The sequence below is a fragment of the Melopsittacus undulatus genome, chromosome Z (assembly GCF_012275295.1).
Source record: "Melopsittacus undulatus isolate bMelUnd1 chromosome Z, bMelUnd1.mat.Z, whole genome shotgun sequence".
Taxonomy (NCBI): Eukaryota; Metazoa; Chordata; class Aves; order Psittaciformes; family Psittaculidae; genus Melopsittacus; species Melopsittacus undulatus.
This window is the reverse complement of record NC_047557.1, coordinates 92,174,397-92,298,326: the sequence shown is the minus strand read 5'-3', so window position 1 is coordinate 92,298,326 and position 123,930 is coordinate 92,174,397. Positions and strand designations below refer to the sequence as shown.

Here is a 123,930-nt window from a genome sequence, read left to right as displayed (position 1 = left end):
TGAAGTTTAGAGAGGACTAGAAAGAATTTTAAAAGACCCTATTAGTCAACATTGTATGAACAGAGTAATGGCATGCAAAACTCAGTTTTGGTAACTACAAAGTATTGTACTATGGAAGCAGAGAAAAAGGGTTATTTATATCATTCACAGCATTCTAAAAAAGTATATCAGTTTAGAAAACGGGCTGAGATCATGGTTACCTGTGGCCAAAACAAGTAAATGAAATGTTGGGATGCATAAGAAAAGTGATAATGAGTAAGGTGAAGAATGTTACAGCAAACTGGTACTGATATCTTCATCTGGAAGGAAGTGTAATGATACAGTCTGCAAAGATCTTGGTAAAGGATACTGCACAGCTAGATGAAATTAAAAGAAGGATGAGAAGAATGAGCTGTACCAGTGAAAAGGCAAACTGAAAGAAGCTTAGTTTTTTACGCTTAAAATGAATCAGGCCTAAAAGGCCTGTGATTAAAAAACCCATAAAAATTACAGAATATTACAGAAAAGACAGATTTTGAACTTCAGTCCTTGCTGAGGAAATCTGTTGTGAAATGCAAAAATAACAATAAAATATTCATTTAAATATATTACAAAACCTCTTGTTAAGCGAAATCACAGAGACCAACAATTTAATGAGATTCAGTGGTTAAATTGTTATGAATAATAATTCAAAAGTAGATTTCTTTGAATAAAAAATGTGGGAAGTATATAAAAATTCCATGCTTCAGGTTTTTAACATTCAAAACAGATTTAATAGTAAGTTGAGATCTCGTATGTATATCAGATTAATATTACGGGTCTTCTACAACTTTCTCCAGATCATCTGCTAATGGCTTCTGTTGGAAACCATACATTTGGCTAAATGTGTATTAGCTGAACAATTCCTGTACCTACACAGTACAAAATTTCTGCAGTGATCATATTTTTTAATTTTACTGAAATCACAAATAGATTTCAAGCCTGTGCAGAGATGTGTTTCAATAGACCTAACAGTGGCTTCCCAATTTGCACATTATTTACCCTAGCAGGCTATTTTCTGGGAAAAGGAAAGGGAAGGGAAGGGGAAAGGAAAAGGGAAAAGGGAAGGAAAGGGAAAGTATATATGTATATCTAAGTGATGCAAACCTTTTTACTTTCCTGCAGAACAGCCAGCAATGTCTGTGTTCTTTCCATGAATATGCAACTGCTTCAAATCCTTAACAATACTACCTGGCTTCTTAGCTATCATATTTGGATTCCTCAGCATCCAACACAAAGCTTCAGGCTGTATTAACATGCTGCTTTGGGTATGAATGAAGTTGTTCACACTGTGTCCCAAAATTGTTCTTGCTCCTTTTGGGCTAACTTGATGGAAGACCCATGGAAATGAACACTACATAAGCAGTTAACATCTCTGTAAATACCTGCTAGGGAATACACACGGAAAAGAACCCCTGTCTCATCCTTTCTGAAGAGCCTAGTATTTCCATGCTTCAGTTACCAGCCTATAAAATGACTGTAATGCTAATGCTTTACATGAATGGTAACTAGTTAATTAACATTTCTTGAAGTCCTGAAACCTCAGATTAATAGTACTCTGGAGTATAAAGACATAATATTATTTCATTGAGCATTTGTCATTTAAAAAGCTCTATGCCTAAAGCTTTAATCAAATTCTACAATGGCAGCAATTTCCTTTTTGTCACATTTGGGTCTTTTGTCTCTGCTAAGATGCATGTGTAGTTAAACTATGCATTTCTTTTGAGAGGAGCACTTGGTACTACTGTTCATATGATCACAGAAGCCAAACCTAACAGTAGAATCCTACACTTGAGAGAGGTGCATAGAAGTTTTAAGAGTTATTTTTAGAATGTATGTTTTCTGAATGAACAAATTGTGACACTATGTAACTTCTATTAGTACAGAAAAACATCTCCTCTTCAGATAACTATTGTTTTGTAAAAGCCACCAAGTCACAGTCAGTTCTAACAAAAACTGCTATTTTTTGTTACATGAAAAAATTACTGGCTACCAGATTTAAATATGTTTTGGTAGCACAGGAATAAATTAATCTTGGGTACGATTCCTCTGTACACAATTAATTTTAACAAGGCAGGAAATAAATTTATAATACTACAAAAATCAAGGGTATTCTTAGAATAGTGAGTGAGCTATGAATTTTCAGTAATGTCCATGGCTACAGAAAAGCTATCAGAGGCTTTAGCAGTGGCCAAGAACACTTGAATAGTAAAAAAAAACACTTCAGATATATGTCTGTGTAGCTTGAGGCTGAAATTTCATGGTCATTTGGCAATTGTGCTATAAACATTAATAAAGGAACACAGCTTACTTCAGTAGCTACAAAATGGGGCCCCATGCAATAGTTTTTTCGAGCTGTAGGTGACACTGTAGAGCATCTGACTCCTTACTTGGATTCCAGTGTCTATGCAAAAATCTTTTTCCAAAAGACCTCTGGGAAAAACAAAACAAACCAACCAACCAACCAAAGAAAAAAAAAAAAGACAACAAACAGCAGAAGATTGTTACTCAAGCCTCATCATGTGGCCTAGCACATAGCATCAAGAACATTCCTGCATGTACAGCACAAGTAGCAGCACAGGCTGAGGGCACAGCTGCTTTTAAAAGGAGTGGGACTGCTCCTTTTAAAAGCAGCTGAAATTTCTGCTCCATCAGAAAGACTGCACGATGATGGCCTACAATTGCTCAGGTTCTACACACAGCTGGTTGTGCTAACACAAGCAGATCTGAGCACACATATTCTTTTTGTATATTCTGTGAAGCCAAGTGTATGCAGAAAGGTTTTTCTGTCTTTCTTGTGTAATCAATACTGACAGGTAAATTCCTTCTGACATTACATATAAACTTCACCCAATCTCTCACCGTTCAGAGTTTTTTTCCCTTTACAAGCAAAGAAGCTGAAATAGGCTTATCACTCTGAACAGCAATGGTGCCTCCTCTGATTTTTATATTATGTTCTGTTTACAATTTCAGTAAAGATCTATTTACTAGTTGTCAGCCTGCTCCATTTAATATTAAAAGTTACTATTTCTGACTTCAATATGAAAATTAATAAAAATTCAGGAAGTACAATTAATAATTCTGCTAATGAAGCGACGCTCAGGAAGTTTTCTCTTTCATAACTGTGTTACTGGTGACATTAGCTGCCAGACATACTGGCAGGAAAAAATACTCATCTAAAAAGAAAGCAAGCATATATTTTATTTTTTATTCCTCATGGAAGGGTGGCAAAGTTGTTAAATTATGTATCCCTTTTGATTGTATTCACAGGGAAAGTATTTGCCAAGTTCTCAGAGGAAATCATTGCACCAGCCTGGTTCTCAGGTCTGTGATCAGCCATCCTTGTCTCTTGTTTTTGTAAGGTGAGCCCATCAGTTAGGTAAAATATGGTTCCACTCGAAACAATGGGAAATTAATGTTGACGTTACCAGAATTATGTCAGTTCCCATAACTATTACTTTTTCAGATAATTGTTGTATTTATTATACTCTGTATTAGCATTAAATATTATTTTTATAATTATGTGTGATTACATAAATTACATAACATTGTACTTATTTTGCACATATACCATACAATAGAAAGGTCTTAAAACATACTATTTAGAAAAAATGGTATGTATTTCCATATTAAAAATACTTTTAACAATGGAAATGGTTTAATATAGACATTTAAGTTACTTTGGTTTCTAGAAAAATACATTTTTTGCAGTCATAGGGTCTGATCTACTTAAGTTTAATACAAGATTGCTGCTCATACTAAAAGCTGCAGAACCAAGCTCTTAGAATATATTCTTCTAAAACATGGTTACTACTTTAAATGTTCATCATTGCTGCAGTGAATTGCATATATATCTGATGACTAGGAATTTGCAATCAAGTAAGAAGTGACTTTAACTGTTTTGATCACGTGTGTATTAATTCAAAGTTCTAGTAAATTCTCTGTATATGATTTTTTAATTGTAAATCAAGTCCTGAAGGGGAAGCAAAGACAGCTTTAAAGTACCATTCACATGGAATTTTTGGCAGCTGACCCACTGAAGTGGAGATTTGAGACTTGCGCTTTGCACTGCTATCATTTACTGCCACTAGTTTCCTTCCTCCCCTCTTAGTGAGGCTCCTGCTGGGAATGTAACACACATCACTGGAGTAGTCAGTGATGTGCCAGTCTGCATCTGCTACAAAGCAGCCTAAAAATAAATCCCAATTGGACAATGCCATTTGGTGTAGAGCAGCACATAGTCTAATAATGTAAACCAAGCTGTCAGCAAAGATAAATGATTGTTCAGCTACGTGCAAAACAAATCTCGGGGTCTTAAAAAAAAGTCAGAAACAATCTTTTGATATTAATTTATAAATGTAATCTCTCAAGATTTATTATTATTGCAATTTAATGAATTTGCATCAGTGAAAGCATAATGAGAATGTCTCCTCAAAATTTACTACTAATATTTTAAGAAATCAGCCCATTTTGCAGCTTGTTTCAGTTTAAGGAAGTTCTCTGGGAATGCAGATTTTGTTTTAGAAGAGATCTGCCCTTCAGGCTGACATTTTCTCATGTGCAAACCAGATAAGCCTGATTCTTTTGCTGGTATCTCTTCTAAAATCCCAGTTCCATAGATAGAATCTTTTCAAAAGGATCTATATGTTAATGTTATTCTTTTTACAGATTGTTTGAAATACCTGTGTTTTTTTTTTGCTTGTGTGAATTATCAGAATCCTTGAGTTTAAAAGAGTATGATCATGCAGAAAGCGCAAATTCCTACAATCCAAATTATTGCAGACACAACTTTGTACCTCATCCTTCTTGCTACCATGCAATTCTGCCAGGAGGGAACCTCTCCAGATCTTTCAATTTTTGAGGCTTTCAGATTCCTATTGTACTGGATTTTGAGGCTGTTTACAATTATTATTAATTCATAAATTGCCAACCTTGAAACAAATGCCCACATTTATTTTATGTAAAATGGGACTGCAGTTAGACACAGACTGGAATAATACTAACTGCACATCCTGGGCCTTCACTTGGTAAATGAATCTCACTGCAGGATCACCACTGTGATTTTTAAAGTTAAGGGAAAATATGACCAAAGCTAACAGGCCTTAAATATGTTCTGTTATTGCTACTATAGTTACAGGTGGAAATACCCAAATTACATGTATGCCACTGTACAGCTGGAGGAATGATCTTTACAAAGATTTCTGTTTATATATTTTCAGAAAAATTATTACAAGCTCTTAAAAACATAGGGTATAAAACCACTACAGTTTGAAATTCATTCTTGTTATGTACTGTGCTGGTTTGCCAATCCCACATGCAGAAAAACCACAACAGTGTCCCAAAGTATTTTGAGCTTGATTTTCTCAGGAAACAACCATTCCTAGAACTGAGATGAAGCAAAACATGAACTTGCACTCAGAAGGCCAAAATTAGCAACTCTGAGAGTTATTTAATCCATATGAGGAGAAAAACACAACTCCTGATAGGGACAAATAGGCCTAATCCTCAAATCCTGCTTTTCTGTAACCATGATTGGAGTCACCCCACATACATAGCCAAGAGTTTGTTGGTTGGCACAGGGGTCATGCTCACATGTTTGTGGGTAATTACCCAGGAAATAGCAAATCATGTTATCTCAACAATTCTACAGATTGTTTTCTAGAAACAATATTGAGTAGATTGGGCAATAGAAATACATATTGTACATTTTAATTTAAGAGCACAATAATAGAAGGTTATCAATACTTTCACGATGATTATTGTCTGATACAGTTCCTATGACAGGACAGAATTGTCTGCAAATTTGTACAGAAGAGAAAATATTTGGATCTGCATTGTGTCCCCAGCTCAGAATGCTATTTATAAGCCCCAATACTACTGCAGTTCATTTACCATCTTCTTCTATTTGTAGCCTTTGTTATGGTGAAAACCAAAGACAAATATGACAAATTAATTCTGTGTATTTTTATCATATCAATCTTTGTAAAACCAGGTAATTTATTTATTTGTCATAATATCTGTAGTAACAATTAAAGATCAGACAAATACATGTGTGTACCTGTGCATATACATGAACATTTCTTTGCATGATTTAAGGTTGTCTTTGAGTTGGATAAAACCCAATTACAGCTAGCATTAGTGAAATACCAAAAATGATGGGCTTATCATTCTATATTACCTTTTTTTCAGATTAAGGTAGCATGTATTTAGCTTTCTTAGAGGAGGCTATGCATAAGCTACTTTATTGTGATAAATTCACAATAGGTTCCCATACTAATTAGTTCCTTTACTAATTAGGGGTTTTTTTATTTCCTATATGACTATGCATTTCAATCTCTTCTCCTTTTTTTTATGCTAAACTACATCGCCATGTCTGAAATATTCTCCCATTAAAAAGGAAGAAGAGTATACGCTGTATTAATTAGTTATTGACTTCTCATTTTCTAACTCGTGCAATGACAAAGACCCTTGAGAAGTATACACAGTGTATGACACCCAATACCACTATCAAAGCTTAACTTTGAAATATCTGTATAATATCACATCATTTCAATTTAGCTCTTGGAATTCAAAAGAAAACTATTGTATACAAAATCCAAGAACAGAAAACAACTACTATATAGACTTTTTATGGCATACAGATTTCTTTATTACTTCCTTATTTTCTAATAGCTGTTGTCTTGATGTTGTATGCCTAGAAGGATCTAAAGGATATATATTTGTGTCACAGTATCTTCATCCACCAGTGTGAGATAAAATTAAAAAAAAAAAAAGCAGCACCTGTAGGTACTGTCTATCTGCTTTGAATTATTTAGCAGTGCACACACAATGCTGAAAACGTTCTTCCCCTTAAACTTCAGTTGTTGTTACCACAGGACTGTTGTCTCAGTCCATCATGCTGACATACATACGACAACTCACACAAGAGTTGCATACTGCATATGCGCACTTCTTGTGGGACTGATGTTTTGTTTCCTGCCTCTCACAGCAGGGAGAACTGTGATCTGATAGTTTGATACAGACCTGGTAGCTTTTTATACCTCCTTTTACAATACTGCAATTAATTAGATGTCATACAAAAGATCTGGGAACTACAGCTATCAATTTCAACAAGCCTATACCAAATTTATATTAAGGACAGATGAACTGGGACCTTTGGAGCCAAGTGACAGTAAAAAGGTTTGCATGTGCCTCTTAAAACACGGAAGACATAGTAACTGAGAGGGTGGATGCTAAGAGCATCTTTAACTTGCCTATTCAGACATAAAGGGCATCTATCTGCCTTAGATGCCCTGGCACATTTGAAAGATGGTGAAGGACATAAAATTATTGTGAAATGCCTGAGAAAGAACTTCTGGGAGCCCTTAAACTTAAGGCAGACAGATACCCAACAGACTAATTTCTGGGCTGTGAAAAAGACAACAGTAGAGTGAACTATAAATGTTCTCAAACCTGCTCCTGCATCCCTTGCATGTGTCCAGCAGTGTGGGATGTTTGCACCTAATAACTCAACCACTTGTGTATCATGTTGACTAAGGAAGCTTAAAAAGCAAGCAAACAAACAAACCATCACTGCACACTGTACCATCAGCTTTAGTTTAGTGATGAGGAGAGTGAGCTGCTTAAACCTGATGTCCGGTTTCTTAAGGAAAACCAGGCCCAGGAGGTGGACCACAATGCAAGCAAACTAAATACCCTCTTGGCAGCAGTTACAGAGGAAGTATGAAAGCACCAGAAGCTGACTAAACAAATCAAGAACCTGAAACCAGACACTGAGGTCAGGTACTCTGGCTTTCCTGTTGGAGTCAGAGGAAAATGGTACTCAGCCAATCAAGCATTGCTAGCTGCACTGGTCCTCGGGAAACAAATGAGACTGAGTTGCCAAGTTTTAGTAGATAAGTCCACTTTTCTCTGTCAACATCCTGAATATCTTCTGAAGCACAGGACAGACAGGTGGCCAAAGCTCCATCGTGGCCAGAGACTAGCTCATAGACATCTCGTATTTCATGATGTCACCAGCAGACCTGGACTGGTTTGGACAGGACACTCAAAAGAGGCTCTGTATTGAGGGATTTAGGAGGAGTAATTTATGAAGAAAGCTTTGTCAGTCTCTTGTTGTTCCTGAGAAATGCCTTCCTCTAAATGCTTAAATCCCAATCCCAGCTGGGTTGTTTCAGTATTTCTGTAATTACTTCAGAAACTCTAGAGAAAACACTAGTTAATTTGCATGCCATGCCTGCCTCAGATCACAGCTTTATCTACTACACTTTTCTGTATGTTATGAAGTAATTTAGTTTAGATACTGCCTCACATGTTTCTGTTATCCTTCTGTTCAACCTACTTTCCTAATTCCACATTCTCCATTACACCATTACTCCTTATCAGGCAGTTTTCCATGGTACAAAATACTCCGCATAGGCAAAAGGTAATAACAGTACCACCAAGGCAGTGAAATTCAGTTGCCTTTGTTACAGTGCCCTAACAGAAATTGAGGCAATGCAATAGCATTTGGTCTCCTGATCAATCCCCCTGTGACAGTCCAGTGCTGCAAGACCTACCACATGGAAATTCTTTAAAACTACCATTTAGGCTTCTTTCTAGACCACTTGAAATATTTATATATATCTTTAGAAATATTTTTATGTGTATTTATATGAACATAGAATCATAGAATAGTTAGGGTTGGAAAGGACCTTAAGATCATCTAGTTCCAACCCCCCTGCCCTGGGCAGGAACACCTCACACTAAACCATGTCACTCAAGGCTTCATCCAACCTGGCCTTGAACACTGCCAGGGATGGAGCATTCTCAGCTTCCCTGGGCAACCCATTCCAGTGCCTCACCACCCTCACAGTAAAGAATTTCTTCCTTACATCCAATCTAAACTTCCTCTGTTTAAGTTTTAACCCACTACCCCTTGTCCTATCACTACAGTCCCTAATGAAGAGTTCCTCCCCAGCAGCATTATAGGCCCCCTTCAGATACTGGGAGGCTGCTATGACTTAAAATAAATAATTCAGAAGTCACCATTCAGATACTAATATATTTAGTATAGACCATTAAAATAAGAATTGTATGTCCAATATAAGACACTAAAAAAGTCAAATCCTGTTATCCAGAATACACGTAACACCTTATTGCAATCAGTCATACCAAGTCAAACAAACAAAACATAATCTAGCAGGTGGCCTCTAATGTCAAACATTTAATATGAGGGATACTATTTTTCTATATCTGTTTCTGTTCTAGAATTAATTATAAATTTTATTTCACTTCTTTAATAGTGTTTAGACTCTATGATATTAGAAGCCCCAAATACCCTATTCAGTAAGTTGGGTCAAGTATGTAGAATTATGTTTTACTCTTAGTCACAACCTTACAATGAAATACAGTTAAATGCCATATTTATTTCTAAGCAGGAAAAAAGCCCCAACAAAACCCAAAAATAACAAATCAAAACCAACGGAAACCAGTCTGGTTCTCATTCACACATTTACAGCATATCTGTTTTATAACAATCATCTCAGATCTAGTATTACAAAATGTCAACAACAGTTCTTTGTGTGTCACAAATATTGTTTCAATACCTCCATGTGTGCTGCATACTTTGAACACTTATAAGCCAGCTGCTAATGGCTAACTAATAATAAATTCATAATCACTTTCTACTCATCAGAATAACTTTTTCTTTATAAAAACCTCTCCAGTATTTAGATGGCCATGCAAACTATTTTACCACAGCTGGCTGAGAGTACATTTTTGTGGTTTTGCAAGCCGATTCCTTTTTTTGAAAGTTTTCAAGAAAACAAGCAAAATAAGATCCCAGACATCTGAATCACCAGACATTCAAAAAACATTATACGTGTGTTTGAGTAGTTGACTTCCTAAAGCAAAAATATGAAATGCCAATGACCATTTTGTGCATGGAGTTGGGAGAAATCCATTCCTGTGCTCATCTAGCCAGTTAAAACAGAATTTATTTCAGAGACTACTCCTCCTCTTCAGCACAACTGGAAGTGAGTTTTTTAGGCAGAATAGCAATTTAAAAATAAACACATCTTCTCCTTCATCTCTGGACTAGGAACACTGACCTTAGAAATATGCAAAATTCTTCCACTGCCTGTAAACAAAAATGGACTGCAGGCAATCATGATCATGTGTCACTCTGACAAAACATTCTTACTCATTAGCTACTTTTTGGAAAGGTTATTTGCTGTCAATCAAGTGATAAGTTCTGCTTATAATAATGGTGATGACATCAGACCTGTAGAAAAGAAGATTAGTATGGGGAGTCTAAATATATAAAGCAGAAGGTCATGGGATACATCCAACGTCAACTGAAGTTAATGGCCTCCATTCACTTTGATCAAAACTGGACTGATCCATGTAGGATTAAGAGATTTTTATATATATATATGTATGTATTTATTTTCCTTATAGCTAGTATCATTGCTTTGCAGCCTTGGATTTTTTAAGGTGACCTATATCTTTGATTTGTCTGACAAGAAGAGGTGATTGTCCCTGTTCTCATTTTTAGGTGGCTGTATATAGTCAGTCATGTTCACTCTTTCCAAAGTTGGAGTTACTCCATGGAGGCAGTGGGCAAGAATTTTTCCAATCAGCAGGTTTAGGGCTCTAACCTTGCATTTCTTTTGCCATTTGGCCATATTTACAAAGAAGCTGGGAGAGAGGCCAGTACTCATTTTAAGCCTCAGGTTTGACACAATGGCCAGTCAGTGTACTGAGGGGTATAAAGCATAGGTCAGCAGCTTTCCTGTCAGGCAGCAAATAACTAAATTTCACTTGTCTGAGATAGAATTTTAGTTGTCCAGGACTGCAGGACAGAAGAACTGTTCTCACCCTGACAGCTGGAATGGATGATCTGTGAAATGTATTTTTAGAAGTCTTATTTGCCTATGTGTATGCTTGCATTGTCAAACATGCAGACAGCAAGAGGGAGTTAGGCTACCAGCCATGAGAACTGTGACATACTGTACAAACTGTATAATATAGCTAGATCTGAAGCTACATTTTTGTTACTTCTCACCCTCCAATGGCAAATATACAGTCCAAATATTAATGCGACACTACTGCTGTTCTTCCTGTACTTCAACATCTCATTAGCTACAGCATTCACACTAGTTAGTAACCACAAAGGGGAAATCATTGCTGGTACAATAGGACATTAGTGATCAAACCTGTTTTCGAAAATCATCCCAGTTATTCCCACATTTCCTTTCCCTAAACATCTCTCTATCTTATTAACAGAAACAACAACCTCTTGTAGATTAGCTTTTTCCTTTAACAAGACAACGCACTCTTGAGGGATTTTATTACTAACATTCATCCTCCTAATCTTTATCCCACACCTTGCTGATGCGTATTTCCTTATTAACATTTGCACATGGCTATTGTGCCAGTGCTGCTTTTTTTCCAAGCTAATGATTTCTTCCTCCAACAGCCCATGACATCAAGTTGCAGTCATAATACATTTCAAAGCTGGTTTCCTCCCTCTCTAAACAACATTGTTACATTTTTTGTTTAAACAGTGTTGGTTTCCTTCCCCTCCTATTCAACAGAAGTCATGGAAAGCACTTTTCACGTACACGTAACATCACTATGAAAATCATAACTGAATACCATTAGTCTATGCTGATTTACATATGGTTTTACTAAATAGTTAATCATACCACCACCTTTCAAAATTATTTAGAATTCACAAAACTAAAAACCAGACTGTTAAGTATAAACAGAATTGTAAGCATTCAGAAAAACAATTTTAATGCCATGATAGCTATCCTACATACTTTCTTGTCCTTAAGAGTTTCCTCTTTATTTTGCATTGATCATGTGCTTCTACTGTACTGAATGTTTTCATACCCTATTTATATTAAAAAGTGTGAACTTCCTACTTATTTCTCAGTCTGCCTTAAATACTAGCTTTAAGGCTAGGATTTTTACCAGTATTCTGCACCTTTATGTTCGTAATCTATAAACTTCATCTGTAATAAAATTCAAATGAAATGTCTTTATCTTTAGAGGCAGAATGTGTTAAAAGATGTTACACAGCACTGTAAAAAAAACATAGTATGTAAATAAACCAGGCAAGTAAAATAAAAAAAATATGCTTATTGTGTGTAACTCCACTGAAAGTGCCAACAGAACCAAATTCTGCACAGATCCATTGAAAACAATTAAATCACTAGGATAACAAAACAGGGAACAGATTTAGAGACCTCCTGATAGCGTGAAAGGACATGTTTGTGTATTGTATTGTATTGAACTGTGAGACTAGGTCTGTAGAACAAATTTCTGCCTGTGAATACAGTATGGTTTAGTCAGCATGGCTTGTGTAGTTTTGGGATTTATTGGTAAAACTCCACGTTGGTAAAACACCTAGCTTTGTTAGAAAAAGTTCTGGTGGCTGGCCATCAGCTACTGCAATGTAATATGTCATCAATTCATCAGCAGGAGATTGTTATGATCCCGTGAGCACCGTACCATGCCCCACGTATGACCAAGAACCACAAGGTACGCAGCTTGGAGAGCAGAAGGATTTCTGCAGGTGAGAAATGTCAGTGGCTCACCAGAGATTCTGGATTTTTTTGGACAGGTCTGGACTGGACATGCAACAAGACTCACGTGTGAGTGGGTAATGTTTGCCTTAGTTACTCCTAATGGTTTGCTATGACTGTTCCAGACACTGCTCTACGCTGCTATGGGATGCAGCCTCAGCACAAGAGCAAGACCTCAGTTCCTGGATATCTCCTTGCAGATAAGAAGCTCCAGACTGGCCACCCTGCTTCCCAAAGACAGGAAATGTAAGTTCCCCTAAGAATACATGTCTGTCTAGATGTGTTAATCTCTCTCCATTCCTTAAAAAAACCAAACAAAAAAATGAAAAGATATCTTGTGAGCTTTTTTGGTCATCTTTTAAGGTGTAGCCTGAGTATCTGGCCTGGGAGGAAGGACAGTCTATCCCAGTATTTTAATTTCTGTTTCCCTTCCAGTTCCCTCTAGACTCAATTTTTTCACTTCATACCTGTACTTCCTTCCTTCCTATTAAAAACCGTTGAAACCTTGCTGGAGTCTTTTTAATCTTTTTTTAAGTCATCTTTCATCTACCATTTAATTAAAAACATAAAAGAAAGAAAAAAAAACCCAAAAAGAAGAAAAAAGGCACCTTCTCCAGCCCTTTGTTGCACTCTGCCAGTACAAAAAAATACTCAGATATCCCTCTCTCTTGAAGGAGTCAACAATACGGCAGCCTTCTGTTCAGTCTTCTCTTTCCAAGCATTTCCTAGGTATCTCTTAATTAGAGGACTAAATTTACTAGGATGAGACATGCTTAGCACACATGCGAGAATCAGAAAAGTTTGGAGGGAACACACTGATAAGAAGCCCAGTCTGCCAGCCACCATCTGTTATGACAAGGAAACAAAGCCACAGATTGCTCCTAGGCAGCTCCCCGCAGACACTACTTGAGAACTATTTGTAGTTTGTGGCTAGAAGGTGTCCAAAAAATTGACAATTTCACTTCTTCCCACGGAGTTTTCTGATTAGCAACACTGAAACTGGTGGAAATTACTATTATTTTCACTTTATTAGTACCAGATCCAAGTGTGTAGGTTTGGGTTTTTTTTGTGGGCGAATTAGAGCCAGATGAATGGATCTTAGCCCTGCTGACAAAATTTCTGATTACATACATTGCAAAAATTTTTAACTACTCTCCTACTATTACACATTACCTCATTTTATAAATTCTACCAGAAATTTCTGAACATTTATTAAATTCTTATTCCATTTAAAACGTAAGATTATAAATAAGCCTTGTCAATAAAAAATGTTCACTTTCTCCTAAGAAAGGCAGGATTAACATAAGACTATTCCAATAGAAATTTAATTTGAAAATGCATCAGTTTGTGCAGCAAACTTTTCTGCATAAAATAAGCCTGAGAAATAATAACAAACCAGTGTAAAAACAAGCAAAGCCATCATAGACTAGGCCTGTTTCTGAGCAATTCCCCAAACCGGCAGCACCATGAAAATTATGTCCAACGGATCAATCTGAGATAGTTGTTGTGCATTTTACCTAATTCCCACATAAGTCCATTTAACAGCAGTGTTGAATTCCACAGTTTCTCCAGCCAGTGATTTTGAAGGGAAGAGGAATACTGCACTTTGCAGGTGCCACTGCGGATCTCCATCAGAAATTAGACTACTGAGTAAGAACGCTGCATCTGATCACAGAACAACAGAAAGAGAAACCTCGTTATTTTAAGCAGATATTAAATATCCACTGATTATTTTTCTTCCTTCTCCACTTCTACCCTGCCCTGCCGTGCCGCATCCTCACTCCCTTGCGCCCTCACAGCCGCAGCCCGTCCCGGGCGGTCCCCGTCACCCTCTCAACGGGATAACCCCGCCGCCCGCCTCGCTTCCTTTCGTCCCCTTACACCATCCGTGTCCCCGGGGGCCCCACCGCCCCATGGGTCCCGGTGCCGGCTCTGTCCGCTTCCTCCCCCACCGCCCCCTGCCCTTCCCTCACCCCTCCGCCGACAGCAGCCCGCCCTCTCCCTCCTTCCCCTTCCCGCTGTCACTCGCGGCTCCGCCCGCCCCCTCGCCCGGCCCCTCCCCGGCGCCCGGCGGAGGAGCCACCGTTTCCGGAGTACACAGAGCGGGGCTGGCCGCGCGGTGGGGGCTGTCGCGGGCAGGTGAGTGAGCGCCGCTGCCGAGCCCGTGCTCCCGCGGCGGGGGCGGCCTCCCCCTGACCCCGCGGACAGGGCTTGTCCCCGGCCGCAGCCCCGCAGCCCGGCCGGCAGGGCCATGGCGGTGCGAGGCACCGGGCTGGCATGGACGGCGCTACCGCCGCTCCTCCCTCCCCGGGGGCCGAGAGGCACGGGGAGCGGAGGAGAGCGGCCAGCGCCCTGCGGCCGCCCGGGGAAGCGCCCCCAGGGCCGCGGCTGGGGGCACCGGCAGGGGCTGGGAGGAGCCGCCGGCGGTGTCTGGGGGGAGCCCCGGCCGAGGGGAGGGCGGCGGCGGTGCCCCGGGGTGCGGCCCGGTGCTTGTCGCTGCGCTCCCTCAGAGCAGCTGGGCTGGCCCTGTGGCGGCAGGGGCAACCGCGGAGCGGGCGCGCAGCCCGGGGAGGTGGCGAGGCTGCAGCCGCCCCCACCCCCGTACCTCTCGTCTTCCCGCCGCCGTGACCCGAGTGCGGGCAGCCCGTGGAGCGCGGCTGGGACTGCGCCTGCGGGAATTCCTGCGCACCTTCCTGCGAAATAGTGACCCGCGGCCTCCCGGGGCGCTCGGCCCGCTCAGAGAGACCCTGCCGCGGGGGCCTCGCCTCAGGGCGGCGCGGCGCTGTCCGGCCCGCGCGGTGAGGCGGCCCCGCTGTCCGCTCGGGCCTCCCGGGCGGTGCCGGCGGGACCTGCCCGTCGGGAGGGCTGTAGCGTCGGGCTCCCGAAAGCACAGCTCGCCACGGTGCCCGCGGTGGGCTTTCTTCGCGCCTCCCGGCCCGAAGGCCTGTGGGCAGGGGGTTCTCCTTCTTGGCCACTGCAGTGGGTTGCGCTTGCACGGTGTTTCACCTGATGTTGACTGGGAGTGCTGTTTGTTGTTATCTACCCTCATGTTTCATGTGTTGTATCCGCATGGTAACTGCAAGCACAAGAGGGTAGCTCATTTTGGGCTGTAGCTGAAAACTTCACTACTATACCTTCTCTCTTCCCTGCTTCAGGAGTCTTATTGTTTGAGTGGGGCAGGTATATATTTATCAGGTGGATATTGGCTTAGAAATTTGAAAGGAGTTAAAAGATCTCATTCGTTTTATGTGAGATTATAAACCTTGTTACAGGTATAAATCAGCCACTGTTATTATTGGGTTTAGAGTCGGGGTGTCTCGAAGAGCAGCGTATATCAGGTGTGTGTAGTCGCAGTTCACTGCTTGGCTTTGAAGAGTCCCTCAGCCTGTGGCTCCCAGGGGCATATGCAACTGGCAGAAGGTTGGTGCTTGGTTCCCAAAATGGCACCACATCTTGTAACTGCTCTTGTGGCTGTTGAATAATCTCAGATCAAGATGTTGGGGAAAATGTTGCTGTCAGTTTTCCACTCAGTGCTGTCTTGCAAAGGGGCAGTGGTGCTCTTGAGGAACTGTTGTTTTCTATGGGCAAAGGGTGGCTGAGGCTCCTGAGGAATGCTTCCCTTCCCTCACCTCTCTGAGGTATGTGTCATGTAGCTCCTGGCCCCATGAAGGTTTTGGTATGCAGCTCATGGGATCAGGAGTGTTGGCCTGTCTTGGTATGTTCACAGGTGCTATTTGTGTATCATGGGAATCAACTCAGTTTTGTGCTTGGCTGGAGTCTTGTACTGGGAAACATTTCTACAGGAGATAAGCTGGACACTTCTTTTGTGAAGAGTTGCTGGTTTTCCAGTTCAAGACTTGTACAAGGTTTTGTTTTCTTCATTTATTTTCTGTTCTTTACTTTCCCTACTAGAAGGAAGGACTTCACCTAATCTGTGGTTGTGAACATGTGTTTCAGGTCAACATGTATGTTTCTGCAGCTTTGTGAAACCTTTGGGGAGTCAGGAACTGTGTAGGAAGCAGCACAGAGCCACTGCTTTCCATGTATCTGGTGGTACTGCTTCCTAAGTCAATGTAAGGCATAAATCCTGTTGGTTTCTCATTCTGAAACAGGAGTTACTATGAGGTGTTAGGAAACTAGTAATTATGTATATAAGGAATATTTTTCTAGTCAAAAGTCTCCTCTGAGACTCTGAAATAAGTAGTCCTTCATAGAAAGTAATGTGAAAATACTTGCTACACATGTTTAAAAGACACGTCTAGGTTTCTTCCACTTCTTGGGAATCAGCTTCTCCACTTCTCGCTATTTATTACTTTTCAGCACCTTTTCCCAAGTGTACAAATGACAACTGATTTTATTTTACAGCAAAAGAACTGTATTTTTGCTGTGCTATAAGATGTAAGTGATCTTCCCTTTACACCTTGAATTGACTGTAGTTTTAAGTGCTGCCACTTGTCTTCTGTTACTCAAAACAAGATCATCAAGAGAAATTGTGCTACTGCTTTTGTTTATATAGTAGTACTGTAATGGGAAAAGACTTTGTTCTTGGAACAATGAATACTGGTACACCAGAAATCCTGCTAATGATAGTGATTAATGGGTGCTGCTCAAAATAGCTATCACTGCTGATATGACTAATTGTGCTGTATGAAAAGAGCTCCTTTATTCTCAGTAATCTCAAGGTGTTTCTACAGTTTTGGAGAAATGCCTGATCTGTGCAGACAGATAAATGCACAGTGAAATGCAGAACTTGCAGTGAAGTATGGCAATTCTTTAAGGGCTTGCTGCTGTGCTGCAAAACCACTTGGGGCTGAAAATGAAGAATATCTTCTTGTGGTTACTGTAGGTAGATAGAATATTATTACTGGAATTGGATGTTAGCCAGACCAACACCCTACGTGTTGCAAACAATGCCAGGGTATTGTTAGTAGCTACAGAAGGGGTTTTATGTCATACATGAAAGATGACATTTCCAGCAGCATGGGTAACCTCATCACAAAACATTTTGCTGGGGCTGGCTCAGAGGGCAAGTGACTCTGCTAGGACTGATAAAATCTACAGTACAACAACGGTCCTCCTAGAGCTTGGTGGTATGTCTGCTTTAGTGTTTCTTAACCTTCACTGGCCTTTGAGTAGCAGCAATGTATTAGTAACATGCCATAGGTAGTCATGTGCTCTGCAGGAACTGCAGATCTAAACCATAGAAGGTACTGTTTCTCGATATCTACAAAAATCTGAAGTTCTGCCTGGTAGGATGAAAAAAATATTTTGAAAGTTAAGCCAAATTTGTTAAAGGTGGGTTCCAAATTCACTAAGAAGGAGTTAGTAGCTGTGTTTTGTTGTGCCTCTGGCTTTGCCATGAGTTTCTTCTCTTCTGCTGTTTGTGTACCTCAGGATAATTTTATGGCAGGAGGGGTGTAGATGTTCATCCCTTCTGCCCCCAGATAAATTATTAAGGAATGTGTATGGGGAGTAGAGGCATTATTTAACAAATCCTGTTTTGCAGGTTAGTTGCTGATTTGGTCTGATACAATCCCAGTCTCCTAGTGTTCTGTGAATAAACCGTTTTGGTTCAGTCCTTGAATTTTGCAAAAACAGTAATTAAAAAAAATGATTTTTTTTCTATGAAACTTCAAAATTATGATGTTGGTGTTAATGAGGTGTGTATCCACTTTGAAGTGCTTCTGGCATTATATGACAATTTGTTCTGAGAACTGTGGTTTTGAAATAACCAATCTTGTCTTACTTTGCTGTAATTAATGAAGATTAGTGTTTTGATAAGTTAAATTTGGGGGATTGAGCTGTCTGGTTCTATTAAGTTCTTAAACTTTGCATCAGGTCCAGTGATCTGGGTTGGAGTAGCCTTGGAGTACAAGAGAAAGTGGGGGGAGGGGGGGGTGAATGAACAGCAGAATAGAGGGTCTAGAAATGCTGGTTAACTTTGAATAAGTTCCCCAGATAAAAAGGGGAATGTGAAGTACTCCAGGTGTGACAGGGAGATCGTGAGATGTCTGTGTGTCAGTATGGGTGTATCTGGGAGGCTTTAAGCATGCTCAAGAGCCTTTATAGCAAGTCAGACATTTTTTCAGCTGTTGTATTGCATACCATCGGTAATACATTGGCTTCAGTCTAATGATAACATACAACAGCTTATCAGGGCAAGAACCTACTACAAGTTTTTATTAAAACAAATCAAGTTTGATGTGGGATGTTCTAGGGCTTTGTTTTGAAGAACTGTTTTCATAAAGGAAATAAATGCTCTCCCTTCTAAGGACAGACTTTCTACGGAAAGTCTTCATAGGAAAACATGGTAGCACTAGTAAATAGAATTTTTGCTGTATTTGCTAAAAACCAAAACAACATCTTTAAAAAGTTTTTGCTGCAAAGCGGCTATTTGGTCTTTAAAATAAATTTTTACCTTGTGTGTTTTTACTCTAGGGTCACATCAGAAAATGGTTCTTCAGGAAAAATCTTTACAATACAATTATGACCAATTCCTGCTTATGTTAATGATAAAATTTTATCTTTAAAATGACTATTGCATGTTCTCTCTTTAAGGCTACCTAGATTTTCACTGTCTTGCAACAGAGCTGTACTCCCTCTTTGTTGTCATTTGCTTCTAGCTTTCCTAGTAGTTTTCTGCTTTTTCAAGTGGTTAGGGTTTTTCTGTCAATGGGACTCTCCTTGGTTTGTTTATCTAGTCATGTTTCAGTGAGGTACTTGTCAGATGCTAAAGTCTTCTGGTAAGCATTTCTGACAATAGCACTGCAAAAAATAGATTATTTGGAAAACCTCTACAGGGAGATCTATGTACCACTTTGTCAGCCGCCTCTTCTCAAGTTTAGATATTCTGGTTTTGTTTTTTCCTGACATGACTTGTGTGTTGGTTAATAACAGTATTTTAGGTGTGATTCTTGTTTAGTTGTACACTCAAAGTTGACTTTGAATGGCACCATCCAGTTACAGAAAACATAGGCTTTGTGCAGCATAATCTGCAATCCAGGAATTGAACAGTACTTCTCAGTTTAAACAGGAAGAAAGGACTGTAATGGACCTTTCCTCCTCTTCTCCACAGGCATCCATGTGAGAGTTGTCTATTAATGAAATCTGTCTTCAATCCTAACAGTAACAGTGTTTTCAGTTTTCCAAGTAGGTTACCTCACTGTGATAATTTGCTATGCTTGTGAGTTTCTGGATAGTATTGTGAATTCCTCTGGATTTACTGGAGTAAAAGTAAGCGCATTCACATAGTCCATCTGATACCAGGATCTTCAGAGAAATATTTCTAGGTATTTATTTTGTTGTTGTTTATGAAAATTGGTCTTCCTGCTTTTTTTGTACAGATTAGAGAATCCGTAATCAAGTGATTACAGATTTTCTGTAATACAGAACTATGCATACTCCCAGGATCACTATACATGCTTTTTTTTTTTTCAGGACTTTGTTCTAACAATTGGCATTTCCTTCCAGCACTCTGTACAGTTTTTATCAGCATGTAAGTATGATGCCTGACTGTGCCTTAGAAGAGCAGTTCGAGTCCAAGCACAAGAGCTTCCCTGGAGAAAGATAAAGCACCTGATTATCTACAGGTCACATTCCAGAAAAATCTGGGGATCTTTTAAGTGTGGTTCCTTAGGGTCTAAGTACAAAGTAGTATTTTCAAATGTTCCTTAAAAATACTTAAAGCTGACAGTTTCATCCTGAAGAAGGTTGGCATTCTTTTTCTGTGGCCCAGCATATAACAGAAATGCTGAAACCCAGTGAAAGCTGTAATGACTGGAAAGGACATACCCAGGAATACCCTTCTTGTTGTTAAAAGACTTTTCTTGTGTCTACATCCTCACAGCTTGAGTAAAAGACCAAGTATCACAGGGCAAAGATCACTTTGGGTACATGTAACTCTATGCCAGCCTCCAAAAGATTTCAGGAATGTAACTTCTTTTTATTGAGTATTTCAAAATTTTTCTCAGAATCCTATTTGCAAGTCTTGGCCCAGATGGTATTATGTAGAAGGGGAAAGAGTGCATGGAGGAAAAGGCTACCTAAAAAATTTATTCTTTCAGATCCACACGTTCTGCATGCATCTTGTAGGGTATCTTCAATGTAGAGTGAATTTGTCATCTCCACATGCTCATAAAAAAATCATGTTTGTCAGATGAAGATAAAAAAGAATGCAATTTTTCAGCATTTGTTAAAGGCACCTGTGTTTAGTCCAAGATGGAAGGATTCTGAAGATAAGAGATTTTTTTGGTGGGAAGGAAGAATAGCAATATGGCCGGCTGTTGAGTGGACTGCACTTTATTGTCCAAGCAGCAGTTGAAGGCCAGGTGTTGTAGAATAGTGTTAACTAAAACTGTGCAAATATGTTATTACAGAATCCAGTTTCATCAGCACATGTTTCACAGCTCCAGAATAAACTTTATTTAGCCTCTTACCAAAGACGTAGTTAGATATTGAGATTTTTTTGGCTAAGCAACACAGGTTGCAAATATTTAAATAATCAGGTAATAAGGTATACCCTTTTTCTTACATGAGATGGACATTTACAAGCAGATGGTATTGATAATTATAATATGGTGCTGAAAAATAGGTCTACTGCTTAATATGCATGTATCATTTAGAAAAGCTAAAATCTTTATTAAATAAAAAGGAAAAAATGAAAAAAAAACCCAAACCAAACAGTAAGATTTGTTAGTGATTGGAATTTTGGTTTACTGAGTTTGGGGTAGTGCCGATGAAGTCATCAAGACTGCCAGGTGCTGCTGTTGCCAGTAGGAAAGTGGAGATTTAAGTGAGTACTTGTACATTCTTCACCTGCAGAGAACAAACTGTAGGTGTACTTAGCTAACTCAGAGTGGAGGTCAGCTGAACTGTTTATCTGCCAATGTAGGTACACAAGTTACGATATAAGCAAGAGTAAGGTTTTGGTAGTATGGTAACTTGCAGTTCTGTTTTAGCTCTTTTTTTGAAGAGAAGTTGCTGAAGTTTATGTATGCAAGGGCAGGGTAGGTTAAGTAAAAATTGTATTTCTTAAATTAAGGCAAGTGGCTTATTTTTCTTAAGAGACTTACCTGCTGCTGAAAGCTGTATGGGGTGCTCCAAGGAAATGCCAATTGTTAGAACAAAGCTGTGGGGGAAAAAAAGCATGTATGGTGATCCTGGGAATCTGCATGGTCCTGTCTTAAAATAATGTTTATTTAAACAGCAGAGGTTTAGACTGGATATAAGGAAGAAATTCTTTACTGTTAGGGTGGTGAGGTACTGGAATGGGTTGCCCAGGGAGGCAGTGAATGCTCCATCCCTAGCAGTGTTCAAGGCCAGGTTGGATGAAGCCTTGGGTGAGATGGTTTAGTGTGAGGTGTCCCTGCCCATGGCAGGGGGGTTGGAACTAGATGATCTTGAGGTCCTTTCCAATCCTAACTATTCTATGATTCTATAATGTTGCAAGAATGCTTACTCAAAGAGCTTCCAGAATTTCTGTCCAACTTGTGCTTCTGTTAGGAAAAGAATGGAAACATTTTCTCTCTAGCAATCCTATTAGATCTCATAATGAACTTCTTTGTCTAAACATTGCAATAATTTGCAGGGCAATGGATTGTGATGTTGAATTCAGCACTTTGACCTTGTTTCAGCTCCAAAAAACCAGTGAGTTTTAGGGAAGTTATCTTGTTACAGCTTTGGTAATTGGTGAAATTTGTATAAAATCTGGCCCTGAGTTTAACTTGGGTTTGTTCACAAGTTGTTCTTAGTAAAGGTGTTTTACAATTTCAAGTTATAAACCCTAATTTAAATGTCCGTACAATATTTGTTCTTAGAACTTAAATAGTAACTTAGGTTATAGGACAGCAGGTGGTCTAGTTGGACAGTCTTTGGTCAAGTGCACTTACTACTTTATCCATGTGAAAAGGTGGTACATCTGACTTTTGCTGTTTTGAAAATAATCTGTTTCACGGTTTTGTGGCCAGAAATCTATTGCTCTGTAGATGCTGCTGGACATGAAATCTGTTGAAAACCGCTAATGATACATTTTTTGTTTTTATATAAGAATGTTACATTTTTCTGGTGATGGATTGGTATGAAAGAGTAAATCTGTAGTTGACACACAAGATTTAGGGAAATGTTTTTTGGGAAAAAGTGCATTTTCTTCCTTTGAAGACACAGCAGGAAAAGAGATTGCTTGTGGTTTTGGTGTTTTCTTCTTTTTTTTTGTTGTTTTTTTTTTGTTTTATTTCAGTTTCTGGAACAGTTGGGTTTTAGGAGCTCTGATTAGGATTGTCTGATACAGTCAGACAAATTAATAACAGACCGTGATTTGCCTTTTAATTATGTTTTCCCTGAACATGTGTTAAAAGATTCTAGCTCTTCTCTCGCTCTGCCTTCTGTATCACAGTGACCATGAGGGCTGCAGAGGTCCTTTTCAAATCGTAGATGCTGTCAGAATGGGTTTTTGTCACTGAATCTATTTACGTTCTTGCTGGTCAGATGTCAGGGAGTTACTGCTCCAAAACCTTTAACGGCGTCTTTGATTCTGGCTGCTTTTCTAAAGAGTATGCTTTAATCAGACACATCGTTGGACCAAATGCTGGGAGTATTGAATTGCTGTGGCTTACAGATAACATTGTTCATGGATGAATAGCTCTTCTGGCTTTAAAGAAACAATCTATTAAGCTTAACTTGTCTTAAACAGCTGCACAGAGTTTGTTGCTTGTGCAGTACATTGACATGTGGGGGTTTTGTCATAATTTAGTGTGTCTTGAAACTAAACTTCTCAAGTCAGTTTCTGAGGAAATACCTGTAGATGAGCATGTTGCTATTGGTCTCTCCAGAATCGCCTGTTCTTACCCTCTTATTGTTTGTGGTTTATTATGTACTGCTCTGTCCTTTATACTTGGAGGATTATTGATGGCAAATGTCTGTCTAGCCTCTGCAGTTTCTTGTATTTCAACATTATTCTGCTGTGTGTTTGTTCCCCTTGAATGGCCCTCATGGCCCTCAACTTTGTGCATTGTGGGAGATGGAGAAGACTACTGCAAATACGACTGTTAAAATTTGACTTGATGTTAAGTTGTGGTTTGTTTGTTCTTTTTCCTGAGACATTGACATTTTTATGGGCTTTTTTTAGCTTCACAGTGCAGCCAGTGGATGCTTTTCTCTGTCTGATGCAGTATATTGTTACTGATACTTTAGTTGCATCCTGAAACAGGAGAAAATTATGTAGTTGTGACTTTCTGCTGAAGAGTTGCATCTGTATTTCATTCTGAAATTGGTTTAGCAGTTTCTTTTAAAAAATTCTTGTGGTTTTAGAGAAATAATATATTGTTGTCTTTGCATAATGCTGTTTGATTATACATATTCTGGAACATGAGTTCCTCATCTCTACTGTGTTGTTTGTTTTTCACTGCACATTAAATCATACATCAAGAAAAACAAGGGTAAGTATAGTTTATGGAAATTTTCTACACTACGTAATTACGCTGTTTTTCCTTTAACTTTAGGTTTTGTAGGTGATACAGTCCTCAGTTACAAGACTAGATGGGAAGGTATGCTGTATTTTGTTACAAAATGCTGTATTTTGACTCAGTTCAGTGTGTTGAGGAATAAATTATAATATGAATGCAGGGCATCTTGCACACTATGTCCATATGAAATATTTTTCTCTGAAGTGAATTCTAATGTAAGCAAAGTTAAACTGGTGTAATTTGGAATAGTAGACTCGGGGCAAATATTACACAACAAGTTATGTGTGAATATTGATTATAATGCTTGGTAACATGCAAAAAACCTGATAGTGCCTCAAAGCACTGTTGAGTTAGTGGATTTCTTACTTCTTATTTAGCTGCCTCTAAAGGTTTGTATTGTGAGGGTGTTTTTCTTCTTTTCTTTATGTCATATCATTGACTTACAACCTGTAGTTCATTGGCTTTCACTTGTTATCTGCCTGTAACAGTGTAAAGTATTTTGGCCAAAAGACACTGTTGTGAGGGACAGCACTCTATCTGAAATAGTCCAAGTCTGGTGATTTCAGAAGACCCACTTAATATTGTGGAAAAAAAGCAGGGGATAACAATTGCAGCTGTAGAATATACTTCAGAGGGGAGGCATTTGACATGTTGACTTACATATATCAGTATGTCACCTCAAATGCAAGGTACCATTGTCTTAACTGTTGTGTATTCCAGCACTCATAGGGTGTTCTGTATCTTTTAGGTAAGAAGTAATACCTTGAAATTGATGCTTTGTAGTTGATGTGAGAGGAAGAATTGTTTTTTATTTTCACTAGTGACTTCTTTTGTTCTAAAACTGATTTCTTCCATATAGAAGATACTGCTTCACCTTGGGCTGGTGGTAAGCAGTAGGTTGTGTGGCAGGTACTTGTAGCTTCCTTGCGCTGACACTGGGATGCCTTTCCTTCTGCTTTCTTCTTTTCTTGTTTGTTGTCTTTTCTCTGTTCAGAGGCTTTGGTTTCTTCTTAAATACCTTTATAATGAAGATTAAGGTAAGAAACATAGCAAAGCAGCTGCTCATAGTCATGAATGCAATGAGTAATCATTAATAGTGCTCAATGTAATATTTTAAAATTAAAAAATAATTAGGTAAAAAAAAACTTTTCGTTTACCATGTGTGCCAGATTTGAGATTGTTATTCATGAAATAGCCAGATTTTTACAGCATTGATGTGTGGTAAAAATCTAGATGCCACAAGATTCTTAACTGATGTTTTTTCTAAAGTAGTTATGATCTAGGAGCCTAATAGTATATATTTTTTTGAGTAGTTGTCTTCTAAGAGCTTACTAGTATAGATTGCTTAATATAACATTGAAATTTTTTTATTATTAGTGAATGAGTACAACTTCTGACCAATGACAATCCATTGTCCAAATTATGAACAAAAAAATGTCTCCATAAATGGAGTTTATGTGTTTCAACTTCAGAGGCAAAGCATACCAGCATAATCGCCTGAAAAGTATGAAAATCAGTCCATGGAATAATGTTCTATTCAGGACAGAGGATAATATATTAGTTATAAGAGGGGATGAGACTCCATTTTACAAGTGGCTGTACTGTTTAGAGCAATTTGCTGATATGCATAAAGTAACTCAAAAAGCTGTAGGGTGCCTTACTAATATTGTATGAGAGCCCTAAAATACAGTTTAATCTAATTTTTGAATATAATTATATTGATTTACTGTAAAGAAAACCATCACTTTAATTTCCAAGCCCACAATTAACTTTATTATGCTGGTGAATTCAGTATTCTCCTCTTCTCCCTGTAATTATTTTAATTCTTTTACTGCTTTTGTTATGTTTTACACTTAGTTCACTTTTAAAACTCTCCTATTTGCATGTAGTACACTATAAGGATTGGAATGTTACCTGAAAGATGGGGAGAGGAATCTGCCAAGCTGAAAATGTGAAAGATTTCCTATTGTTACAAATTCATTTTGGTGTGAGTGTCAGTGTCCATGCTGCTGACACGGCACAGTGTCACAGTGCTGACATGCTGACACAGTGTTGTGCACTGTTTGAACTCTTCTGCTGCCCATGAATACATGAGTGGTAGTTGAGGATAAAAATCCCTTGATGTATCAAATAATACTCATGATTGTGGTTAGTCTCAGTTCTGACTTTAGAACACACTGTTCCTAATAAAATAATAAAAGCAGAAAGTCGTGTGGTCTGCTCCAGCTGCACGGTGTTACTGGACACTTTGAAGGAAGGTAATTATTTTATTTATTTCTAAAATGCAAATTTTGAGAAAATGACTCATTGAAATTCAACTTAATTGAATTTAAGGAGAACATAAAGCCTGTAATATACATGTAACAGGTATTGCTAGGTGTATGCAGGAAATACGTGTTTTGAATTACTTGTGGAATAAAAGAAATATATATATATACCTCAGTAAGCAGTAAGGATGCATGTCTAATACTGTGGTTTTTAAGTTTGCTGGAGTGAGAAAAAGAAATTGAAAATAGGATCAATGTTAATGAATTGAAGGCAAGAAAGTAAGATATGTTTTCAGTGTTCAAAAGTTGCAGGTAAATACAAACTTGATGTTATAACAGTTTTTTTGAAAAGAAAATGCGGAAAATGAACATCGTATGCCTGTGTTTATTCATTGTAGTGTTCCCTGAGAGATTCCTGCAGATACGTATTGTAGGTTTATGCAGAATATAGAAATTGCAGTTGCCGAATGGAGTAACTCTGGAAGTAATGCAAGATCCTTACAAGCCTTGGAAGGAATATTAGTAGTAGTAGGAACAGAGTTTTCTATTTTTTTTCTGTGTATTACTTTGAAGAACAGGAATGATACAGTTGTTCCTGCAAAAGCGTGTTAGCTGTTGTGTTTGATTGTGCAGTAGTGATTGGTTCTTTCTGCTGCCATCAGTAATTCAGGAGCACAGTACATGATTTAAGGTTTTTGTCAGAGCTTGCTTAATGGGAAAAAAATGTGGAAGAAGATGTATTATCAGTAGATGGAGAACATGCCATAGGATTACAGTGGAAGCTTGAGCCTGAGATCTTAAGATCTAACAGCAGGGTTCTTTCCACAGTTAATTGTTCTGTGGGGGTCTATTACTGTGGTGTATCTCTTAAAGCAGATGCAATTTTTTGCCTTTGTAAAAATTTCACACACCTTTTCCAGATGTGTATGAGGAAGTTACCGTAATACTGATTATGGAGTAAGATCGGGCATTGAGTTTTGCCCAAAAGCCGCCACAGCTGCTATGTGATGCTTCCACTGGGGTGGAAAGAATCTGAAAGTAGTGAGGATGTAGGAACATCTTAGGTGAGATCTGTGTTCAAATAGAATATTTCTGTCTGTGGTTCTTGAGGTGTTGATTTGCAGTGCTTGGTTTCTTGCAGGAAGGTGTGTTTCACAGTAGGCTGCAGGCTCCCCTGGCACAGAAGCTGCATGAGGGTTCAGTCAGATGTGTGGAGGCAGTTTATGGCAGGTAGCAGAGGGTCAGAAGGTACATGTTGTCTGTTTGTCCACTAATTTTATCTTAAATGTAAAGTTTACAAGATCTTGTTAATATTCTTGTATATCATGTTGATATAGTTAATATTTAAAATGGAATTGTTAAATTATTTTTGTTTAAATTAAGAACTATATTGTTAAATACCAAAGAAAACAATAGCCCAGTCTGATGGTCAGCATTCATTTCTTTACGTTTCAGTACTGAGAGCAGTAGTAGCAGCATTGCTGTTAGCACTAGGATGACTTCACCTGATGATACTGGAGGGCTGTAAGTGGAAGGCATTATTTTACAGAAATCCTTCTCAGAATTTCTTTTCAGAAATTTTTAAAGAATCGCTATATTTTTGTAAGCTTAGATGTTTTTTTCAGATGCTCATTGAGTAATTTGAATGTTTCATGTAAACTATCATGTTAAAAGGGTTGTTTAAACTTAGAATGTTTACTGCATGCTTTATTCAAAATTAAGGCACAAATTAGTATGCATCTGCAGCCTTCAGCTGTACTCCAGAAGCCCTTGCTCTATGAAGTAAGGATTTCAAAATGGTGTCAACTGTGGATTTACTTTGGTACGTACTTGATTTACAACATGATTTAGTTGAAGATGTCCCTGCCCATGGCAGGGTGTTGGACTAGATGACCTTTGAAGGTGCCTTCCAACCCAAACTGTTCTATGATTCATTCATTATGACTAATGAAGAATATTCTTACATAACTAAACCCACCTATACTGTGTTCCTGCAAATTTATGAAAGTTCGGAGTGGAAACGGTTTTGAAAAGTAAAGACCTTAATGCTGTCCTCAGTAAGAACTTTAAAATGGCTTCTGTAACTTTCATACTGAAGGCAGAGACTGTGGAAAAACTTTTTTAAGATTATATTTACATCAACAATTACATTAGTTCTTTAATTATGTATTTTATGGACACCATAGTAATAAAATTCTAAACGAATATAATATTTTGAAAGAGTTGGGTTGTTGGACAGTGGTAGTGTGATACTGTTTTTCCATTTCAATAACAGTATCCATTTGAAAACATACTGGCAAATATTTTCCTAGTGCTATAATGAATTTTTGTGGTTGTCACTCATTGACATGAGAATCTTAGTGAGGTTTTCTTGAGGTGTTTCTAGTCCTCACTTTGGGCTGGTGTGGAGGAGCTTTCAAACATTGATTCTTAAGACTCAGTGAAGTTACCTTTCAAAATACGGAGCATGTCTTTTTGCTGATGGAAAGGCAGTCCTGACATTTCTGTTTACAATGTAAATTTTTTTTTTCTAAAGTAAAGAAAGAAAGCATTGTTACTCCCCCAGTAGCCACCCAGGAATGAATCTGATGTTGGGCTGCTGCTGATTGCATGGCTCATGTTAAGCTAACTTTTACTTCGTAATATAAATTGATTTGGTAAGTATATTGATGAGATGACTCTTCAGGGTTTCTGTATTTATTGTTTCCTAGTCACTTCAAAATCTGTCTCTGCTACCTTAAAAATTCTTGTATTTGTTTTTCTCTAGCCTGATTTATGTTCACTTACCTACTTTAAGGCTGTCCTCCCACTTGCACTATTCAGTTTCTGTGGACCTACCAATAAATTCAATTGATGCCCTGCTGAGAACAGGATGGAAGCTGAAGGAGTGGGAGAGAGAAACTAAAACAAGCTAATGGTATTTGCTAGAACTGACTGTGCAGACCAGTGTGAAACAAGCTGTATTTATTGTAAACTACGTTTATAAGATGTATATAAATTCAAGAAAACATATTGTAACACTTAATGTCTATCTTCAAGTATTGTTCCTCCTTTCCTAATTTTGCTGATGGGGTCCAGTTGGCCCATGACTGATTATATCTTAAAATATAGTTAGAAAGTAGTTCTGTGGAGTATCAGCAGATGTTTCTTTGCTATTAGCATCCTAGTCTGACTAATTTTCTTACTGATCAACAGAAAGTCCTGTCAGTATAGTTGGTCTTGTTTTGCAAGGTTCAACTACTAGCTTGGTGTAAGCATTTTAAGTATTTTGGTATGTGGGTACAGTGTAATTCCCTTTTTTATTCTTTTGTTTTTTTTAAACTTTGCATGTAAGTGAAGGCATTCACTAACACACAGTGGCCGAATCAGTTCCTCTCTGCAGGGTAAGCATGCAGCCGGCGAACAGTGACAGATGTTCCTCCACCCTCTGTGTTTTCTGGGACTGAAATAGCTTGGTTTGGGGTAGGCAGATGAGTGTGGCTCATGACACCGCAGACGTGTACTTGTAACTGCACAGCTCTGAGAGGGCATGGCTGTGTCAGGCTGCAGCCTCCAGACTTGGGACGCACTGTGGAAACTTCTTGTTTTTCAGTATTTCAGAGACAGAAAAATATTCTTTCATTCTTCAGGAGCTGTTCTGTATCAAAGTGCTTTTGTGGGACAGTTTGTGCACAGAGGAATGTTTTGCTGTAGCAACTGTATAAATTGTGTACAGTTGATAAAAATATGAAAGAGACTTATGGATAGTGCTAATTAATGAAAAGTACGAATTTTACCATTGTGACCTAGATAGACATCTGGTTGAGTCAGACACTTCTATTTTGGTTTGTTTAGTGTAAGAAATGTTACAGAATTGATGGCAAAGAAACAACATATCTTGTTGTTGTGAAAAAACAAACAAGTTTAAGCAAATTCTGTCTCATAAATAGATGGTGTCAGATGAGAAGGCTTCTTTTGTAGTAAACCCCTGTAATCTGTAAGACTTGTCCACAGATGTCCACAGATACTCTCCAAGTATCAATAATCGCTGGAAATTAATGCTTTGCTTTGCAAACTGCCCTGATATACAGATCTGTTGTGTTTTAAGGTCTTTAAACCTTCTAAAGAACAGAGCTTTTTCATTGCAGTGGAGTACTGACAGTAGTGTTGAAAACCTCTCTCTCAAAGAAAGCTTTTAAAACCTATGTTGCGTAAATACAGTACGTATGCTCTTAAAAGTGTTGTAAAATTGTCCTCAACAAGAAACATATGGTTAGAAATTCTGACATACTGTGTGCTATCCTGACTATAGGAAGCAGAGTCTGCAACATGGAGGATATTTAATTTAAAAAATTGGGATAAGGGTCGTGAATTGTGTGCTAGAAATAGAAGATAAGATTAGAGGTTATGTTTCAGGCATGGAGCTGTCTCAGGGGGAGGGCGGGGGGGTGGGGGGACAGAACAAGGTTACTTCAAGGTTTGGAGCCTGGTTGGGGGATGGGGAGAAGGGAGGTGAATCCAACAGTGGCTAAAAATGGTGCCTGTGTGTGTTTGTAGTAATATGTAAAGTAGAAATTGCCTTGATCCTTAGTGTTTTATATTGTAGCCTTACCCTCACCATCACTTCTTGGTGCCAGATTAGTCGTGGCCAGTGCTTGGACCAGTGGGGTGGTCCTGGCAGTCAGCATGCCCTCTGCACAAACAGACCCAGTGGCTAAAAGGTCACTTTTTCTGAATCCAATACTTAAGATATGTATTTGAAAGGGGTCTGGCCAGATCTGTAATAGATGCATCAGCTGGTATTTAAACCTTGCTTAAAAGTATTTGGCATCTTTGCAGGGTCTTCTGACTTAAAGAACTTCACTGTGTCACAATTTCTGCAGCTGAAAGCTTTCTCAACATAAGTTACTGGGAAGGAGTGTCAGCATGGCTTAAATCACCTAAGCATCATTTAATGTAAACCTAGTCTTTCATGTTAATAATAATTTCTAAGAATAATTAACACATCAGAAGATAGCACTTAAAATTTTAAGTGTTTCTTTCTAGTCTTCATTTGTGAACAAAATTCAGCTCTGTTAATGAATACTGAGAAGTATTTCATGGGATTAATTAGGTATGAGCTGGAATCTTCCACAGATACATACATGTGAATGTAGACAGTTAGCACTAGTGCTTTGGGAAGGACACTCATTTTCAGAAAGATCTAACAAATAATAAAAGTCTAAGCTTAAGTCTCCAGTTTGCTTCTAGATGTTTGATTTTTACTGAATAGATTAATTCATATAATTCATAGAATAGTTAGGGTTGGAAAGGACCTTAAGATCATCTAGTTCCAACCCCCCTGCCACGGGCAGGGACACCTCACACTAAACCACATCACCCAAGGCTTCATCCAACCTGGCCTTGAACACTGCTAGGGATGGAGCATTCACAGCCTCCCTGGGCAACCCATTCCAGTACCTCACCACCCTCACAGTAAAGTATTTCTTCCTTATATCCAGTCTAAACCTCTGCTGTTTAAATTTCAACCCGTTACCCCTTGTCCTATCACTACAGTCCCTAATGAATAGTCCCTCTCCAGCATCCCTGGAGCCCTGCTTCAGATACTGGAAGGCTGCTATGAGGTCTCCATGCAGCCTTCTCTTCTCCAGGCTGAACAGCCCCAACTTTCTCAGCCTGTCTTCATACGGGAGGTGCTCCACTCCCCTGATCATCCTCGTGGCCCTCCTCTGAACTTGTTCTAACAGTTCCATGTCCTTTTTATGTTGAGGACACCAGAACTGCACACAATACTCCAAGTGAGGTCTCACGTGAGCAGAGTAGAGAGGCAGGATCACCTCCTTCGACCTGCTGGTCACGCTCCTTTTCACAGAATCACAGAATCCCAAGGGTTGGAAGGGACATCGAAAGATCAGCTAGTCCAATCCCCCTGCAAGAGCAGGGAAACCTAGAGTACATCACACAGGAACTTGTCCAGGCGAGCCTTGAATATCTCCAACATAGGAGACTCCACAACCCCCCTGGGCAACCTGTTCCAGTGCTCTGTCACTGTTGATGCAGCCCAGGATACAGTTGGCTTTCTGGACTGTGAGCTCACCCTGAAGCCAGCTCATGTTCATTTTCTCAGCAACCGACACCCCCAAGTCCTTCTTTTCAGGGCTGCTCTGAATCTCTTCTCTGCCCAACCTGTAGCTGTGCCTGGGATTGCTCCCACCCAGGTGTAGGACCTTGCACTTGTCATGGTTAAACTGCATGAGGTTGGCACCAGCCCACCTCACAAGTGTGTCAAGGTCCCTCTGGATGGCATTCCTTCCCTCCAGCGTATCAACTGAAGCACACAGCTTGGGGTCATTGGCAAACTTGCTGAGGGCGCACTCAATCCCACTGTCAATTACATCATTGTAATTTTTATGGATTAAAACAGTACATCTGTTTATCTTTCAAGTTGTTATTATATTATTATACCAGCATAAATATCCTATTGTATCCTTTGCAAATTTCTTGCACAACTCAGTGACCTGAGTGACCTGGTGACAAATCATGCTCATGATTGAGGGCGTACTTGTTTACATAAAAAAATCAGTACTTCTACATTCAGGATGTGGTAAGGTGGTCTGAGTGTGCATTGTATTTTTCAAATTAGAATTCATTATTATTTAACAATAATTTTGTTGGGAAATATTTTGGGAGTTTTTAGTTAATAATTTTAACCAAAGAACAGTTCACTTTTTTTAAAGGAAAAATTATATTACACCAGTCAGATCACATCAGTATTTATCTGAACATTGGTTTGACTGTTGTGTGCCTTTCCATGCCATATACTTAATGTAGCAGCTTAAAGCCGGAAGCTAGAAAGGCTGTGTGTGCTGTTGAGGCGTGCCGGCAGAATTCCATCTATGCATTTGTTAGCAAGTAGCTCTTGTGTGAAGTTATTTATATTCTTTGGTAGCATCTACACTAGATATAAAAAATACTTTCCAAATATGTAAACCTATTTGTATTGAAAGAACTAAAGCACTGATAAGAACATTAATTCTGGTCTTTAAAGAAGCAGGAAAACAGTAGTCTGTTTAAAATATGAAAATCCTTGCTTTTCTCTGGAAAAGGAAAATAATCAAGCTAGCCTTCCAAGAAAGAACGTGTAAAATGCAAAACCCAAGTAACTAATTACTTTTAAGCCCAGAAATTTCTCAGACCTGTGTCAGTGTTAAGGAGTGGATGGAGAAGACCTAAAATTGCTGTAGTGTTCCTTCAGTCTGCAGCTTTTTAAGTTGACCTGTGGCCTATTTTGACATTTACATTGTGTGGATAAAAGGCAACAAATTATTCCGTGGACTGAAATAGAAAGCAGGATTACTGAAGCATCTAATGGAAGGTACTAGATGTTGGAGTCTCAAAAGGGCTAAGTCGTTGCCATTGTGGTGAAGGTGGGGTGGCACACAGAGGCTTGCTGAAGTAGGGCAAGAGGAAAATCCTTTTGTCTCTGGTGCTTAACTTGTGTTAGCATCAGTTGTTAATAGCATTTGCAGAAGATTGAGCAACTTGGGGAAGGATTTTTTTAGCTGTCTGCTGTGTAAAGCAAACAGAACAACTAAGTGAGTGCTAAGCTTGAAGGGGGAAATGTTAACAGTTGTTGAGATTGGGCTATATTTGAGGGTTGGACCAAGGTGATCTTTAAGGTTCCCTCTGACCCAAACCATTATAGCTTTCGCCCCCCCTTTGCCTTATATTAAAGGTTTTTAAACTGAAAGGGTGCTACATACATTGGATCTTACAACTAATTATGTCATGACCTCACCTATACAGGATGAGTTAGTCCTATTTGAAAAATCTCATCTTTATTTAATTAAGACTTACAAATTCTGGTCTTAATGAGGAGTGGAATACTGTGCCCAAGACGCACAAACAGCTGCTTTTTATTTGAAGAAAATCAGGAAAGGTAATATAGTATGCATGCTACTGCTTCTACTTTTTTAATCTTTATGATCTAAAAGTACTTGTCACCACTGTTCCTTCATCAGCTACAGAAATTAGTTCTACGTAATCTTACTAGAAAACAAAGATTTGTTAGAAATGAAGCATTTTGACAGTTCCAAGAGTGTCCTGTTGCAAAAATCTAGTTCAAGAATGGTTTTTAGAATTAGTTAAAACTATTCAGCTACTACTATTTATGAAATTGCTATTTACAATAGTATTATATAATGCTTTTGGAGTATTATGTTTGCACTGATGTTTGGTTTTGTTACAGGAGGGAGACTGTTATTCACACTGGATTGCTCTGCTTTATTCATATCCTGTGACAGTGAATCAGATATTTCTGTCTATATACAGACTGAATTGCCAGCCAACTTTGAGCCCAAATATGGTAAACATAATTAAGTTCATTTGCTGCAAAAATACATTCTCCTTAGTTTAACATTTTCATGATTACAGTTTTCTGATAATTCCATAATTTTCAACATGAGAGGGATATGAAAGGCCTAATCATCGTGTCCTTCTTCTTATAGAATGTAGTTTGTTTTCCTGGGCAAAACTCCAGCTGTTCAGTGATGAATACACTGCTACTCAAATACAGTAAGCCCATAAACTGTTTGGAAAGCCTATTCTCAGAGTGCAGGAATTGTGGTACGAGGACATCTCTGTATTACCTAGATGACAAAAAAGCTCATGGCTGCACTGTTGTGAGAGAGTAAGTGCATGTGCTGATGTCTGTTTTCCTGGTAGGTACTTCTCTTTCCTATTTTTGGAAATGAAATCTGTGTGATTTCAGAATACTTAATGCTTTTCAAGTAGGAGCTTTTCAATTAATGAGTTGTGGGAAAAGGCAGACATTAAGATAGCCAAAGCTTCTACCACATACTGAAGAGAATAAATTTTTGTAAATACTGGATTAGGTTTTAACTTCAGTCCCAAAGAAATAGTATGGTAATAAACTTTTAAATATAAAAAGGTGAATCATTTACATGTGGAAATACATGATAATAATAGCCACTGCAGATATGAGTGGGCTAGGACTAGCATATTTAATGCAACTAAGAAAACACATTTGCAGGGCTTTTCCTTTCTTCTTTTTTTTTGGTGTAGTTTTTTTTGTTGTAGTCTAGTGTCAAGAGAATGTTGTAGATGTATTCTGTGACAAGTGTTGAGAATTCAGAAGCAGCATAGTAATTTTGGAAGAGAAAGATTGGTGGTATTGAGTTACTGCAAATGTTTTGAAAGCTTTCATCATCTTTGCTCCAAACAGGCTAAAAAAAACCCAAAAGATGAAGAATCAGTGAAAGGCTTTGCAGGATTTTCTGTAGATCATCTGTTTTATGTTTCTAGTACTCAAAACTTACATACTATGAAGAGTTTTAAATGTGTAGATGATTATAATTTTCACCTCCTTGAAATACTACTTTTGTCTGACACTACTGTGTCTACTAAGTGTACTCTGAGTTTGGGTTTTCTTTTTAAAGTTGCCTAGCGTCACAAACTCAGTTAAAACAGTCTAGAAATTTGGTTTAGGGATATTTATTCCAGTAGGAAAATTCAAATGTATATATGATAATAAGTGTGAGTACTGTGGCATTTATGGAATGTAGTATCTATGTTTGCAAGAGCAGTAAAATGGCTGGAAGCCTTCTCTAAAAGTTAACAGCTGATTTATCAATGAGTAAATGCTCCTGTTTCCAGAGCAGTTGTAAACAGTATGCTACTGTGATATACTGCTTTCGATGATCACAAGTCGTCATAAATAAGGAGTGAAAGTGGCCATGCTGATTCAAACTTCAAAATTGATCCAACTCAACCTTCTTTATCCAGTGGAGGTTATAAACAGATACTAGGGATAGGCAAGCAGGATTAATCTGTGGGCTATACTCAAAACTGTCTTCAGCATTTTGCTGCATATAGGATTTCCTGAGCCTGTGGTTAGGCTATTTAGTAAGCCAAATGAGCCTCTCTGTAAGAGTGATAAGGAGACCAGAACTGCATGCTAAATTAGAAGTGTAGGTAAACCATGGATTTGTGCAGTGGCATAATTATGTCTGGTTTTCCGTGCTGCTGTGCCCTTCCAAATTCCTTTGCTAATAATTTTTAACATTAGATTTAGTCTTCTGACTACCATTCAGCATCAGGCTGACATTTTAGCAAAACCAGTCAGTTGTAACACCGAGATCATCTTCCCGAGTGGAGATGATCAGGCCAGAGCCCATCATTTTGTATGTGAGGCTAGGATTGTTTTTCAGTGTATGAGTTGATAAATTTAACCGTAACGAATCAAGTCTCTTATTTTAGTCCCTCGTCCTGTAAAGTTATGCCACTCTGCATGTGTGTGTGTATATATATATATACACATATATATTAGTTCATGTGGTATGTCGTGACTGAATGCTGTAGTATTTGACTTGGGCTCTTACTTCCACTTGTCTTTGCAAGTCTTGTTTAAAGTCTTGTTTGTCCAGGGCAATGACAAGTTCCGCAGAAGACCCTCGCTTTTGAAAGAAGATGTACTGATGATGACATTTATAGAATGTCCTTTAGTTACCTCTCTAAGTACTTTGCCAAAGGCTGGGAATTATTCAGGTGCAGAATCTTTGTCCATGGACAAATCATTTTAAGCCAATGGAAATAAAGCTCTACATAGAGCCCTCTGCTTGATTTCTTCAACTACACTGACTCAGCAGTAATGAAGCTCTTCAAAACAATTTCTTAAACCTCTTCATCAAAATTAAGTAGAAATTTTTAGCACATATATTAAAATGTGTGTTAAAAACCTCTCTTCCCAGTGAACGATACTGAGAAATACATTTGCATTCCGGCATTTGCTTATGCTGGAAAGCTGCAATTCATGATTTAACAAGGAGATTTAATTCTCACCTGAGTATGTGAGAGATACGACTGACTTTACTGGAATTAATCATATGCTTAAGTCCATTCCTGAAGTGAGCACAGAGGTTTAAGATGTTTACTGTAAGATTACAGGATTGTATGATTGGGGCGTGGGGGTGGATTTGTTTGGTTGTTTTTGTTGTTGTTTGTTATATCATGTTCCTCCCTACATGAAAGCTCATCTTGTGCAGAAACATGGAAACTCTATTTTTGCAGCTATTACAGCTTTTGGTTGTTTTGTTGGTTTTTTTTTATAGTTAAGTTTTAACAAAGAAATACCTTCCTAGACGATTTGTTCTTACTGTATTTAAAAGTGAAACGCTAATCAGGAGTGACAGGTCTAGCATAGGTAACTTCTACTGTAGCTAGCTTAGAAGGACTTCATGTGTATGTATGATGTGCTGGGTGTGTTTGCAAGAAAAGACTTGGGAGGGAGTTTGTGCAGAGGAATTATCTCAAGTGTCCATAACTGGACCATGATGCACAAGCCTGACCAAGTGATATTCCTATTCACATATGGTTTAATTGAATGTATCTCTAGTTCAGCCTTTTCTTCTTGCCTTCCCTTTAGCAGGAAATGACATGTGGCTGAGAAAGGCCATTTATAGGAATAGATGCTAACTGATTCTCAAGAGCTCTCCATCCCTTCTATGAAACCATGCCTTCAGTTCTTCACTTGGTTTTGAAGAACAGTGTATTTCTTGCAGTGGCTGGCTTCCAGCATGAGCAGGCAGCTCTTCCCAAGCAGTCTGCAGGTAGTGGCCACAGTCAAAGAATTCTGTAGGTTATCTATTCTGAGAGGCAGAGCTGTGCCTTTTCTGCAGAAAGCTTGTGCTGTTCATGCTCACTCTCATTCTGGTCCCATGAGCCTTTTCTTCACCTTATAATGTTTTTCATCTTGGTTGAGAACAAGAGAGAGTGTGTGAGTGGCTGATGTTAAGTGCACCTTTTGGGGAGTTGAGAGATGGAGTCTTGAGTCTTCTGGCTGGCAGTCCCATTGCATGGGAATTTCTCAGGCTGTGCGCAAATGCTTTCTTAGGCTACAGTATCAAAAGAAAGGACATGTATTTTCATTTCCTTCAGCTCACTTTCAAAAGGGGACTGGTCCTGCTTTCAAAATAGATAACGTAAGCATCTATTGCCAGGGGAGGATTGAAACAGTGATCCTGATCTGACACAGGCATCTATTTTTGACATTCAGGGAGGCACTCAAGTCTGAAAGAAGGTCTGGTTTAACATATTCCTTTCACCAGCTTTTCCTTTTGCTGTCATGTCTTACTGCTTAGACTTGAGTTAGTACTGTCTGGTATGTTGCATGTTTTACTTCAAGTAAGATGTAGAAGTCTTCTGTTGCATTGTAGGTTCTGCCATGAAAAAATCCAGCTCAGTACCCTGACAACCATTAACCTGATTCAGAGATACTTGCCTTCTGTGTGTGCTTCAGAGGGAGTGTAGTTACACAGTTCAGGGCTGTGGACTCTTTCTGGGAGTATTAAAGACTGGAATTCAGGTAGTGTAGTGCTGAGTTGTGAAGACCCTAAGTCCTTACATACCTCCAGAAATTTGGTGTTCTTCATCCTTTACCAGTTCTTTCTGTTTCAAAGTGGCTTTCGCAACAGAGTCTTTAGTGACTCATTTTTTTGAGGCAGGGCATGCTTGCCATTTAGGACATCTAGAGTAGATGTTTCTCTAGAGTATTTTTCAGTGTAAGTTTAAAAGACAGAAATTGGCACAAATAAATTAATAGTTTTATTTTAAGGCGGGTCATTTTGAAGGGAAGAAGAGTTGAGACTAAGACATAAATTAGTTAAGAAACTGTCTTGGGTAAGTATTTTGTGAGCGAAATTGGTCTTTGAGTTAATAAAACCAAGTTGCTGGAGCTTTCCACTTCGGTTTAATGAATCTTTATGCTTCTGTTTGTCATTGCTTCAGTGGTGAATGAGATCAGTTTCTGCATTAATAAGTTGTTCTGCTTAGATGTATTTATATTTAAATGGGATGCTCAACTTGATGATTCTAGTTAAACTACATGAACTGCATAGTCCCTGTAGAGTATGTGACGTGAGCTGTGGTGGAAAGACACTGAATAAGGTTTAATACTGTGGCTGCTGACATGCACCTAACCCTGAAATAGCCATGAGAGCAGGCCAGAGCATGTGGTGAGCTGGTATTAGGAAGGAGAGACCCTGGCAAGAGGATGTTTCCAGCAGGAGGTTCATGGCTTCATCAAGGTTTGGCTTGCCTACTTTTTTGTTTTATTTTGTACCTTTCCTGCAACTGTTCTGTGCAAGCAGCTGAAAAGGAATGCCAGTAAGCAATTCGTGAGCTAACCAGAACTAAAATGGTGTTGGTGAAACAGGCTGTTTCTGTCTCTCTTGCCTTTTCTCCCACTGTCCTGCTCTAATAGGAGATTTTTACAACTTTGATCACTGAAAACCGAACGCCCCTCCCTAAAACCTCCCAAACTATACAGGAGATACGCAACTCTTCTGGTAGCTACAGCCCATCCTGTTAGGAGGGCCTTGAAAAGTGAGACTGGTTTTCTTTTCTGGCTCTGTAGCCTGAGTTCAGGCATCTGACCAGAAGCCACTGGGTTTGGGGTGGTGTCTGCCAGTCGGTTTTGCTCCCAGGACTGTGTCCTTTCCCCCTGGTTCTTCCAGGCTGCCAGATTCTTGGTGTGTGCCTGCATCCTGACAGCTGTGTGCAGTGAGTTCTGGGAAATGGTAAGCCTTGTTTGCCCTGATGGTGAAGGTAATGATACTTGTCAGCTATTATAAAAGCACTTGCATGCTTTAAGTATTTCTGATGTGTTGGTAAGAAATTACAGGTGTAAAATTACTTAGCTGATGTCAGAGATTAATGCATATTTTCTGCCAGTCAGCGTTACTTGGAGCTGGCTGTTCTTGTCTACTGAAAAGTTGAATTTTTCAGAACATAGTTTCAGCTCTTGTATTATTCTGAAGACATCTGTGTCCAAGATAAACATGAAAACAAACTTGAAACGCCCTCACACTTAATTTTATGTGTTTTCTCTTTATGGATGGATTGCATTTATTGTACAGTTGTAATTCTTACAACAATATTAATAGTATGTGGTGTATTAATTGAGAGTGTTGGAGATGCAGTGGAAGTCAGAATTTAATTTTGCAGGTTGAGTTTTGTTACTGAAATTCTAATAGTCTTTATATTGATCTCTGGCATGGAGATTGCAATTCCAATTTCTAGTATTTTTGAATGGATGTGTTTGTAAATGCTAAACATTCTCTAGAGCTGTAGGTATAATCCATCTTAAGTCTGGGATAGTGTAAAATGAATCAACTCCCAGTTAAAATCAATAGAATACTCTATTGATATCTGTCTGAAAATTCCCCTCTCTAAGTAATTGGGACTGTTTGGGTGGTTTTAACCTGTTTATTTATGAAGATCCTGAGAAGCTTATTTGGAGGAGTTTCCCCCATCTGTCTTAGTTCACTTGTATTCTTACAGTTAGTAGCCTAGAGGATAAGAAAGAAACAACCTCTTACATCACACACCGCCTGTGGCTCTTCCCTCCAGATGAAGATTTTTTTGTTTTAATGGCTCACTGGTGCCTGGAGCTCACTGGAACAGTCTGCAAGGTCCCTGTCTGGGACTAACTTTCTGTTTCTCCTGTTTACTGTCTCTGTGCTTCCGTGTCAGTTGTTGGTTTGAAACCTTTTTATGCTTAGGCCTCTTGATGCTGCCTTCTCCACAGTCCCTTGGTATTGTCTCTTCTGTCCCTGCTGCCATCATCTTGCCAGTGTGGGGCTTAAGGTCAGCACAACAGAAGAGGCTGTTGTGTGATACGCTGCCGGATGTTGTTCCCAGCGAGGGGTCCCTGCTTTAGCCTGCTGTGTTTCCTTGGCCAGGATGTTGGTACTGCATTGTGAGGTGTATAGAAATTGACTTTGCTTGGCCCTTGGGTGGTAACTTTTTTTAGTTCTGAGTCAGCTTGAGTTGGGAACAATGGGAGACCCGTGTTCAGGAACCTGTGTATGAGCTTCCCCATCCGTTCTGCTCCCAGTTTGCTGTTTGTATGTCAAAGACTGTTTGGGATGTTTTTATTTTGTTAGGGTATCCACGTTTGTACTCTGGCTGGCCTAGCTAGGTTATGGATGTGTGATGTAAACATTAGTGACAGCAGAGCTTGAAGGTAACTTTTGGATTTGTACAGGATTTGTGTAACTGAATGTGGGAGGGAATTGGTGTGTTCTTGACAGGAGGCCCTTGGCTCTAGCAGCCTGCTGGCCTTTTGGCCTCACAGTAGGCTTTGTTTGTTCAGGCTTTTTCCTGGTAAGCAATCTGGCTGTTCTGGGTTGTTTCTTTTGGAGTTACTTTTTTTGGACATTAATTGAGTTTAGTTGCTCTCATGTTTGATTGTTTTACATGAATTGTGGTTGCAGTGCTAAGTTCATCCTGGAATCTGTATCTCACGAAATTAAAGCCGGCATACAGTATTTGGAAATGTTACTTTAAACAAGATTTATCTAGAGTATTTTGGATCATCTTGCTCATTTATGTTATATTGCAAGTTCGCTGAAAACACAACAGGATTCACAAAGAATACCTTTGCAAGCAGTTTTTAAAATTGGGATCAGAACCCTTTTTAAAGCATGAAAAATTGTTGTTTTTTTTTATCAAATCAATTTTGGCTGATGTGACCTGCAAAGCATTCTTGTAGATGGTAAATGAAGTTGGCTGAAAGGAATTTGACAGTATGGGTAATTGTGTTACTAAACTAGTGGTAGACTTGTACTCACTACTTGCTCTGCTCAATTTCCTGTGTTGATTCAGGAAAAAAGTTGCATCCTCTGCTAGCTGAGTAATCCCAAAAGTCCTGGGTGGGGATTAGACCCATTTTTGCTGGTACAAAACAGAAACTGGGAGGTGCCAAATTCTGTCTGTCTGAAAGTCTTCCGTGTTAATGTATGTCTCTTGCAGTCAGTGAAGTTGGAGAAAATGCTTTTGATTTTTCTAGGAAGTTTCTAAGCAAAAATTTTTGGATGTTACATTTAAGAACCAGTAATGAATTTAATTCGTTTACGCATTTATTTTTGTGCAGTTTCTGTTTCCTGTATGCAAGTGTTGCCATTTTTTAGAGCAACTCACGGAAGTGTCTTCTCTATTCTCCGTGGAAGTTCAGATAGCTCAAACTAGTAGCAGTTAACTGCCACTAACTCCTTATAAAATGAGAACATAAACAATGTGCTGAGCTTTTTCAGTAGCACTCTACAGCTTTCAACAGGATAGTGTTCAGTGTGGAGCTTGTTTTTACACTATATATTCTATTTATAATGTTTAATAGTACATGAGCAATACTGCTTTGGCCTTGATTACATACAGGAAGGAATAAAATCTATTAGTGGCATGCTGACTTTTTTGGGGACTTTCTGTACTTGTTTTCTGGAATATTTCTGTTTTCTGCAAGTAAATACAAGCTGAAGGTTTATATTTTGGACTGATAACATGCTCTTGTATCACTAGAATGAAACATTATTATTTGTTTTTTCTAATATGATGAATTACATCAGCATAAAGTTCATGTAGTTACAATATGGAGCCCCCACTTTTAATCCATGCAGCAAGAGCAGTGGGGGAACTGTAGCATTGGGGAAGGGAGGGGAAAGAGTGGGAACATTCTCTGTGTCACTTTGTCAGGAAAAGATGCAAAAGGAAGAATATTTGTTCTGTACATAGCATGAGATTTCATTATAGAAAGTTTAAGACGTGTAACATTACCCACAGGCCTAGCATTGGGAATTGCAGCTTTCCTCTCTTTAGACAAGTATCTCTTTAGATGCTGAAGGTATAAGCTGTCTTCTTGAGCTTTTGTGTTCACTTTATTACAAGGGAATATTGAAGAATTCGATAAGTACCTGCAGGTCTGACTATGAAATTATCTAGAAGCAAAACACAATGATTTATCACTTTTTTTTATAGCTGTAGGAAATACAAAACCACCATTTTTTCTATTAATTGCATTCGTGTTCTTTAAGGATGTAGCAGTTTTATGCATTGCCTAAATACCAGACCATTTCAGATGATTTTTTCAGTGCCTTAGTTTGATCCTGAAAGACTTCGTGTGTAATTAGAAGCACCAAATTGTAGTGTCTAATATGCTTGTCTAATTCAGTGCTATATAACTTGAAAGCCCCTTCTTCTTAGCTTTTTCTACTTTCGACACTAATTAACATTTAGGTGTTTCATGATCATTTCTTAAGTTCTTTTGCAATATGAAGTTCATGTCTACTTAGAGAAAATAATCACCAATTTACTTACACAATGCATATAAATTAACCAACTTATGTTCTGTCTACATTTATATGCAGTTAAGAAACCAATTCATTTATGCTTTTCCCTGTAAGGTATTACAGTTTGTAAGCAAAGAGAAGAATATTTTCAGCTGTGCATATGATATCAAGACCTCCAAAAATGCTACTTTTGATGGGATTTTTACATTTTGACACATTCAGAGTGAATACTGAGAGAAGTATCAACTAGTTGGGACAGAAAGTAATCAAGAATATTTTAATAAGGGATGCTGACATGTGTATAGGAATATCTGCCAGGATTTGTATGTTTATTGAGTTTTAAAAAGTAGGAATACAAAAGAGTATTTGCTTTAGATCTCAGAAGCAGAACCATCTGCAGCAGTGACTTCCTGAAAAAACTTGTGTCTGTTGTTTTAGTGGGTGGGAGACCATCAGCTCTATATGTTATTCTGTACTTCTGTGTCTTGCCTACTTCTTATCTGTGGGATTTTTGTGTCATATGTACGTGTCAAAACACATTATGAGAATGAACTAATGTCTTATTTGTTCAGAGAGGTGGAAATAATAAATTTTGGCTGAAAATCTTTATTCCCCTAATATTTTGACAATATTAACAGGTTTTGTGTCTCAGATATTAACAGCTAAAGGAACACTTTGTTGTTGAATTAAAGAGCTCCTTCCTGTGGGGAAAAAAAAAATAGGAATTACTGTTTGATATTAGCCTTGTGTGTTGCAATTACTGCAGTAAGGAGAAGATGTCCTTACTTGATAAATCAAGCTATGTGTATGTGTAGGAGGAGAGAGTGGCCTGTAGTGTGATTAATAGCTAGGACTAGATACACTGATTTAACAAATTGTATTTCTTTACATTATACTTTCCTTTTAATAATGTCCTGACATTGTTAATCAGTGTCTTTTGCAGTCTGAAGAAATAGAATGCTCCTCTCTCAAAGAAAGCAATGCTGTAGGAAGCTAAGGCTACCTGTTCAGGACACTAGCATGGGGTTTGCCATCCAAACCTAGCTGGTGGGATAAGAGGTAATGAGGTCAATGCAGTTCCGACTCTGTCACAGAAGAAAGGCAGATGATGGTGATGGGATTAAGTAACAAGGTATAAACTTATAGTACATTTAAAAAAAAATCTTGTCAGATTTTTGTATAAATATATTGTATGTTTATATAAAATGTTTATATAAAGACAAATAGATGAGCTTCTAGGGTAACTCCAAACAGTGTATGGGTTTATGACTCCAACCTCTGAGCATGATCATGAGATGCCAAGCCCTGTCCAGTTAAGACCTGTGTTTGGCTAAGGGGAAGGGCTTAAAAATCTTCATGCCCTTTTCCAGAAGCTCCAGTTCCTCCCGCCTGCCCTTGAATGTCTCCTCCTGCAAACTAACCCTTTCTCACTGATCAGGCTCTGTTCACCTTCCTACAAATACCTTCAAGAAAACACTGTTGGCTCTTTAGCTGCACCATCAGTTTGCTAGTAGGAGCAGGGCAGCATTTCCTTCCTACTTTATATCTGAGTGAGAGTGTTATTTAGGCCAATCTGTTAGGCAGGTCTGCCTCATGTAATATATTGGTAGGATAGATGTTGTACTGGGAAAAAAAATAAGGACCTGTATCTGTTGATTTACTGAATTATTAAAGTGGATTCAAGCATTGGATTTATGCAATAAACTATGGTGCATGAAAAAAGTTTAATTGACTTCAGTCTTTAATTATTTAAAAAGGATGAGGTTAGAAAATGTGATCAGCTCCCCCTGCGCTCTGCATTAATAGCCTTCCATTGTTCTTAACTGTATAAGGGTTGCACTGGGGATTAGCTTTATAGCTAATAATCTCAAGTTTGACAGTCTAGAATGGGGGGGTTATGAGAAAATATTAAGCAGGTTGAGTTTAGCAGGATGACACCAATGTGTAACTGCCTTTTAGACTGTCAGCACAACTCTCCGTCCCTTTTGGTCTTACGTGTAGTTGACATCGTATGCATAGAGAGGCATACCAGGACACCGCAGGAGTTGATCTTAAACCTTCTTGTTGCTCCATAACATTTTAAACCTTTTTTTTTTTTTTTCCCTTTACAGGAAATGACCTAGAGGCCTTACAAATACATTTGTGCATTTTTGTTCTGAGTCTCCAGTTGAGGGCAAATGCAGTCTGGAAGCACCACTTCTTAATGTTACAACGGAAACAACTACCTCAACAAGCAAAGAAAGGGAAGGAAGGCTTGCAATAATAAACACTCTAATTTTTAATAGCTTACACTTGCAAAGTCTTCTGTAAACAATCCAGATTATTATTTTTTTTCCCCTCCAGTATTAATAAGAGACACTACAAGTAAGTCAATTTGGCAGACTGGATCTGTCAAGACATTTGAAGATATTTGATCTGCTGACATAAGGATTTGTTTTTTCAAGGAGGGAGCCTCTGCACTGCTTTCAGAATCGCTGTTGATCGGTGGTTTGCTCCACTTTCCCTGATATTACTAACAGGAAAATCGTATTAAGCTATTGCTTCTAAAACTGTTATTTGCATTGACAAAAATAACGTCTGTAGACTTAACAGCAAGTGATGATGATATGCTTGTGAAGTAATTGTAGGCTGTAGTTTGTCTGCTCCAGCATTGCTTTTCTGTGTGCAGAGTGGAAAACCGAACAGGAGACAGAGCATTATTAAGATATATCGGCTTGCTTTTTGACTACAGTTTTAACGGCAGCAGGGCTGCACTGAACACTGAAAATACGAAGTCAGCAAATCTGCTGCCTTTCTCACTGCTGATACAGATTATGCGGACACTTGCCTTTTTGAAATGCCTTTTGTGAAACCTACATACACAGTCCTCCACTTTTACTGTACGTAACTATTTGGGGAAGGAATTTGACAAGTGATTGTTAATTCAAGGAATCTTTGGACAAGCACTCACTTATGTATTGCTGTAGTGCACAAGAAAGCAAAATGGACTATAAGCGGCGCTTTTTGCTTGGCGGGTCCAAGCAAAAAGTGCAGCAACACCAGCAGTATCAAATGCCTGAGCTAGGCAGGACCCTGAGCGCACCGCTGGCATCTGCATCCCCAGCATCCCCCTTGGTCTCCTCAGCTGCTGCAGGCAGCTGCAGCCACCCTGTGTCCCATACGACTCCGATTGCAGACATCCAGCAGGGAATCTCCAAATACCTGGATGCACTCAATGTGTTTTGCCGTACAAGCACTTTCCTTACAGACCTTTTCAGCAGTGTATTTAGGAACTCGCATTATTCTAAGGCAGCTATGCAACTGAAAGACGTGCAGGAACATGTCATGGAAGCAGCGAGTCGACTCACAGCAGCAATAAAACCAGAAATAGCAAAAATGTTGATGGAACTAAGTGCGGGAGCTGCAAACTTTAAAGATCAAAAAGAGTTCAGCCTACAAGACATTGAGGTAAGTTACTTCAGGGGATACTGTTTTGCGTGTGAGTTTGTATCATTCCTTCTTATTTGGACATCTCTGCAAAATCACTTCTACACCAAAAGTTCTCTCTACTTTGCTTTGTATTTGTGGACTGTGCTGGTAAAAAGAGGAACTCTTTATTTCCTGTGTTTTCTTGAAAGTAGTAAGTCATTTGCAGTGCCTAACTTGCAGCTATGTTGAATTAGGTATTTAATAGGTATTTCTATATAAGAACTTGAACTCTATTTAAAAGATTTCATGAAATAAGAAACACGAGGTACAATTATATTGTATCACCTATAAATTTCTAAATGGTAATCTTCTATATGATTTAATCTTAAAACCAGCAATCCAACAACCTCTTTATTCTTGGGGGAGACTATGCTGAGTTTAAAAATAATAATGCAAAACAAGAACAAAAAACCCCAACCAACCAAACCAGCATCCTGCCCCTCCAAACCAGCTAGATAGAAGTTTTAAACAATTTTATGTTAGCTGATATTTCTAACAGTATTAAGCCATCATTCTAAATCAACCTATACTTCCCTTAGTATTATCTGTTCTCAGAGGAAACCTGAACACTGGGAGCAGCGTATTGTCAGTGTTGGTGTAAAACTGCTGTTTTATCACTCTTCGAAGCATTTTTGTATTTTTGAGCTGTTGCGCTTAGAAGAAAAATACCATGCTAGACTGAGACATTTTACATTTTGTGTTGTAAAAAATTTGTCCTGACTTTGCTAAAATTTCCATATGTTGGCAGCAAATGCCCAACAGCCGAAATTTGGAGTCTGAAGTTAAGAGAGGATCCCCAACTCTCATCGTGCCCGGCTGGGTATTTCTCCCGTAGTAAATGTCTTAACTACTTAACAAGCAGTGTTAAGTGACAGTCACAGATGAATCCCTGGTGTTCTAAGTAGTTCCTTGTGTTTTGACATATTTCTTTACTGCAGTTGTTCCAAAGTTATTCCCACAGAACTTCATCCTGAGTGGAAAACTGGTTTTTGAGTTCTCCTATTTTTTATGTAGATTTCAGGTAACTTTGTAAAGATAAATGTTATATACAGCATATATCTGCTTTCTGTAACTGCACAACTTAATGGATGAAGTAGTTAAGTAGAGTATTATTTGTAACACGTAACTGTAGTGTGAATTATGGCTGTTTTCAATGTTATATACTTAGTATAGAGTGAACTGAGATTTGCTATATATTTGTTATAGTTGTCTTCTGTGGACTGGTATTTTTGAAGGCAATCTAATAACATCACTATTTTTAGCTATAGTATCTGTATACTGCTTTTATAACCCAGTCAAGCAATTCTAGGTACTAATTCAGACCCTGCCCCACATGCTGCATTGAGAGTGCTTCTTCAGCAGGGAGTTCACCAGCAAAGCAAACCATTGTTTGCTTAAGTTGGCTGTGTGTCCTAGCAGCTTAAAGCAAAGATAGAGAAACTTGCTTTTAGTCGCTGCTTTACCTGTATAGACCTAACCCATATTCCTGAGCAACATGTGCACCTGCCGTGCTCTTCTCAACACGCAGCTCTGTGGTAGGAACAAAAGTAAAGAGAATGTAGGGAAAGCCAGCTGGATTGCTTGGTTCTGGTTTTGGGCATATCTTGTAGAAATTGATAATTTGTCATTGTACTTTTACCATAGAATCCCAGACTGATTTTGGTTGGAAGGGCCCTTAAAGCTCATCCAGTTCCAGCCCCCTGTCACGGGCAGGGACATCTTCCACTAGAGCAGGTTGCTCTAAGCCACATCCAGCCTGGCCTTGAACACTGCCAGGGATGGGACAGCCATGGCTTCTCTGGGCACCCTGTGCCAGCACCTCAGTACCCTCACAGGGAATAATTTCTGCCTAATGTCTAATCTAAATCTCCCCTCTATCAGCTTAAAGCTGTGCCCTCTTGTCCTGTCAGTACAGGACCTTGTAACAAGTCCCACTCCAGCGTTCTTGTAAGCCCCCTTTAGGTATTGGAAGGCTTCGCATCTTGCCGATAGCTTTTTTAAAAAAAAAAAACAACTTAAGATTCACAGGATTTTTTGTGTAGTGAGGCAAGTATTATGTTTGCTTTTGCTTTAGGACCAGCAAAATTTAAGGTTTTGACACTTCTTCAAATGGTGGTTTTCTAAATCAGCCAGGCAGCATGGTTTAGATGACTTAAGTATATGGGCAAGCTAGTTGGGTGATTGTTCCCAGGAAGCAGTTATCAGTGCTTACTGTCAAAATGGACCTTGGCAGGTCAGCATAGAGAATATATTTAAGTTTGTAGATGACTTGGAAAGCATATGATACAAGTATGCTGGAAGACCTGCTGAATTCAAAATAACCTTGAATTGAACAAATGAGTTTTCATTTTAGGTTAGAATTCAGAGAGGAAAATGTAATGTTACAATGTTTAAAAAGACATTTTCAGCCTCAGAAGTGAAGCCCTCTGGGAAGCCGTTCTGAAGAGCTGTTCTATGGCTTATGGTAGTCATATGGTGAGTAGGAGTCAATATTGTGTGGTTGCAAATAATAAATCAGTGTTGTCGATACTGTGCAAAGAGGCAGTTGTCATGCATTTAGCATAGCTGTAACCTGCAAGAACCATAAAAGAAGCATTCAACTCTCTTCATTGGTTACTATGGCCTTAAACACAGCAGTGCCCCCATGCACCACTGTTGTGGTAGTCAGAGAAGTAGTGAGCAACTGGAGAGACACCAGAAAATAACGAGCAATCAGACATCCAGGAAATAGGACTTCAGAGGACAAATGGAAAGGACTGACCCTACAGAAAGAGAAGACATAACAAGAAAAATCAGAATTGTTCAGGTATGTAAGAAGCTGCAAGAGGATGTGATACTGTTTTGTTGTTCATGTCCACTTAAGGTGGAGCAAGAAATAATGAATTTAAATATCTGAAGGCAAGATTCCTATTAGATGCTGTGGAAATACTTTGTAGTGTTAGTGAAGCAGTGACGTGCACTGGTGCAAAGGGTAAGGAGCCTACATCATGCAAAACTTACAGAACAGGTTAAACCTGCATCTAGCAAAACTAACCCACGTGAATTTGTGCCTTGCTTGGGACAGTAGGGTGACCTTTGAGATCCGCTCCTACTCTCTGAGATTTGAAGACTGAGCTATTTATGCTGAAATTTTAATTTAAGGAAGTGTGGCTTAGGACCTTTTCCCCGTATCTGTTGAAAATTTAACATTTTTTGAACCTATCACCAGGATTAAAAAGTTGACGATGGAAATAAAAAAACATGAAGGGCTTTCCTGATTTCATCAGAATTCACTGACCAGGGAAACTGAGGGCAAAAAGAGTGTGACAGCCAGTGTAATTGTTTCCTCAGGAAACACAAGGGGAAATGAAGTCGTATCTGAAGTTGCTTTTGTAGCTTCTGTAGTGCAAGAACTTACAACTCTTGAGAGAGAGCTGAGTGATTGAGTGGCAGTTGAATGTCTGAGTGGCAGCTCAGCAACATCCTGTGAAGAGGTACTCCAGACCCTCTTATTTGAGGGATTGAGTCTGGTATTACAGAAACAGTGGGAGGTGAGTTGTACTTTCTGGTTGGGTGAGAGGACAGAACCCCAAATTCCTGAGGAGGACATGAGAACAAGACTTTTTCTATGAGTGAGCCTATCTAAGGGAGACACACTTTTCCTAAGCCTGCCTCATCAGAGCCAGTATGTCTTGAGGAAGAATGAGAAAAAAATAAACAGAGCAGATTTGCCTTTATAAATTTAGCAAAGAGGTATAGCTTGCTTATGGTGACACACATTTTTATCTAGTATAGTGGGCTTTAGCCCCCAGGGCAGGCAGTATCGAGAAAACTTCAGGTTTTGATGAACACACTTGGATTGGGACTACAAAAAAGGTGGTGCAGCCTGGACTGTAGTAGCAGTGGATGAGGGCTTTAATTCATTTACTGTTTTTTAGCAGAACAAAGCTTGTTAGTTCAGAGCTGTCTGCCAGGATGTGCAAGAAGATGACTTCTCTTGATCAAAGTATTCGTAACAGATGGAGTTTTCCAAGGTTTCTTAATTTCACAAATGCAAATGCTGAGTTTTGTTTTCTGCCTTTCATTTCCTCTTTCAAAAAACTTTGAATTCTCAGGTGTTCTGTGCTTATATGGGTGAGAAACAGGTTGGAAATCAAGGGGGGAAAGAGTGCATTTTACGTTAAGTTTTCCAACTCTGTTGTAAGCTGGAAGACTGCAAGTAAAACTTTACTCCTCTTAATAAAAGTGCTAAAGGAAATCCGGGGGGGCAGGGGGAGGGGGAAATTAAAACTGAAAAAAAGTTTGTGTATTTCCTCATCTTCTGTGAAGTTTTGCAGCAGCCTCAGTACTGCAAAATGTGAAGAATGAATCTTGGTTTAGCTACACGGAGCTTGTGTGTTGTCTTAGAAGTGGTGGTAATGACAGAGATGTACATGCTGCCTTCCTAAACAAAAGGGAAACATGCATGGGCACAGGATGTTTACTTGGATACTTGTCTTTGTACTAAACAGAGTTATATTTTTTAGGCTTTTACCTGTATCATAAATTAAGATTTTTGATCAAGAGGCTTGTGGGACAAAAATGTCTAAGTAAATACAAAACATAGGCTGTCCTTAGCAAACATTGTAAAGCACAATTTTAAATACATTTTAAAAAATTATTATTATCTTTACTGTTATTTGCAGGGACTGGCTTCAGACTTTCCCAAGTTGAGAAACTGTCAGTAGCAAAAAGCTGCCTCAAATCAGTAGAAAATGCTATGGCTTGCTGCAGTGCCATTGTCTTCTTGTCTTGCTCTGCAGTCTCATGGTCTGCTCTCAGATCCCTTAGCATTGTCTTTAGAAATGCTTTGTACTACATTTTAATGGCTTTTTATTTTTAAAGTGCTTAACATTGAAATGCTTTTTTGCTAAATTATAGTTAGCATTTTCATAGCTGTCAATATCAGATTATCACTACTGGTTGACTGTTAGCAGAAATGAATGTGTCGGGTTGCCCATGTGTGCTAATACCATAGCTGTAATTCTGCTGGAATCTAGTTTGTCTTGTAGGTACCACTTCTTTAATGAGCAGGACTGTGTCTTCCCTTGGAGGTGTTTTGGTCATGAGATCACTCTTGCAAACTGCAGGGCACTGCTGCATAGTAAAAATGAATAATATTCTGCCCACTTTCAGTAATATGTGGGAAAGGGTGCAATTTCATCATCTGGCACACCAGTTTGAGTCATACCTCCTTGTTAGCTTCATTATGTTTCTATTTTAAGCTGACTCTTTCGTGGGTAGATGGGCTGTGCACAGGCTTATCATTACCCAAGCCATTAAGAACTCTGTTAAAGGAAAAGGAGGTAGTAGGAAACTACTGAAAAGTGTGTTGTGGTGTTCTGTTTTTTTTGAGAGTTTTGTTTGTTTAGTGAAATAGCCCTCCCCCAGATAAATAATTCTGCTATGTAAGATGGCACTTGGAACTGCAGGTCAGTGTTTGTGTGAAGTATGGGAGGCTGACACTGATCATTTCTTAACTTTATTAGTGGCAGTGTTCTTTTTTTGAAGAACCTGTGTGTAAGATTTGTTTGCCATGGAATTTGCATAACATCACTGTTTAGAAATGAATTATGGCAATTTTATGTGCGCACTTTGTCCAGCAAAATACTCCAAAGTTGATTGTGTGCCCCTGTTACAAGAATGGTATAGGACAGATTAACCTAACACTGCATCTCTACCCGATGTTCCTGTTTGTAAGTAACCAGTTTGATTAAACTCATCACCTGTTTCAGAGACAAGGAATTCTGAAGTGAGACCTCCCAAAAAAGTCCCATTGCTTCCAACTGCCTAAACAGGAAGGCAGATTTCCTTTAGGTAAGGCTGTTCCCTGCTGAGATAGATAGCTGTCCTGCCTGGTAACATTAAGGAAGTCAAGATGCTAGAGCTGTATTTCTTGGGACAAAAAGCTTGCAAGCTGAAGACCTCATTGTATGTGCAATATAAATTATTCTAAGATATGGTCTAAGAAAACACATCACTACCAAAAAGTTATTTGTAGACACCTGTGATAATTTCACTTTGTCTTTGATTACTGTGTAGTTTCTTAGCCTCTAGATTTTTAGTTTGTTCTTACTGTGGCCTGAAGTAGGAGAGTTAAACAGTTCTGCATGGGAAAGTAGGAAAAAATAACCTTGCAAAAAGAGATGGTGGTGTCTCTATCTGTGGAAAAAAACACATCCATATCCTAATACTGTTCTGCAGGCTTTGCAACAGAGATTTAGTATATTGTTTTACACACTTTGGTAACTGCTGGCCGACCCTGGCTGTATTTGTTAAACTGTGGTGGTCATACTTCTTTCTCCAGTTAAGACAGTTTCAGCTCTTCAGAAGAAAACCCTTGAGAAGTGAACTTTAAAGCAAAGTGAGTTTGGTATCTGCAGTGAGCATTTAATGGTGCAAAAAATCCTCCACCACTTGGATTTTATTTAAGCAGTTAAAACCATCCTTTCCCATTTCTGAGGAAGACTGAAATAGATTATTTTTTTAACAAAATAAAAGTTCAGTTTAGCAGATGTTACTATTTATCTTTACTGTTTAACTTTGTAAATTATACTAGGAATGTTGTGTGCTGCCACTTAAAAAAACTAAATAATTTGTTTATTTTGAACATTATTCCCAGGCAGGGGAAACTTTAACCTCTGTACCTTAAATATTCTTTGAAACTTAATCGGCTTGAAATTCGTAATGAGTCCTGGTTTCTTATTCTCCTGAGAACTGCATGCTTCATACACAGAAATATTCAGATCACCAGTTTTCTTATAAATATTTCTAACCTTGTAGCCAGGAAAGTTGGAGGGTTGGGTCTTTTTTTATTTTATCATTTGCTGACTGCTTTTTTTAATAAGGCAGACTCCTTTTAGAGGTCAGTCAAAATACTAAAAATGTTTAATTTCATGCCTTGTACAAAGAAGGGAAGTGATTGAACCAGAATGGAATGTCAAAAGGAGTCCGGATGCAATGGAAAATAGCATTGCCACCACTGGTTCTTCTGAAGTAGATAGTTAATGCATATAACTGTTCGTGTGACTACAGAGTCTTGCCGGAAAGATCATTGTGTCTGAATATTTTTATTCCAGAAGAATGTAGCTGAAAATAAGCCCGATGATTTATTTGCTCCAAGGCATAATGGCTTTGTACATTATCTATGTATTTTATGATTTATTCCTAAAATGGAATTCAAGTCTTCTTTTAATCAGTCAAATATACATTTTAAACCACTTTGTGTGACAAACTCCAGAAAAGAAAAAACCCACTCTGAATAGCTTTTAAATACTTTCTACAGTAATTTGGAAAATACTTGCTTCTTTGCTGCGTTGTAGCTGTGCTTTGTAGTAAGCTTTGGTGTGCCTAGAAGAGCATGACCCTGAAGGTAGATGGAGCGCTCCTGTTTCTGCTGCTTTGCTTTCCAGGTTGTCTTGCTAGATGGCTGCGCTCTTGTCTGGTCTTCCATGTGTTGTGGATGTGCCTAAATACTCAAGTTGTGTGATCTGATTTGTTTGTAGTAACTGAGGCATATGTTTGTCTTTGGACATAATTCTAATTAGCACTGGTATGACAGAGCTAGATGAATGGGGAAGGAAACATGCAGGGAACAGTGGTCTGGGATGCAGAGATGGGACCCTCTTCCCCAGCACAATGTTGGTGCTCCCCTCAGCCCAGTGAGTATGGGGAGGCATCAGCAGCCCTTCACTTCCCTGCTTTTCCTTGGGCTTTCCAAGTGAATACTCCATGACCCATTTCAGTGAAGTATTCCGAAGAGAAGATTTGTGCCAGCGTTAGCAGTTCCTGTCAGACAATGCAAGCAACAGGGCTGCAACTTAGTGATTCTGCAGTCACTGTTAGATTCTAAAAATAGCCCTGTGTTGTCACTGCATTATGTGGCAAAATGTTTTCATACTAATTGCTGGGTTTTGCTCTGCTTGGAAGATAAAGTGCTGGATTAAACTTCTCTGATTTTAATGATACTGTTTTAAAATTATTCAGGCTTTTGGCTTGCTTTGGGTTTGTTAGCATAAATTCAGTAAGGTCTACGTGCAAGTGGGTTTTGCTGCTGACTTTTTACTTGTGATAATATACTACTCCTCTTTTCGTATTGTTTCATGTGCTTGGTATTGCTAAGTAACTGGACAAGTTTTCCATTCTTCAAATAACTGTAACTTGAGTGCAGAAAAATGACATGGGATCAGTGTGATCACCCTTTAATTCATAGAAACCAATGTTTGCTTGCTGATTACCTTATTCTAAGTAAATGGTTAAATATCAAGTGTTACTTATGACCTGAAGTGTTATTTTAATAGAAAAAAAAAAGATCTGAATACCCCAGACACTGAGCAAAGGAAGAAGAGAAACTTCCGTGAAATCCTCTACTTTCTTGAAAAGGGTTTGTTTCTTCTCCCACAGGTACTTGGGCGATGTTTCTTGACAGTGATGCAGGTCCACTTTCAATTCCTGTCACAAGCTTTGCAGAAGGTCCAGCCAGTGGCACACTCTTGCTTTGCTGAAGCAGTAGCCCAGGAGAGAAGGAATGTTAGTGGGGCTGGAACCTCAAATATAAGCCCCACAAATGAGCTAGAAGATGCAATAAGATCATGGAGAGGAGCAGCAGAGGTATGGAAGTCTTGCTGTAGTTACATTATATTTAATGGAATGGCTGTTACATTTAGTGAAACCTAAATTTAGGCTGGATGCCCCAATAAAGGAAGGAAGTCTCTGATTTTTAAGACATTTTGCATTTGAAGTGGGGAGCATGGTGCAGTTAAGTTTTACCTATATGCTGATTATACACATATGCTATTTTACCTATACGCTGATATATTTCTGCCCTGTGTAAAGTTTTCTTTGTGATACATAGGGAGTATATAAGGAGTGCACAGTGGAAGCAGCTTTTTGTTAGTAATGAATTAACGGTGTTCAAGTGTGGTTTGCCAGAAGTGGTAAAATGTTTGAAAAAACAGCAGAAAACCTTAATGAAAAATAATTTAGATTATGTCTAAAGCTTTTCTGCTTTCCATTGCACTGTTGAAGTCTGCAGACTGATAGATCAGAATGGCTTCAGACACTGCATGCACATTTTCGTTAAATTCAGGTAACTTGGAGCATGTGCTTTTGAAGCCCAATTTGGCAGCACACACAGGCTTTTTATAGTCATCTTGACTGGGAATCTTGTCAAGGTTTCCATTTATCAACCTGGAATATGCAGGGTATACGAAAGCAAACAAGTTTCTTTTAGAACTATGCATGCAGAGGAATTGTAATTTTTACTGCAGCATAAATTTATTTCACTGGATAAAATAAGGATTTGGGGGTGCTTTAGGTGTAATACAGATAATTGTAACAGATCTAATCCTGGTATAGGTGTACTCCTTTTGCATTAAAAATAGTTATTTTTATGTTTAATATACTTAGTTCCTTAAAAGTCTTACAATTTGTAGAAATGCCCTGCCATTGCTATCAAGTTTATTTAAAATGTGGTTAAAATTAAACTTGGATCTGTAGAATCTGAGTCCTTAACTTTCCCTTGTACCTCCTTGACAGCCCTCTTCAGCTATTTCTGTTAATAAAACCTGTATTTTGAAATAGAGTTTAATGCAAGTATTACACTAATCAAATCCTTCATTAAACATGCATGGAGAGGAGAAGAGAAAAATACACATTCTTCCTAGTTCCTAGAATAAAAATAGAAGAAACTTCTCAATTTTTATTGTTGCCTAAAATAACTACTCTGAAGTATTTGTGGGGGGTTTTAGGATAGCATAAGAAAAATCTGCGCTCATAATTTAGACAGGCTAATATACAAGTCATTTTGATAGAAGGGAGATTTGAAATACTGAAATATTTCCAAATTTTAACTTTGTGGAGGAAGGCAATCCATTATTTCCATATAAAACCAGCTTCCTTGACAGGGAATACACTGCTATTTCAGACTAAAGTTTTGTTAGTAGCTCAAAACTATCTTCCCTTTTTAAGATTTTTGACTTGGAAGATGCTGTAATTCTGTATGTGTCAATGCGGTAAGCAATGATCACTGGCTGTAGCACCAAAAATCCCCAATTTCAACATCCTGCTTTAGAGCAAGACTTCTTCATAGTGTGCAAAATAAGCTTTTTCCAAGGCCTTAAATGCAGTTGCAAGCAGGGGTTTTTTTGTTTTACCCTGCTCAGTTGTGTATTATTTTACAGTTAAAACTAGATATGTGCCTTTTCATATTTTTATTTTTAAAAATCATACTACCTAAAACTATTCTCCTGCTGTGCCAAGTTGGTCTTACTCTTGTGTGGCTCTTCTCAAATCACACTGCAGTAATCAACCTCAGTTTTATAAAATATATCCTGTGTACACAGGAGTGTTTGTCCACATGGTTGAATGTATTTTCTGTGGCAAGTAATACCCTTTATGTTGAAGTTGTAAGCCTCTCCTCCGGTAATGACAGTCATCATGTGGCCCGTGTAACAGGATCCTGAGAGGGAGCTGAAATGGTAACAGCAAACAATGAATTAAGTCGATAGTCAACACCTACATGCCATACAAATTATGTGAGATTTGTACTTTCAAAGTAGCAGTAGAGATTTTATAAATTATAATAAATAATCTCCTCTGGATCCCTCCCACTAGGTGCTGCTTCTCAACTCCTTTATAATATTTTAAACTCTGTGGAGTTTTATTGTGGTTTTTTTTCTTCTCTTTCTCTTCTTTAAATTTTATTTAAGCTTGACCTGGTTTAATGTTGGACCTCTTTACCCTGGATTTTTATTTTGCATTGCAGGCCACATCTCGACTCCGAGAAAGAGGCTGTGATGGATGTTTGGCAGGAATTGAAGTTCAGCAACTTTTCTGCTCACAGAGTGTGGCAATCCCTGAACATCAGCTCAAAGAGCTAAACATGAAAATTGACAGTGCTTTGCAGGTAGTTTTAAAGACTGCAGCTTTCATGTGCATGTAGTACAGTCTGTGGGCCAAGGAATGAAATAGGGAATGACTGTCTTACTGCAGAAATATGTTCCACAGGCAGCCATGAGGTATCTGAGAATTACAGTATTGGAATCTTGTATGGTAAATGTGTGTATGGTGTAGAACTGACTAGGGTAACTCCATGTAACAATTCTTATATATGTATCCAGACATGATGACTGCTTGCTTACTTGCTGTTATGCCTGTGCTATCTCAACTTTTTGTTTAATGCCAGGCTTACAAAGTGGCTTTGGAGAGCTTAGGCCATTGTGAATATGCAATGAAGGCTGGCTTTCACTTGAACCCAAAAGCTATCGAAGCAAGCCTTCAGGTAAGATCTGCTAAACCTGGTCTTTTGTTCATCGCTCCTCACCTTGAAAACAACTATTTCAAACAAATAAATTAGACTGATGTTAAGATTTTTCTACTGTCTTAATTTCTTCTAATGGATCTGTTTTGTACTCCAGGGCTGTTGCAGTGAAGCTGAAGCCCAGCAAACAGGAAGGAGACAGACTCCACCTCAGCCCATTCAGTGTGAACTGCCCACTGTACCTGTTCAGATAGGATCACATTTTCTGAAAGGAATATCCTTTAATGAGTCTGCAGCAGAAAACCTGAAGCTGAAAACGGTAATAGCGGAGTAAAGGGTTTAAAAAATAGTGAATTCCTTAATCTTCAGAGAACAACTGCAGTAGAAGTTCAGTGCCAAACTTGTATTTAAAAGTGCATATTTTTAGCCTGACTTCCTGTAGAAATAAGATCTTGATAGCATTGTAGGTTCATGCCTGCTTCTGATGACATTTAGTCACTTGGAAAAATTCAGTTCTATCTGAGAACAGCGGAGAAATCTAGAAGGCACTGAAGCTTTGGGAAAATAGATGTGTTAGGCATAAGAAGTGGAGGGGAGCGTGAGCCCTTGAGGTGGCTCAACCAGGTGGTGAACTTGACAGCACTTACCTTCTTAGGTGCCAAAATAAGTCTGGCCCAGCCTAGTACTAAGGGAGATACTTAAAACATTTGTACCAAAGCTCCTCTTAATGTCTTCTTACAGACTTTAACCGATTGCTAAAAATAATTGAAAATTGTGGAGAAGTTAACTGTATTTTCAGTGCGAAGGAATGGAAAAGATGTCCATTCAGGAGTAATTTGGGCAATTTGAATCAGCATTTTCACTTTTTTTTTTTTTTTTTTTAGGATAAGCCCAGTTCCTAGTTCCTGAAAGAGTTGAAACAATCCATGCTCAAAATGCTGCTTTTCTGTTGTCTTTGCAGTGCTTTTTAATTAAACTGTTCTGCAAGTTAAGCAAAAAAAACCCTGTTTTATTATTTTGGAGGAGTGTTGTGTTTCCAGTAGCAGAGATGATCTTGTATATTTCTGTTCTGCAGTTGAGCTTTTCTAGTTGTACAAGACTGCTCAGAGGTAACAGATGTTACAGTTGTCTGAAAAGCATGTAGAACAATGCTAAATGCATGTGGAAGCATTGGTGTTAACATTTCTGAATCATGTATTTAGTATGACAAAATGTTTATTTTTTCAGCACACAATGCTGCAGTTGATTAAGGAAGCTGGATGCCATAATGGACTTACACCACGGGATGACTCTCCTGTTACTGAAGTACTAAATCAGGTTTGCCCTTCCACTTGGCGAGGAGCCTGCAAAACTGCTGTACAATTGTTGTTTGGACAAGCGGGACTGGTAAGTGACTATGAATAGGCTTAGTAAAAAAAGGGCTACATTCTGAAGAGAAACTGGGTATTTTAAAGAGTTTGGAAATTAATTTCCAGGGTCTTACTTTGTGTTTCTCCATTTTTAATGCTGCAGCTAACTTGATTTATGAGGAAAGTGTATCTTTGTAGAATGAAAGTTTATCTGTAGCTGATAGGAACAGGAGAAAGTACTGTGTACTTTGTACTCTCTGTTACTAGATAGAACACAAGAATGAAACTTCTAATTAGTAGTGAAATAGATTTTCAAATCTATGGATGGCCATGTTAAAAAGAAACACCCTTCCTCCCCCTTTCCCTCCCCACTTTTCTCAGATTAGCTTTAAAAGCTGCTGATTTTTTTCATTTCCTCTCTGTTTTGAATGGAAGCCGGGTTTCCTGCCTGGCATAAACCAGGAAGTCCTCTGCCCCACGTAATGCTACCTCACATATCCAAAAGAGCGCAGAGCAATTGAACACCTTGCTGATGACATGTGTGTTTAGAAACAAAACCCTTGGATTTCAGAGTGTTTAAACATAATGTGCTTGGAACATAATCTATAAGAAAATGCATTTGTGCTCCCCTAACTAATTACTGAAATCTCTGCATTTAATAAATTGTCATTCATGACACAGATTGTTTTTGACTAATGTGAGTTTTTATTTGACTGCACAAAATGGGGGCACAAATGCAATCTGATAGGAAGAAAAGGCAAGGTACACCATAGCCTATGACAGTTTCTGTCAAGTATTCTTTGAACCGTCTTTAACCTACATAAATGCTTCTTGTTGATTCATATATGAATTATTTGTTCAAGGTGATGGCAAGCCATCAGGACTTTGTAATTGTAATTTCTGATGAAAGGATCCATATTGCTACATACTTAGTAAATATCACATTTTTCAAACAAATCACACAGCTGATGATGTGGCTTTGACCTTCTATCCTCTTTCATTAAGCCACATGTGTTTTGGTACTATTGACAAGGTCTTCAGTAATGGTGAATGATAAATTGTAAGTTATGAATTTGTCAGGTGTTTCTACTTTAGCATTCTTTTGATACTAGATATTATTATCTTTTAGAGGAGTATGTTCAAATCATAGTGGAATTCAGGTGTCTTTTCATGTAAAGAAGGCCTAAAATCAAAGGCACAGACAATCAGTATCCAATAGCAGTGCATCTGCTGTCAGTCCTGACTTCACTGATACAGGGATTCAGGGACAGGAGATAGTAGTGCGTTAACCAATCTGTGTAAGGAAGCTTTACAGGAGACGTAAGAGGGTGGCATCTTTGCAGGGAAATAAACCAGCTATGGAATAGTAGGATTGATCAAATTTCTACTGAGGTGTTTTCAAGGAAAGCATATTAAATATTAAAAAGTACAAGAACTGAAAAGAAGGCTATGGTTAAATGGAACTGTGTCTTCACCTTACCATTGTTTATGCTAGGATGCTGGGAGCCAGCAGCAAGGGACGGGAAATGAGGTTAAGAAAGGAACTGTTTCTCAGCAGCCCTATGGGAGTGTGCTGTAACTCAAGAGTTCTTGGCTCCTAAGTGTCTAGATGAGGAATGCCTTGGAGGATGCTGTACCTCCTGTCATTTCCTTTCCAGGGGGTTTCAGTGTTGTGCACACCCAGGTTCTGCCCTGATGAGAATCTGGGGAGTGGCCCGAGGCACATTTGGACTCAGGATTCTGAAAATGTCTTGATGTCCCCCAGTCTAGACATAACTAGTTAGACCTGCTGGTAATTAAAGCAGTGATATTCTTCAGCTTTATCATAACATTTAGAGAGTCGTCAGCATAAAGCTTACTTACACATTCTCCCAAATGACAGTGCTGATATATGGAATATTACTGGTGTTGAATCACGGATGTTTCCAAAGCTTTTTGCATGAACCTCAGGTTCTGAAAGTAGCAGGTTTCTATCTTCAAAGACACAGTAATGAGCTATCTGCATGATGAAATACTTGACAGCCTTCTCTCTTTTGTTCATTCTCACTTTGATTTGTTGCAGTCTGTAAGGGTGTGAGGGTTGAGGTTCTTCTTTATAAACTATGAGCTGTAATTTTTTATGAGGTTCAGCTACAGTTCTATGTAACCTCATGCAATGGTGAGAAATTGTGATTTGCTTCTCTAAAGCATTCTTTAGGTGGAAATGAGAGAGGAAGCACCTGTAAATCAAGAACAATAGATGTCTGATGCACAGGAAGCTATCCTCTAAGCGCCCACCAGGCGGGGAGGGAGAATGTGTTTATTTTAAGTTTGTGTAAAACTTGGAAAAGTGAATCATGGGACAGAGTTATGTAGCCTTTGCTTTTAGAAACTAAGCTGTCTGTGCTAGTTCAGAATTGTGTGTAAATTTGTCATTCAAATGCCACATTTCAAAGAGAACATTACTTGACAGTCTTTATCTTTAGTCTGTCTTGCCATGTGCCTTTTAAGAACAAGCTCATTAAGAGTGGAAAGCACAATGAGATGTGACTTAGTTTGCTTGGTTATTTTAGGCTTCTGTTTTTTAACATGAGAAATAATAATTTTTAAGTGAAGTTTTTACCTTAACAATATATATTAAGACTTATATTTTCAGATTTGTGTCAGCTGAAGAAAGCTCCATGTTTTAATAAGTGATACGTATTAAAATAGTTGAATTCAGAGGATGAGTAGAAATAAAACTTTGAATTGACATCATGCAGAGTCATGAAGAGGTTTAATTGAGTCTCTAGCCATCCTGTTTTGTGCTCATACATCTTTCTGTGCAAAAAAACCATGTATTGCAAAGCCCTAGATGTTGTAATAATGTTTAAATCCCAGATGTTGCAACTCTGACCAAATGTTGAGAGATGTAAACTTCTAAAGGCAAAAAAGGAATGGGGGGAGTGAGATGGGATAGACAGACGATGACACCCCAGCAAAGCCCCAGACCATGAGCACTGCCAGGCACCAGAAGCTGATTTATGTCTGCTAAATCAGAATTTTAGTTCTGACTTAGAGGTCTGAGATGCAGACAGGATTTTTTCTTGGGAGCTAAGAGCAATCACTCCTAGAGTAATCTCTTGTTACCCCAATTATAATTGTAGTATAGCTGAATTGCAGATTACCAAACTACCTAAAATTAAGATGATACAAATACAGGAGGAAAAAAAAATGGAGTTGCCCTGTTATTAAATGTGGTATTTTCATGAATGGGTAATAGGCTCTTTGTCACTGTGCTTAGGCATGTTTTACAAGTCTGAATAAACCTGCACAAATGCTTAGAGTCAACTGAAGGAAAATTAAGGCCTTATGCTAAAGTACCTTAAAGGTGGGAAGTAATTATGTTCAAGTGTCATTGGATGGCTTTGTCAAAGCAAGAAAAGAGACTCTAAGCATTATTCATGCTTCACATTTCTTCGTAACCAGTAGTAGACAACAATTTAGAGGAGCAGAACCAGTGTAGGATGATCGCAGAAGAGCCAGTAATATCCCTTGAGGCTTAATTTATACTGGAGGACTTTAGCCATTTCAAGGATAAATGGTACAGCTAATCTGCTAGTCACTGGAGCAAGAACTGCTCATGGCTGCCAAGAAGCTGCTGGTTCAGCATGACCAAAATAGGAGATTATGGAAATGATCAAAAAGGCCGACCTGTGCAGACTGGACAAAAACAGAAAGCACGAACCAAGTATGGCACTTACTATCACTGGTTTTAAAGTTTAAATGAAGCTGAAGTGAACCTGTTCCTCTTCCATTCCATAAAAAGAAAGGTTCATGACAGAAGGTTGATTTTTTCAAGACTTATCTTCCATATATCTTCATGATGTCGTACAGAAGGCTCAGAATTCCACAAATTGAACAGTCACTTTTCTTCCCTTTATATAATAGTGAATTAATAATAGTACAGTTCTTTTAGATAGAATAGACAGATGTTGGTGTGGGATTTTATAACCTTAAAAGGGAAGAGGGGCTCTTAAGAGTTGTGAGCTATATGAAGAGTTTCAGAGTCTATACTGCTTGTCTATATCATAACATGCACTGCAGTTTAATTATTTAAAATATTTTAATAATTGGGTCTTGGGGAGCTGTTAAAGTACTGATAGTTCCAAACCTCTCAAATGTAGGGGCTGTTACATGGAGCCACTGATGACTACCAGCTGTTTAGGTAAAGTAGCTGGTAACTACGTTGTGATGCATAACTATAATATGCAATTGAGAATAATTAAGTCTTTGAAATACAAGTTACTGTATCAAACTCTTTTTAAAATTTACTTTTTAAAATAGAAATTATCTTAACAATAATTATGTGATTTGTTTTTATCTGGTTATCTTTTACACCTGCAACATGGCACGTAGCTGAGATTATTGCATCTTGACTACAGTGGTGATAAAGTATCTTGAACTAATTTTTAAATAATTTCTATTTTCATTTTATTTGCTAGGTGGTTGTGGACACAGCTCAGATTGAAAATAAAGAAGCTTATGCTCCTCAGATAAGTTTAGAAGGATCCAGAATTGTGGTGCAAGTTCCATCAACTTGGTAAATGAAAATACTGTATTGCAGATTATACTGTTAGCTGTGACTGAAATATGTAGGGGGAAGCATTGCAGTACGAGTGGAAGAGAATACTAGGCAATTATAGCGTATCTTCCTGAAGTTCCTTTATTTGGAACGAGGTACAGTTCCTGACAGACTGACAGTTGTACCTTTGATGTCTTTCTACTTGTGCTGCCTCCAGAGGCAACGAAAAGGGGCAGTGCTGGGGCACTCAGACATTCTTACAAAGAAGTAAAAGCTTGAGGATGGAGGTTTAAAAAATAAAAAATAATCATCCAGTAGTATTGCTGTTATGCTTCTTCCTTGCAGGTCCTCACAGCTCTTGCCTCAGGAAGACCAGGAATTAGATGAGTTTAATATGAGAACTTTAGCTCTTTCTTCACTGGGCTGCTCTTTAAGCACTGTTATGAACCACAGAACTCTGTGGTCCAAGAGACTCTATCCCTGCCAGGTTAGCTGACTGCCTAGGGAAGAACGGTAGGATTAATCTGCAGTTTAGGTGAGGATTTCTTCCCTTTTGAAACAATGATTTGGATTTAGAACACTTCCTTTCTCTCTTACTTCAGAGTTCCCAGTGTTAGGAATTTCAGTACAACACAGTTCATTCATCTGAATCCTTAGTGAGAGCCTGTTACTAGTGGTACCAATGGTATGTCCAGAAGTGTGAGTCAACTGATAGTCTGTTTATACAAATACATCTTTAATTCCTCTGTAGACTGACACTTTTTTGTTCTTTTCGTGTAAATTACTGTACTATAAAAGAACTAAAATCATGTGGAATGCTTGTGCCAGACTTTGTGTGCTCTGGAAGAGCTCCTCCTGCTGACACATGGTGAGAGTGGCTCTGCACTCCTCTGTGCCTGAATTATGCCTGCTCAGCTAAAGAGCTAATCCTAAATCATGATTTTAAAATGAATTATGCAACTCTTACAGTTAGATTAGTGGTATCTTCAACAGTAGAAAGAAACTGAGGCTGCAGCCATAGTCTTTAGGAACCCTCAGGCATCCATACTTTGTGCTGCTTTTATTAGTTGCCCCTCTGTAGCACAGCAGTTGGCCTTTTAGTATCGGACTAGTATGGTAAAATTGTCTAATGTAAAAAAAAAAACCTAAAATTTTAATTTTTAAGTTAAACTTAATGATTACAGGTGTTTGAAAGAAGATCCAGCAACAATGTCTCTGCTACAGAGGAGTCTGGATCCAGAGAAGACTTTGGGGCTAGTAGATGTGCTCTACACTGCTGTGTTTGACATACATAGATGGAAGGAAGGAAGGTATATCTTGTATATATCTCATATATGCTTTCATGTTCTACCATCATAGTTTAAACAAAGTCATCGTTGTTGAAAGATTTGTACTGATGTATTTATACTGTTCATCAGGAGGGGAAAACAGTAGTCAGACTAAGTGCAGAAAATTGGTAATCTACGTAGGTACCTTGACGGTACCTACAGAGATACAGCAGTCTTCTGTATCTCAGACCAGCAGCTTATCCAAGTGTACAAAAATATTTGTTTCTATCTTATGAAAATACTTGATTTTTATTTAATTAGTCACATTTACATCTTGAAGCACAATTAAAATTTCTTAATGAAAGTAGTTAATGCTATTGCAAATACTAGTAATAATTTGCATTGTTACCATAAGAAATAATTGATGAACTCAGCAATCTTTTGGTTTTGTTTCTTCCACTAGCTACACCCAAATACACATTTTCCTCTGAAGTACTAACTCAGTTGTATGAATGGTTTGATATGTGTTTCTGATGCAGGGAGCAAGCTTTGCCTTGTATTCAGATCCAGCTACAGCGTGAAATCTCAGACTTTGGAAATCAAGTTGACATGCCATCTGGAAATGGAAGCAAATCTTCAGGTGGTCTGCAAAAGACGTTCTCAAAACTGACTTCACGGTTTACAAAAAAAACTTCCTGCACCAGTACAAGTAATACTGGAAGTTACTCAATCCCCAGTACGCCTTCCAAAAATGTCTTCATAAGTTCCAATTCAGAGGAGAAAGCTAAAATGCCCACTAACGTAGATGCAAGGTTACAAAGCATCTTGAACATCGGTAACTTTCCTAGGACTGCAGATCCACTGCAGTCAGTTCAAAGCACAGATAACCAGCTAGTGAATGGGTTTCTAGTTGAAAGACGGGACAATTTCTTCAAGCCGGATGATGGCAAGGATGACAAAGGCATGAATTTACCAACTGATCAAGAAATGCAGGATGTCATAGATTTCTTGTCTGGTTTTAACATGGGCAAATCCCAGCAGACTTCTCCAATGGTGAAAAGAAGGAACTCTGCTGCATCCTCTACAGCAGCAGAACAAAAATCAGGAACAGTACAGCAGCAGCCGCAGTCTGTCTCTCACACACCACTGCATCCTTCCCAGCAAGGCTTGTCACAGCAACAGCAGCCACAAAAGCAGCAACAGCAGCAAATGCAGTATTACCAACACTTACTTCAACCTATTGGACCACATCAACGTGTACCTGCCAAATGGCTAACTAATTCTTCACAGCAGCCAGCCCAAGCTGTTGGAGCTGGATTGTCTCATATAAACCAGTGGAACAGTCCTGGTTTTTCAGATTTAAGCTCTGATTTATACAGCTTGGGTCTTGTGAGCAGCTATATGGACAATATGATGTCAGAGATGTTAGGACAGAAACCACAAGGACCTAGAAACAACACGTGGCCAAATCGTGACCAAACTGATGGAGTGTTTGGGATGCTGGGAGAAATCCTGCCTTTTGACCCTGCAGGTATGTACCTTTTCCTTTAATTATGTATTTATGTATGTATGTATGTATGTGTGTGTGTGGTTATTTATTTATTTATTTATCACAAAGAATACTGTTAAATATTGCTAGCGATAACTGTTATTTCCTATAGCTAGTCACAAAACGTGAAGGTGCTTATGAGGCCACCAGGTATTTATGTGTATGCATTCTTAGATGGACTAAAGTACCAGAAACTTTCATTGATAAGTAAGAATGGGAACAAGTTCCTTGTTTCTTGTCCCAGCTGTAGTAGTTCTGACCTTTCCTGTATGGACCATATCGAAGTACTGAAACAGATACTTACAGATGTTCTTCCTGTTGATAATCTGTGAAATTGCTTAAAACTCAACTCTTGAACTTGCATATTTTACATCTTCCCAGAATGATCCTTAGTAGTCTTTACCAGTCCTGCAGTCTGGAGGTTAAACTGGATTGCATCTTTCACATATCCCTGCATATCCCCTCCATTACTATGCAGTTCCATGGGAGTCCTACTGGTTCTTGTTGCACAGCTGTGACTGCAGTGAGAAGCTTGGATGCCAGAGTGTTACTGACTTTGAAAAAGCAATTGCCATGTGGTTTGCCAGATGTGTCTGAACCACCAGTAAACTGTAAATCTAGAGGGTTTACTGTCAAAAGATGAAGTGAGATAAAATCTTATAGTCATAAGCAAATAGCTAAAGACTGTGAAATTGACTGTAGAGCCTAACAGGAGATTAATGAATTATTCTGATAGTAATACTAAGAACGACTTACAAATCCACTCTCTCATAATTTCTGTTGGAGTGGAACATCACTATAGAAACTAGTATGCATTTAGGAAAACTGCCTGGAGGGAGGTAGTGCGCACACCAACAGAAAAACCTGTTATCAAACCACAGAATGCGCTTCCTGCACTCTTTTGCATGTGCATGTGTGTGAGGACTGTGGAGGCATCTCAGAACTCAGTTTTGATAGTTACTTTGTCAAGTTGGTTGATAAATTAGTGGAGTTTTGTCATGGTTTAAGCCCAACCCGTACCTCAGAACCACACAGGTGCTTGCTCAGTCCCTCTCTATTTCACCTCCAGCTCCTGGAGGGACGGGGAGGAGAATTGAAAGAATGTAACTCCCAGGGGTTGAGATAATAACAGTCCAGTAACTAAGGTATAACACAAAACCACTGCTGCTGCCACCAATAATAATAATGATAAGGGAAATAACGAGGAGGGAGAATATAAAACTAAAAAGGGAAGGGAAAAAAAAAAACCCAAAACAGTAAATGTAGGTGATGCACAGTACAGTTGTTCACCACCTGCCAACCGATACCCAGCCCTACCCAAGCAGCAATCTGGGCCTTCTGGGTGACCCCCAGTTTCTATACTGGGCATGATGTGCTGTAGTATGGAATACCTCTTTGGCTAGTTTGGGTCAGGTGTCCTGTCTCTGTTTCCTCCCGGCTTCTTATGCCCCTCCTTGCTGGTAGAGAATGAGACTGAAAAGTCCTTGACTGGGATAAGCATCAGTTAGCAACAACTAAAAACATTGGTGTTACCAGTGCTGTTCACAGACTAAAGCTGAAACCTGGCACTGCATCAGCTATTAAGAAAGAGAAAAATACCTGTTACAGCTGAACCCAGGACAGTAGCCACCCCTTATTCCGTACCATTCATGTTATGCTCAGGTCACACATTTTTCAATATACTATCTCTTTTTGTCTCTTTACACACACACACAGAGGATCACAGAATCCCAAGGGTTGGAAGGGACCTCGAAAGATCATCTAGTCCAACCCCCTGCAAGAACAGGGTAACCTAGAGTACATCACACAGGAACTTGTCCAGATGGGCCTTGAATATCTCCAACGTAGGAGATTCCACAACCCCCCTGGGCAACCTGTTCCAGTGCTCTGTCACTCTCACAGTAAAGAAGTTCTTCCTGATGTTAACGTGGAACCTCCTATGCTCCAATTTACACCCATTGCCCCTTGTCCTATCACTAGATATCACTGAAGAAAGCCTAGCTCCATCATCCTGACACCCACCCTTTACATATTTGTGAACACTGATGAGGTCACCCCTCAGTCTCCTCTTCTCCAAGCTAAAGAGACCCAGCTCCCTCAGCCTCTCCTCATAAGGGAGGTGTTCCACTCCCTTCATCATCTTTGTGGCTCTGCACTGGACTCTTTCAAGCAATTCCCTGTCCTTCTTGAACTGAGGGGCCCAGAACTGGATGCAATATTCCAGATGCGGCCTCACCAAGGCAGAGTAGAGGGGGAGGAGAACCTCTCTTGCCCTACTAATCACACCCTTTCTAATGCATCCTAGGATGCCACTGGCCTTCTTGGCCACAAGGGCACATTGCTGGCTCATGGTCATCCTCCTATCCACCAGGACCCCCAGGTCCCTTTCCCCTTCACTACTTTCCAGCAGGTCAGCCCCCAGCCTGTACTGGTACATGGGTTTGTTCTTCCCCAGATGCAAGACTCTACACTTGCCCTTGTTGAATTTCATCAAGTTTCTCCCTGCCCAACTCTCCAGCCTGTCCAGGTCTCGCTGGATGGCAACACAGCCTTCTGGTGTGTCAGCCACTCCTCCCAGTTTAGTGTCATCAGTGAACTTGCTGAGGGTACACTCAGTTCCCTCATCCAGGTCGTTGATGAAAATATTAAACAGCACTGGTCCCAGCACCGACCCCTGAGGGACTCCAGTAGTCACAGACCTCCAGCTAGATTCTGCCCCACTGACCACAACTCTCTACTTTCTTCCTTTCAACCAGTTCTTGATGTACCTCACTACCTGATCATCAAGCCCACACTTCCTTAGCTTATCTATGAGGATGCTGTGGGAGACAGTATCAAATGCCTTACTGAAATCAAGAAAAACCACATCTACCGCTCTACCATCATCCCTCCACCTAGTTACTTCCTCATAGAAGCCTGTAAGGTTGGTCAGACATGACTTCCCCCTGGTAAAACCATGTTGGCTGTTCTTAATGACCCCCTCATCCTTGATATGCCTAGAGATAGAGTCAAGAATAAGTTGTTCCATCACCTTTCCAGGGATGGAGGTAAGGCTGACCGGTCTAATTACCCGGGTCCTCCTTCTTGCCCTTCTTACAGACTGGTGTGACATTTGCCATCCTCCAATCCTCAGGCACCTCTCCCATTTCCCACGACTTACCAAAGGTGATGGAGAGTGGCCTAGCAGTGACCTCCGCCAGCTCCCTCAGCACCCCTGGGTGTATTCCATTCAGACCCATCGATTTATAGATGTCCAGATTGCATAGCTGATCCCTAACCCAATCCTTATCTACCAAAGCAAACTTCTCCTTTGTCCTGACTCCTTCTGGGGCTATAGGAATCTGGGACCCCCAGGAAGAGTCTGCAGGAGTAAAGACAGAGGCAAAGAAGGCATTCAGCACCTCTACCATCTTTATATCCTCTGTCTCCAGTGCACCCACCTCGTTCAACAGTGGGCCTATATTTCCTCTTGCATTAGTTTTATCTGCTATGTATTTGAAGAAGCCCTTTCTATTGTCCTTAACCCGACTAGCAAGATTAAGTTCCAAGGAGGCCTCAGCTGTCCTAATTGCCTCCCTGCATCCTCTAACAACTGTCCTATATTCCTCCCAGGTGGCCAGCCCCTCTTTCCATAATCCATAGATTCTCTTTTTCCACTTGAGTTTGCCCAGCAGTTCCTTGTTTAACCACGCTGGTCTCCTGACTCCCTTACTTGATTTCCTACCCATTGGGATGCTCTGATCCTGAGCTTGGAAGAAGTGGTCCTTGAGTGCTGACCAACTATCTTGAGCCCCTTTACCACCTAGTACCCTTTCCCACGAGACTTCCCTTACCAGTTAATTGAACAGGCCAAAGTTGGCCCTTCAGAAATCCAGAACTGTGGCCTTGCTAGGTATTCTATTCCTCCCACACAGGATCCTAAACTCCACCATCTCATGGTCACTGCAGCCAAGGCTGCCATTGACCATCACCACTTCAACCAGACCCTCCTTGTTGGTGAGTACTAAATCTAGCAGCGCTCCTCTCCTAGTTGGTTTGTCCACCATTTGCATTAAGAAGTTATCATCAATGCACTGGAGGAACCTCCTAGACTATGAATGATTGGCTGTGTGAGTCTTCCAGCAAATATCAGGGTAGTTAAAATCCCCCATGAGGACCAAGGCATGTAGTCGCGAGGCTACTTTCAGTTGCCTGTAGAAAGCCTCATCAACTCCTTTGTCCTGATCAGGAGGTCTGTAATAGACCCCCATAACTGTATCACCCGTACCAGCCTGTCCCTTAATTCGTACCCACAGACATTCCACTTGCTCCTCATTTGACCCCAGACAGAAGTCGATACATTCTAGTCACTCTCTCACATGAAGAGTGATTCCACCACCTCACTTTGCTGACCTGTCTTTCCTAAAAAGGACATAGCCATCCATGACCATATTCCAGTCATGTGGGCTGTCCCACCATGTCTCTGTAATTGCCACCAGATCATAACCTTTAGACCGCACACCGACTTCTAACTCCTTCTGTTTACTCCCCATTGTGCTTGCATTGGTGTCCAGGCATTTCAGGGAGCAAGCAGAGCACGCTGATGGCACTCTCAGGAGGCAGGAAGCCTTCTGGTCTTCATTAATACTAGAACAGTGCCCCACAAGTTCAAACCCAGCTACAACCCCCTCGCACTTTGAATCTAACCTGAAGCTCTGTGAGTGAGCTCTGCTAACTCTTGCCCTAGTACCCTTTTTCACCTGCGGGACAGGGTCTAAACTATCCTTTCCCACAAATGGAACAATAGATTGATAGTCCTCCCTAGTCCACCATCTTTCAAGCCCTAGCATGTTTCTCTTGGGCTTGTCCCTAACAGGCCCAGTTAAATCCCCTCCCCCCTTCATATCTAGTTTAAAGCCCTGCTAACTCCTGCCCCAAAACCCTTTTCCCCCTCTGGGACTGGTGTATCCCACCTGCCACCAGCAAACCAGGTGTCTCATACAGGAGCCCATGATTGAAAAACCCCAAACCCTGCCTTTGGCACCAGTCACGTAGCCATACATTAATCTGCAGACTCTTCCTATTTATCTCTTCACCCTTGCTTGTAACAGGTACAGAGGCAAACACCACTTGTGCTCCAGACCCTCTAACCAGCTGTCCCAGGGCTCTGAAGTCTCTCTTCATTGCCCTTGCCCTCCTTGTAATAATTTCATCACTGCCAACCTGAAAAACCAGCGGTGGATAGTAGTCAGAGGGCTGCACTAGATCAGAGAGTTTCTTTTTAGTATCTCTAATCCGAGCCCCAGGTAGGCAGCAGACTTCCCTGTGGGATGGATCCGGTCGACAAATGGGCCCTTCTATTCCCCTCAGAAGGGAGTCACCAACCACAATTACTCTTCTTTTCTTCTTGGTTGGGGAAGTTCTAAGGCATGGGGGTGAGTGACAAGCCCTAGATGACTCACTAGATAGATGTACCTCTCCATCTTCATTTACCTGGCCCTCTAGTTCCAAGACCTCATACCTGTTATTCAGGGGCAACTGGGAAGGAGGAAGGGATTGCGAGGGTTTTCGCTTACCTCTCCAAGGAGGGACCTCCCTCCATGCATCCTTGTCCCTTAAGTTCTCTCCTTCTGTCTGATGGTAAGAGGGAAGGGGATCCATCACTTGTTCAACCACTTCCCTCTGCCCCTGCCTTAGGGTGTGGCTCCACCAATCTATTTCACTTTCGCATTCTCTGATGGCTCTCAACCTTTCTACCTCCTCCCTCAGTTCAACCACCTGCCTGAGCAGATCATTTATTTGCTCACAGCGAACACAAGCAGTGTCACTGGCTCCCTCCAACACAAGTGCCGGGCTCAGGCATTTGCTGCAGCCAGAGACCTGCACGGCCACATGTCTGCAAGAAGGCTCAGTCTGGATATCCACATTATTACTCACTACAGCTTTTGATCGTGTTGTAACCATGATCTATCTGGTTGATCCATCCATCTATGTCTCTCCACACAAACAAGCACTCCTTCCCCTCCTGCGCTCCAGGCGAGTCCTCTTGATGAGGCGGTTGTCCCACTTGCCTGCCCATGTGAACTGCTGCTCAAGCTGCCTTGACCCGCTGTGTTTGCCTGCTCTGGTCACCGTGCTCCCTGGGTAGGATTTTAACCACTCACAGTTGGTGCCACTTCTCCTGTCTCCGCCCCCGGTGAGTCAGCTCCTCACGGGAGCTGAGCTCTTGGGCAAGTCCTGTCAAGGACTTGAGGCTCCCTCTTCAGTGGCTCTTGTCGCTCTGAGGTCAGGCTCCTGGACGCTGATCTCTCCCTGCTCCACTCCGGTGTTGCAGGCGTCCTCTCACAAGCCACTCACCTCAGCATACACACACACAAAGAGACAGATAAACCTTAGTCCACGGACCATCCCTATAAAGTTCACTGAGATCATCCGATCCATGATGTTAGGCTCCATCTGTTGTAAGAATCTTTCAGGGCAGGAGAGACTGTGTGCAGTGTTGGATTACTGCCTGCTGATGACCCACACAACATGTCTGGTCTCATCAAAGTTCAGTCTTTGTTGGGGTGGCAGTTTGAAGGAAGTCAGGGTCAGTCAATGGTGGCCTGAGGACAGTTCTGGAAGACTCCTGCTGCTGGCTTTTCCTGTGACTTCATTCTCTGCTGATGATCATGACACTACATATCTTTTCAAAGCCCCAGGTGGCAGAGATGGGCATCTAACTGATGAGCTGTAGAAGTGCTACATAGCAGGCAACAGCATACAATTAAGTTAATCAGCTGTTTTCCCCTAAAATCAAATCCCCTTGAGGTACACATCGGAATTCCCCATCTTCCCGCATTACCAGGTATATCCAGGTTGTTGAGCAAGAGCAATCCCACGAGTGGGTTTGCCTTTACTTGAAGCAGGAACAACCCAGACTGTCTTACACAGCAAACGCTTTATGTGCACCACAGGAACATTATCCCCTTTTACAGTATGTAAAAGGTCTGACTGGGCTGAGCCAGCCCTGTTGGCAGATCCTCTGATAGCCTTTGGTAAATGTGTATCCCAATGTTTTAAAGACCCACCACCCATTGCTCTCAGTGTAGTTTTTAACAGCCCATTGTACCGTTCCATTTTCCCAGAGGCTGGTGCATGGTAAGGGATGTGATATACCCACTCACTGCCATGCTGTTTGCCCCAGTTCCTGAAATGAGTCCCATTGTCTGACTCAGTTCTCTCTGGGGTGCCATGTCACCACAAAATGTGTTTCACAAGGCCCAGGATAGTGTTCCGGGCAGTGGCGTGGGGCACAGCATATGTTTCCAGCCATCTGGTGGTTGCTTCCACCATGGTGAGCACATGGTGCTTGCCTTGGCAGGTTGGTAGGAGTGTGATATAACCAGTCTGCCAGGCCTCCCCATGTTTGTACTTCAGCCATCGTCCTCCATACCAGAGAGGCTTTAACCACTTGGCTTGCTTAATTGCAGCATGTATCACAGTCATGCAAAACCTGGGTAATAGTGTCCATTGTCAAGTCCACCCCTCAATCACGAGCCCATCTGTATGTTGCATCTGTCCCCTCATGGCCTGAAGTGTCATGAGCCTATCTGGCCAAAATAGATCACTTTTATGTTGCCAATCTGAGTCCATCTGAGCCACTTCAATCTTAGCAGCTTTATCCACTTGTTGGTGGTTCTGGTGTTCCTCAGTAGCCTGACACTTGTGTACAGAAGCATCTACATGGTGTACCTTCACCACCAGGTTCTGCTCCCAGGCAGTGGTATCTTGCCACAGTGCAGCAGCCCAGATGGGTTTACCTCTGCTCTGCCAGTTGCTCTGCTTCCATTGCTGCAGCCACCCCCACAAGGCATTTGCCACCATCCATGAGGCAGTGTGGAGATAGAGTACTGGCCACTTTTCTCATTCAGCAATGTCCAAGGCCAGCTGGATGGCTTTCACCTCAGCAAACTGATTCCATTCACCCTCTCCTTCAGCAGTTTCTGCAACTTGTCATTGAGGACTCCATACAGCTGCCTTCCATCTCTGATGCTTTCCCACAATACGGCAGGACCGTCAGTAAAGAAGACATACTGCTTTTCACTTTCTGACAGTTTACTACATGGTGGGGCCTCTTTAGCATACATCACCTCCTCCTCTGGTGACATTCCAAAATCTTTGTTCTCTGGCCAGTCCATGATGACTTCTAGAATTCCTGGATGACTGGGATTTCCTGCTTGAGCTTGTTGTGTAATTAGTGCAGCGATTTACTCCATGTAGCATCGGTTGCATGATGTGTAGAGACCCTGCCTTTGAACATCTAGCCCAGCACGGGCAACTGGGGTGCCAGGAGGAGCTGTGCTTCAGTGCCAATCACTTCCGAAGCAGCTCAAACCCCTTCATAGGCTGCCAGTATCTCTTTCTCCGTTGGGGTATAGCTGGCCTCAGATCCGCTCTATCCCTGACTCCAAGAGCCGAGGGATCTACCTCAGGTCTCCCCTGGAGCTTTCTGCCAGAGGCTCCAGGTGGGACCATTCTCCCCGCTGTGGTGTAGAGCACATTTGTCACATCTGGCCAGGTCCAGACTGGTCCAAGGGTTACTTCATGAACTATCTCTTGTTTAAGTTGCTCGAAGGCTGGTTGTTGCTCAGGGCCCCATTTAAAATCATTCTTCTTCTGGGTCACCTGATAGAGAGGGCTTACAATCAAACTAATTTGGGATGTGCATTCTCCAGAACCCCATAGCACCCAAGAAAGCTCGTGTTTCTTTCCTATTAGTTGGTGCAGACATTGCTGTTACCTTGTTGATCACATCTGTAGGAATCTGGCAACATCCGTCTTGCCATTTTATTCCCCAGAACTGAATCTCTCGTGCATGTCCCTTGTCCTTACTCCTTATTATGGCAAAACCGGCTTTCAGCAGGATTTGGATTATTTTCCTCCCTTTCTCAAAGACTTCTTCTGCTGTATCACCCCACACAATAATGTCATCAATGTACTGCAGGTGTTCTGGAGCTTGCCCCTGTTCCAGTGCAGTCTGGATCAGTCCATGGCAGATGGAAAGGCTGTGTTTGCAGCCCTGGGGCAGTCGGCTCCAAGTGTACTGGACGCCCCTCCGAGTAAAAGCAAATACTGTGGCCTGCACTCTGCTGCCAAAAGAATTGAGAAAAATGCCTTGGCAATATCAGTCATGGCATACCACTTGGCTGCCTTTGACTCCAGTTCACACTGAAGTTCTAGCATGTCCAGTACGGCAGCACTCAGCAGTGGTGTCACTTCCTTCAGGCCATGATAGTCTACTGTTAAGTCTCCACTCTCCATTAGGCTTTCACGCTGGCCATATGGAGCTATTAAAGGGTGAGTGGGTCCTGCCGATCACTCCCTGACTCTCCAGTCTATGGATCAGCTTATGGATGGGAATCGGGGAGTCTCAGTTGGTACGATATTGCTGCTGGTGCTCTGCTGTGGTCATGACTGGCACTTGTTCTTTGACCTTCAGCAACCTCACAACAGAAGGATCCTCTGAGAGACCAGGCAAGGTGGACAGCCGCTCAGTTTCCTGTCTTCACAGCAGCAATAGCAAAAGCCCATTGGTACCCTTTTGGGTGTTTGAAGTACCCTCTCCCACTTAGCAACAACTAAAACATCAGTGTGTTATTAGCATTGTTCTTAGACTAAAGCTGAAACACAGCACTGCACCAGCTACTAAAGATTAAAAATAACTGTTCCAGCTGAACCCAGGACAAGTTTATAAAGCAAAAATAGACAGCGTATTTATGTTATCAAAAGCTTCTTAACAATTTCAAGTCTGAAATAGCATCATTTTATTTAAATGTACTTACGCTCTATACTTAAGGAAGATTACAGCGTTTAAGGATAAAATTATTTTCGCCATGTGCCAAATACATGTATAGGAAGGACTGGCATTTCTAGCATTTTGAATCTGTTATATTTTTTTGAGGTTTTTCTTTTTATTTTTATAAAGCTGCTTGTTCCATTGGATGGAAATGGTGAATACCAAGGACTTTGAAAGTGATAATTTGGAAGGGTGACTTACTCAAGTTGATAAATGGTGCTGTCAATTAAGACATACGTTCCTACAGTAGAAGTGATAAGTAAACAGTATTTTCCACAGGTCTGGGGTTTAAAAAACTCAACAAAAACTTCCAATCAAGTAGACTTTTCCATTGGAAATACAGCTTTTCTTCATGTAACCTGCCAAGTTGAGCTGTGATGTAGGCGTTTTCAATTTAAGCTGTAGTTAATGCAGCACAGAAAGCTTCAAAACACAAAACACTTGTTCATTTCCAGACTTTCCTGGGACTTTGTACATTTCTCATTTGAAACAAATGGCACTACTTTTTTGATAAATACTTTTAGAGCCTGAAAATGGTTTCTTTTCAGGTGCAAATCTGATTATAAAGGATTTTAGAAATTGATGGCCTTTCATGTCAAAGGCTTTTGGCAGTGGCCAGAAATGTTCTGCAGTACTTTATAATTTGTGGGAATATTTGGTTCTGACAGCTGTCAGATAGCTCAGTCCCTTGCTCACATAAAAAAGAATGTGTAGAAACAGTTATTTTCTTCAGTGTCATTTGAATTTGCACCCACCAAAACAGGGTGAGGCTGTTTTCTGAATGTGCCAGGTGAAAATGAGGAAACTTTTCTCCTGAATGCTGAATTCGGTGTAGGGAAGCTATCATACGGAAGACTGATTTGCTGCTTTGAGCTGTGCATGCTTGGTGAATATTCTTCAGTCTCCACTCTTAATTTAAAACTGAGACCAGCAAACCAACAGCTCTGCACTTCCTGCTGCAATTACTGTGCATGCAGTCTAGACATTTTCCATAGATCCAGTCAGATTGCAAAGTTTTCCCTCAGGGGAGGAGTGGGGAGAAGGGCAAAAAGAAAAATAAGCTGTGGAAACTCAATTACACTGACTCACAACAGCATTCTTTTTAATACAACAATTACTGGCTGTGATCAGTTGAGCATTTAAATCACTTTGGGATTAAGGCTTTTGCTGTCTGCTCAAGGTCATTCTGATCACTTGTCAGATGCTTGGGACACATAAAGCCTTTTAAGACAGGAAGAATTTTTAAGAATGACTGCTTTTTTCTCTGTACACATCAATCTTACTCTAAAATATCTTGCAGGTCAGGATCAGAATGGGGTTCAACTTGCTGTCTAGTCTTTGTAGGAAGCAGGCAATTTGTGGGCTTTCTGTTCTAATATGTTCAATCTGAGATACTGATTTCTCAGAGTAAGCAGGGTCACAGTATAGCTGGAAATCATATTACAGTCTGGAATCAACTACAGTAATTGGTATGTTCCTTCTCTCCAAGCTTGGTAGATGTACAGGCTTTAATTACATCAGCATCTGCTGATGGGATGTTGCACCTTTCAGTGTATGGACATGATCATAGTGACAAATACTATTTCCCTGATGGAAGGCAAGGGGCAGGTGTACTTCCATGTGAGATTATTCAGTATGTATGGATGTTTCTTTACTGCTCTATAAAGAAGTAAAGAGATACCAACTATCTATAAAGAGGTATCAACTCTTGTGTGGCATTTGTAATCTGTGAGGGAATTATTTTCTGTTGGTGGGATATGGTCAGGCCTAAAGGATTAAATGAGGGAGGTAACTGCAGTAGAAACAGCTGAATGTCAGCAACTGATTTCTTGGTTTCTTTTGTTTAGTTGGCTCTGACCCAGAATTTGCCCGCTATGTTGCTGGGGTCAACCAGGCTATGCAACAGAAAAGGCAAGCACAGCATGTTCGTCGCCCAAGCAACACGCGTAGCAACTGGCCTCTCCCTGATGATCCTCATAAAACCTGGCCCTTTCCGGAGTATTTCACAGAAGGGTAAGATTTGGAAGGTTATGCATTTCTATTGTATGTGAATCTGTTTTACTCACCAACTTGGCAGAATGTGGGATTGTTGGGTGTTTTTTCCAATTACTGCTGCATCTGTGAAAGCTGCACTTCATTATGTTGAGTGAGAAATCTGAGCCCTTCTTGCTTTGCTGATACGAGGCACTGACATTTGTTTGATGTTTCCTTTACAACAGTGGAATGTATACTGACTTTGACTTGAACAGAGGAAATCAGGAATTTATAGCACAGATTTATTCAGAATTCTCTTATTTCAGCATTTTGAAAACCTTTGAGACCTAGTTTTGATGAAAAATGATGCTGTTGAAGTTGTAGTACCTGACTGAATTCAGCTTTCCAGATTCTAGCCACTCAGCCTTGCTATACTATAAGGCAGGTACCTTACAGCAAGTACATTAGTAGTTCTTTATCACTTCTGTTTATCACAACAGAAGCATTTCAAGATTCTCTGTCCATTTGTCCTTACTTGGAAGTAAGTGAGAGCTATTTGTATTACAAATTTAATTTTACAGATTTTACATTTTACAAAGTACTGAAATGTCTTAGTGCTGTGAGGTATCACCAGTGACTAACATTCAGCATAACTTTGCAGGGCTCACAATCTGGACCAGGCACTACAAATACAAGAGCTAACACAAGTCTTTGTCTTGCAGTGATGTAACAAATAGTTGGTCTGGTACTCAAGGAGACTCAGCCAGCTCAAGTGATGAGACCTCTTCAGCTAATGGGGATAGTTTGTTCTCGATGTTCTCAGGGCCAGACCTTGTTGCTGCTGTAAAGCAGAGAAGGTGAGCAAAGTGAACATAAAGATGTATTGCTTCATAAGGGTTCTTTTTGTGATAATTTCATTTCAGTAGCCACACAAAGGGAATCTGTGCTAATGAGATGAAGATATAGCAATGTCTGTGTGTGTACTACACTGATGATATTGGTCAGTGTACAGTGTATCTGACCTTAACACTCCCACATTGCATTATATTAGTAGCTGTCTCCTTATACAAACTGGCACCTGTGCAAATAGCCAGTTGCCAGCTGAAATTCAGCATGTCTAGGAAAGAATGGACACTCTCCTTCTTACAGGCGAATCTGCCTTGGATGGATGCCAGTTCTTTCTGAACTACTGAGGCATTAGAGATATCTTTGAATTGGCTTTCCAAACTGACTACAGTTCAGAACAAACATGCATACCCAAAGTCAAAACACCCAAAACCGAGCAGATTTTGCAGAATGCACATGTGAAGGACTTCTGTTTGCTGTTGGGTATTAGGTCACAGATTTAAACCAAAGGTAGAACACTTGCTCTTCAGTAAATTCACTGTGCTTCAGCAGATGTTTCACTTGCTCAGCTGTTTCTTTTGTCTTGTCTGTAAAGTTATTTCAGAAAAAATACATTAAAAAAGCAAACCAAATAAAAAACCCAAACCCACAAAAAACAAGCAGATAAAAGAAAAAAGGAAATTTATTTCTTACTGTGAGATCTCTTCAAAGTGGGCAAAAGCCTAGCACATACTCCTTTCACCTGTAGAAATATGTATACATATTGCTGAAGCTGTAGCTCAAAGAACTACTGCACTGTCAAGCCTCTGACAGTGTTCAGTAATGAATTTCTTTCTGCTTTGCTTCTCCTACCTGTACTGAGCAGACATGAAACAAGACTGAATGTCAGTACACATTCTAAGCTGTCAGAGATGACAGAATGAAGCTGCAGAATGGTATATGACAGTGGGAGATTAATGGGGATGACTCATTTAAAAAGTAAAATAATAAAGTAAATTTTACTGTCTTTCTGGGCAGAAAACACAGTAGTGGTGAACAGGAACCTAGCACACTACCGTCACCACCTCTCCTTTCTGCAGCAGATGACCGTAACCAGGTAAGCTAAGAATGGCTTTGCTTAGTCATTTTTCCTATTTGCATTTAGGGGTGGTTCACACTAGGAGGACAACTAGAATAGCATCTCCAGATAGCTTAGCTAAAACCCAGACCATCAGCACAGTAATACTAGATGCTTTTATCAAAGTTACCAGGTTTAAATACTAACAATTCAAGTTAAGCTGAGAGGAAACACAATTTTAATTGTACAGAGAAAACTGAAGTACCACTAGATTTATTACCTGTCTTGCTAGAAAATTTGACTTGGAACAGGACTACTATGTGCAAAGCAAATGTGAATAAAAAGGTTTTTCAATAGGGAGGTGCTTTAAGGATCAGGAGTGTTATATCTGTATCAGTTCTGCTTTCCAACATAACTTTATCTTCTGAAATGTCTAAAGGAGGGGATGATAGTGTGATGTGTTAAATATTGTCACAAAGAAAGTGTTTTGTTATTGGAAAAAGCAACAAGCAAAAAAAAAACCCAAGCCAAAACCCCACATATCCCAAACCCAACTGATGTTGTTTTCTCAGGATAATAAGACTAAGACCTGGCCTCCCAAGGCACCCTGGCAGCATACAGCCTCTGTCACAAACACACTACCTGGTCAAAGTACATCTTTGTATCCTATGAGCAGCCCTGTCAGCCAGTGGAGCGACACGATGCAGATCCTGCAGTCACCAATGTGGGCAGCAGCCAACAACTGTGCTCCAGCAGCAGGACTTTCCTCTAACTTTGCCTATGCGCAGCAGCAGCAGCAATCACAGCAGGCTTCCCAGCACAAACAGATGAATAAGGGCTTTAAATCTTTCCCAGTGAAGCATGAACGCAGACCGTCTTACCTGCATCAGTACTGACTGCTTCTCACGTTGGGAAATGCAGCACAGGGCCAAACATAAATTACCTGTACTTTGTTTCACAAGTGTGTATTGGCTATATCCTGTTTATCTCATTAAATACAGAACTGAGGGGATTCGTGTGAGATATGCAAACTCTTGAATTCTGATTTACAGTGCTGAGCAAACATGGCCAATATGTTTGTTTGATGTATATGAAGCAGCCCAAAACTGTGATGTAGAAATGCTTTTGAAAATGTGTATATTGCCTTTACTTTCAAAATTTTTTTTTATTTTTTTTTTAAGAACTGCTGAAGGACTACCATACAAGAAACACTGTATTTTATAGCTATTTTTCATATAGATTTATAGTTAAACATCTTACTGAAACACATTGAGTATGTTGAAGCAAATATATAGTGGTCACTCTGCTCAACACTGTGTTTAAATTTCTAACAGCCAAGCTGTAAAGCCTTTTCAATTCTCTGTAAATGGCCTGTGGGCAGCTCTTTTTAAGTGAAGTGCAGCAGCTTTGTGTGTGCCACACAAGTGTGTTCATGGTGAGCCTGTTGCAGAAACATTGTGAAATTGAGTTTTGTGGTAGTTTCCTTACTCTTAAGTAAAGATCCGCAACAGAACCACTCAAGCTTGTGTCACAAATGTTACCTGAGCTGCTTAAAGTAGATGGCATCTGTGTGGATAATAAGACACTGGTTTTCAAACAGATACACAGTTTCTTACTGCTTTGTTTTGCCAAAGGCATATCCACACAGTGCTTCTTAAACATGCGAAAGTATAGCTGAAAAGACTACTTGCATATATTTAAAGTCTTATTTCAGATGCTACAGTTGAATAAAAATTGTGAGCTGGCTCAGAAGATACTAAACTGAAATGTGGGGTAGCAGTTAGTTAAAAAAACATTATTTTTTTTTAAAGGATAAAGTAATTATTTGCAGTCAATGTGTGCCATTAAGTGAACCTGTGGAATTAGGAATAATCTTCCAACCAAAGTGGATCCATGAGAGTGACTGGTGCTTAAAAATTGAAGAACAATGGGAAATATATGTATAGCTATCCCACTGTATATTAACTGAGATTACAGAGGATTCTTTATATAGTTAGAGCTTATTTAAATTTTCATATTTCATCTTTGAAAGAGTCTAAAAACCACAATATTTTCTGGTATAAGAGTTTTGACAGTATTAATCTTATTTTTGTATTTTTCTTAAGTCATATCATTCTAATACGTTAACTACTAGTAAAATGGATTATTAGTTCTAACAACATAATTTTTCAATGAAGATAAAGCACATTTGTTGGTTTTGGTTTTACAAACTAAGTACATCTATATCTAAAGATACCAAAAAATAAATACATTATATCAGTATACAAAACACTAAAACTATTAAACATGTGGGTATTTAAAACCCATCCACCTTTTCTGTTTGTTCGGTGATGGGCTGTATTAGCAGGCCCTGATTGTTACCTTTTGTGCTGTTTGAGGATGCCAATGTTGCCTGTATTTATGATATTGTCACCATGTTTTCTGAAACTTCATACTTACCATGTTTACAAAGATTTGTTTGCTGTACATAGACTTTTTACAGTAATGTGCTTTGCACAATCAGTGTGGCTTCTGTCTGTAAATTGTTTATGGTCTGTACTACTATGATTTTGAAAACCCTCTGCTGAAAATGTTAGTGCTTATTTAACTTGATGAATGGTTTTGAGTTTCCTAAACCTTGTCATTTAGAGCTAATATTAAACCCTAAATTTGGTTGTACTTACTGGTTATTCATACTAAGACCAAAATGGAAGTTAATGAAAATACTTAATTTTGAACTTTTTCTAACAAGTGCCAAAATTATTGCTATAGTTTTTGCAGTTTGTTCATAATGACAAATGCTGGCAAGTTTCTGGACTTACAGAAGTGAATTGCGAAAACAAAGCAAGTCTGTCTGCATTTTGACCACGTAGGTGCTACTCTGTCCTTTGCTTTCATCATTCTGAACACTGGTAATTTTAAGAATTGTTGCACTTGGCAAATGAGTCTTGCCATTAAACTTCACTTACACTGCCAAGTGCAAGGGTTTGGTGCTTAGTTAACTTACCCTTATTGCAGTGCTTCTTGTGAATAGCTAATGCTTCTGAACTGGAACTGTACATTTTGTATTTTAAAGCTTCTGTAAAAGTAAACTATTTGCTTTATTAAAGATACACATTTAATAGGTCATACCTGTTTAAAATATGCACCTTGCTGAAAATGAGCAGCACCTTAAACTGTAATTTTGGTTTGTAAACAAAGATCTTATTTCATTAACATGGGATTATTTAACCGCTTGAAAATTGTCAACTGCCTACTTACTGACTCATCGTATAAAAATGAACTTTATGCACTGTACAATTTGAAGCATCTTTAAGGCTACCTTTTCAAGTAGAATGCACTGACAAACATGATATAGAAAATGAGAATGTTATAGAAAATGCCTTAGCAGTCTTTGAACAAGCAGTACTGATGAACATACTGTGTTACCTGAGCTTTTAGGAATCACGAGTAAACAACCTTGATGGTAGTGAGCAAACTGTACACTTCCCCCAGCTAAGTCTGGTAGTTTAGCTTATGTCTGTCATGCCATTCAAATGCAGTATCTATATGAGGTGTGCAAACTGTGCTCTTTCTGGGTGAGAGTACCCAAGTGTACAGTGGACCATAAATGCTGACAAACATGCAGGAAGCGTACAAGTCCATTGTGTTTATGCAAGAATTTACTTGTTTACAGAGTCTACAGTACAGAGCATTTCAAGCAAAAAGGAAAAGCCTTGACACAACTAGGGCAAACACACAGCCTTCTCTCACTGGAATAAAGGCTCAATTTCTCCCTTGCACCCCACTGCCACGTTATGCAACAGTCTCACCCTTCCTAGGGACATTAACATTTCTGCTTCACGACATCACTGACCTGCTCCTTTGTTAATGTGCTACATTAATCCAGAAATACATTATTATTTATAAATAACATCTTTATTAAGTTCTTACAGTACAAGGTACAAGACAGTCTTCTGCTTGCATCTATGGCAATAAATGACTGGCTATGTTGTGTTGGAGGTAGAAATTATCCAGTTTAATGCTTCCCTGTTATTGTACAATCTTAGTCATGAAAGCCTCTGCTTCAAGAGATTGCACAGGGCCTCCAAGGCCCCTGTGGTAGCACTGTCCTTACCACCAGGCTATGTTCAGTAGTACACTACATGTAGTTTTTCAGAGGGGAAACGAAACAGGACTATGACAATTATCACCCTTAAGAAGTTCTGCTTACAGAAAAAGGGAAGAAACTAGCCTAATATTACATTAAAAGCCACATTCACATTTTCAACATAAACGCATGGATGCCTTTTTACCTGCCTGTCAAGACCACACCTTCTCAGCTCATAAAAGCAGGACTCTAAACTAAGTAGTTCTACAGATGGTTAAAGTATCCCTGCTTGTGTCCAGGTACATGCAGTCACTCTGTGGTCTTCTGTGTGCTGTGTGGCGTCGCATCAGCAATTGTAGCTAAATAAATGAGGTTTCTGTGCAGGATATGCTGGTACCTATGAGAGGAAAAAACAAATCTGGGAAACGTGTTCTTTTCTAGCAAGCTACCAACACTTCAAGAGTCACCTCTGTAATCTGATAAAGATTTGCTCTTAGGAAAAGAAACAGCAAACTATGAAAATAACAAAAAAATGAGGGCAAACACTTCTATATCAATTTTTTCTTCAAATGCCCAGAATGCTGCACTGAACTGCACTGTGTAACCAGGTATGTGCTTCAAACCGACTCTGACAGCAAACACCTACATTAAGTTCTTTCTGTGGTCAATACTGAAAAGATGCAGAGCTCCAGGAAGCGGCCCAGGGTAGGAGATGGCGCAGTTCCACTGCTGGGCAGGCCTGACAGTGCAGCCAGCACAAAAGCCGGCTGGGCGCTGCCAACCTGCTCGTCCTGGAGGTCCCCTGCAAGTTCAGGCAGAGCCGAGCTGCTGCACTGACACAAGCTGACGACGCTCGCTACCTGCAAATACCACTCGGTGTACTTCACACACCGGCGGCGCGGAGGAGCTTGGCCATACCAGCACCGTTCTCATACCAGCACAGATCAGCAGAAAGGAGCAGGTATCAGATTCACTCTATGCAGTGGTTTCGCTTCACAGCTCCGTGAAAGCGATTTTTGGGAAGCCTCCTAGGCAGCACAACCGCACTTTACTAACACAGGAGAGCTCTGGAGAGCGGGAACCGTTTCACTCCCGTCAGGAATGTGCGGCCCGCGAAGCTCTCGAGGCTCGGGCTGTCCCGGAGGAGGCCGGGACGGGGGGTATCAGCGCCTGCGCGGCGCCCGCGGTGTCTCGGCTCACTTACTGCACGCAGTCGGTGGCCCGGCCCTTGCTCTGGTACTCCACGATGCACCGGATCAACTGGTCGTTCTCCTCCAGCAGCTAGGGCACAGGAGCGCGCCGTCACAGCCCGCCGCGGCTCGCTACCGCCCCACAGCCAAGGCCAGCAGGGCCAGCTCTACCTCAGCCGAGTCGTGAGGCCTGTGCCGCCCCCACGGCCCCCGCGGCCCCCAGGGCCAGCACTCACCCGCTGCAGCGTCTCCTGGTTCACCTCCGTCTTCCCGCGCAGCCGCTCCGGTACGAACGCCACCGACATGGCCCTGCCGCCGCCTCGCCCAAGGGCTGACGGGAACAGACGGCCGCCACCGGCCCCGCCCCCCGCAGGCTCCCATTGGCTCTGAGGGGCTGGCGGACGCCGCTCGCCTTGGCACGTCCGTTGTGCGGAGGGAGGCGTGGCCTCGGCCGGCTCTCCCTCCTACCCCTCTCGCTGGCGCGCTGTGAGCCGCCCCGTGAGCCGCCCGCCGCTGCCCCATAGAGCAAATAACGTCGAGAGCCGGGCTTCAGTGAACGGTTTATTGGGGTTTAACATAAAGTGAAAACAAAAGGAACATCCCCTGTGCGCGGCCCACAGCCCTGCAGGCAGCCTCGCGGGAAGGGCCGGACCGCCTCACCCCTTCCCAGCACAGAGCGCCCGTATTTACAACTCATGTTTAAATAAGCCCGGGCCACATCCTGCAGTATAGAGTTATTGCAACAGCACAGCACTGGCTCTGCGGTCCAGCATCCCCCATGGCTGCTCACACTCATGATCTGTGGACCCCAAAAGGCATTGCTGTTAACATGCAAAAAACATTACTAAACAATATTATCTAACTTCTACTTGACCTTAATAAGGAAACCAATTACAAAATACTTTCCTGTAGTGCTATACAAAAGTTACAAAATTAAGGTTCTATCACCACTTTTAAATATCCCAATTTTCAAACAGTGCAGTTTTCCACTTTTTATCACCACTGAACATTTTGAAGTTTAAGAAGAAAAATAAAATGAAATCTGCAAATTAGAACAAAAGGTTTTAATCTTTGGATCCCTTTATTTCTGTGGCCTTCATACACACAGACAGACACAAATGACCGTGTTTCTATTCCAGCGCATCAAAACATTGTAACTAGTCACTTGTAATTGGCAGAGTCCATTCTATGTCAGCTGTGACTTCATGGTCTTACAACCAGGGTCATAATGTCTCCAAGCTATGGCCTAGCAAAATGCAAACAACTTCAAACACTAAGAATTCTTTAAATTGCTTATGTCTACAGGTATTACAACAAAGTTAACAGCTCAAGAATTGATGAATGGAGACATGTATCAGACCCAGGCACTCCAGGAGAATCACAAATTTGTGTGCCTGGTCCATCATTCAAAAAAGAAAGTTAATATTTATCACTAAGTAAAATTAACTGCAAATCTGACACACTAAATTTTCTGTTCTCCTTATTTTAAACTATCTCCTTTAATTTGGTCAAATCCTGTGATATGCCAGAAACTAAAAAATTATATCCTTGCAAGAAAAAGTAAAAGTGTATCCAGTTTTGTGTGATGGAATAATATTTTAAAATCTTCATTAGAGTCCAAATACAAAAATCAAACATTTAAGCCTAAAAAGCTGCTAAAAAATAAAAACAACTAATTCAGTGTTCTTCAGCATATCAACTTTTGCAATAACACAGTATGTTTGCTGACTTAAAAATGTTTCTTCTTTAAAAAATTAGTTGCTTTTTATACAGCTATACAAAGTTCATGATGTTTCTTTGGCAATGGGATATAATGGAATTTTACAACTATATAAAAAGATTCCTTTGCCTAAGAAACAGTATTTACTGTGTGTACATACTTGACTGACAAAGCAAGTTACCTACTGTCCAGCACTCTAGTTGATAAAAGTACAACTATCTCAAAAGGGATATTACAGGATTTCCAAAAAACAACCTTCAGTGGGTCAAAACACTCACAGTATCGACGGCCTTCTGCATACAATTGTTCTTACAACTCGAAGCAATTATCAAATACAGTTTAGTAATAAGAAAAATCCTTTCAGTGATGAAAAAATACTTGACCTCCATCGAAGTACTGCTTTATAATTAACTATACATAAGAAATTACTCATCCTTCTTTCTCAAATATATTTAATGCTCACTGTTTTCAAAGATGGCCATTTTTCATAAGTAACTGCATTACACCCCTTTGAAATTAAATAGTTAAATCCCAGTGCTGGTGACAAGTATACAGCAAATTAACTTCATTCTTTGCAGAGATTGAAACTAATTCTCTGGATCAAGAAGATCTAGATGTTCACCCGGTTTCAGCTTTCCTGTAGACTATGCAGCAACCTTGTTGTCTTTCTAGAGGGAACAACAACGTAAGATAAAAATTAAATCTGCAAAACAGACAAACCCCCCTGAACAAAACAAACACCAACAACAAAAAAAACCCACCACAAAAAGAACAACAACAACAAAAACCCACAAAAACAACTACAGAAATATAATCACAAATTAATCTGGGAACAGCATTAGGCCAAGATGTACTGTAATGGCTGCTTCCCGTCCTCGCAACAGGAAAAGAGACCTCCCTGTGCAAGCAGGGTTAGTGTCTGGTCAATGCTCCCTCACCTGGCACATACTGAAGGAACTCATCACTTGGATGTGGCACAAATCCTTTACACCACCTCCCACTTATCTGGAAGGCTGTGAAATGCTTTCACAGAGAAATTTTGATCTTCTACCCCTCATTTCAATTCATATTCAGCTACCAAAAATGTCTTTCATCACAGGACTAATTGTTGCAAACTAACAAAGAAGTAATTGAGGGACAGTCAGAAATCCTTAGCCATGAGAAAAGGCTCCCCCCAACTTGTTTTTATTAAAAATATTTAAATTTTCAGACATACTGCTCACGCAATAAACTACCAGAGGAAGTTTCTGTGTGCCAGTCAGAGTTGTAAAAGCCTACAGTTCCTTGCACCAACCTGATTAATTACACTTGTTACTGATTTTGAACTGGGTGCCAGTATTACTGCTGTTCCTTCACAAACCAATGTTCCAGTTGCATATACATATCTGATGCCAAGAAAAATGGCTTGCACTGAAATTGTTATGACTTTGGCTTTCCAAGCAGTTGAACTCTGCTGAGATCATACGTATGATCCACAACCTTTCATACAGAACTGAATTTACAGTTTCCAATGTAAACTGGAAAATTTACTTGTAAAGTATTATTAAAAAAATTTTAGTTCAACATAAAATCTAACAGTAGGAGGCTTTTCACTACTAGTTTCCAGGAACAGTGGATCAGATCACAGTAACATTAAATATATTTTACCCTGTATTCAAAGTCAGCAAATTCCCTGCCTCCACGACCTCCTCTGAATCCACCACGGAATCCTCGGGGGGCAGTGAAGCCACCTCTTCCACCTCCTCGTCCTCTTCCACCTCGGAAACCAATTGCCCCTCTGCCTCTGTACCCTCCACGGCCGCGATTGGGACGCAGTGGAATCCCAAAGGTCTCTGCATTTAATCTTCTTTCCTCAGCCCACGTGGGTCGCCGCTCTCTATCACACAAAAGAAGCAACAATCACTGTAAAACACACTTCAGAAGGAAGCCCATAAAATGAAAAATTATACATTAATCCCACTGTAAATCTACATTATCCCTTCTGCAAAAATCTAGCTGTCTGCCACAATTCATTTCTCTCAACAAAAGGAGGTATGTTACAGTACCACTAATTATATATTAATAGTGCTGCAAGAGTTTGCCATATAGGACACAGTCTGTATCCTCTGCATGTAACATCATATAATTAAATAAATCTCAAAAAGCTTTAATGCAATTTAAAACAAGACACAGAAAATAAGAGTTTGCAGTTACAGATTTTATCTAGCTATCAGTACATGTTCTGCTGACAGGCAGAGTACACAACAAAACAGCATGTTATACAATAGCTGTATAGAGTTTACTAAACAAGTACACTAACATGAATAGGGTATCTCTATATATACAGTAAATACATTCAATAAAGCAAATATACATATATACATACATAAGTACAGAGGAAAATTAGCAATGGATCAAGTCATTACTCCATAGAGAGAACAGAAATTAAGAAGAAATACATGATCAATCATCATCCAGGCCCACACTTTCAGCTGGGAAGCCCCGCTGCAGCCAATGACAGGAGTTTCAGGTAACTGGGAAAATTCCTATGTGGTGTGTCCACCAGTAGGGGAGGCCCTGTACTTGGCCACAAGAGGGTCCTGCTTTTATAACCTTTGAGAAACAACCAGCTTTATGCCAGATCTCTAATTGTTTACTTGTGGGGCCATGCAGTTTCTCATTATCTCACTTGTACACCCTGAGAGTGCTGGCCAGGCACACCAGTGTAGCCAAGTACAAAGGTCATAGAACAGCTGCACATCTATGTTTTCCTGCCCCTTTGTGACAAACAGTAACAATGAATATATATACTCTCTACCAAATACACTTTGACAAAACATACTCCCTTATATCTCTCAGTCATGAGAGGGAATCAACTCTCAGCTAGGTTCCCATCCATTACATCTTAACACCTCTCCACCCCATAGTTCATATAGGTCAGCAATCCATATCATCTTGTCTAATAAGAAAGACAACAGCAAAAGACAAGCTCTAACATTCCTGAAATGCTGTCTTCCCATTCAAACACCAAGACTTGCCAAGACAGTTATGCGATCTACTTAGAAGCCATTACCTAAGCAGAGTTGTAACTGACTTAACTAAAGTGGTAATTTAGTAGGAAAATAAAACAAATCATAACACCTACTTCAGCAAATCTGTAAAAGAGATTCTGGAGTATGCACACTAAGTTCCAGAAGCATAATTTTTAAAAAAACATTTAAAGTATTTTCTTATTATTGCACTGAACCAGCCCACAAAGAAATTTTGTGCTTGGTAACCCTATTTTATTTTTTGCCTAATGCACGTGGAAATAAGCTTTACTCATTTTCAAATCAGAGTTGACTTTAATGAATAGTGCTGACACTGACTTGCAACATAAACAGGCATTAAGCAGACTAACAAGTTTCCCCTCACAGGTCATACCTATTGTCATCACAGGAGATGTTATCAAAGAAGGATTTGGTTTTGTCATAGTAGCAGTTGGGGCCAAGTGGATCTTCCTCATCCGCATTCCCTTCACTATTTTGGGTATCAACACCTGAGTCACCTTTGTCTTCTCCATTTACAGGCTTCTCTGGTTTCTCAAGTTTATCTTCTGGAAAATAAACAGAAGGTTTCCAGACTATCACACTAAACAAAACAGCACTACTAACTTATTCCCAGGCAGACAGAAACTGTACTGAATGCTCAAAAACACAACTCCCCCCTCCAAAATTTAATGGGAAAGTCAAATAATTTGACACATAAATTAGGATGGTTTGCTGCTACTGTCTGGAGGTTTGATATCCTCTATATTCTCTGCAGGTTTAATTAAGAAAAAACAACCAACCAACACCCAAAACAAAAAGAAGCCTGTGGTAGAATACATTGATAGCCATCTATTTTCTACCATCCCAGATACCTCCTTTCCAAACATAAAAGCCTCACTCAGCCATTCCTCATAAAAGCCGTTCATGTTTTTCTCATCCCTGTTGCCCTTCTCCTTTGTCTTCCAGCTTTGCCATTACTCCTTTGAGACACAGGGCCAGCACTGAATGCAATGAACTGACTTTCTATCTGCTTCCTAATAATGCCTGAAGTTCAGCTTACTTTTCTGAATGGCACTGAAAAGAAAGCTGGTAGTACAGCAGAAGTACCTATTACAGTCTTAAAGTCTCATTCCTAAATGGTTACAAATTTACACCTCATAATGCTACGCGTAAAATTCAGACAGCCAGCTCAGCCTTTCCACAACACACACACAAAATCACCACTCTGTCTCATGAAATATTTCTATAGCTCTTTATGGTTTGCTTTCCCTTTCCTCTTTCTTATTCGGAATAATAAACAACACTGTATCAACAGCAAAGTGTCAACTCATTTCTCGATTAAAAATGATCCAGAAAGAGGTAAGCATCACAGAACAAATCCTACAGGACTCCACTGGTGGCTTTTCTTTACACTGAAATCTGACCACTTATTCCCACCTTTCGTTTCCCGTTTTTCAGAACTCATCTACTGAAACAGGGAACTCCGTATTTTAACCTGTAACAATTTTGTCCAAAAATAGAAGCAGCAGTGTAACAAAATGGTGGTTGGTCACAAGAGAATGAGATAATTAAAACAGAAGCCTGCTAGGAAAAATAAACATGCTGGCAATATGGATTCAAACTACTGCTGTTTCCTTGGAAAAGGGTAAAAGTGAAAGAAAGGGCAGAAACTTTCTTAAACTGAAACTCGTGTGGATCCTCCAAAGATTCCAAACTCATACTTTTATGACTGCTTTAGTCTATTAATAATTGGAAACATAAATGCAGGTTTTCTTTTCCTGTGTCTTTTCCAGAATTCAAAAGTAAATACTGTTGGGACTTCTGCTCAAGTAATCCTAATTTTTAATTAACCAACTTGTTAGAACATGATGTACAATATTTGGTAGTTAAAATGCCTTGAAAACTCAAATACTGCCACAATCATTTAATTAAATAAATGATTCCAGGTTGCTTTTTCATTGATTTTTTTTTTAAGAACTGCAAACAAGACTTTATAGGATACGCCTTTTACAAATTGTTGCTTCAAGACAAGATTAAAACAGCAAGACACAGTTTTCCCCATGATTAAATATAAAGCAAAAATGTTTTACCTTTTAGTTTAAGTTTATTATGAAATTCTCTATCAATTTCCTCCTTATTGAATTGTGCATTTGCACTTTCAAAGTCAAAGTCCTTCTCAAACTTCATTGGACCATCCCTCCTAATACCAAATCTTCCCCGTCCCCCTCTGTGACCTCCACGGCCTCTCCGTGCTGCAGGTCCACCTGGAACTGAAAAGAGAGAAATTGCATTTTGTTTTGGTTGGTGGACTGGTTTTTCTTTGAGGGTGGTGGTGGTGATGGCTGGGTTTTTTTGGTGGAGTTTTTTGGTTTGCTTTTTAATTCCTGGAGTAACAAGCTGGGACTTCATGCATCCTCTTCCTGCACTTCTGTTGTCAGAAGTCCTGTTGTAGCAGCTTGTAAGCTGTAAATTCACTTACAGTAATGACAGCAGTGACACACAAAGCATAATGGTATTGAACTTAGTACTAAAATGACTTTCTATAAGTCATAAAGCTTTTGGAAAAAGCTAAAATGTTAGTGGCTTTTCAGTTCATCGTTTTTGTAGAAAGGTGACAGGTTTTATTTTATGCTATTGTGTTTCTAAGTACATGCATACTTATTGGTTTTGCATTTTTATTCAAATTCCTTAGTATGGAGCAATCAGAAGATTGCTATTTAAAGAACGCTCTTTAAGGCATTCTCAATAATGTTGACTTTTTGTGCTTGTCTGATTCTGACCCCAATGCAAAGTTACTGTTATCCATTAGAAACAATTACATGAAATAATTCTAAATACATACATTCTTTACTAATGTAATCTGAACTGCAAGATCTCTGGCTGATTACGAAGTCCTAACACTTTGCAAAATACAGAGAATGATGTATTTCAGCAGACTTAAAAAACTTGATGAAGTCTGGGAATGTGACAGCTATTTCTCAAAACAAGATTTACCAATTTGTCGTTTGTTTTCATTTCTGAGTTCATTTTCTGATCTTGAAACCTTGTGTGCTTCAGCTAAAGTTGGAAATAAAAAAGTTATTTGTTTATCCAATTAGGTATCTTTGATCATACTTCTACATATAGTTATGTAGTTCATATTTCAAAAAAATTCCAAACCTATAAGAAAAGTAAACCAGAAGTTCAACTCATAAAAGGGAAAAAAAAAAAGACATTTTGAATATATGCTTTGACTTCAAAAAGAAATACAAATAATCTAGGTCTCTGCTAGTCAGTCAATCAGAAATGGACAGCAAGAAAATTCCTAAATGTTACCCTTAAAAAGAGCACTTCATATGTGTATGGGAAAAAAAAAAGGCCATATAAAAATTATTTAAAGCTACCTCGTCTGTGCTCCAGATTCTCTAACGATTTTTGGCTAGCAGACACCAAAGGTCTGGCTGGTACAGGACTCCTCCTCCCAGCTGGCGCTGCAGTAGGCAAGTGGGCTGAAGCTGTTTGTACTGCTTGCTCCATGGAGGGGCTCCTTCTCAAGTGCTCCATCTGAGGGCTTGAACGACCTGAGACAAAACAAGAACAAAACCAAAACCCAAAGAGTTATTTCTCATCTACAAATTTGAGTTACTGGTCTCAAGCAATCCAGACTTACAGGTTTATCTGCCCTACCAGTCAAGACAGCTGTGTCCAAAGAAATAGGTATTTCCATACCCTCAGATTCACTAATCTAGAATGAAGGCTATTTAGCAATTCCCCTTTCCCCAGCTAAAAGAAAACAAAAAGGGTAAGATAACTGATCCCTACCAACCCACCCATGATGTGCATTTAGCTGTGGAATTACAGTTTTTGATTGACTGGAGATAAAAATACTCTTTCCACTTCTCTGGAAAGCGAAGTGGAAAGTGACTTCTCCTAAATGCAAAGATGTAGTTATGATACTGAAATTTCATTTCATCTAGCACACTCTTTTGTATGATCATGACAAAGTAAACGAATGGTGATGGCTAGGTGCCACAAAGTGCTGTTCATACACTTCAATTTCCAGCCATGAGTGACTGGAGCCAGAAACATGTTTAGAATGGAGATGTTTGATCTAGCCAGGCAAGTTTATGACAGCATATAGGTAAATCTACTAAGAAATTAGAATGAGATTCAAAATCCAGTAAGTAAAAGAGCAATGTTATACCCTATAAAAATGAGCTTAACAAAAGAAGAAACCACCACAACAAAACCAACCAAACAAGAACCCACCACACCCAACAAAGGACACAGAATCTATGAAGATGACAAATATTTTGAAAGCAAACACACAGAGATGAAAACTTGTCGGTGCCCCCCAGGAGATTTGGTGTCAGAATATATATCCTTCGGGACTACGTGTCATACATTAAGTCCAAGGATCATACATGTTTCAATTTCAGCTGGAGATACCCAGGGTACTCTTTCAACACAGAAACAGCAAATGCTGAGCATACTTCCCCCCCAGTTTCCATTAATGGAACACACACCTAGAACCTATTTTTGGCAATCCCCTCAACTAACCCTAGAAAATAGTCCTAACTGGTATACAAATCTCAAGTAGAAGTCAGGAAAAGCCCTGTTTGCTTCAGGTGTTTTAAGTTTATGCAGTCATGTTAAAATGCAAAAGCAGCATTAGGAATATATCTTAGAACACACTTTTACAAGCAGCAAAGAAGAGTGAAGAGCAGGAAATAATGTCATTCAGATTTTAAGGAGCAATCAACAAATTTGCATGAAAAGTGAGGGTGAAGGTGGTCAACATTTAGTTTCGTTTTCCTTTGCCACTCAAAAAGCATAGAGGAGTTCCTTTTTCCTTCTACTTTCTTTTTCCATATTACACAAACTATTCATACATTCTACTACTATTAATCTGACTTAACTGTCATGTCACTTTCTCTACAGGCAATCAGGTCTGTTGTTAATATTACTCATCTAGATATACATTGACAAAAAAATACCTTTAAAGATTTTAAAATTGTAGGCTGAAGGACTTCACAATTCAGTCAGTATGAAGTACCTTGAGTTTTGTCATGTCAGCAATAAAACTAGATAATGAGTTTCCATACGCACCTAATTACAAACAGTATTCAATGGAACTAAGCCCTGCTGTTCAATACAGATGCTTTAAGGACAGCAACAGATGTGTTGCTAACAGTTACCTACGCAGCCCACCAAGATAGCAAAACACTTTCAAAGAGGAAGTGCAACGCCTGAGTGCTTTCTGGTTTTATTATAGAGTGGTTTGTGTCAGGATTCAGCTGTCTGGTTAGCATTTCTGGCAACCACATAAGTCATGTAGGCACAACTGGTCAAAAAAGATCAGTTATTAAGAAAGATCTACCTTGAGACATCTGTGTTTTTAGTGATCTTGCATCTGTTGTAAATGCAGAACCAACTGTAGTGCTTTGGGACATGCTAGTGCTGGCTGAAGACTCTGTTCCAAACGATGTTAAAGAACCTCCTGCTTTGAAAGAAATAATACAATTGTAAGACTTGGTTTAGACTTTTTTCTGGGTTTTTTTTTGTTTGCTTTTCTTCAAATTAGCACTAAATGATTAGTGAAGTCATATCGGGCAGTTATTCTAGAATACACATAAATCTGCCTTTCCCATGTGCTTTTAAGAATAACGTGATACATGTATTCTTTCACAGTATGTTTTTAAGACTGTAATATTTTGATCTAACCCCCCTCCAAAAAAACCAAAAACAAACAAAAAAAAGCAAACCACAAAAAAAAAGTCACTGCTAACTTTTATGTTACAAGTATTAACATAGCATAGTCACGACAGCATCTTACAGAGTAAACAAACTGTACTGGCATGTGTTTCCACTTGACATATTTTAAACAAAAATGTGACTGCTACATCTTATTAACTGATATCAAGTTATATCCAGCTCTACAGCCTTCCTTTCACATGGCTAACATTTTCAGCACCAGGAGTAATGCTGATGCCACAGCATTTACACAAATGTAAGTTCCTATGTGAAAAACTAAAATGTGGAATAAAAAGAAAAACAAAAAAGACACCACCTCAAAAGGGAAGAATCTGGTTGAAAGTTGGTTGGTGAGTCTCCGAAAGCATCTGAAAGGAGCATTTAACCAATGCAGCTCACAAATACTTTAAGCGTATACTTCATGCCAGGGTACCATATTCTGAATAGCTGAAGGACTGTGCTGGCACATGTATTGCTGAACAATACAAACCCCTTGTTAAGGCCCACACTACCTCATCAACCTGGAATACAGCTATGGAGGTTTTGTGGAGGAGCTGCCTACCTCTTGTGAAATAAAATGAACATATGATGAATACAATGAATATATACAAAATAGATTGCATTAATGCATACAGGAACCCTTTTGAGATATTTAGTTTTCAACCATCATTGCTTTGATTTGAGCTGCAAAGACTATGAAAGACATGACTTTTGAGATAAATTGTAGGACTGATACAGACTGAATGAAGACCTTGGATCTGCCTTTGGAGTAAGAAAGACAGATGAAATTGTAAGCACTGATTATTGTCTATGCATACATAACTTCACTTACAGAAAAACACCAAATAATCAAAAGCAACATACCAACTCCAACGGCACCAAACTGCTGCCCCACCAGCGGGCTTGGACTAAACTGACTGTATGCAGGCATTCTGCCAAAAGGACCATAGGACCCCACATTCTGGAATGAAGATGCAGTCGAAGATCCTAATGAAGACTAAAGACAAAATATACTTGCAGAAACTCATGTTTATGCAAAAAAGAAATAGTTCTGCAAGACAAGAAATACCGATACTCTACTACTATCTTTTACCCTGTCACTGCTGTGGCTAGTATGTACAGAAGATCTCAACTTTCACAAAGGTGCTTTTTTTAATATCAAGAATTTAACAAAATTTAACAAAATCGAAGAAAGAAAATTAACAAAAATCACTTTAATAAAAGACGGAATAAAAAAAAATTTACACACATTACTCTGTATGAAAACTTATCACAGACAACAGCTGGCAGGAAACATTTTCACAAGTATTACACAGTTTAGAAAGTAGTTTTAGTTTTTCCAGTATCACAAACTTGTAAGAACAGTACCACAAAATTCTGCAATCTTTTCCCTAAAACCTCAGATACTGGACTCCAGATGTATAAGCTTCTGTCATAAAACTTGGAAAATTTGTATCTTTTTCCCGATAGTTTCAAATACTACATGAATAAGAAAAGACTCAAGCATACCGGAGAAAGGCAGTCCCTTACTATTAGTTGGTTTAGCAGTAATGCTGTTTAACAGCTCTCAAGCACTACTGACAGGAGTTGTCCTACATGTAGCAAAAGAGCTCACAGGATTGCAAGAGTACTTTGTAAGGAAGTGTCAAGAATTTTACCTTATGGACTACTTAAACATCAGAAATGTAAGCACTTACAGAATTACTAAGCTCCATATGAACCATGAACTTCCATCTTGCTCTCAGGGATGATTTTTAAGACACCCCAGAAACACAATCAACAAGCCAACAAATTTCAGTGGTCAAAGATATCCCTGTCAGTCCATCTGCTATGAAATAATGGATTATTTAACCTTGAAGACTTCAAGATGTAAGTTGCTTTCTCTTTAAGCAACCAAGTATTCCTTTTTCAGGTAACTGCCCTTTTGTATGAAGCCTTTTGAAAAACACATTGCTAGATGAAACTTTAGTCATCAAAAAAAGGTGAACATGAAAAAAGAAAACAAAACAAACAGAAGAAATCACTAATGATTTTGAGAAGTTTCAGCTTCTACTCCATCTGACTTACACCAAGTTTGACCTTTCCAAGAAGTCTTGCATACATGCCCTCCTAATCCCAGTGCCTTTCAAAAAAGGCATCAAGGTCTACTAAAAGTTATTAGTTGTTCTGGAAAAACTGACAGCCTTGGTATCCAGTGCATTGTGCTAGAGTTAGATTTCAGCCTTGACTTTCAGTTAAAATACATGATTCAGAAGAAAATCCTTCCACAGTTCTTTACCTTGGGCTGCAAACTTTAAAAAATAAAATGTTTGTTTCTGCAAACACTTAACTAGAAAGCACTTAAAGCTACCAGATTATAACTTCATGAACAAACATCTAAAAATATGCTTTGACTTACCTGAACAATAGCAGGGTCCTGTGGCAAAGAACACTGGGGCTTTGGTGGCTCACAGACTGTCAGGTCTTTAATGTCACTGCCACGGAATATAATATACTCAAAGACTTCATCACGAGGTGGTATAGGTCTATCAGTTGGTCTATCTTCCGTACCAAAGGAGCGAACTGCAAAATTGGGAAGGCAGAAAAAATAAAAACATCTTGCATTTAACAAAAACATTTCAAATATACTGTGGATACCAACAGCTTTAAACAAAAAGAAAAAAATTTTGTTCAACAAAAAAAATAAACCCACAAAAAAACCAAATAGGCAGCATATCCTTTGTTGTTATCAATTGTTCAGACTTCAAACAAGTTATTTGATCTTACAAGTTTCATCTGAAAAATGAAGCAGAAAGACACCTATTTTTCACTGAGATATCTTTTATCCTATCATTCACATTGAGTATTTTGACTGGTTTACAACGGGAAACAACAAAGCAGTTTTTTGCAAAGTTAACACCTTCTGGACATTACAGCAATAGGAACACCAATGAAGTCAGATAAGTCATTCCTGTGAATCAAGGACTACAGAAGTTTGCATTCATATTTTGCACTTGCAAATCGGGAAAAAAGATATGCTAATACTACTAGAAACTCAACTAATAAAAATTACCTAAAGCAAAGTATTTATCAATAGATTCCATCTTTGAATCAAGACTGATATGAAAATTAGGAATTCTGTAGTAGGTATATGTAATTTTAAGTAAGCAAAAGGCATTATTGGTGGTGTAAATTCTCACAATCTCTGCCAAATTAAGTAAATTCACTGGGCCCCAACCATCTTCTTAAGTAGATCTGCATAGGGTGCAACATACCAAGACATTAAATTTGTAAGTATTTAGTTGAATTCCAACAGTTTTCACATTGCATAGGGATGAAGCTTATCATGCTTCTGCCTCTGCACTACATAAAATCACTTAGCAGTGTGTATGGATAATGTAAGTTTACTTTTACTACCCTCTCAGACTTTTCCTCACCTTTAGACTGCCAACTCTACGTGAAAATAAAGCAAAACAAAATTTGAAGAGCTGTGTTTTCAAGTGCCAGAATTTTGTAATCAAAAAGAGAGAAGAAAAAACAAAATCATGACAATCACATTCTACGGAACCTCAACTTGCAGAAACTTCAATAATCCCTCACAACTATCTTTTCTCTAAACTTAAGAGGTTTTTGTTTCCTTTGTAAGGTACTACAGGCTATGCTGAGAAAATACCTGTATTTTGCTTTAATTCAGAATTTGTTTTTCCTCCATTTTCAAATGCATCAACAACTTGGAAACATCACTAGGCACTTATTTGCAGCCATAAAACCATTAGTCAAGAAAAGCAGATTTTCCTGTAGAGCTGTATAAAGCAACACCAAGTCATTTCTCAGGCTATGCCAACTATCTCCCATCACTGTTGCTTCTTCTAGTACTGCATAAACAGTAAAGTATTAAAAATCTCCAAGAAACAAAATTCAGAGGTAAAAGGATAAATTCCACACTACAATGAAAAGTAACATTAAGTGGTTACAATTATTTTGTTCATACTTATATCATCTGCTGAGCTTCATTTAATCAAGTTTTATTTTTCTCTGCACCTCAAAATATGTTCTGAATGGTAGTGAAAAAAAAAGTGCTGTAAAAAGGCATATACTTCTAAGTGATTTACCATTTTTGTTATCAGTCTGTCTTCCCTTCTTCCTTTACAGAAAAAAAGATACCCAAAGCTGAAGAATTTCCAAAACTTAGTTCACAGTAATACACAATAGCTTAACAATGTTATCAGCTGGTCATGTGCATTACTGTTGCAAAATTTTTATTCATCAGGCTTTTTCTATTTCACTGTCTTGACCAAGGATCCACCTCCACTTTCTGGCCATCCTAGACTCTATTTGTTAGATAACTAATAAATTAACTTGCCCCTTCATTTTGCCTGCTGTCTTGATAAGTAAAACCAAAGCTGATTTTGTGTCGGCTCTTTCTACCCCACACTGAAATGGTTGCTCCGGTAGTCATTTTGCCTACAAAGGTGCACAAGACTGGCCATGTCATCATTAAGTGTCCTGGGCTCAGCCATAGCAGTGATTTTTCTCCTTCTCAGTAGCTGCTGCAGTGCTGTGGTTTTGATTCTCAGCCTGGGAATAACGCTGATAAGACCGATGTTTTCAGCTGCTGCTCAGTAATGTTTTCTCTAAGAACTTTCTGAGTCTCATGCTCTGTCAGGGAGAAGGGGGAAGCCAGTAGGAAGCAGAGACAGGACACCTGACCCAAACTAACCGTAACTAACTATAACTAACCGTTATAGGGGGCATTTACCCTCATAAGCTGGGGGCAGTCACCCAGAAGGACTAGGTCACTGCTCAGGTTGGGCTGGATTATCAGCCAGCAGGTGGTGAGCAGATATATTCTCTCCCCTTATTATTTCCTTTATCATTATTATTGCTGGTAGCAGCAGTGGTTTGTGTTATACCTTAGTTCCTGGACTCTTCTTATCTCAACCCTTGGGAGTTACATTCTTTCAATTCTCCTCCCCATCCCTCCCAGAGCAGGGGAAGGAAGAGGGGAAGTGAGCATGCGGCTGTGCGGTTCTGAGTTACCAGCTGGACATAAAGTTACAGAACTATTTAGCTTTCTAGCTGAAGTAAAGGAGCTAAGCAGTAGCAACACTACAAAAAAGAATAATAAATTAGAGATTGCATCTCAAATTTACATACAGATAAAAATTTGATGAACTACTGAAGAAATCTGTTTTGAAAGTACTTAAGTCAAAGCTATGCTGCATGGATAAATATTTTACTATTAATACTAACATCACATGACACAGAACAGTTTTAAGAACTGGCAATTACCTTTCTCCATTCTAAACCTTTCTTTTTTCCCTTAAAAACTGAAACACCTAATTTTCATCTAATGACACCTTAAAAGATGTAAAGGATTGTACTGTATGTAAAAAAGAATTTGTCTTTCTCACTATCATAAAATTATGAAAACATCAAAAAGAAGTATTTTCATTATTAAAAATAAAACAAACCACAGAATTAATTTTTAAGACATTCAGCTATGTAACTACATCAAGACACTGACATGGTCATCAAAGGTTTTGCAGTGAAACACATCAACAGTTGCTACTAAGAGCTTGGGGTTTTTTTCTCTACCCTTCCCCTGCCCCAAACCAGACTTGTTTTAGTGCAACTTTCTGCAAAATATAAAGACAATTTCATATAATAAGGACACACACTATTAGAGAGGGGTAAGCAAACTCCTACAATTTGGGGTTCAATTTTCCCCTCTCATCCCAAAGCAACAAAAATAACCACCTCCAAGCCTAACTTCCTTCTAAAACAAGGAACCAGAACTGCACAGGCAGCAATCTAGGAATGCAGTTTAGGACAAGGACTACTTGATGATTTTGCGGTGTTAATCCCAACCAGGTTATTCAGATAGTATTATAACATAAAAGACCTGAATGTTACTTTTAGTATTTTCCAAAGGGATAGCTATCTTTACAGTTTCTTCCTAGCTTGGATCAGGATTTAACACAATCTGAGCTCATCAAAGAAAAAGCCCAATATTGAAGGTGGACAGTACAATAGGATTTTAGAAGGAAGCAGAAAGAAAACTGAAAGAAAACCCACAGTTTTGCATTATCAGAAATACTAAGTTGCCAGAGTATGAAAAACACAAGATATTGGAGCAGAGTCTTAGAGCTCTATGCAGCTCTGTCTCAGGGAATTCACTCAGATGACATTCTTCCTCCAGAACTGGGTACAGTGGTTCTTGTATAGTAAAACATTGAAGAGTGACAGGAAATTAAAATACGTATGTGAAAGATAACATAGTCTTGTAACACATCCCAGAACTATGGTAAACCTATTTAATCTTACCCTGTCAATGTAAGTGTGGCAAGTTTTTTTGCTGGTTTGGGACTTTTTGTGTGTGCACATTTTCTTTCTTTTGTTTGTTTGTTTTCTGTATTTTGGGGACTTTACTTTTTTTTCAATGGGGGGTTTTCTTGTCTTTTTTTTGGGGGGGGGGGGAGGGGGTCGGGAGGTTGTTTTGTTTGGTTGCTTAAATGCCCTAAACTGGCTTAGGAACTTTCAAACAAAAAGGCAACCATAACAAGTTAAAAGCAAACATATTTTTGTCAGTTTAAATACACACAATTAAGTAGCTAGCTGGAAAGAAACTAACACCAATGAGCCTGACAAGATTCATGTATGTAACATTATGCCCAAAAAGTTCACTAACTTTGTATTAAAGTGTTGCGTGCAAATTTCTGAAGATTTTTACTGACTTCAGTGTTACTACTATACTATATTTTAACAGATACTATTGTATTATACTACTACAGCATCCAAGGAAAACACTGCAACTGTATCAGTTAACAGAAATGACTGCCTGTTGATTAACACAGAAAAATACAATGTTAATCAGAAGCCAAGCTATACATTCTACTAGCAACAGGACTCTCTTCCCATGCAATGTGAATTATTGTAAACAGTCTCTGTACACGGCATTGGCACAATCTTACAAGCCTTACTTCATATTAAGCATACATAAGTAGAAACCAGTTTCTCCCCACTACTGCACCCATGAGAAGCTTGACAACTAAAATTTGACCACTTCCATGAGAACAAGTAATTTCAATAGCCATCGCTCTTCAAAACATCACATCCCTTTCTCTGTAAGCATGCTCAGATGCCTGCACACCACATTACAGGAAACATATTAATGTGAAGCAGCCACCTTTTGACAGGCTCATACCTTCAGAACAATTAATTCAGTCTGTACTGCTTTACTGGTAGGAGTGGTAAGCTAAAAGGAAGGAGGATAGAAGGGAAGCAGCCAGGAGTGGGCTTTGACAAGGTGAATTTTACTGCTGTAACACACCATGCACAGGGTTGGTCTGGCACATGTGCCTTAAACCTCAAGACATGGAGGGATCATGTCATTTAACTGCATAAAAAATAACTTCATAAAATCCTGATACAAATTTAACCTTCCCCTTTCATGTTCCTGACCCTGAACTATAAGAGATGATCAAATATCCACAAGAATTTTAACTGTCTAAATTTCTGAGTCTTTTCCCCAACTAATACTGTGTAAAAGTCTAAAAGAAATCAAGTTTTCTCTTTCATGTGTCATTAAACTACGGGAAAAAAACCTATCACAGATGGTTAAAAATGTCAGAAATATAACTACTACTTATATTACTGGAAGATATTCCATTAATATTTATTATTATTGACAGGGTTTCCAAATGCAGGTCTCAATGGTCCAATAACTAGTAACTGAAAACTGATGCATTTATCAAAGAGACAGGAAATAATTTTCTGTTTCTTATAACCACATGCCTACGGATTCCCTGCTGCTGTTAGAGAATAAAGCCTTTTCTGATCCAGTATGGTTGTTCTTACACAGCTTATCAACAGTAAAATCTCTAAATCAATGCCTGGAACTAGAAAGACATTATGTGTTACTGGCATGACAAATCACATCAAGGTTTTAATGCTGCAGTATGAAAGATCAAGATTATTCTGTAACTCCCCCAGGCAGGGCAGCAATCACTCTACAGCAGGAAAATTTTATTCGTAACCATGGCTTGCAAACAATACTCCTAAATTGGTTGGACTTGTTGACAAAATGAAGCACAAGTTGAAAGTATGAACTAAAAGGACATCCCAAGTTAATTTAACTTGAAACTTCAGAGGATAGGTGGATAGGTTTTGGTTCCAAACACTAGCTCTGAAAAGCTGGCCATCTCCCCCCAAAAAATATACACCAATAATATACAAAAACCTCAAATACTTGTACAACTTGATTAACATTTGGAATCTGACAGTGGGAATTTTCCCTGTTATTTAAATAACACACTTTGTGAAAGACTGCACTGCTTTCACTTACCAGAGTCCATTAGGACAAAACCGCTGTTATTTAAACACTTGCTGTCTTCCTCTAATTTGCAAGAGAGGCCACAACTTTTGCTAGGAAAAGGGTCACAGCTTTCTAAACAAAATGCTGATTAGAGAACTGTAAGAGATTGCCCCTCAGTAAGTGAAGACTACCATCAGTATACCCTGTTAGCAACCCAAAAGTATTATTTCTGTCTAAAACCCCAGATTTAAGCTAAATCAAGAAATTCTGTATGTATAACTTTATAAGATTAATCTCAGACTTCAGTTTAGCCCACGGAAGTCTTACTGTTAGGCAAATCTGTAGTTAGTCAAGAACAAATTCTACCTCTAATTTTGCAGTTCCAGCCACAAGATGTCAGTAATTTCAGTTAGGAAATAAATAGTGATAAGAGGAGACCCTGCACTTAAGCCAGGCAACAGTCACATGAACACAGATACCTAGCAGATCAACTGAAAGCACTGAGCCATTTTTGGGGCTTTTCTTGTCTCTTTCTGGAAGAAAGTTTGGTATCTGTGGTAAAGATCCATGGTGAAGAGTTCTGGTTCAACTACAGGACTCATCACAGCAAGAGGAGGTAACTACTATGTGATCAACACGCTTATAGCTACAGACAGTTCAGAAGGAAGATCTGCTTTTTTCACATAAGGATCTGGTCATAATTAACCGCACTTGCCACCTTACATATGAAGCTATCATACCACATTTATGTGACCTAAGCCTTCATTTGTTTGGAACATTCGGTACCCTAGAGCTGAACATCTTGTTCTTAAGCACAGTGAATTGTTTTGCAGTCTGATCTGGTTGTTATCAGCTTCCACATTAATCTCCAGGTTTTTGGGCCTAGGTGACCTAGAAACCCTGGTTTATTCTCTTCTGAATCATGACAATGTATTACAAAACACACATTTCAGCCAAGTCATCTAAGTTTTATTAAAGCAAATTTAATGGTTTGGATTTACATTTCTGATGAGAGCTATAGGAAGAGAGTAGACCAAATTCGTAACTGCAGTTCTATCTTAAATATGTACACTTTGGCAGATACGCCATTATATGACTTAACCACTCTTGAGAAGTCGTGCAGAATTGACTTGGTCATTAGTAAAACTGTCTAATTTAATGCAAGGCTATCCCGAGTTTCTCTAGGATGAGATTCTTCTAAGTGCTTCTGTACAAACCTTAACAATCACAGCATGCAACTGGAATTTCTAACACTGCTCAGGCTTTTTCTCATGTAAATACTAGCTGTGGTTTTAAAACAGATAATTCCAGTAAGTTTATTATTGCAATGAACTATGCAATCCTGGGAGCAAACCAACTACAAGGTGTTTCAAAGCATTTTGAAAGTAAAAATTTACAGACCAAAGCAACCTATTCTTTAAATAATACTTCCCAGTGGGGAGAAGGGGAATAAGAGGACAAGGCACACAAACAAGAATTACCACAAAGGCCAGTGTGAGATGAAAGCTAACGAACTGCTACACAGCATCAACTCCACAGCCCAACTATTACACACACAAACTATGTAAAATGTAACAGACTGTCATTATGCTCAACTGCTAAACCTATCATACCAAGCAGTAACTTATGTTCTCAGTCCCAAGTATTTAGTTTACACAAAGCAATTTTCTCCCTTACCTAATGACTGCTTTTACATATGCATTTAGATCATTAGCAAGACTTTACAGAGTCAAGAAGTGTAAAGTAAAATACCACTGAGTTTCGCAGAATCTATTATAAAGAAGCTGTTAAAAAATATGACTTTTTTTACCTCAATATTACACATTCACTGCCATGGCTACTAAACTTGTGTTGAGTGCACGCTATCATGCACAAGAAACAGCAAAGTCCTTCGATACCCAGTTTCAAAGATCCTCTTTTTTACTTCCCAGTCTGACTCTCTTCTCAGTAGACGTATCTTCCTACCTTTCTTATATACATATACATTCTCTGGACAATACATTCTCATGCCAGTACTCAATTTCGATTTATACAGTGCCATACAGCTACTTCCGAAATGTAGAGTTCACAATCAGCCTTTGTTGATAGCCTAACACTCACAGGATCCCCTTCAGACCCCAGCTGCCTCCTAGCCCAGGATGCGTAACAGTTCAGTAGAATGCGGCCTTATACCCTGAAATCCTTACGACGCAAAGAAATTCTCTTTCCAGCCTCCCCTTCCTACTCTTTTACACACTAACTGTGACCCACTTCCACCGCGAAGGGAGTTATTCTTTTACACTATTCAGGAATCCTATGAGCAGCCCCTAAAGAGGTAACGTTCTTGGCTGTCTTTCGCGACGGTCCCTCTGCAGCCGCTCTGAGTCTTCCATACCACTCCCTGAAGCCATGGGAGCAGCCCTCGCCGCGGGACCCGAGGCCTCCGCAGCGCGGTCCCGCCGCCGCTCCCAATCCCTCTCACTTCCACCTCTGCCAGAAAGCGCAGCGCGTCGTTCCAGCCCCGCCGCAGACTATCCGGGCGGGCGGATGGCGGGAGGACGCGCCTCCGGCCGAAACTACGCGGACTCTTACTAAAGCTCTGCCAAGACCCTCACAGCTGCTGCTGGGCCCTCGCAGGCTGCAGGCGGCCCCTGGTACTTTTTCATCAGCACACCACCACCACCAACTCCGCCGCGGTTTCAGGTTCTTGCTCGATTCCGACAGGGCCCCTGCGCTCCCGCTCCCCTCCCGCGCTCTCCATAAGGTATTGCTGGGCCGCCAGGGCCCGGTCCTGCACTCTACCAGGTTCTTACCCTTGGCTAGCGCCACAGTGGAGTTTTCGGTGTCGATGGTGTACAAGATCCCTTCATAGCGGATCTCGGCCTTAGAGATAAGGCTGATCTTGCTCCCGATGTACGGTGTCCCCCCACTCATGGTGCTGGCTTCTCGGTCAGGGACAGCCCCCTCCCTTCCTTTTGAAGCCGGACACAAACAACTAAGCAAGCTCGGCTCAAAGTCGTAGTAGTCGCTCAACTCCTCCTGTTTCGAACCCGACCTTCCGTCGATCCCCCAGCGACAGCTTTCGCTGCGCAGACTCCCTCAGCACACCCCGCACCAAAAGCTCCCTGAAGCTCCCAACATGGCCGCCGCCGTCATCTTCCTTCAGAGCCGCCCCCCTTCACTTCAGCCGCGAAATGGATGCCGGGAGCGGATATGATCTCGCGAGAGTTGCCGACCGGAGCGGGGTGGGGGCAGCGGAGGCGGGTGATCATTTGGGCCGCCAGGGAGGTTAATTCAGTGGTATGGGAGCCTTGAGTGCTTGGTGGCTGCCCCGGCGATGGGCTCGGCTGTGCCTCACAGTGCTTGCCATACTTGTCTATGCTCGGCTAGGGCTGCGCGGGGCCTGCGGCTCCCCCTCTCCAGGCTCGCGCAGGTTGAAAACCACACCCACGGCCTGTAACCTGTGAGCACTGCGGGATGTAGGAGTTGATTGAATGATCTCACGATCTGTGATAATGAGATGGTCAAATTCGAGATCCTCAGGACAGTGAGAAGAGCATGCAGCAAGCTCACTGCTCTGGGCTTCAAGGGAGCAGAGTTTGGCTTCTTCAGGAACCTCCTTAGTAAAGATCCATAGGATATAGCCCTAGAGGGCAGGAGGGCTGAAGACTGTTGGTTGGTATTCAAGGATCACCTGCTACAAGCTCAGGAGTGTTGCATCCCGACTAGAGGGAACTGCTGCAGGAGGGCCAGGAGACCTCCTTGGATGGATAAGGAGCTGCTCAGGAAACTTTGAAGGAAAAAAAGAGGCTTATAAAAGGTGGAAGCAAGGACAGACGGCCTGGGAAGAATACAGGGATGTTGTCCAGGAATCTAAGGACCAGGTTAGGAAAGCTAGGGCCCAGTTAGAATTAAACTTGGCTAGGGATGTTAACGATAACAGGAAGGGATTCTATAGGTATGTAGCAGCTAAAAAAACAGAGTACAGACAACGTAGGCCCCTCCAGAAGCTATCAGGAGAACTAGCTACACAGGATTTGGAGAAGGCTGACATTCTGAATGACTTCTTTGCCTCAGTCTTCACTGGCAAATGTTCTGACCATACCACCCAAGTCTTGGAAGGCAGACACAGGGACTGTGAGAATGAAGACCTTGGGCCCACTGCAGGAGAGGATCTGGTTCAAGACCATCTCAAGTTTTGGTCAGGTGTCCTGTCTCTGCTTCCTCCCAATTTCCCCTCCTCACTGATGGGGGCAACTACCTGCTCTTCCCGCAGCCACTGGGCCTCTGGTAGTTATCCACCCCTTATTCCATACCATTCACGTTATGCTCAGGTCACACTTTTTTCAATATACCATCACTCTTCTCTCTCATATATATATATATGTACACACATACACACACACACACGAAGAGAGAGACATCATTCCTTAGTACACGAAGGAATCTCTATGAAGCTGCTGAGTTCATCTGGTCCATGATGTCAGGCTCCATCTGCTGTAAGAATCTTTCAGGCCAGGACAGATGGTGTGCAGTGTTGGATTGTTGCCTGCTGATGACACCACAGAACTTGTCACAGCTGAGCTTGTTTGCTTTCATCAAAGTTCACTCTTTGTTGGGATGATGGTCGGAGGGAAGTCAGGGCCAGCCACTGGTGACCTGAGGATATCTAGTTGGTGGGCTATAAGAGTGCTACATAGCAGTCAACAGCCTACAATTTAGTTCATTGGCTGTTTTCCCCTAAAATCAAATCCCCTTGAGGTACACATCGGAATTCCCCATCTTCCCATATTACCCACCGAGTATATCCGAGTCCCTGGGCAAAAGCAATCCCATGAGTGGGTTTGCCTTTACCTGAAGCAGGAACAACCCAGACTGTCTTACACAGCAAACACTTTATGTGCACCACAGGAACATTATCCCCTTTTACTGTATGTAAAAGGTCTGACTGGGCTGAGCCAGCCCTGTTGGCAGATCCTTTGGTAGCCTTTGGTAAATGTGTATCCCAATGTTTTAAAGACCCACCACCTGTTGTTCTCAGGGTAGTTTTTAACAGCCCATTGTACCGTTCTGTGGAGACAGTGTTCTCACAGGAAAATGGATATTTGGTACATGAGCTCTGAATAACTCTGAAAGATACAGCAAGGCTGTGGGAGGTCCAAGGAAGCTTAAGCTAAGAAGCTGGAATTCACTGACTTATGAGAACTGTGGACTGTTGGCAAGTGTTCGAGGTCAAGTTCTCACACCTGTGCTTAACCAATTATATGTTAGTCACTAAGGGTCTTCAAGACAAGTATACAATCATGATATGCCAAATTGCTGTAGGTGTGTGTAAGCAATAGTATATAAGGAGTTAATGTTTTGCAATAAATGTCTTTTTGTCTGATTATATTGGTCTCTGACTGAGTCCATTCTGTGGCACCGTTCCATTTTCCGAGAGGCTGGTGCATGGTAAGGGATGTGATATACCCACTCACTGCCATGCTGTTTGCCCCAGTTCCTGAAATGAGTCCCATTGTCTGACTCAGTTCTCTCTGGGGTGCCATGTCACCACAAAATGTGTTTCGCAAGACCCAGTATAGTGTTCCGGGCAGTGGCGTGGGGCACAGTGTATGTTTCCAGCCATCCGGTGGTTGCTTCCACCATGGTGAGCACATGGCGCTTGCCCTGGCAGGTTGGTAGGAGTGTGATATAATCAATCTGCCAGGCCTCCCCATGTTTGTACTTCAGCCATCGTCCTCCATACCAGAGAGGCTTTAACCGCTTGGCTTGCTTAATTGCAGCACATTTCACAATTGTGAACAACCTGGGCAATAGTGTCCATTGTCAAGTCCACCCCTCAATCACGAGCCCATCTGTATGTTGCATCTGTCCCCTCATGGCCTGAAGTGTCATGTGCCTATCTGGCCAAAATAGATCACTTTTATGTTGCCAATCTGAGTCCATCTGAGCCACTTCAATCTCAGCAGCTTTATCCACTTGTTGGTGGTTCTGGTGTTCCTCAGTGGCCCGACACTTGTGTACAGAAGCACCTACATGGTGTACCTTCACCACCAGGTTCTGCTCCCAGGCAGCGGTATCTTGCCACAGTGCAGCAGCCCAGATGGGTTTACCTCTGCGCTGCCAGTTGCTCTGCTTCCATTGCTGCAGCCACCCCCACAAGGCATTTGCCACCATCCATGAGGCAGTGTGGAGACAGAGTACTGGCCACTTTTCTCATTCAGCAATGTCCAAGGCCAGCTGGATGGCTTTCACCTCAGCAAACTGATTCCATTCACCCTCTCCTTCAGCAGTTTCTGCAACTTGTCATTGAGGACTCCATACAGCTGCCTTCCATCTCTGATGCTTTCCCACAATACGGCAGGACCTGTCAGTAAAGAAGACATACTGCTTTTCACTTTCTGACAGTTTACTACATGGTGGGGCCTCTTTAGCATACATCACCTCCTCCTCTGGTGACATTCCAAAATCTTTGTTCTCTGGCCAGTCCATGATGACTTCTAGAATTCCTGGATGACTGGGATTTCCTGCTTGAGCTTGTTGTGTAATTAGTGCAGCCCACTTACTCCATGTAGCATCGGTTGCATGATGTGTAAAGACCCTGCCTTTGAACATCCAGCCCAGCACGGGCAACTGGGGTGCCAGGAGGAGCTGTGCCAATCACTTCCGAAGCAGCTCGAACCCCTTCACAGGCTGCCAGTATCTCTTTCTCCGTTGGGGTATAGCTGGCCTCAGATCCGCTCTATCCCTGACTCCAAGAGCCAAGGGGTCTGCCTCAAGTCTCCCCTGGAGCTTTCTACCAGAGGGAGTGTCTTCTCTTGCCCTTTTATTCCCCAGAACTGAATCTCTCGTGCATGTCCCTTGTCCTTACTCCTTATTATGGCAAAACCGGCTTTCAGCAGGATTTAAATTATTTTCCTCCCTTTCTCAAAGACTTCTTCAGCTGTATCACCCCACACAATAATGTCATCAATGTACTGCAGGTGTTCTGGAGCTTGCCCCTGTTCCAGTGCAGTCTGGATCAGTCCACGGCAGATGATAGGGCTGTGTTTCCACCCCTGGGGCAGTCGGCTCCAAGTGTACTGGACGCCCCTTCAAGTAAAAGCAAATACTGCGGCCTGCAATCTGCTGCCAAAGGAATTTAACACAGAACTGTTGTGGTTTAAGCCCAGCCAGTAATTCAGACCCATGCAGCCACTCGCTCCTCCCCCTTCCTCCCCCCGCTCTCGGAGGGATGGGGAGGAGAATCGAAAGAATATAACTCCCAAGGGCTGAGATAAGAAGAGTCCAGTAGCTAAGCTATAACACAAACCACTGCTGCTACCACCAATAGTAATAATGATAAGGGAAATAACAAGGGGAGAAAATACAACTGCTCACCACCCACCAACCGATACCCAGCCTGACTGGAGCAGTGATCTAGCCCTTCCAGGTAATTGCCCCAGTTTATATACTGGGTATGATATACTGTGTTATGGAATACCCCTTTGGGTAGTTTGGATCAGGTGTCCTGTCTCTGCTTCCTCTTGACTTCCCGTCCTCCCTTGCAGAGCATGAGACTCAGAAAGTCCTAGGTCAGAGTAGACATTACTGAGCAGCAAATAAAAACATTGGTGTGTTATCAGTGTTGCTTCCAGGCTGAAAGTCAAAAACACAGCACTGCAGCAGCTACTAAGAAGGAGAAAAATGGCTGCTACTCTTTAACCCTGGACAGTATCTGAACATGCACAACTCCATGGGACCTGATGATACCCATCTGTAGGTCCTGAAGGAGCTGGCAAATGAAGTTGTAAAGCCACTGTCCATCATGTTTGAAAAATCATGGCAGTCAGGTGAAGTTGCTGACAACTGGAAAAAGAGAAATATAACCCCCATTTTCAAGAAGGGGAAAATGGATGACCCAGGGAATTACAGACCAGGCAGTCTCACCTCTGTGCCTGGCAAAACCTTGGAGCAGATTCTCCTGGAAGGCATGCTGAGACACATGAAAAACAAGGTGCTTGGTGACAGCAGCAGGGCTTCACTAAGGGGAAATCCTGCCTGACCAATTTGGTGGCCTTCTATGATGGGGCTACGGAACTGATGGACAGAGGTAGAGTAGTTGATGTCATCTGCCTGGACTTGTGCAAAGCGTTCGACACGGTCCCACATAACATCCTTGTCTCTGCATTGGAGAGACATCAATTTGATGGATGGACCACTTGGTGGATAAAGAACTGGCTGGATGGTCACACACAAACTGTTGTGGTCAATGGTTCAGTGTCCAGCTGGAGACCAGTAACAAGTGGTGTCCCTCAGGGATCAGTGTTGGGACTGGTCTTGTTCAAAATCTTTGTCAGTGACATGAACAGTGGGATTGAGTGCACCCTCAGCAAGTCTGCTGATGACACCAAGCTGTGTGGTTCTGTTGATACGCTGGAGGGAAGGAATGCCATTCAGAGGGACCTTGACACACTTGTGAGGTGGGCTGATACCAACCTCATGAAGTTTAACCATGCCAAGTGCAAGGTCCTACACCTGGGTCAGAGCAATCCCAGGCACAGCTACAGGTTGGGCAGAGAAGAGATTCTGTGCAGCCCTGCAGCGAACAACTTGGGGGTGTTGGTCAGTGAGAAAATGAACATGAGCTGGCTTCAGTGTGCGCTCACAGCCCAGAAAGCGAAATGTATCCTGGGCTGCATCAAAAGAAGTGTGACCAGCAGGTTGAAGGAAGTGATCCTGCCCCTCTACGCTGCTCTTGTCAGACATCACTTGCAGTATTGTGTGCAGTTCTGGTGTCCTCAGCATAAAAAGGACATGGATCTGTTGGAACAAGTCCAGAGGAGGGCCACGAGGATGATCAGGGGACTGGAGCACCTCCCATATGAAGACAGGCTGAGAAAGTTGGGGCTGTTCAGCCTGGAGAAGAGAAGGCTGCATGGAGACCTCATAGCAGCCTTCCAGTATCTGAAGGGGACCTACAGGGATGCTGGTGAGGGACTATTCATTAGGGACTGTAGTGATAGGACAAGGGGTAATGGGTTCAAACTGAAACAGCAGAAGTTTAGATTGGATATAATGAGAAGGTTCTTTACTGTAAGGGTGATGAGGCACTGGAATGGGTTGCCCAGAGAAGTTGTGAATGTTCCATCCCTGGTGTGAGGAGTCCCTGCCCATGGCAGGGGGGTTGGAACTAGATGAGTTTAATGTCCTTTCCAACCTTAACTATTCTATGATTCTATGTTTTGGGGGTTTCTGGTTTTTTAGAGAGGCCTAAGCCACCTATTATTGAATGCTATGTTTATGTGATCCTTAAGCAATTTAGAATCCAGTCATGCAGAGACCTGCAAAAGTTGTGATGACAGTAACTATTCAGCTTGCATTTCAAGGGGGATTCTGTTTTACTTGATCATCAGAGACTTGAGATGGTGGGATCTTGCCAAACAGCACTGAGCAATGCAACTGTTGATGGAATCTTGACTGAAGTGTGAGATTAATCTGTAACAAATACCCTTTTAGTAGAAGTAAACAGACACACAAAGTAATAATTTTGAGATTGCACTTAAATTGTACATCTCAAGTAAAAATAACAAATGGGGCTTCCTGTTGGAGGCTTTCTCTCTGAAAACCTGATACTGTCTCAGGTACTCTTTGTATATTTACAGTCTAGGAAACTGCATGCAACAAAAACTAACTTCTGGAAAAGGGCATTTAATAGTTTTTGTTGCAGCAACTGGACACTCATATACTGCAAAGATTCAGCAAGTGTTTTACTCAGAATAGGGCTCTGAAGCACAATAGCAAGCCAGATTTTTTTCTGGAAGAGCCTGTGGGATTCTAAATAGGAGCCATATTAGATTTCCAGAAACTTTATGCACAAGTTCAACTGTCAAACATCGTGGAGGACTTGAGTGCCCAAGGAGCTTTGCTGTGAGGTGCTTTTAGCATGTGCTGGGCTACTGAAAGATTTTGGAACAAAGTTGTGCAGTTAATTACTGGATATACATGTCCATGTCGAGTCCATGGGAGACCACTGCTGAAAATCAACATTTTAAACTCAGCTGAAAGTGAAGCTTTCAATCAAGTCCTGTGTTGGTGAGTACAGACAAATATTTACAATGATGATTAATTTCAAAACAAAAGCTCCTATATTTCTATAAACTATATTTTAAAAATAAATTTGTTTGCCACTGAAGTACATGAAACTAAAATTAGGCATGTTTCTAGAATAGACTTTGGATACTCTAGCCATCTTAGTGATGTCTACTTTTGTGGAATTTATAGTTTTTAATTTATGCTTAAGATCAGGAGTTGAAAGAATATTTCTACAGCACAAAGTGAATTTCAATTCTATGTGTAAAGACTTATCTGAATTAATTTAAAAACTTAGCTCAAAGCCTTATTTAAACTTGGTAGGTACCACTTTAACATTAAATATAGACTTAAGAGAGTTAAATTGTATATTTGAAGGCAATGAAAGTGCGCATTTGAAAAGAACAAGTCGTTGAACTAGGCAAATAGTGTTCCTTTCTAAATGCTTTCATTCTTTTAGCAGTGTCCTGGTTTTGTCTGGGGTAGAGTTAATTTCCTTTGCAGTACCCAACGTGGAGCTCTGTTTTGGATTTGGTGAAATAGCGTTGGTAATACAGAGATGTTTTAGTTACTGCTGAGCAGCTTACAGAGAACCAAGGACTTTTCTGCTCCTCACCCCATCCCACCAGTGAGTAGGCTGTAGGTACACAAGGAGTTGGGGACACAGCTGGAACAGCTGACCTCAACTGACAAAAAGGGTTTTCCATACCATATGGTGTCATGCTCAGCATGTAAAGCTGAAGGAAGAAGGAAGGGGGAGACATGTTTGGAGTGCTGGCATTTTGCCTTCCTCAGTAACCATTAACATGTGGTGGAGCCCTGCTTTCCTTGAGATGGCTGAACACCTCCCTGCCAATGGGAAGTGCTGAATTAATTCTTTGTTTTGCTTTGCTTATATGCTCAGCTTTCGCTTTACCTATTAAACTGTCTTTATTTCAACCCATGACTTTTATCACTTCTGTCCTTACAATCCTGTCCCCCATCCCACTTGAGGGTGGGAGGGTGAGGGAATGGCTCTGTTGCTGCTTAGTTGTCAGCTGGGGTTAAACGATGACTGTCCTTTCTGGTGTCCAACATAGGGCACATAGGGTTTGAGATAATAATAGTTGGGACTGGGATTGCTAGATGGAGTTTATAGCTATTACTGCTGTTTAGCTCTTAACTGACAGCATGCTGTGCTTGCTACGGGCTTGCTTGCCTTACTGTGTATCAGAGTGTTGCACTCATTAGTGGCTGCCTCTTGCTTTTGCTGCTTGCTGTCCTGCTTATCATCTAACTGCTGTGCCTGGGAACATTTTGATAACAGCAATGGCAATGTGCCTGGGCTGGCAGATGGCCCGGGCATGGCTGCTGTTTCTGTTCTTCCTGGACAGGCTGAAACTCCAGTGTGAACTCAAGTCAAAGGCACTGTGACCTGTCAATCAGTCCACATAGGAGCAGGACACCCTGAACCATCTGTGGCTATAGGGAAGTCTATGCCAGAACAGGTACACATCCTGAAGCATCTATGGCCCTCATTAGTTTTGAGCTTCAGCAGGTGTATCTCTGAAGGGATGCAACTCAAGAATGAGTCCATGCTGGAAGTAAAACCTTGAAGCATCAGTGCCTGTGCATGAGGTCATACTTGCAGCACCTCAAAGCACATGACCAAGGATAAGACTACAACAGAGAGGATACACCTCTGGAGGGACTGCAGCTGTAGATAAGGCCATGTTGGAGCAGGTTTATTTCTGAAGGTGGTGTGGGTTAAGGACATGCTGGTAGCATGAACTTGTCTAAAGGCATTGTGACCCATGGAGGCCATGCTGGAAAGGTGCACCTCAAAGCATCTGTGGCTGTGGGTAAGTCAATGCTGCAGCAGGTATGCCCCTGGAGACACTGGCTTGTAGGTAAGGCTCCACTTGGAGCAGATGCACCCCTAAACGACTGCAGTCTGTGGGTAAGTTGAAACTGGAGCAGAGGCAAGGGAACGAATTCATTGCAATGTTAAACCCTATGGTGTGGTCCAAAGGGACCAGGCATGGATATTGTAATGAAAATACCTTTAAATTGTTGCAAGCCATGATTTGAGTTGCACGTTATAGGAATTACTGTAAGTATGTAAATATTTGAAAAAGATTTTTATAATAAAAAAATGAATACAAAAGTTCACCAAGATTCTGTGCCTTACCAAGTCTCATTCCCTACATAGAAGCAGATGCGCAAAGGCAGCTTCAGCAACAGGTTTATATAAATTCTTACACATGTCATAACTTCTTGACTTGAAAGGAGTCCAGTATGAATAAGTACATATTTTTTATTAAATTATTCTTTTATACTTCCTTATTCTGTGTGTTTATATACATAAATTGGCTGAGTTAAGAAGAGGTGAGTGGGAAGATATATGAATTCATGTTTTACAGATTACCCACCCACAAGTGTACTTTAAAACTGTAATTAAAACTAGGTAATTTTTTAAGTTTTGAAATCTGTTGTATAAATCATGACTTCTCATTTTCTCCCTCTAGTGTGAAGATTACTTCTTATCTTGTGAAGTCACAAAGCAATACAATTTCCTTCTGGGTGTGTTTTTTTAATGGAGACACCCAGTTTAATGCTATGGTGTCAGGAAAATATATACAAAAATTTCTTTCAAATACAGGACTAGTTGCAGAATTGTATGTCTACCTCTTCATTAGAAAAACACTGGAGATGGTGGTATGCAAATCAAGTCCAGGATCAGGGCATGTAAGTGAAGGAAGCATGGAGTCTTCTCTGAAGTTAATAAAATGTGCAACTCTTAAAGTAATAGCTTCCGATTTTTTTTCAACAGAAATGAATATTCTGTATTTTTGTGCAAGAGCAAATTGAGTCATAGTCTACGAGTACATTTTAGTTAAATTTCCAGCTAGAAGCATTTGCTAAAAGTCCATATTTAATTCAGTTGTATCATTCCATAAAAACAATACCCACTTGCTAAGCAAATTTTTGATGCATAGATCTCCTGTGTACACTTAACACTGTTTCTCATATGCACTACTGTGCTTTCACAGTCACTTAACTGCACTGTCTCCTGTTTATACATCCTGACCACACCTTTGGGCTTTCAGTACTGTCACTGCCACTTTACTTATGAAATACATACTGGTTTAATTTCAGGAGACTTGTAAACTCAATTAAAGTGGTGCAACCTATTTTTAATGCATTTTAAAAGCAGTTTATTTTGATTCATCATAAACCTGCTTCTAAAGGTATAAACAGACAACCAGGAAAAACTACTCCAAATAGAAATGTAACCTACATTGAGAGGAAACAGATGGTGACAAGCCAGTGATTAGCAGTTTAGTGACTTGACAAGTTATACAGTGTCTGCCTTAACAGATTGAGTCTGGGAATGGAGAAGAGTTGTGCATGCATGCCCTGCACTCATTTCCATCAGTAGCTCATGCAATTGAAGGTGGGGTTTTCACCAGTGCACCTTTTTCAGTTGTGTGGAAATTCCTGAAAAATCACAAAATGGAGAATGAGTCACCATTTCAGACCACAGCAGAAGTTCAAATACATTGAAGTTTGCAGACATCCAAGTTACTGCAGGCTGGCAGAGAGAGATAATAGAATCTAAGCTCTTTTCTGCTGGCAGCATCACAAATCCATGGTAGTTATCCCCTGTTTGCAAGAACAGATGCAACAAACTGTGGGCAATGGTTAGTCGTAGGGGGGTAATTATTTTGAAGGCCCCATCAAACAAACTGTTTTGTCTCAGTCAAAGAAATTACAGTTTAGAACCACCACCTTTCTCTTAAGTGGTATTTCTGAATGCATGAGGCAAGCATTGATTAGAAAGGACATACAGCAGTGCAATGGCAAGTGTTAGTATCTAAATGAACTACCTGAAGTTTTCTCTGTGGATGCTGAAAGAATACAGTATACCTGAACAGCTGGAGTGACGGTACAAAGAATCCTGATTTTGGTTTACAACTCTTCTGTTAACAGCGTCCACATTAGGAACTGTGTTACTGCAATCATGGTTTAGGTGGAACTTTGAACATGCTCTGCATGCTTCTTAGGATTTCAAAATGCCCCAACAGCATATAGAATCATAGAATAGTTAGGGTTGGAAAGGACCTCAAGATCATCAATTTCCAACCCCCCTGTCATGGGCAGGGACACCTCACACTAATCCATGTCACCCAAGGCTTTCTCCAACCTGGCCTGAACACTGCCAGGGAAGGAGCATTCTCAGCTTCCCTGGGCAACCCATTCCAGTACCTCACCACCCTAACAAAAGAATTTCTTCCTTAGATCCAATCTAAACCTCCCCTGTTTAAGTTTTAACCCATTACCCCTTGTCCTGTCACTACAGTCCCTAATGCAGAATCCCTCCTCAGCACCCCTGTAGCCCTGCTTCAGATACTGGAAGGCTGCTATGAGGTCTCCACGCAGCTTTCTCTTCTCCAGGCTGAACAGCCTCAACTTTCTCAGCCTGTCTTCATATGGGACAGAACCAGATTAGTAGGAGAAAACCAAAGAAACAGAGAAATAATGCTTAAGAAGAACATGGGAAGAACACAGTAAATGGAACTGAAGTAAACGAACCTGTAGAATACACATGACAGTTCTGAAATCTCAGTTACTATAGACAACAAAAGCAGAAGAAATACAGTAAGTAGGGCTTATAAACTGAAATGTGTATAGTCAAAATACTGTATTTATCGATTTGCACTTCTGACACCTTTTGAAGGTACCTGAAACAGGTCTGTATGTGACCACGTGAAATGAGGATGCCTTTGATATATAAATCTTTTCTGTCAATCAACCAGATCCAGCAACAAGTTACGACTAAGGAGGGATATCAGCACTACATACACTCTGCTACAGAATCAGTGAATGGTACTGTATTGTTTATTACTCTACATTTCACTGTCTTGAGGGCATCACTGTGAAGCCCACAAACCTTAAACAGTAGCCAGAAAGGAAGGTGCAATAGGCTCTACTATCCTTTCATATCAGCTGGCAGAAATGGGTGATGCCCCAATGGTCCAGAGTATTACTCTACCATTGGCAGAGCCAAGTGCCATGCTAGTTGCTGTTCCATTGTGGGGTGAAGCAGGTGACCAGCCTGAAGGTGTGCATAACTGCATTACTGTGTCAGTTCCCAATGCAGAACACTACAGTTGGTGATTTTCTATTTCAACTAAGTACAAAGACAATACACTGAGTCAACATAAGAATGGTGTATAATGGACAAGAAAGCAGCCCCCAATGGCAATAACTCATTCTCACAGCTACCTGTGAGAAGCATTACCCAGGAGAGCCTACCATACCAGATCCCAAACTTAGCAAAGAACATTTTGTAGAATCATAGAATGGTTTTGGTTGGAGGGAACATTAGGGATCATCTAATTCCACACACCACATCCCCCCCCAGTCTTAAGCATTTCCAGGAACAGCGCATCCACAACTTCCTCAGGCAACCTGATTTAACAGCATGCACAAACTATCCATAGCGCCCAATTTATTCAGCCTCATGGTTCATATTCAAAAGGAAGGTGAAATGCAACTGCAGTGAGAATAAGCTCTGGCACAGGGGGTTATCTCCTTTGAAGGAGTTGGTGTCAGGCACCTGAGCCACTATAGCTGGCTGCACACATGCTTTCAGTTCTACCTAGGCGTGAAGACAATTGTCCTGGCTGCAGCCATCCTCACAGGTTATGAAGGCAAAGAGCATAAATTACGGCAGCTCTGCTAACAAAAAGATGACATGACTGCTTGACATTTCAATTCCCAACGTGCAAGCTCACACCTCTCTTTCAGCAGTAGGGCTTCCTCCAATAAACAAACCTCCGAGCCAAAAGTCCCTACAGACACAATTACCGGCACGCTCTCACACGCACCACCAGCACTGCATAGGCACCTGCCCGAGAACACTGCCTCTTCCCGCGGCGGCCGGGAAGCAGCCGACAGCGCTCTCACTAAATGCCCCAGGCCCTGTGCCTCCCGTGGCCGTTCCCCAGTCAGGCCGCTCCTCAGGAGCGCTGCGGCTCCCACCGTACAGTAAAGGAGCCGGACGCGACCCCCAGTCAGTCAGACCCGCCAGCCGCCACCTCCCCTTCCGCGCCCCACTCTGCCCCGCCCCGACGGCGGGTGGAGGAAGCCGGCCCCTCCCGGCATTCCTGGCGCGCGGCAGAGGCCGGTGCGCTTGCGCGCTGCGAGGCCGGCTCCCAGCTCTGCGCAAGATGGCGGCGGGCGCCTCGGACCCCTTGGAAGAGATGCTGCTCTTCTCCGAGGAGGTGGACGAGAAGGCGGTCAGCGATCTGGTGGGCTCCTTGGAATCGCAGCTGGCCGGCGGCCGGAGCTCCGCCGAGGCGCCCCAGCCCAAGACCTCCGCCCCGTCCCAGCAGCAGCAGCAGCCGCAGCAGCAGCAGCACCAGGGGAGCCTAGCGGGGGGCAGCAGCCCCGTCCGGCAGCAGCAAGGGCATCCCGCGCTTCCTCCCACTCCTGTGGCAGAGGAGGCGGCGGCGGGGTGTCCCGGAGCCGCGGAGAGCCGAGCCCCTACTCAGGGGCAGCTCCCGTCCCCGTCCCCCCCGGCGGCGGCAGCGGCGGCGGCAGCGGCGGCGGCAGGGAGGGGAGTGAGTGTAAACAGTAGTAGTGTGCAGCAATCACATGGAGCGGCTCTCCTCAGCAGCGGCGGCAGCCCCGGCGCGCCCGCCGCCCCTGCCCCTGCGCAGCCCGCCGCTCTCTCGCCCTCCGGCGCCCCTGCCCAGCCTGTCAACAACCATGTGGCTGCCGGCGCCACTGCCCGGGAAGCGGGAAGCCCCAGCCCCAGCGGCAGCCCACCCGCCGCCGACAGCACGCTACCGCCGTCGCAGCGCAACGAGGCCGCGGGGGGGAGCGGGACCCCGGCCGGGGGGGGCGGGCCGGCGGGAGTGGCGGAGGGTGCTTCTGCTGCCGCCACCGCTCCGCTCCCCGGCGAGGCGGCGCCCAACGGGGAGGGTGCCGGGGGCCGGCCGGCGGCAGTCCCACCAGTCAGCAGCCACGGCAGAACAGACGCTGCCACGGCACAGATAAAACCCGCGCACGGCCCGCTCTCCGCAGTAAACGCACTCAGTAACTCAGCCAGTTCCGTGCCCGCCGCACCGCCGGGGCAGGGCTCTGCCGCCAACTGCGCCCCGGCTGCCCCTGCAGCGCCCAAGCCCGCGGTCAGCGCTGCCAAGTCAGGCGCTGCCCCCCTCGCAGCCCCGCAGGCTCTTTCGCCCCGTCCGGCATTGAGTGCTGCCCCCAGGATCGTTGCCCCGCAGCTGATCATGAGGCCGCAGCACCAGACCACCATCCAACTGCCCCCCGGCTTCACCATCCCGCCGGGTAAGTGAACCGCAGCAGCCGCTCGGGATAACCTTTTTTCTCTTTTCTTTGGCCGAGGTTATTTTCATTCCCCAAAGTTGTCTTCCCGCTGCTCGACGCGCTGGAAGCAAGAGGAGGCACCTGTCTGAGGGCGACGTCTGACAAACAGGCTGCCGTTAATGAGGGTGTAATTGGTACGGGACGGGCAGTTGCTAATGCAGTTTAATTACGACTGTTGTGTGGTGAGTTACTTGTTCTGTCCTGGGGTGAGAGCGGCAGCCGCGGTAAGTTATTTTAGATTGGTGTAGTGAGCAGTCGTGCTCCAGATAAAAGGCTGGGTGTTAGCGAAGAATAACTTTATATGTGCCTTGAAGGACTCTATTTTCTGCTTGACTTCTGATATACTTGAAAAGTTTTTTTTCTTCAAGGAGTGCCTTCTGCTGTGAATTAGGTGGTGAGACACAGGCTGATGTGCATAATTTAATCTAAAATTTCTGATTTCAGCAAGTGTGATGGTGTAATTCTCTGCTGTGTCTGGGCAGTCTTTACATCACTGGGTTTTATTTCCAACTCTGATGTAATGGTTGCATCCAGTTTATTCTTCTCTTAGTTTTTAGCTGTCATTACTAAGAATGTAAGTTCAGCACGGTTGCTGTCTAACCAAAACAGCATCACTTCATCCTGGTGATTCCTATTCTAATTGTGTATCATTTCAGCTGAAATTCTAAAGGATTCTGTGATTCCCTACTTAGATTTTTACTTTGCAAAAAGTTGGTAACTCTGTGCCTTGATTTAGGAGATGATTTAACGTTTGAACTGGTTTTGATATATTTTTGCTAATACTATGAATAGCATGATAATATATGGAGCTATTGATGTAGTCTGAAACAACTTCTTCCAACATGTTTCTTAAAATATTTGATATTTATTAGCTAAGTGTAGCAAAAAGCTAAGTGTAGCAAAAATGGAATGGTGTGGAAGCTCACTTCTAAGTGAAGGTTTAGTAGTTCTATATATTTGTTTGTAGTTTTTGAAAGTCTTGCTCCAGATTCTAATGCTCCAAACATAAAATGCTCAGTGGTTTCAAACAGATAAGAGGTTGCTATTCAGACTACATTAGTGACTTTAGCCTTTGATTTTTCCATTGTTTATTTGTTTGATACTTAGTATACACATATGATAATATGTGTTGTAACTTTGCATACTGTTACTGAAGTTTCTTGTGCCGATACTTCATTTTGCTACTTAATTTTCAAACAGAAGAGGGAAAACAGAGTCCCTGAAAGCTATCTGGTCCAAGATGTAGAAAATATGGAAATAATACTGTCGAAAGTTATAATTTGAATTTGATTTTATTACAGGTCAGCTTGAAATCCATTGTATTTTCATAAACAGTAAGATAGTATGTTCTAAAATGAAGTTATTCAGAAAATACAATGTTGGTTTTGAGTTTTTAATTCTTAAAATTGATGGATCATTTATAATTAATTTTGAAACTCCTACATTGTAAACTTCTCTCTAAAGAAGAAATTTAGAATCAGCTTTTGAGAATAGGTTATTTTACTATATAATAATCATAAGTTGTATGTTTTGTCTTTATGTGGCTCACAGGAAAAAATTATCTCATAATTTAACTAGATTCTAATTTGTATTTATTGCTCAGTAAAAGAAATTTAAAGTCCTCCAAACTGAATTAAAACATAACATTAATACATGAACATTTATGAATCTGTAGTAGTAATTATGTCTACAACTTCTATTGAAACTGTGGCTTGTGTTGCAATTAATTTGTCTTCTCCATTTGTTATTTTTTTAATTCAGAATTGGTTTTAGTAGATTGGAATATAAATCAACACACCTGTGAATCCATGGAATGGAAATAGAATGTGTAATTTTTAATGTGTTGTGGGCATTATCCTAGACAGATTTTTATATGAAATTCACAATGTAATCAGA

General features: G+C 40.5%; 4 protein-coding genes across 7 annotated transcripts in view; 2 read left to right on the top strand and 2 right to left on the bottom strand.

Moving 5' to 3' along the window:
- Positions 1-14,685: 14,685 nt before the first annotated feature.
- Positions 14,686-83,809, top strand: GARRE1 (granule associated Rac and RHOG effector 1). 2 transcript variants are annotated; one of them, XM_034073027.1, is made up of 14 exons: positions 14,686-14,732; positions 45,551-46,886; positions 55,329-55,535; positions 57,691-57,831; positions 58,111-58,206; positions 58,343-58,504; positions 59,413-59,571; positions 63,998-64,095; positions 65,262-65,387; positions 65,885-66,876; positions 78,559-78,724; positions 79,408-79,542; positions 80,549-80,627; positions 81,161-81,484. In XM_034073027.1, exons 2-14 carry the CDS (start codon positions 46,392-46,394, stop codon positions 81,482-81,484), a joined length of 3,180 nt encoding a protein of 1,059 aa, XP_033928918.1. In that variant the 5' UTR covers positions 14,686-14,732; positions 45,551-46,391. The 2 variants fall into 2 exon arrangements, with proteins under 2 accessions (XP_033928918.1, XP_005152237.2); XM_005152180.3 differs by lacking the exon at positions 14,686-14,732 and having other exon boundaries at positions 46,392-46,886; positions 81,161-83,809.
- Positions 83,810-84,466: 657 nt separating this feature from the next.
- Positions 84,467-86,223, bottom strand: SS18L2 (SS18 like 2). Its single transcript, XM_005152181.4, has 3 exons — positions 86,084-86,223; positions 85,862-85,938; positions 84,467-85,054 (listed from the first exon to the last, which is right to left on the bottom strand). Exons 1-3 carry the CDS (start codon positions 86,150-86,152, stop codon positions 84,967-84,969), a joined length of 234 nt encoding a protein of 77 aa, XP_005152238.1. The 5' UTR covers positions 86,153-86,223; the 3' UTR covers positions 84,467-84,966.
- Positions 86,224-86,395: 172 nt separating this feature from the next.
- Positions 86,396-107,789, bottom strand: LSM14A (LSM14A mRNA processing body assembly factor). 3 transcript variants are annotated; one of them, XM_005152182.4, is made up of 10 exons: positions 107,397-107,789; positions 98,707-98,870; positions 97,173-97,305; positions 95,935-96,057; positions 93,959-94,135; positions 93,570-93,632; positions 92,666-92,845; positions 90,970-91,141; positions 89,215-89,443; positions 86,396-88,235 (listed from the first exon to the last, which is right to left on the bottom strand). In XM_005152182.4, the coding sequence occupies exons 1-10, from the start codon at positions 107,515-107,517 to the stop codon at positions 88,212-88,214; spliced, it is 1,386 nt and encodes a 461-aa protein (XP_005152239.1). In that variant the 5' UTR covers positions 107,518-107,789; the 3' UTR covers positions 86,396-88,211. The 3 variants fall into 3 exon arrangements, with proteins under 3 accessions (XP_005152239.1, XP_030907714.1, XP_030907715.1); XM_031051854.2 differs by having other exon boundaries at positions 95,935-96,054; XM_031051855.2 differs by lacking the exon at positions 93,570-93,632.
- A 13,080-nt stretch (positions 107,790-120,869) lies between these two features.
- Positions 120,870-123,930, top strand: part of LOC101878983 (transcription initiation factor TFIID subunit 4-like) — a 149,559-nt gene continuing 146,498 nt past the window's right edge. The window contains exon 1 of the mRNA XM_034072803.1: positions 120,870-121,995. Coding sequence (XP_033928694.1) covers positions 120,870-121,995 — 1,126 coding nt within the window. The remainder of the gene's footprint in view (positions 121,996-123,930) is intronic.

Coding starts and splice junctions, on each gene's coding strand:
- SS18L2 (XM_005152181.4), bottom strand. CDS start 86,152: ATGTCGGTGGCGTTCGTACCGGAGCGGCTGCGCGGGAAGACGGAGGTG. Junction 85,939..86,083: donor ACCAGGAGACGCTGCAGCGG/GTGAGTGCTGGC, acceptor CCTGTGCCCTAG/CTGCTGGAGGAGAACGACCA. Junction 85,055..85,861: donor CGGGCCACCGACTGCGTGCA/GTAAGTGAGCCG, acceptor TTCCTCTCATAG/GTACCAGCATATCCTGCACA.
- GARRE1 (XM_005152180.3), top strand. CDS start 46,392: ATGTATTGCTGTAGTGCACAAGAAAGCAAAATGGACTATAAGCGGCGC. Junction 59,572..63,997: donor TGTTTGGACAAGCGGGACTG/GTAAGTGACTAT, acceptor TTTATTTGCTAG/GTGGTTGTGGACACAGCTCA. Junction 78,725..79,407: donor CCGGAGTATTTCACAGAAGG/GTAAGATTTGGA, acceptor TTTGTCTTGCAG/TGATGTAACAAATAGTTGGT.
- LSM14A (XM_005152182.4), bottom strand. CDS start 107,517: ATGAGTGGGGGGACACCGTACATCGGGAGCAAGATCAGCCTTATCTCT. Junction 96,058..97,172: donor GTTTGGTGCCGTTGGAGTTG/GTATGTTGCTTT, acceptor TTTCTTTCAAAG/CAGGAGGTTCTTTAACATCG. Junction 88,236..89,214: donor TTGCTGACTTTGAATACAGG/GTAAAATATATT, acceptor TGTTCCCTCTAG/AAAGACAACAAGGTTGCTGC.